This window comes from Amphiprion ocellaris, chromosome 8 (assembly GCF_022539595.1).
Source record: "Amphiprion ocellaris isolate individual 3 ecotype Okinawa chromosome 8, ASM2253959v1, whole genome shotgun sequence".
Classification (NCBI taxonomy): Eukaryota; Metazoa; Chordata; class Actinopteri; family Pomacentridae; genus Amphiprion; species Amphiprion ocellaris.
Window position 1 is genome coordinate 7,520,305 of NC_072773.1, and position 121,182 is coordinate 7,641,486.

A 121,182-nucleotide genomic window follows, 5' to 3' on the forward strand; every position below is an offset into this window, starting at 1 on the left:
ACATTCCCAGTTCATCCTCGCTACACCTTTGTGTTTACCAGGTCTGTCTGGTAACCTTCCTCGCCATCTGCACCAACTCACCACCAGATGATGATCAGTTGACAGCTCTGCTCCTCTCTTCAACCAAGTGTCCAAGACATTCAGGTGCAGCCACAAAGTTGATCATCGACCTTTGGCCAATGATACTAGGTTAAAGGTACTAGTACACAGATGAGCCACCTTTTGCTGAAACAGGATGTTCATTATGGGCAATCCATGAGTAGTACAAAATTCAGATAACAGAACATAGCATGAGGCAGACTGGGCAGGCCGTTCCTCCAAGTCACCCTCCTGCAGGTTTCTCCATTATTGCCCACGTGAATGTTGAGGTCACCCAAGAGGATGGTGGAGTCCCAAGGCAGAATCCCTTCCAGGACTCCAGGAGACTCCAAGAAAGCTTGGTACTCTGTGCTGACATTTGATGCATAAGCACAGACGACACCGTGGCACTTAGTCAAAGAGAGGTACTTCTCACCCTGTGCAACTCGAGAAAGGGTAAGATCCAAGGTTTGCAGGAGTTAGGTTTCAGAACCTTTGCTGTGCATGGACGTTAGCCCAACTCTATCTAGCTCGTACGACTCTGCCTTTTGCACGAGCTCTGGTTCCTTCCCCCCGGTGAGGTGACATTCTAGGTCCCAACAACCAGTCTACAATGCCGGGGAACACCATGCCTTGGTGCCCACCCATGCCCACTGCCCAGCCTACATCACATCCCATCACTATGCCGATCCCAGCAGCTGGTGGGCCTACTGGGTGATGTTTCCATGTTGCTTTTTCAGGCTGTGTCTGGCTCCGTCCAGTGGAGCAAGACTTGGCCACCAGACATTTGCTGGTGACTTCCCACCTAGGACTGGATCCAGGAGGAGGCCCCGGTCTCCCTTTTCCAAACATGGTCTTGAAGCTAAATGTAGGCCAAGTCATAGGGGTTCTGTGAATCACTCTCCCCTATCACTGATTTACCTTGGGAAACATTACTAGTGGGTACTGCCCCTAACAACGTAGCTTCTAGGATCCCAGGGACACACAAACCCCTCTGTTGCTCCATGGAGGTAGTTATTTCTTCCTATAGCAATATGGATTTTAAAAACAGAAACATGCATACAGCACAAGGGAAGGACAGCATTGTCTATAATGAATGGGAAATTGTAGGCATGTAACTGCAGTCTAGATCAGGTGAGTCAGACTAGGCACGAGGAGACAGTAAATTGTTTGATGAGTGAGAAAATTAACTGATGTATGTATGCCATGACCTCCATAATCACAAGATCTCAGCTTAAATTAACACCTATGGGACATTTTGCACTGATGTGTTAGACAGCATGGTCAGTATAAGGTATAATGATGGATTGAAAATGGACATCTGATGAAAAAAAACATCTTAAAGGCTGTATTCAGTCTTTGTATGGCTCTTTCAAACAGCCAAAAAGCCAAGAAGTCAGCTGTTTTTGCTTTTTTGAGAATGTGGCAGGTCAAAGTGAATGAGACCTTCTAATGTCAGCCACTGTTTACATGACTTTGGCTTGCTGAACATCTCCGCATCTGGATATTTGTTTGCATAAATGATCACAAGTCAATTTAGATCATTTTACACTTGAACAGTTAGCAAAACAGCAGAATGAATATTTTCTGTTGCAGGTGAATTGTCTTTTTTACTAATTTTTGCCTGTTAATGGTAGAGGATGGTGCTGATGTCTGTCCATCCTCAGTATATCCTTCCAATCTGTGATCCTGAATAAGGTCAATTTAATTGCCCCCTGGGGACAAATAAAGTTTTCTGAATCTGTAAACGTTTGTGTAAAAAAATGAATAAATGCTCCTCTGTTACTCAACCTTCCTTTTTCATTTCACTGCCGACAAACAACAAAAAATTCAGTCAACACAACCCTGTGGTCTCGGTCCACTTGTAGAGCTTTAATGAACAAACAGATACGCCAGTGTTACACACACCAAGAGGCTGAGGGGAGTAAATGCCAATATAAATTTGTCACTAGTCTAATACTTCATACAGCAGAATAAATTATACTATGGTGAGATAAATACATGCCAAACTCAAAACTTAACAAAACAAGCAGAGAAAGGACCAAGAAGTAAACAGGACGGGTATGAATAAAACATTATCTGTACATTTAATACTGAATGTTCTCCTTGGTTGAGGTTGGTTTGCTATCAGTGAAAAAATATATTTACACAAGATAGAAGGTTAACACAATTATTGTCCAATAGGATTTTCATGGCTCTTGTAGCAATGCAGATGGATAAAAATGATGATTGCCATATGAATACATGGGCATTAGTATCCAGTGGAATGCAAATGAATTCATCAAACTCAAACTTCTTAGTTCTGTTTCATGGCATCATCTTAAAATTCACAATAGAATGATTAAACACTGTATGTCTCTCTGGAATGTCATCAAAAGCGGAAAAAAAATGTAAAAGTTAAAACTATATTTTAAGAAAGCGGATGTATTTTAATTGATCGAGGATTGTTTATGAATGGAATGATTCTGTTGAGTCTTTGTTTGTCCTCCATCCCATTTGCTATTAAGTGGTTTCCACAAAGAAGCAGTACACAAAGCTTAATATAGTGGCATCCTTTTAGCATAGTTCCTCTCCTGAGCAAAGCAGTAGTTCCTGTGGAAGGCATGAGGCAGTGGAATAGTGTGGAACTTAGCCCGTGGTTAGTACAGGTAGAATTAATTTCCTCTTTTTTCTTCACATTCTAAAAGGAATCCTTTAGGAAACTGGTTTATTTTGAAGTTTGTACTTGTATGACCCATTGCTTTATCATTTATGAGATTGTTATTACAGAAATCTGTAATTTCTCTATGACAAAATGCTAATTCATGTTGATGTAAATTAATACTGTCTTAATGGCAAATTGTTTGAAAACCACATTATGAGTTTTGATTAAGCAGCACAATTTTTTTTTAAAATACCAAATGCTAAAAGGAAGCCGGTTTTCAAATAATGGTTATGTAAAAACACTGAGCATTTCTATTCTATTATTATTAAGATAAATACCATTTTCACTCAGTAATTATTTTCTGTAGTGCAAATGCAAATAAAGACTTTTTGCAGATATTTGTAGATGTATAAGAATTACATTAAGCTCTTTACTGTGAGGCTTTAATTTAAAAACATGTATCCAAAATAATTTTATTTAACTGATGTAGTGTAATAGTGTTCAAATGAACACCAAAAAAGAGAAACGCTTACTGGATGTACTGTAGAAATGTACAAGGGGCAACACAGGAGCTTATCAGAATAAAGGAAGGATTCTTAAACTGCAACCTGATATAGTATACTCATGAGGAAATTATATGTCTGTAAAGGTATGTCTGTTCAATATAAGTCAATAGTGAGGGCCTAGTTCTTCCTGTAGTTGAGGTTCATAAAATCCATTATTTCAGCATTTACCTTCATGAACTGATACAGTCAACAAGTTATAATAAACTCCGATTTAACTCTCAGCTCACTTTTTTGCAACTCAATTGTGAAATGTAGTGTGGAATACACTTTAAGATTCAAACATAGGCTTGTTAACATTTGTTTGGTGTTTAGTTAACAAATGTTGTTACCTAGTTCAAATGTAACTGCATATATGACTCAACAAGACCCATTTCAAATCTACCACCTAGTGACTGTGTTTTTTAGATAACTGCAAGGAGTAGACATTAAATGAACTAGAATTAAAAGAAATGCAAATGAGAAACAGAGTGCCTGGAGAAATGTTTGGATCCAACCAAGTGGGGAGTGAACATCACACTGAATGTCAGCTGCTTAATCAAGAGTTTCATCTCCAGCTACAGCCAAGCTCTTCAGGAGGTCTTTGTTGGTGGGAGGGACTACATAACAGTCATCTCTTCAGGAATGGCTGAATTAATCCATACCGCTATGGTACAGAGGTGTTATTCTCCCTTGACATACTGACACACGTGTGCTTTGGTCAACCCATGTTTGCTGCCAGTATTTTGTGCTCATATTTAGCTGACCAGCTAAGTTTAAAAAAAAAATAAAAATAAAACTTGGAACAATAAAGTAAGCCAAGACCAATTTGTCTAGCTGAGCTAGTTACTTCATGACAGCAGCTTCGAACATTGTTTTTGCTGAATCCAGTGTTTAAAATTCCGACCACCCATCTGTATGTAGTCAGAAATACAACACATGGATTTGAGGTAGCATTCATGATTCAAAAGTTGTCTGACAACACAATCAGAAAAGTATGCTAATGAATTATGGAGACTAGGAAGTGACTTGTGTTTGCTTAAGCTGTTTTCAGACTTAATTCCAGGGAAATGTTTTGTCTGAACAACTGCATTTAATGTCAATTCACTGAAACAATGGATGCAAACAGGTTTCATTCTGAGTACCATCAATGAAGACAAAACGCATTTATGTCACTTTTCATAATGCTTCAACTTTGCCCTAAAATGCATTGTGAACAGCCAATATATATATATATATATATATATATATATATATATATATATATATATATATATATATATATATATATATATATATATATATATATATATGAGATTTAGCTGTTTTCCTGTTGTTGCTGTTGTTTCATTGTGGACATTCTTGCAGTGTAAAAGCACTTAGGAGCAGATGATATTTTTACTTAATAATAAACATCTGTCTTGGGTTTTGTGAAATTAATTGTAGGTAGAATGTCACAAGTTACACTCAAATTGATTGGCTGAGTAATTGTTGCATGGCAATTGTTTAAATTACTCATTAATAGTCTTCCAGTAAAGCTAAACACTGTGATGCTGCATATTGAAAAAATAATAATTTTTTTTTTTTTTAAAAAAGGGGTGCAAAAAAAAAAACAGAGTTTTATTTCTAACACTTGAAATTCTTCTAATGTTTTTGGTTGGTCTCATGGGGAATGTTTCAAGCTTGGACAGCTACATTTTTCAAACTTTAAACCCTGAAGAACCAGAAACATAAAATAGAGTTTAAAAAAATAAAATAGAGTTTAAAAAATCTAAATTTCAGCCCAACATATTGTCAATCTGTGCCACACTATTGCATGCTGTCTGGAAGATCAGCATTGTAGGAAAGATGTGGGTTGGTTGTGCTGGTGACCCGATGTCATGCAAGCATGTTTAATTATGTTAGGCGAGTGCTAGTAGGCCTGGCCAGTCTCGACTTGCAGCAGTCCCAGTACAGCTGAGTGGTCAGCCAGCTTCATCCTGCGCTGACTGGAAAGGCTGACGTTCTTTGCCAGGTAATCCACAGCAGCTGGAGGAGATGGAAGACAGGACAGAGGGTTAAAGATGATTTACTAGAATCCTCTCTCAAACCTGCCAAGACACTCAACTGTTTGTGTCTACTGTGACAACATTAAGCAAATTTTGAAGTTAGCCTGGTTAAAATCAATAATGTTCCAAATGAAATTGCATTTAGTCATCCCATTTTGTGTTCTGAACATTTTCTGTGTACTTCATTTCATGTAGTGGAAATTGATTTTTTTATTATTAAAAGAAAGGAAAAAAGTCTCTTTGGGGAAATATCAGTAATGTTCATGTCAGGCACCTGGAGGGTTGAGTCCCTGTCTGTGTTTCACAGCAGCCAGCAGGTTACCAGAGTGTTGGTATAGGGAGCAGCGACAAAGTTAAGGCATTTGCGCTTTACATTATTGTCAGAGACTAGCTCAGCCACCCCAGGAGGTCCCATGACTATGCCCTGATGTGTCTGAGCTGTTTTGGTGGGACAAGGGGGACTTACACATTTATCGGGTATTGATTTGTATGCTGTAGCTGATCAGTGTATGCTTGTTGCCAAGCAATTGTTAGAGGAGTTTGAAGGAGAGCTGTGAGGGACTGTTTTCTTCACCCTACTCCCACTCCAGCTGAATGTCTGAACATTACTTCCCACTCCTAAAATTTGTGTCTCCACTCCTTTCCCACCAACAAACATTTATGCATGCACAATGTAGAGTTCCATTAATTTTGTGTCTTCTCTGGTTCCACAAGGAAAACATGTCATTTTACCATGTAGTACTAAGAAGAGATACACACCTCTTAGTAATCACACAGCAAAATTACAATTACATTCATAAAAACTTGTTATTCTTAGGAAGTAAGTACACACTTGAGCAGCCCTGGAGTGTCTTTTTTAATATATGTGACCTAGGAGTACTCAGAGGTGGCAGATTTGTACCTGTATATCAACACTTTGGACATTTGTCACAACAAAATCCACTTATTTTTCCAACTTTGACAGTAACATCTAAAAATCTTATCCCAACATGACCTGCTATACTTTGCTTTGGTATTGTAAAAACTTGTTTCAGTCTTCTTTTCAACTTCATTTGTGGACTCCATGCTTCTGGCTGCAGTAAATCCCGGGACCTGCAGTTTGTTTTGCCCTCTTCCACCCACAGCACAATTAAAACCAACTGCTCCTGCAAGATTTGTATTTGGTCTATTTTGGTCCAATCCAAATGTAGTCCTTCTACATTGTGTCTCTACAGTATACAACAGAAGTGAGTACAACTCTGAGCAACATGACTTGTTGAAATATTCCTTTTCTGCCAAACTTCTGACGACTGGGAGTTACATTGTCAGACATCCATGGTGCCTATAAATATAAGTCTATAAATGTCATTTCTGCAGCCCTTTTTGCACTAATGCTGCCCCATATCATCACACTCCAACCTACTGCTAGGACTAAGCATTCACTCTCATAGTCCTGCTTGGGTTCATGCTATACATGCCGAACCCCACCAGAGTTGAACACATGTATCTTTTTACTAAAGAACATGCTTCCAATATTCATCTAGTTTCTTTTCATGTTCTTCTGCAAAATTTCATCTTTCAGTTTTGTGCCTAAGACCGTGCAAGGCTTTATTTCTTGGATGCTGTTCATATAGGCGGGCATTATGCATATATGTCCTTCGCACTGTCTGAGCTGTCCCACAAACTGTGATTTACACTGACAACCAGAAATCAAAAGCGCCTGCCCCTCTATGTTTCAGACCTAGATTGTGCAAGGTGGCACACTATGCGTGGTATCATTTTAGGTGGACAGCTCTGATTAGTGGTGCTGTAGGTCACTGCCTGTCTACTGAGTACTCCTGCAACCATGTTTTGCTTGATTTTTTTGATGGGCACTGATCTTCCTTTCCCATCCTTGTGAAGTCTCACAATCAGATTTTTGAATTCTTCGGACAGTTCTTTTCCATGTGGAGCCATGATGCAGACATTGCAGGTAGACACAGACCATGGGTCCAAAACTGAGAAAGTTCCAGTGTTCACAGCTACTTTTATGATGATGTTCATCTAGTTCAATGCATAGAACTGTATTCAAGCTACAATACTAAATGTGTGCAACAAAGAAAAGTAACAATAGAGCTGCCCATGGAGAAAATAAACAAAGTGGTGCTTGTTGTACTTGTATTATTTTCACTAAGCCTGGTGTATAAGTAATATATTAATGTTCAGGCAATATTTTTTGTGTTTATAATAAATAAAAAGTGAAAACTGAAGTTGTTAAAATGGTAAATAATTGAATATTCATGGAATCAGTGTAGCCTTTCTAATTCTGTGTCCATGAAAATGACAATGTAGTCATAGAGGTATGGTTTCCTCATGCAAAAAGATGCAATGCAGTCTATTTTCTTTCTGATAATTACATTACTGTATAACACACATATGTTAAGGCAAACTTAATATTTAGGTATTTGTGATGCTATGTTAATATGCCATTCAAAGATAATGCTGATGTTTATTTGTTGTTTTTCTTTCAAACTAATTTGGTGGCTGATTTCTGGATTTGCTACATTTATAATGCACTAACTGCAGTTTTGCAGGCTGTGGCATAAAAGTACAGAAACAGTCACCTTCTTCTATTGCTTCATAGTCCAGTTCTGACACTTGTGCCCATTGGCAGAGCTTTGGCAGTGGACACATGGGCTGTATATAAAAGATGGGCATAGCTACCATATCATCACTCATTGGTTTAGGGATTTCTGTTCTGAAGAATCAGGTTTGCTGCAGGTTATCTGGCAGGAAGTGACAACTCCATACTGGCAACATTACACAAGACCTGCTGTTTTGGAGATGCTCTAGCTCAGTTGTCTACCAATCATAATTTTACCATTGTCAAAGCCTCTAAGTTACTTCATAAACTTCAACATTTTCTCTGCTTTTAACACGGTTGTCTGTTCACTTGCTGTCGAACATATTGACCCTTTGACAGGTGGAATCTGACATAATCATTGTTCATTTCACCTGTCATGTCACGACTGGTCAGTGTATGTGTGATTTAATCAAAGCAAACTACAGTGTGTGTGTGTGTGTTTGTGTGTGTGTGTGTGTGTGTGTGTGTGCGTGCGTGCGTGCGTGCGTGCGTGCGTGCGTGCGTGCGTGCGTGCGTGCGTGCGTGCGTGCGTGCGTGCGTGTGTGTGTGTTCAAGGTTATGGGTGAACACATCGCTCAGTACAACAACATAGTTTAATGACGTCTTATTAACAGTTTCTGTACAACAGTGGAGCTTTCTGCACCGAGGAATGAGGCATAACAGGCTTTTATACTGCAACTTGTAAGATTGATAGAGTCATTATTGGTTAGGTTCTATGCATGACATGAAAAAACATATAGAATACTACTTTTAAGTTACTTTTAATCCTTTTAAGGACCTGTGTGTAGAATTTAGGCAGAGCGATTTCTAGAATGAAATATAGAAGGCTTTTCAATGAAATTGTCTTCATTAGTGTACAATCATCTACAACTGCAAATTGTTTCTATTGTTTTTGTTAGCTTAGAGAGTGGATCTTGCCACAGAGTCTGACATGGGTTCTACCCGAGTTCTACAGTAGTCTAAAAACACTGCCTTTATAGAGCGCATTTCATGTTTTTAGGTAAAAGTAGCCACCCTAGATTCTCCTACACAACTGGTAAAGGAGAGGTATTCAATTGGTTGCAATCTGCTACCTCATCACCGAATGTCACTAATGCCTACACACTGGTTCTTTAACATGTATTGTATTGTTGCAGTTTGTTGTACATCCAATCACACAGACTGACAAGAGGACACTGTGTTTGACAGACAGACAAAAGCAGCCAACAGCTTATACAGACAGAAAGACAGCGAGGCAGGTAGTCACTAGAATAACTGGGGTTCTTGGAAAACTGACGCTAATGCTCAGCATATTTTCTCTCAGAGTTGTGGATGTTATCCCTCCTTGGTTCAGCTGATGATAACTTCTCTTTTATAAAGGGGAGGGCTGACAGATGTGATGTGACATGGTGTGTGTGGGTGTACATGTGTGAGTGTTCTGGCTATTGGGAGGAGATAAGTAAGGCATGTCAGTTAAGAAGCTAGTGTGCATAGAAAGGAAGCTGTCACTCTTGTGCTGAGAAATGAGAGAAAGAAGAGCACCTATGGGTGGGCTGGTCTGCCTGCCAAGATGCCAGTCACCTAGACAGCTAGTGGGGGAGCAGTATGTGTGTGTCTGCATGTGTGTGTGTGTGTTTGTGTTTCATAAAGGCTTAGTGAGACCCTCTAAAGGAAGATGTTTTTTTCCTGTCAACCAGGTTTATACCTTAAATCCCTGTTGAGCTGTCACACTTAGAGTCCTCTGCCTCTGAGATAGAGCCTGATAACACATATGCACAAACACAAGTGCACACACACGCTCACGCACACACACACACACACACACACACACACACACACACACACACGTCAGGCTTTTTTGAGTATGTACTTTAATCTTTCAGGAGCTTCCTGAATTAGAACAAGAGAAGAGTCAAATGTCTGAAGTAAACTGAAGGTAGAGGTGGGGGTGGCGGGCCCTAGCCAAACCACAATTATCACATCAGACAGTGATCACACAGAATTTAAAGGGGGAAAAAAATACTCTGTAATTACTGCTGTACAATGTTAGCAAAACTGCTATAAACGATGAACAAAACTAAAACCCCAAAGTGCAATCAGAATCACAATTAGAAAAATTTTATTAATCCCCACCGGGAAATTGATTTAGTTGCTCAAGATTGTGGAAGTTGTGAGGTTATTCAAGAAAATAAGATAAAATACAACACAAAAAATACTAGCACTTGGGTGGAGTCTTGCAGAAACTGAATGGATGACGTTACATGAAGTTGCTGGCATAGCACTGGGAGATGCATTTGTGGTTGGGGCGTAAACAGCAGTCAAGCTGGCATGTGAAAAGCCCCTGGATATGTAGTATGAATGTAGCCCCACAGCTAACAGTTTAGCATCTGGGCTGTAGAACCCTTCCTTCACAATATGACCAGGGTGGCACCATCTGCTAATAAATGCAGCAGGTTCTCCACCTTCTTCCTTGCCACTCTTGGATTTATTCCTGTCCACCTGAACTGTCTGAAATCTGTTGTGAATTAATCTTTTAATGTCCTGAAGGATGTGTGGTAGAATCCATGCAATTAGGTCCATACTACTCAGTTCTGTACCTTGTGATTTACAGAACATCCAATGTCAACATTCAATGGAAAAGCAGGAAAACCAAAACACAAAGTTGGGGTGTGGGAGTTGTGGTAGTTGATGGATTTATTAACCATATTCCACTTTGTTTTCCTAACATTACCCATATTGCAGCTCTAATGTGATCAGCTATTGAAGAAAGTGAGAATTTGAGAAATTTTGGCATTAGACACTGAATGGCTTGTCATTGACAGTAGTTTGCAAGAACATTCCATATAGATTGATCTTGAACATTACCTATCTCTGGAAGCAATGATGCAGAGACAGGATTTGGTCTGGGTGTGTAGCATGTCTGACTTTTACATTGGAGGCTGCAATTATGGCAAGCTGTGTTAGGACCAATATTATTTACTTTGTACATGATCCCTTTAGGGAATATTATGAGGAAACACTGCATAAATTCCCATTGTTATGCAGATGGAACCCAGCTATATTTATAAAGCCAAATGAAACCAATCAGTTGGTCAAACTCCAGACATGTCAGAAGGACATAAAGACCTGGATGACCTGTAATTTTTTTCATTTAAATTCAGATAAACCTGAGGTTATTTTATTTGGCCCACAACAATTCAGAAATATACTTTCTAACCAGATAGTTACTCTGGATGGCATTGCCTTAGCCTCTAGTTCTACTGTAAAGAACCTTGGAGTAATTTTTGGAGGACAGCTTTTTTTCATCTACGTAATATTGTAAAAATCAGGAACATCCTGTCTCAGAGTGATGTTGAAGAACTAGTCCATGCATTTGTAGCTTCTATCTGGACTATTGTAATGCCTTAATATCAGTATGTCTCAATAATTCTCTTAACCCCTTGACACCTGAATTTATTTACAATTAAATTAAAAAAAACAACAACAAACTTTTTAGTATTTTTGCTTTCCAGCTGATGCTAAAATAAATGGAGATTGTTAATTTATCTATTACACATAGAACAGATATATAATAACAATAACATATATATAAGAGTTCGGTCCTACTCCGACCGGTCCTACAAGTAACCAGTGCTTGCAAAAGGTTCCGAGGTACGCATTGAATATGCACAAGCTGGCAATGGGGGAATGGATACACTATCTCAGCTGCAGTCGGAATAAAAGTCATATGTTGCGAAGTTGCGACAATAGGTGTCAAGGGGTTAAAAACCTCAAGCTGATACAAAATGCTGCAGCCAGAGCTCTGACAGGAACGAGTAAGAAAGATCTTATTTCTTGTGTATTACCTTCTTTTCATTGGCTCCCTGTAAAATCCAGGGTGGAATTTAAAATCCTACTTTTCAAATATAAAACTCTTAATGACCAACTTATCAACTTCATGTCCATCATATCTAAAAGACCTTACTGTACCACATCATCCCAACAGAGCTCTTCACTCTTAGACTGTAGGTTTACTTGTGGTTCCCAGAGTTTCCAGAAGCAGAATGAGAGGCCGAGCCTTCAGTTATCAGCTCCTCTGTTGCAAAATCGGCTCCCAGTTTGGGTTCAGGAGACAGACACCCTCTCTACTTTTAAGATTAGGATTAAAACTTTCCCCTTTCATAAAGTTTAAAGTTAGAGCTGCTCAGGATCACCTGAACTGCCCCTTAGTTATGCTGCTAAAGGTTTAGACTGCTGGGGGACTCCCATGATGCACTGGGCTCCTCTCTTGTATTCTCCTGTCTCTTATTTTTCATAAGGTAATAAATCACCCTTGCATATCACTAACTCTGTGTTTCCCCTGAGGTTCTGTGTTTGTTCTTCCTGCAGATGTCTCTGGATCTGGAGCTACACGTCTCTGATCTGCAATTTCTGCCCTCATCAACCTCCAAAATGTTCATTGTTCTGTTTGAATCGTCTGTTTGTATTGTCTGTTCTCCATCTACTATCCTGCTATCCCCACCCCGATCATTCCCACTCTCACCCCAACCAAGCGAGGCAGATGGCCACCTTCCCTGAGCCTGGTTCTGTCTGAAGTTTTTTTTCTCTCCTCAGTATTTAGGAAGGGTTGGTTTTTTGGTTTCTCCCCACTGTAGCCAACCGTTTGCTCATAGGTGATCCAAAGGCAACTTTGGATTGTTGGATTCTCTGATCTCAGTTTAAAATTTGTGAGGTTCGTACCTTAAGATGTTTAGCACTGTAAGATGACACGTTGTGAATTTACGCTATATAAATGAAATTGAATTGAACTGAATTACCATTTTAGAACAGTTTTTAGCCAATCCTTGTTATGGTATTTGAGATTGCATGTTGAATGGTTCATACTTCAATTCTGCTATTTTACAATCTGGATTTTATTGTGGTAGGTTTGGGTAATACAACAATACTGCCATCTTTAAACCTATTTTGAGTTTTGTGTGCTATAAAGTCCAGTCTGGGGCTGACAAAGTAGCTTGGCATTAGTATATGCTTTATATTGCTTCTCTCAATGATATTGTAAGTCAATTATCCTACTATGTAAAGTGCCCTGAGATTATTGTGTTATGATTTAGTGCTAGATATGTAAAATTTAAACTGAGTTGATAATACACTTGTAACGATACAAATAGCAATTAAATAACTAAACAAAAGCTGTACATCCTCAATTTAAACATCTGCATGATTTTGCATTTTGTTTTGCATGTTACTCCAGGTCTGGACCCCCAGGGGAAAAAAAAAAAACAGTGGTGTTCACATAATACAGTTAGCACCCACATTCAGTTAAGCAATACAAATCATACTGTACACAACCACAATTTAATTCATTGATCTTCAGATGTGTATTGTCACCACATGGTGACAGAATCATATCTCATTCATCACACTTGATGTTGTTATTGTTAACCCTGCGTTCTTTAAGTAAGTGGTTTTGATAGTTGGGCTCCTAATAACTCTCTGTGGATTTCTGAAATGATTATAGTGTAGAACACAGGAGGGATGTTACCTAAACTAATACTTAGTACCAGATACCAAGTCAATGCCTAAACCCTGAAAACATGACAATACTTGTTTTTCTATTGCTTGACAGTACAGAAGGTGTTGTAGATGGCGTGGGTACTGGACATAAGACAATAATTCCTACATTTGGAATAGCATCTGGAGGTGCAGCAACAGATTTGCTGCGACTCAAGGAGATATTTTATGTTTGACTCGGAGCATCACGGACAAGTTATAGACGACAAAAAGCCAGCATGCAACCTTTATCACAAAGCATTTGAAAGAAACAAAGGAGACACCTTCAACCTAGTAAAGCTTCTTTAAGACGTGCATCTGGCAGGCATCTGGATTTGTGCACAGAATTCACAGTCGGAGACTTCATTTAATACCTAAAAAATGACCTATAAAACCTATAAAAATGACATATAAAAAATGTTCATATCCTAGAATGTTACCATTATTGTTTGCAAATTGCAACAGTTGCATCTTTTGTAGAAATACTTTATACAATGTTGACAAAGGCAAACACTGGCTTGTTTAGGCTAATGGTGTGATAGCTCAAAACATGAGCTGCATGCTGCTTCCAGCTACTTCAGTTGTTGTATAATTTCCAACTGATAAGTCCCGATAAGTCCGCAGTGGTGGATTTGTAGTAGGATTGCAATCATGTGATCATCAGCAGGCTGCTGGCACAGCGTTCACTTGTTGTCATAGTTACAGTGAAGCCATGACGCTATCTCTCAATGATAGGGAAATCTTTAACAAATCCAGGGATCCAGACTATAAGCCACATCACTGCCAAACTCTAATGAGGTGGTCCTTGTGTCATTCCTGACCTTCCCTGAAAATTTCATCCAAATCCATCATTCCGTTTTTGAGTGATGTTGCGCACAGACAAACAGATTCACCAATAAACAGACAAACTTAAGCCAATCACCACAGAACTTTGCCACGTTCCTTGGCAGAGTAAAAAAACATACTGCCTACCAAAGTTTTATGCAGTGAAGCAAAAAAATATATTTTTTATGGTGTGGTTCCAAAAAACATCAACTGACAGATTTATTCAAATAGTATTAAGATAGTATTTAATATTGTATGCATGTATGCTGAAGTTTTTCATTCAAAAAGTGTATGAGTTCAGCACATCTTTTACTATTACAGCCCCCTGATGGTGTCACCACATGTGGACTGCCATGAAGGAAACTTCATGGATGCAATTGAGCAGTGGAATTTCTATGAGATCACTTAAGTTAGAAAAGAGCATAATGAACTTCTCATAGTATCATTAGCTTGGCCCAGTTCCTATTTTTTTGTTGTTTGGTTTTTTTTTTCTGTTTCTGCGATTGCCTTTTTTTCCTTTGTTTGTCTCCATTTGTCCTTTCTCTGTTTGTGAGTATATGTCTGTGCCTGGGCATGGCCACTATTCCTCTCTGTGGAAAATCACCTGACTTCTGTTAGACTCACCCCCTGCTGCAATACTTAAAGCCTGTCTCGTCACACCACTCCTTGCCAAATTGTTCTGCCTGCTCCCGTGGTAGTATTGTTAGCCAACTCTCTTAGTAGTATCTGCTTATTTGTCTTATGGGTTGTCCAACCAGCAACCGCTTTGAGCCTCAGGTACTAGTCTCCTCTGGTTGTCTGCTCAACAGCAGTAGCAGTAGCTGCCTAGCCTCTGCCTGCAAATGACCAGGTTGAGCACCTTTAATAACACGTTTGTCTCCAGAAAAGGTTTAATCAGCTACTTACCAAGCACTTTCATCCCATAATCCAAGTCATCAACCTTCAGATGCCGCACACAAGATGAATGTGCCAGCCATTTACCAGCAACAGCCCCTCTCATCTCTGGATTCCCCCTTACACAGTGCACGGTATTTGCATTCTATATTGGTTTCAGTAAACTCATAACATTCTTGAGAATCTACCCTAAACTTTCAATACTATAAATGATGTAATTGTGCTATATGGGTTAGTGGCAGTAAATAGTAAAACAGATATTATGTTGGTATTAAAATAGCTTGTTAGTCTGAAAAATTAGGACTCACTCTGGCCATACTGACTGTACTGGTAACCGGCAGCTGCCACAGCTGGGTCCATGCTGTAGCTGGTAGTGCTGTATGTGGGGGGGCAGTAAGACTGGGATGAGGGAATGCTGTCCACTGTTTTAATAGAAGCCTCAGTTGAACGCTGGTTGCAGCTGGCTGAGATACTGTTGGATGAAGAGTCCAACGTGCTGTGGAGTGGTGAGATGGAGAAGTCGTGTTGTGGCTGTGATGAAACACTGCTGGGGTTACTCAGGATGCTCATAACCTGCAAACAAAGTGGAGAGGTTTCTTTAGAATTTTCAACATGTTTCTACTCCCTACCACTTTGTATAGCAAAAAAAAAAAAAATGTGTGGTGTACTGCAAATGACGTAGGCTTTATCGGCAATTGGAGCTCTTTCTGGGGAAAACCAGGTCTGATTAGAAGAGACAGCATCCATCCCACTTTGGCTGGTGCAGCTCTCATTTCTAGGAATATGGCTGATTTTATTAGAACTCCTAAAGCATGACAACCCAGAGTTCAGACCAGGATGCAGAGTTGTAGTCTTCCACACCTCTCTGCAGTTTCCTCTCAGCTGTCACCCTCTAGGAATTCAGTTAGCTTTATTGAGACTGTGTCTGTCCCCCGACCACCAAAATTCAATAAATTAAGCAAATCAAAAATAAACAAAAGACATAGTAACCATAAAAATCTAAAAAAAAATAATACCACTATTTCAACTGAGCGAAGAAACAGAACAATTAAAAGTGGTCTGTTAAATATTAGATATTAAATGAATCAACTCCTACTAGTCATACTAACTGTCATGTTCCTCCAATCACAGGCCGAGGAGGAGGAGTGGCAGCAATTTACCTCTCTAGCTTAAAAATGAACCAGAGACCTAAACCTAGTTACAGTTCATTTGAAAATCTTACTCTCAGTCTCTCTCATCCAGATTTAAAAGCTCAGAAACCAGTTTTATTTGTTGTTGTATATCGTCCTCCTGCTCCTTACTCTGAGTTTTTATCTCAATTCTCAGACTTTTTATCTGATTTAGTGCTCAGCTCAGATAAAGTCATTATTGTGAGTGACTTTAACATTCATGTTGACGTGGACAGTGACAGCCTTACGACTGCTTTTAATTCAATATTAGACTCAATTGGGTTTTCTCAACATGTAAATAAACCAACTCATAGTTTTAAACATACCCTTGACCTCGTTCTGACTTATGGCAGAGAAATCAAACAGTTAACAGTATTTCCCCGGAACCCTCTTCTTTCTGACCATTTTATGATAACATTTCAATTTACAACAATAGATTGTATAGGAGTTAAGAATAAATATCATTACAGTAGATGTCTGTCTCACAATTCGGTGACTAAATTTAAGGAAATAATACCCTCTCTATTTAGTCCAGCACCACTTACTGATATAATGGAAGGGAAATATTATAATTTTATCCCCACAGAAGTGGATTATATTGTTAATAATGCTGCAGCCTCACTGCGTACAACACTTGATAGTGTTGCACCTGTAAAAAAGAAAGTTCTATCTCAGAGAGGACCTGCTCCTTGGTATAATTCCCAGCTGCGGACTTTAGAGCAGGCGTCCCGAAAGCTGGAAAGGAAGTGGTATTCCACTAATTTAGAGGAAGTTTATGTAGCTTGGAAAAATAGTCTAGTAATTTATAAAAAAAAACTCTTCGTAATGCCAGGACAACATATTATTCATCTTTAATAGAGGAAAACAAGAACAACCCCAGGTTTCTCTTCAGCACTGTAGCCAGGCTGACAAAGAGTCAGAGCTCTGTTCAACCTTGTATTCCTTTAGCTTTGAGCAGTAACAACTTCATGAGCTTCTTTACAAATAAAATTATTACGATTAGAGAAAAAATTACTCTGGCCCTTCCTGCAAATGTCACAGATGTATCATCGAGTACAGATGCTTTAGAATTGGCTGTAAGACCAGATGGATATTTAGAATTTTTCACTCCCATACATCTCTCTGAACTAATTTCAATAGTTTCTACATCCAAACCATCAAGGTGTCTTTTAGATCCTATCCCAACTAGACTGTTCAAGGAGGCTTTACCTTTAATTAATTCCTCAATGTTAGATCTGAATAATCTCTCTCTAGTAACAGGCTATGTACCACAGGCTTTTAAGGTTGCTGTAATCAAACCTTTACTGAAAAAGCCCACTCTAGATCCAGATGTTTTAGCCAACTATAGACCAATTTCCAACCTCCCATTTCTCTCCAAAATTCTGGAAAGAACAGTTGCAAATCAATTATGTGAACATTTACAAAGGAATAGCTTGTTTGAAGAGTTTCAGTCAGGCTTCAGAGTGCATCATAGCACAGAAACAGCTCTGGTGAAAGTTACTAATGACCTTCTCATAGCGTCAGATAATGGACTGGTCTCTATACTTATTTTGTTGGACCTTAGTGCGGCATTCGATACAATCGACCACAAACTTTTATTACAGCGACTACAACATTCTATTGGCATTAAAGGGACAGCACTGGACTGGTTTAAATCCTACTTATCAGACAGGTTCCAGTTTGTGCATGTCAACAATGATTCTTCTGAGCATACTAGGGTTAATCATGGAGTTCCTCAGGGTTCTGTCTTAGGACCAATATTGTTCACATTATACATGCTTCCCTTAGGCAATATTATTAGGAAGCACTGTATTAATTTCCATTGTTATGCTGATGACACTCACTTGTATTTATCTATGAAGCCAGATGAAACTAATCAGCTAGCCAGACTGCAAGATTGTCTTAAGGACATAAAGACCTGGATGACCTATAATTTCCTACTACTAAATTCAGACAAGACTGAAGTCATTGTATTTGGCCCCAGACATCTTAGAAAATTGCTTTCAAAGCATATAGTTACTCTGGATGGCATTACATTAGCCTCCAGTACTACTGTGAGGAACTTTGACATTATATTTGACCGGGACATGTCCTTTAACTCACACATAAATCTGTAGGACTTCCTTTTTCCACCTGAGAAATATTGTGAAAATCAGGAACATCCTGTCTCAGAGTGATGCAGAAAACCTAGTCCATGCATTTGTTACTTTTAGGCTTGACTACTGTAATTCCTTATTATCAGGTTGTCCCAATAGCTCTCTCAGACATCTACAGCTGATCCAAAATGCTGCAGCCAGAGTACTGACGGGAGTTAGCAAGAGAGATCATATTTCTCCTATACTGGTTTCTCTTCATTGGCTTCCTGTTAAATCTAGAATAGAATTCAAAATCCTTCTTCTGACATATAAAGCTCTTAACAACAAATCTCCATCATATCTTAAAGACCTGATAGTACCATATTATCCTAGCAGAACTCTTCGCTCTCAGACTGCAGGCTTACTTGTTGTTCCTAGAATCTCTAAAAGTAGAATGGGAGGCAGAGCCTTCAGTTATCAGGCGCCTCTCCTGTGGAACCAGCTCCCAGTTTGGGTTCGGGAGGCGGACACCCTCTCTATTTTTAAGACCAGGCTTAAAACCTTCCTTTTTGACAAAGTTTATAGTTAGGGCTGACTGGGGGACCCTGACGGGGTGAGCTGGTGTTTTCATTTGCACAACTGATTTCCCCTCTTGATGTCCCTTTAGTTTGCCCCTAGTTATGCTGCTATAGGCCTAGGCTGCTGGGGAACCTCTCTTGATGCACTGAGCCCTTCTCTAACTACCTATGTATTTACTATATATACCATTATTGCATTACACACACTGTTTCTCCCTGTGTCCTTTCACTAAGTGTCCCTGGTCCCAGAGCTGGATGCTCCCCCCCCCCCCCCCCCCCCCCCCCCCGTTGTGCATTCTTCCATATGTTTTTCAGAACACTACTAGTTCTACACACTTACTGACTTAATAATAATAATAATAATGCCTTTATAATGCACTTTAGATATAACATCTCAAAGTGCTACAATACATTTAAAAGAAACATTTTAGAAACAGTAGTAATATGTTAGAACTTAAATAAGAACGTCTTTAGCCCTTTCTTAAATGACTTCAGGGACTGTGGGGCCTTCAGGGGTGGTGGTAGTGTGTTTCACAGTTCAGGAGCCGCTGTCTGGAACGCTCTGTCGCCCATTGTTCTCAGGCTGGATCTTGGAGTGCACAGAAGGTTGGTATTGGTGGATCGAAGTTGTCTGGAGATGGTGCGAAGGGTTAAGATTTCTGAAAGGTAGTCTGGGGCATGTCCATGTATACACTGGTAGGCAAGCAGACAGATTTTGTATTGGATGCGTTTTGAGATTGGAAGCCAGTGGAGGTTACAGAGGACAGATGTGATGTGAGCGTGTTTGGGCATCCTCGTCAGGATCCTAGCGGCGGTGTTTTGCACGTGTTGAAGCTTTTGGAGGCTTTTTGCTGGGATCCCGACGAGGAGGGCATTGCAGTAGTCCAGCCTGGAGGAGACAAAGGCATGAACCAGCTTCTCTGCATCGGAGGGGGAGAGAGTAGGATGAAGTTTTGAAATGTTTTTTAAGTGGAAAAAATGAGATTTTACAGATATTTTGAATGTGGTGTTCAAATGACAAATGTGGGTCAAAGGTGACTCCCAGATTTCTGACAGAGGAAGAGGGAGGAATGGAAAAATCTGACATTGAGATAGCAGAGATGGGAGAGGATTTGAGCTGGTGAGGGGTCCCTATGAGGATGGCTTCAGTCTTAGAAGCATTCAGTTGAAGGAAGTTTTCTGCTAACCATGCCCTTGTCTCCTCCAGGCAAGCTATCAGGGCTGATGGTGCTGAAATGGAAGTGGGGTCAGTGTGCAGGTAGAGCTGAGTATCATCGGCATAGCAATGAAAAGACATTCCATGCTTGCCGATGATGTGGCCCAGGGGGAGCATGTAGATGTTGAAGAGGGTGGGGCCAAGGACAGATCCCTGAGGGACCCCACAGGTGACAAAGTGGGGTCTTGACTTGGCATCCCCCAGGACCACATACTCAGCTCTACCTGCCAGGAATGATTTGAACCAGTTCAGCACAGTACCAGACAGACCAATATTGTATTGCAGTTGGTGGAGAAGGATGTTGTGATCAACTGTATCAAAGGCAGCTGTTAAGTCCAGAAGAATGAGAAGTGATGGAGAGCCCTGGTCATACGCCACCAAAAAGTCATTGGTGACCCTGACCAGGGCTGTCTCTGTACTGTGAGCTAAACGGAAACCAGACTGGAATTTCTCATATAGTGAGTATGTGGATAAATGATCGTGGAGCTGGCCAGCTACAACCTTCTCCAGAACCTTCGAAAGGAATGGAAGGTTTGAGATAGGTCTGTAGCTGGCCAGGTCTTGAGGATTAAGGTTGTGTTTTTTGAGATGTGGTTTGATCAGAGCCATTTTGAGAGTGGATGGAACATGACAAGAGTGGAGTGAGCAGTTTATAATTGTGATAATGAGGGGGCTGAGAGCTGAAGTGTTGCATTTTATCAGAAAGGAAGGGAGTGGGTCTAGAGCACAGGTTAATGGTTTAATTTGACGAAGCATTGATTCAATCTCTTGCACCTCCACCTCCACAAAATCTGCAAAGCTGTGGTCAGGAGTAACAGATGCTAGGGGCATGCGGGTAGTTCGGGCAAGAGGTCCACGAATGTTGTCCACTTTGAGTGAGAAAAAGCCACAGAATTTATTGCACTGATCCTGTGTTGCACAAATAACTGAGGATGTTCTGGGTTTTAGGAGATGATTTATGGTTGTGAAGAGTTGTTTTGAGTTTCCTGAGTTTTTATTGATTATATTGGAGTAGTAGACAGATTTGGCTTCAGATAACAAACTGGAGTAGTGCTTCTGATGGTCCCGATATGCAATTTTATGCACAGTAAGGCCAGATTTCATATAACGTCTTTCAAGAATCCGTCCAGCTGTTTTTACTTTCCTCAGTTCTGGAGTAAACCATGGAGCTGAGTGAAGGTAAGTGACGGTTCTTGATCTTACTGGAGCATGACTGTCTAAAAGACTGTGCAAGTTGGTGTTATAATACTGCACAGCTTCTTCTGCGGTAGTGAAGTCTGTAGACAGTTCTTTGAGATCAGCAGACAGGGCAGTTTGATCAATTTTATTTAAATTCCTAAGGCAGATTTGCCGCTTGCTTTTATCAAGTAATGAGGATGTTGGTAGTTCCATTGACACAGCACAGTGATCTGACACACCTACGTCAAACACCCGGAGGCTCTTCACTGGAAGAGAGTCTGTTATCACCAAATCCAAAGTGTGGCCTCTGTCATGTGTAGGCACATCAACGTGCTGTTTCAGGTCAAAGCAGTCAAGCACTTGCAGAAATTCTTCCACAGTGTGATTGGATGAGGAGTCCACATGAATGTTAAAATCTCCCAGAATTAAAATATTTCTTGTTGTACAACAGAATGACATTAATAGGTCATGTATTTCTGAGAGAAAACGTGAATTTGGCTTAGGTGGCCGGTAAATAAGGATTACTGTTACCCGAGTGGAATGTTCGCATTTGAATGCTAGGCACTCAAAGGTAGATGTATTTGGTACTGGCACTGGGATCAATAGGATGTCTGACCGATATATCACAGCCAGGCCTCCATATCCCTGACGGCCAGTGGTACGGGCTCTCTCCAGGTGGGCATAACCAGTAGGACAGGCCTCATTTAACACTGAGTATTGTTCAGGTTTGTGCCAGGTCTCAGTAAGACATTAGGTCAATCCTATTGTCCAGAATGTGACTATGAAGCAAGTAGACTTTATTTCCCAGTGACTGGGCATTTCACAGTTCCAGCTTAATATGAGAAGGGGATGACAATTTTGACAGTGGGCGAAGGACACTAAAATCCACTCCAGATTTTCCACCTGTCTTCATCCCGTTCAGGGGAGAAGGGCAGAGGATGGTAAAATGTTTCACTCCAGGAATTTCAGCAAACCTCCTCCTCACCACGGCTTCAATTGGTCCATAGCTGTCGGTGTTCTGATGACGTATTGAGTGTGCACCACTTCGAGCAGGGAGCCGGGACCAGAACGATGGTATGAACTCACCACCGTTTCTGGAATAAATATATCCACGGTGGGACCCCCTATGTACATAGCGGGGTCAGCGAAGGATTCCCAGTTGCTTGATGACAGCAGAGTCCACTGAGGCAGAAGCACGGGTATTAATGACGAGGAGCCGTGCCGGCGAGTACCTGAGCATGTTGTCGCCGAGAGGAGATGGCTAATGCCGGCATTAGCTGGTGTCTCCCAAGTGATCGTGTTATCCAGAGGGTTGGCCACGGCGAAATTTCTTTGGTATCACCAGCAATGGGACAGAGGATCCAGTAGCAGAGCTCTGGGGCTGTTGGCAACAGGGGTTCTCAGGGGTTCTCAGTCCTTCTCAGTCGATGTTTGAGACCAGTAGCAAAGGTAAGAGAAACTTGGTCCCTAGTCACTTAGGCCATTACTTAAAAGTCATTGCATACTTAAAAACTTAAAATATAAAAACAATTTAAAAACAATTTGAAACGTTAAAAGCTGTGCATGTTCAGCAGGTTTTAGTGGTTTTGGGGGGGGGAGAAGTGGCGACAGTCACACCAGCATCCTCTCCCTCTCCTGTCTTTTCTTCCAGGTAATTGCGTAAAACCGTTTCAACTTTAAAAGTTTTCTTCTCTGGTATACATGCAGCCACAGACTCAATTAAAGCTTTAGATAATTAACATGTATATTAGATTGAGCTTTCAATGTATTTTTCTGCATTCTGAAACCCTTATTCACTGCCGTAGAAAAAGTTCTTAAACTTGCAACGGAGATAAAATCTTTAGCTGAAGTTCAGGAGCAGGACCACATCTTAATCTCTCCTTTCCTGTTGTACGTCTATACATACCACTCTACCCTTCCTACTTGTTCGTTCTCACTTCTCGTGTACAGAGCAACACACGCCATTGCTCAGCCCCGCTGCCAGTCTGAAAGTTTTTGAAAAATCTGACTTACCATCAACTGCTAATCTATCAGCTCCACAATGAGGAAAAATTCATCCCGACTCCAGATCTCCTCCACACTTATCAGCCTAATCCACAATGAGGACCATGAGACAAGGGGATAGGTGTTGCTCCAGAAACGTCATCAAACTAGTTTGCCCTTCTCGAAGAGACCACTCCATTCAGAATTCTTCTCTCCGTTCTCCAGGTGCATCAGACACTTTTCATCCAATCACTCACCCTCACTGAGCAGCTACAACCAAAGAGGCTCTTCTCAGGGAACACCAAAATGTAATTTGTCCCTTCTCAATTTCCACCTACTCCAGCATTGATGCCCAAAGCATGTCTTCAGAAAGCACTAAGAGAAAGGCTTCACCTGCCACCACTCTGACAACAAAGTGAAACCACGTCAACTTATGACAAACTACCGCAGCTTAGATCCCATGATAAACCACAATAAGCCTCCATCCGGCAGACATCTCATAGCACCGCCCAGTGGAAAAAAAAAAAAAAAAATCTGAATCAAAAAATCAGCGTTGATGTCTGAAGCAGGCAAGCCTCCAGGAAAGCTGACTCCTCTCTACGCGCCCAGAAGTACTCATTGCGCTCCCCTATTCCAGACAATGCTATTGACAATGTCCCTACACATATAATCTCCTAATCAGATTTCCGTGAGTCTTCAGAGAACTGAAGGGAAAGTCCTCACCTGCCACTTCGCTGACAGCAAAGTTAAACTATATCAACTTATGACAAACTTTCAAAGCTTTCAACCATAATAAACCACAACAATCCTCTCCCCAGCAGACACCATGCTCTCTGTAGCTTTGCCTGGGTTGCCAGGTGTGAATAATCCTATCCAGATTGTCAGCTCCTCTTCTCCATCCCCCATTACCAGCAACCACTCACCTTTTCTCTGACTACTGGTACTGGGCTGCCAGCTTATAGTACAAGAGTTTGACAACAACCTGACTCTAGCTCTCAATGTAGCCGTCCATCTTGGAGACACAAGCATCCATCATTCTTACTTTCACCTTGCCTGTAACACAGCAGCTCACCTCCAACAATTCATCTAAGACTCCTACTTGGGGTCCTGCTACTGGGAGCTGCACTGTTGCACCTTTTCAGCACATTCATCTTTAACATATCACAAACATGGATCATTGAGTTACCCAGCCACCACATGTACTGTCCACAGTTCAGAGCAGATCTTCTTTCAATCATCTCCATTTTACAGCATCATTACTAGCTGTTATTCCCAAAGACACAAGGCTTCCCACTCCCATGCTCTTGCCACAAGACATCGAGCGAAAGGAAAACCAGTGCTTCAGTTATGAGGACAAACTATCTGCAACAGTCTTAACCTAGCCTAGCTGACTGTAGCACGCCTCAGTGCAGATACCTGCACACTTACTTCTTCTGCAGTAGTACTCAATCTTGACTGGCCTGCCTTTGCAATTGTTTTGTATCACCCACATCAATCATCAATCTTCTGTCTTGATTCCTACAACCAGAACGCCAACATCACTAATCTCTAACCCAGCGTCAACAACCCTCTACTTTCACACACCAGGATGCCAGATTCTCAGTTAGTTTCATTGCACATACCAGCAGGTTTATTGATAAACAGTGATCTCCATGCCATAGCCTCCTGGGTTCTTGCAGTTCCTTCAACACCTTTCCAGTCATCTTCAGTAGTATTGAAAAATCTACCCCATTGTTATCGCTACCCTCTCATAGAGCCACAAATGGTAAAGTAAAAATTCATCCTTGTTCACTTCGATAACCTGACTCTTCGGCAGTCATTCCTTTCATGCAGCGCCTCACATGGTGGTCAGTCTTCAACCTGTTCATCCTCCATGTCGAACACTTCCCAGGTTACTGCAACAATATCCTTTACTCCCTCTATAATACATTCTATTTCTCCTTTCCATCATTCAATGTAGCTACATTATCCAACTCCATTTCATATTGCTCACCTCTCTTTGGGACTCAAAATGTCCATGATACCTCTGCAATACAAGTTATTAATTATGACAATTTTTCTCTGACACGTTGCATCAACACGTTACAGCATCCCACATCCCATCCTCTAGCTTGCACTCTAGAATCAATGTTTCTGTTGGCATTCCTTTATTGCAATGTTGACTAATGAGTCAAATTCCATCCACACCATCATCCTACCACACTCCTTCCATATCCTGTATCTGGCCTTTCTCCATCTCCGAAGACTGCCTGGTCTATTCACTCAGACTAAGTCAAACCAATCAAGTGGGTGATCCAATGTCCATTATGTGCTTCAAACTAGATTCACACTTAAGCCCTTATGAATTTCTAGTATACCATATATAAACCAGAAAATCTCAGGATGCTTCGCCTTCTGACTCTCAGTTTGCTAAAGAGATTGGTCAAGTCTCGACCTTATCCTGACTCCTCTTCCACTTAGAGCAGACCTGGGCATTGTACGGTCCATGGGCCACATCCAGCCCACTCGCTGACCTTGACTGGCCTGCGAGGGGTCATTGGCATATTAAAAGTCAATGCAAATATATGTCATCGTAATAGATGCAACTGCACTTCTTTCACTTTGAAGGATTCTCTAAATTAATGTTTTTTTCATGCAAAAAAACATAAATTTTTCACACGTACTTTCCGTACTTAACATAAGGCTTTATGCACTGATTGGTTTGTTGGTCAGCTTCAGCCCATGAAGATGTCAGCTAACACCAAAAAAAAAGACTGATTCAGAATGCAGAGTTTTTAACAAGACATGGAATTCAAAGTATTTCTTTACTGAAGTCAGAGGTAAAGCTGTGTGTCTAGTTTGTGGTGAACAGATCGTGGTGCTCAAGGATTATAATCTGAATCGACATTACGAGACCAAACATGTGGAGAAGAAGAAGTACAAACATTTGACTGATGCAGAGCAGACACGGATATCTAAAGGTTTGCTAGCTAAGATGCAAAAGCAGCACAGATTTTTTACAAAAGCTGACGCATCAAGGGATGCAGCAGTCAATACAAGCTTTCCAATGTCCTACAAAATTGCCAAAAACAGTAAGCTATTCTCTGATGGGGGGTTTGTCAAAGATTGCTTGGTGGACTCTGCAGCACTTATATGCCTAGAGAAAAAAAGAAGCATTTGTAAATGTGCTTCTTTCCAGGTGAACCGTGAAGAGGAGGGTGGAGGGTGTTGCCGAAAATCTGTAGCTTCAGCTGCAAAACAAAGTGGACAATTTTGAGATTTTCTCCTTGGCTCTGGACGAGACTTGTGATGTCCGTGACACAGCCCAGTTACTCATCTTTGTACGTGGATTAACAAAAAACTTTGAGATGACAGAGGAGCTGGCAGCTATGCAGCCAATGAAAGGAACCACGACGGGGAGTGATTTGTTCACAGAACATGTATGAACAAGCTGGGACTAAAATGGGAGAATTTGGTTGGTGTTACAACTGATGGCTGTCCAAATTTGACAGGGAAAAGTGTTGGACTAGCAGATGCAAGATAAGGTGGCTGAAATAAACCCAGAACAGAACTTTATATTTTTGCATTGTATTATACATAAAGAGGTGTTGTGTAAGTCAGAGATAAAAAAAAAAAAACCAAAACTGTGATTGATGTTGTAGCTAAAGTAATTAACTTCATCAGGGCAAGAGCATTGAATCACAGACAATTTGTTGTCTTTCTGGAGGAGCATGAGAGTGAACATGGTGACCTCGGTTACCCGACAGCTGTCAGGTGTCTCAGCCTGGGCAAGGTGCTTAAAATAGTATGGGATCTTAGAGCAGAGATTCAAGAGTTTTATGAGAAGAAAGGCAGGTACATCACCAAGCTCTCAGACTGGATGGCAGACCTTGCTTTTGCTGTTGATGTGACTGCACTAATGAATGAACTAAATATCAAGCTGTAAGGCAAGGGCTTGTGCACATGAAATATACAGCCTGGTGACAGTTTTTTTATGACAAAACTGAAGTCTCTCTCAAGCCAGGTAGAGGGCAACACTTTTACCCACATGCCCATGCTGAAAAAAGTCACAACATCAGCTGATCACCTCTGCAGGTACTCATCCATGGTAGGGGCACTGCCTGCTGAATTTTCAAGATGATTTGAAGTCTTCAAAACAGCTGAGAGTGAAATGTACATGGTTTACTCTCTCTTCAGCTGCAATGTGAATACTGCACCCAGTGATGTCCAGCTTGAACTCATTGATCTGCAGTTTGATAAACTACTGTCAGAGCACATTAAGTCAGTATCACTGCTGACTTTTTATTCTTCTCTCAAAGAGGTGAGCTTTCCAAACTTAAGAAGGCATGCTCAGAAGATGTTGGTTCTCTTTGGACCCATTTACATATGTAAACAAACATTCGCAGTGATGAAGTTCAAAAAATCCAGACAGAGATCCTCTCTAAGTGATGATCACTTGTGTGCTATTCTTTCACATATCCAGCACAGATATTCAACCTGACTTTAGTGCACTTGTTCAAGCCTACAGCAGACTAGATTTCTCTCACTGAACAATAAACAAAGTACTGAAGTATGCAAGCAAACAAAGCCGAATGCATTTATTGCTTTTCATGTAAAGTTAATGTGCTAGTTTTGCACATTTTCAAAAATGTTTTTGTGAATATTCATTAAAAATTTCTAATTCTGTGCTCCACATTTTCATTGTATCATTGTCTTGTTTCATTTACTATTTTTATAGAGATATACACTACCATTCAAAAGTTTGGACACACCTTCTCATTGAATGTTTTTTTCTTTATTTTCATGACTACTTAGATTGTAGATACTCACTGAAGGCATCAAAACTATGAATAACCACACATGGAATTATGTAGTAAACAAAAAGTGTGAAATAAGTCAACACATATTTTATATTTTAGATTCTTCTAAATAGCCACCCTTTGCTTTGATTACTGTTTTGCACACTCTTGGCATTCTCTCATTGAGCTTCATGAGGTAGTCATAAGGTCACTTCACAAGTGTGCTTTGTCAAGGTTAATTTGTGGAATTTCTTGTCTTCTTAATGGGTTTGGGACCATCAGCTGTGTCGTGCAGAAGTGAGGTTGGTACACAGTTGACAGCCTTATTTGACAACTGTTAGAATCCATATTACGGCAAGAACCAATCAGCTCAGTAAAGAGAAACAACACTCCATCATTACTTTAAGAACTGAAGGTTAGTCAGTCCAGAAAATTGCAAAAACTTTGAATGTATCTCCAAGTCCAGTCGCAAAAACCATCAAGCGCTACAACAAAACTGGCTTACATGAGGAGGCTTCTTTTCCCCAGGAAAGGAAGACCAAGAGTCACCTCTGCTGCTGAAGATAAGTTCATCTGAGTCACCAGCCTCAGAAATCTTAAGTTAACAGCACCTCAGATTAGAGCCCTTATAATATTCACACAGAGTTCTAGTAGCACATCTCTACAGCAACTGTTCAGAGGAGACTGCGCGAATCAGGCCTTTTTGGTCAAATAGCTGCTAAGAAACCACTACTAAGGAAAAGCAACAAGCAGAAGAGATTTGATTGGGCCAAGAAACATAAGGAATGGACAATAGACCAGTGGAAATCTGTGCTTTGCTCTGATGAGTCCAAATTTGAGATCACTGGTTCCACCCGTCGTGTCTTGTATGACTTGGAGAAGGTGAACGGATGGTCTCTACATGCAGGGTTCCCACTGAGAAGCATGGAGGAGGAGGTGCCATCTCATCCGGTTTGTGTTTAGTTGGACCATCATTTATTTTTCAACAAGGCAATGACCCCAAACACACCTCCAGGCTGTGTAAGGGCTGTTTGACCAAGATGGAGAGTGACAGAGTGCTGCATCAGATGACCTGACCTTCACAGTCACCTGACCAAAACCCAATCCAGATGGCTTGGGATGAGATGGACCGCAGAGTGAAGGCAAAAGAGCCAACAAGTGCTCAGCATCTCTGGGAACTCCTTCAGACATGTTGGAAAACTATTTCAGGTGACTACCTCATGAAGCTCATCAAGAGAATGCCAAGAGTGTGCAAAGCAGTAATCAAAGCAAAGGGTGGCTATTTTGAAAAATCTAAAATTTTAAACATGTTTTGACTTATTTCACACTTTCACTACATAATTCCATATGTGTTCATTCATAGTTTTGATGCCTTCTTTGGGAACTACAATGTAAATAGTCATTAAAATAAAACTAAAATAAAGAAAAAGCATTAAATGAGAAGGCGTGTCCAGACTTTTGACTGGTAGTGTATATTGAGCAGAGCTGTTAGTGTATTGGTCCAGCCCATAACAACTGTCAAAGTTTCTCATGTGGCGCCATAGGAAAATTAATTGCCCATTCCTGACTTAGAGCAAGTCCTGAGGAAATCCAGAATCCAAGCATGGTCACTCCTTTCCTATTGATGTAACTTCCAGCTGAGGGGTTCCAGATCACCCAATCAAGGCAATGGGTCTCCAACCCTCAAGACCTACATGATGTCTACTCTTCATTTTATTCTATTGGGAGGCTTTTTGAGGGTCCGCTGGCCAGGGAGCTGTTGCAAATCCATGACTATGCTTTTCCCCAAACTGCATCACCTCAGATCAGTCATCACAAACATACTGTTTATTTGCATCCAGAAAAACAATCAAGTTTCAAATTGATTGTGCGGTCTTTGATAGTGAAATGGAGATGAAATCTTTTGCAGAAGTTCAGCAGGAGAACCACACCTCAATCACTCCCTTGTCTCTAGACATACCACTCTGCCCTTCCCACTTGTTTGTTCTGGCTTCTCATGGCCCACCCACCCTCCCGTAACTTCTGCCTCCTCTTCCTGTTTTCCCCCTCTTCTAGGGGGCCGCTGGCCCAGGAGCCTCGGCTGTTTACTGACTAAGCTTTTCCCTCACACCGAATCAGCTCGACTCAGTCATCACCTACGTAATGCTCATTTGCATCCAGTTGTAAATTTCCCCGCTGTGGGATCAATAAAGGTTTAAAACAATCAAGCTTCAAAGTGATGCTGTGGTCCTTGCTAGTGAAAGTCTTTCATGTTTTGAGTGTGGAAACATGCTATAGATTTTGATGCTAAAAAGCTCTGTTTTTGAAGTAAACATGCGTTTTGTTCAACAATAATTGAACTAGTGACCTAGGCTCATACCTATGAGAAGAAGGGAAAAGCTGGAGGAGGCAGTGCGATGCTGTGGGAAATGTTTGTTTGGGCCACCTTGGATTTTGTCATTCATGTGGATGCTACTTTGGAAATATTTTTGGAAGCATTCTCGTTTTTACTAGCTAAAACATTTGCACAATACTGAATGTAGTTCACCTGCAGAGCAGACCTCCCTATCAGCTACTGTTTATCGGTGTTGGCATTGAAAATGCTTCCTATCTCAAATGGACCTGGCCATACACCTGCAGTTAATCGGTACTTGCAAAGATTTGAGAGTTTTTGTAGATACAGAAAGAAAATGTAGAGATTTTTACAGGCAGGATAAAGATGTGCCATACACGAAGACACACACACACACACACACACACACACACACACACACACACTCTCTCAGCCAGAGAGAGAGAGAGAGAGAGAGAGAGGGAGAGAGGTGATAAAGCTCCATTTCAGTATGAGGAGTCTTTAATAGATGGAAAGATGTGAAAACAGAGGTGTGCAGATTTCCTGTGGCTATCTCTGTGCCACACAGTACTATCTCCTGCATTCAGGTCTGTTTCTCAGCCTTTTTTACAATATATTGAGATGCTATTCCCTTTATCATCTTGTTAAGTTATTTATTTAGCATTCAACTAAGTCCTTAGCTGAAAGTAGTCTGCTGAAAGATAACTTGGGCCTTTTCAGGCATTATACCCAAAGTAGATTGTGTATGTGAAAAGCTAAAATTGACAGTATGTGCCACTATGAAGCATACAAATACAATGTTTGAATTGGTAATTAATATGTAGAAGATTTTGTAGCATGTCAAAAGAGACAATTATGCCCACTTTACATGGTGACTGGTAATGTGTGTGAAGGCATCGAAGTAGGCAGGGATTTAACTGTCAGCTGAGACAAAACAATAAATGTCAATGCAGGAACAAAATATTAGAAATATGCATTTCATAGTTTGCTCATCAAAGACCATTAACAAGTAGGTTTTTACTCTGTATTCATCATTAAACAGTTCAAGTTCTTCGCTCCATGCTGCAGAGTATATATGATCACTAGACCTGGCTGTCCCTTGTGACTTGGGCAGGATCAAAAAAGCAGTGTGTGACAATCAAGGATTAATTCCTTCTTAATGTTAGCTTTCATTAAGCCATATAACTGCAGCTATTATATTTGCATCTAAAGTCAATGTAGTAGCATATGTTATTTCACGATGATGTACCTCACAGTGTCAGACTGAGCATCTGTTGTAGGTGGATGTAGCAACTGGGATTAAGGATGATGTTAAGATGCCGCTTGTGTCCGACACCATCTATCATTGTATTCCTTGAAATTGTAGGTCAGACAGTAATTGCATTTTAATCACGTCAGTAGGAATACTGAATAACTGATGCAATCAGGGGAAATTATGCAATCATCTTTTTCTATTTTCCTATATGTAGATGTGTTTTTTTGTCAGATGCCATAATCCCAAAAAATCCCAACTCCCCCGTAAGTGATGAAAACAGAAATCAAATTCATTGTCATGGAGACATATTTTTTGGAACAGTCCAATACATTCAGAGCTTAACTGAACTCAAAGACAAACATATTAAATGATTTGCTTATATCTGTGTTAACTGCACTTCATTTCATGCAGACTTATGCTGCCGACAGGCCTTTGTTTCATGTTAGTAATTATTCCTGTTTTATTATATTTTTAAAGAAATGACTGGAAAATAGGTGGAAATGAAGAGAGTAATTTTGCTAACGAGAAACTCAGAGGAACATACTGGAGATTTTATTTAACATCGACTGATATATCAGCCAAGTAAAAAAAATTACATAATATGATCAATTAAACTTAAACGTATGTGATACATTTTAAAATTGAACTAAAAACCAAGAAGCAAAGAAATTTAATGATATTACAAAGTTCAACTCACAGAGCACCAGTTAGCGAGGCTGCTGCCAAAACAATTAGAATTAGTTGTATGCGTCTACCAGTCGGTCAAACTGCAGTTTACATCCATGTCTGTCCAGACTCAAATGGTTTACATAGTGAATATTTTCAAATGTGTGTCAGATTAACATGAATATGGGATTTTGACAATTTTTTTGTACTTCTTGAATTGAGCTCCTGAGAAATGCTCTTTTCCTTATCTGATCACAACCTAAAATCTTAAAATGTTTTTTTCTTCTCTCTATCTGTCCTAACCAGCTCTGAAGATAGGAGTAGAAACATCTTACAGCTTGCAGGTTTGTTCCACTGCTGCTTCTAACTGCACATGATACAATAAATTACTTTCAGAACAGGACACTGATGTGTAGAAATTGACATGGACAAAATCAAGCACTGCTGAAATGGAGATGGATGTCACTAAGCGTCCATTCACATATTCCAGATTTGGTTGTTTCTTTATCTGAACAGTTAGCAGCTAAACATTGTCAAGTCCTTACCTAAGCTTAAACTTTTCACTTGCTCTTTAACACCACCCACAGTGTTTTCTGCCTGTACCTCCTCTACCCTTATTTCACTTTAATAATTTCAGGTCAAGAAGCTCTTTATCAGAGGAGGCTGGGATCAAGTCAGAGGATGGAAGCGGACAGGAGGTGTTTTTCTCAAACACTGAAAAGTTAGCTTATGAAAGGATGACAGGTCAGATAGCAGTTGACAGTGTTAGAATTGGCTTTTCTTTACCATAATGATATGTAAATAAACAGAGATAGCTCTCAGCTGGAGGTGAGAGGCAGAGTGCTGCTGCCAACAAGGTCCTGACAGACTGATGATTAGATAGTGCAGTAGGAACATCTTTTTGTTGTGGAGGAAGTTCTTTGTTCTCTTTTTTACCTTGCAATAGCCAAAATGACTGGCAAGGTCTACTACAACAGTCTTTTTGTCTTATTTGTTTTATTTTAGGCATTGTGGTCCTGAATCTGCTCTGGGTACAGTGACACTCACAGTACCAGCTTTGTTTGGCAGTGTTCATTTTGACACCGATTGTTACTTGAGTTTTAATTTTCCTTTCGATAAAAACGTGATGTATTTTTAGTCAAATTTGAGCCTTATGATATTTCTAGATTTAGTTCTCAAAATAGAGGACAATTTAATTATGTTTTTTAGATTATTATTATTCTTAATTTATTACATACTTTATTACTTATTAAGTAATTTTGTGGTTACCTTTGTTGCCACGGTAACAGGAAATTATTCTCATTTATCGCATCTTCCTCTGCACTGCAATGATACAGCTGTAGTTTCCAGAATGTAATTGTTTGAACAGAGTCACTCTCTCTGTTCATCCTACTCGTCTAGAATTAGGATTATCACAAATACCTGTTCTAATGAAGAGCAGGAACTTTTTCAGAAGGAGATTTTTTCACTTGTTTACTTAAAAGCTCTTTGCTGTGAGGCTTTAGCATGATAAAAAGCAAAGATATACAAAATTGCTGGATACCAGTCATACTTTGATATTATTGATGAACATCTAGAGCACATTTGGATGGATACTCATTCCTTTGGACAAACAGATTTGAGTTTGTGCATGCGCGCATGCATGTGTATGTGTGTGTGTGTTGTGTTGTTGTGAACTGAAGTCCTTCAAGGGACAACACAGCCACTGGTTCAGATATGTGGGTAAGTTCTATCTTAAATCATACTATTATGCAGTATCCTAGGGCAAGCTCAGCTGATTTCTGGTTTTGAAAAGAGGAAATAAACAACCACATGGCTAATGTGTAGCATCCAATTATGCTTTAAAATTTCAGTAAAGTTTAAAATGCAGATGATATTTATTTTCGCAAAGATGAACATTTAACTGCCTGTCTGACGACTGGAAGGACAAGATCCACTGGTGTTTTTTTTTTTTTTTTGCTTCACTGCAAAAGTAACATGATTTTAAGCTAGTTCTGCTGGAACTCCTGTTGCTTTAGAAGCACTATGTTATCCTTGCCTCAGTCCCACTGGGTGTCTTTTCATCAAACTTGCTGACAGTATTGCAATTATTATATTAATGGACACACTAGTGTGGTCATATGGTGAACATTTTAAACTATTCAATAGCTAAGTCCTGTTAATAAAACACATCCAAAATGTTTTTATGTTGTCTGGGTCATTTCATCATGTCATAGTGATAGGACTATCCTTAAAGATAAAATGTAATTAATGTAACAAACCAATTATAATACAGTATATGTGTCTGCAACATAAGTATGGAGCCCTACAAGTTTGTGTTGTGCTTGTTCCAGTGCATTGCTTTGTGGGACACAGTAGGTGAGATAGACTAGTGCAATCCACACTGGAGATTTCTTCAGAATCAGTACGACATCTGGATTTTTTAGTTTTTACTGCTTTTTGACACACTGCTGATTTTGCTTTTTTTGTATACTGCACACTACAGTCTACATTATAGTCAAAACTATACAAAAAGCTAGTATAGTAGGTGGTTTTGAACACAGCCCTCATCACTGGTTGCCCTTGTGGTGCCATTTATGTCTGCCAGCGTGTCCTCTGGGATATGAAAATAGGAGATCACGGTGCAAGTGTTCGTAAAAACTGATCATATAAATAAAATAGCAGATGTGAGTTTGAGGTTGTAGTTGCAATGAAGCCAGTGAACGCCTACATTTCATCCAAACCACAGGAACTAGAGGGGCTTAACACTTTTCTACCCACTCAGTCAGTCAGACAGCACCCTGGGCTCTGTTTAGTTTCCATGAGGGAGGAGGAGAGGAGAATACTCTAACTGATGAAGAAAGAAAAATATATCATACAAACATTCCATCAGTTGGTCTGAATTAAATTCCTCTGCATTTTTGGCAGCTTTCTTGAGTAGGTCTCATCTTTTATGTGTTTATTTGGTTTAAAGCTCCTTGCTTTGGTTCTTGCCAAACTGAAACAGCATCTGTTTTTCAGGCAATTTCTAATTAACCCACCACCCCCCAACCCCCCACCAACCCCCACCCAGCCGCCTCAACTCTATTCCTTATTATGGGAATGATGTAAATATATGTGCTCATCCTGTTTGATTTGTTGACACAGGAGCGTGCCAGTTGACAGCATGCCCAGTCAAAGGGCTTAGTACTGCAAATTTTAATAGCAACTGAGACTAATATTAGGCACTACTCTCATTGGCATTCAGGTGCACACAGCCGTGTCTACACAATATGAACTGGGGACTGTAGGAGGATGGGCACTGAGTGCTTTTATTTGTACTTTTTTTTTAGTTGGGGGGAGCCTAACGCAAAACACATTTCCTCACAGATTTAAATATATATATATATTGTTAAGTGGAAATGGTGCGTATGTGTGTGTGTTTGTGCGTGCGTGCGTGTGCGTGTGTGTGTGTGTGTGTCTGCTGGGGGTGGCGGGGCAGAGGAGGCCCCCCACATCTCCCACCCCACCTCCTTATCTCAGGCCGACAGTTGTCGGGAATCACGAGCAGAGGCCTGAGTTAGTGAGGCAGGCCTGGGGATATGGATCAAAGAGACAGAGCTGAAGAACCAAAGCAGCTCTGATCCCCAAACACTGAAACCCACTCTATTCCATCCTTACTCACTCGCTCTCTCTCTCTATCTCTCACCCTGACATCAAATAGCGAGCCAGAGAGTTCCACCATTCCACCATTCCAAAGCAGGCAAAATCTTCCTCTCACAACAACCCGGAGAGAAATGAGAGCATGAGAAAAGAAATGTGTTCTTTTTTTACTGGTGTGATGTGTTGGGGTCACTGTGGGAAGCAATAGTTTCATCTTCAGTGGCAGGTCACTAAGTTGTCTGACCTGACAAAAAAGGATTAGTAGCCCAGCATCACTGAAGAAAAAAAAATCCTCACCACTTAGAGGGCTCTAATGCAAAAATAGATTTGTAGGAATTTGTCCAAAAAAAAAAAAAAAAAAACTGCAGTTAAAAAAAAGCTTTATATTTGCAGGATTTTTCAGTGGGGGTTGTAACAACACTGATGGCAAAGCTGTGAAAGGGTTTCTATTTACACATTCAGTGCCATCACAGGAATAGCATTCTGTACTGTTCATACTGTTATTTTGTCTTTCTGTCAATAAGACTTGCAATAGGCTGTACACTCCATCTCAACATGAAAGTCAACCTCTAATTCTTTCCATTCAATTTGAGAAGAGGAGGCGCAGAAATGGCTTGTGTGAATTACATTCCAAATGCAATATAGCTGTTTCAAATTGAATTATTGGATGTCAGAAGTACCGCATATGGTCTTCCTGCAATTTTAAAATGGGATCTTAGGAAATGCACCCAACATTGTTATCTCATGTAAATGCCTGGGAACATGATGAAAGGGTCAATGTCAGTGAACCCATAATGGAAAAGCTTCAGCTGGGACTGAGAATAGACTGAGAGCACAATAAACACACTATGCTGTAGCATTCACTGCAGACACATTTCATGTCAGGAGTGAATACTATTTCAATCAAATGAATTTGCCGGAGCTGTTTTGATTTAAATTTGATGGGATTTATTCCACAGTCAGCTGATATGTTGGTGTTCTGTCCCAACATATAACTGTGGATGGTAAAAACAGTCCTGCCCTATATTAATACATTTTCATATATTGATAGGGAAGGATGATGTTGATATTTTGAAATTCCAACTTTATTAAATATAACTTCAAACAATAGAAAAAAATTACACCAAATGAAGATTTCATTCAATAATTAATTCTGTCTATTCATCACAATCAGCACACACCATCAGCTATGGTGGCATTTTAATATCTTTGCAGCTGACAAATATTGTTGTCTATAACATTAAGCACAATTTGAGTAGCCATGTGATTAGGGTGTATCAGTGCAAATGACATGGGTTTGATTCTTGATTGATGTCATTCTTCTACTCTGTATAATAACAGCTGACTGCTACCATTATGATACTGGTTTTCTCTCTGTGTGTGTGTGTGTGTGTGTGTGTGTGTGTGTGTGTGTGTGTGTGTGTGTGTGTGTGTGTGTGTGTGTGTGTGTGTGTGTGCGTGTGCGTGTGCGTGTGCGTGTGCGTGTGTGTGCATGCACGTGTGTGTGTGCGTGTGTGTGTGTGTGTGTATTTATTGTTCTGTGCAGTAATCCTGACTGTAAACCAGTGATACAGTAAATGATTGCAGTACAAAGGCAACCTTATGGCTCTCTGTATTTATACAAGTCTTTTTGTGTCGTACTGACACAACAATTAAAATAAACATAAATGTTATACTAATTGTTCTCCTCATCGCCATGATTTTCTATACTAATATATGGTAAAGGTTTGCACTTGTAGTGTCATATTTTTGGGTACGATATGCTAAAATTAAAAGATATAATCATGGTAAATGCTACAAAACTTAAGAGTACAGTTAAAACGTGTGTGAAATACATAATGATAAGTATTTTAGTAATCACTGATGTTTTGATGGTATTGTGTGTGTGCTTGTGAAGGAAAAAATGCCTTGCAGCAGAGTATTTGTCTGGGAGTGTAGGTGAAAGATCATGAAGTAAAATGTGTTTCTGGTGTGAAGACAAATCCTATGCTTTTTAGAAAAATGAAATATGGAGTACTCAAAACATAATAGTGTAAACTTAAGGCAATATAACTTTAAAAAAGGTGTATCAGAAACATTACAATACATAATAGTGTAAAATGCATGAAGACTGTCAAAACACAAATAATAAGCGTGAGTGTGAAGTGAGATCAGGGAAAGTCTGAACATGTCTGACCATGTTCTCTATGAAGCATGACCTAATGATAACCTAATGTACATGTCCTCTGTAGGGTGTGATCTAGTGGTGAAATATGATAACTTGATGTCAAGATCAATAAATTTAGAAAAGTATAACGGTGTCAAACCTGAAAAAAAAAAACTCTCTATAGGCGTTCAAAAAATGACCAACTCTGACAGCCTAAAAGACGATGCACAGCTCAGTATCTTCAGTATTTCTTGCAGTGCCAGCCACTGCTAAGAACTGCTCCTGGATTTTCTGTCGACAATAAATCCTGCTGCCTCTGATAGCTGACTTCTCCTGTTGATTTTTTGAACATCTTTAAAAAAGCTTTTTGGACATCTGAACACGGTCAAGTCTTAGACTCTGGCCCTTGATGTGGGACTTAGTTTCTACATCAGAATGTGGTCATGGTTTTAAAAAACAGTGAAGCACCAATCGAAGATTTGTGTTAGGATATGAGTTCATGTCTGCTGCAAGAAAGTCAGGGTGCTACATGTCCATACTCCATTTCAGTTTTCCTAAATTCACTTTGCACCCTGCAACATAAAAAAGACATAATATTCTGCTATGGCACCAAATGTTGGCTTTGAACAAACATCTTGAGATGTAGAATCATCCAATATGGATGTAATTCCTGGCCTCTGGGCTATAAAAACAACAAGTTCATTTGTTTGGTTCTGTCTGCATCCTGCATCTGCATTCGGGATTCCCTGACTAACCATGAAGTATTGGTCTTTGACATCCTCCTTAAGTACTGCCAACTTACAGAGACATCATGAGATATGAACTAGGGATCTTCTAGCTGTAAGGTGAAAGTACTAACCACCAAGCCACTGTGCAGCCCCAAAATGAAAACTGATTTATACAAAGTAATAAACCTTGAAATATCCATTTTAAAAAAGTTACACAAAGGTCTTAAAGATAAGAATGTTCAAGTCAAAAACAATGGCAAAAAATGTTATATATTGATATTATGTTCCACCTCAATGTCATAACATCTCTCTGGATCCTACCAAATGGTAACTCATTTTCAGGAAATTATAGTCTGTTCACATCATGATATTTTACAATGAAAAAAAATCTAATTATTTCTCTATAGTAAGTGCTAAGTGGAAAATTATTTTCTGATTATGTCATGCCCTCCACCTCCAGCTCCACTTAGTAGCAGCCTTCCCTTTCCCCTCCTTCTCCTTCCTTTCCCTCTTGTGGGCATCAGTGAGGTTTGTGTGTGGAATGCGTTCAGGTGCAGCCATTGGATAATCACCTGAGTGAACACACCTGCGCTGGGCAGTTGTCCACATATAACTCATCATACTTCACCACAGAAGCCTGGCTCAGACCACTAGTCGATGCCAGACGGTTTAACAATCTCTGTTATACAACCCAGACCTTTGTTCTGTTGTAGCTCTATTTTGTTGTGCTTACCGGTGTTTCTTCTGGCCTCAGTTGCGTGACCCTCCCTACTTGCTCTGTCTACCTTCCACCTCAGCCTCAGTTGCTGCCGGATTGTTCCAACCTGGTCCTGCCAGGCTTAATCTCCTGGATCCTCCACCTGGCTCCTGCACTTGTGGAAACGGTATTCCTGCCTCTCCATGCACCTCCTCCTCCCCCATTCCCTCATCCTCTCTCTGGGGTATTTAGATTACCTTTGTGCTTGTGTGTACTGTTGAGCATTTAGTTACCACTCCGTTTTGTTTCGCGGTGTTCAGCGTATTGTTAATGTTAATCATGTTACACAGCAATATGCTGCGTCTGACTTTCTAGCTTGATTGTACCAAGTCTTGGTTAGCCAGTCTTGTAAGTAGATTCTGTTTATATAAGATTGAATCTGTTCCATAGTGTGATAATTTGTATCTTAGAATTCTGTCCTGCTCCATAGTTTCCACAGTACTTCTGGTTAGTGTAATTCCCTTCCAGGCCTATAGTTGTCTCCTTTGGGAGAAGTCAGCCTTGTGTACGCTGTTACATGAGTTGATTTTTCCCCTTTGCCCTTCTTGTAAATTACTGTAAATATTTGTGTTTGAATAGAGATTAGAGAGAGATAGAGATTATTGTTGTGACATTTAATGATTAGCACAAACACTGATTTTGATGCAGTATGTAAGTATTTTCCATATACGGTAGTCTGGAAAACACTGAAAAACTGTGAGCAATTTTTCTCTGTGAAGAAGATGAACAAAACATCAAACAGGAGTCGTCTCACTGATACACACTCTATCACTCTATCCTTAGAATCACCACAGCTCAAAATCTGACTCCGAACATTGAACTTGCAGTCAAGAAAAACTGCCAAGCATCTGGACTGGATGTTTTCTTTTTGCAATTTTCTCTTGGCGTCACATGATTACAGACCATTTGTAGCCATATGTTTGAAATATGTGTGCATTTCAACAGATTGATCAAAAATAATCTCATTCCGTTTGTTGGCGTCAATAAAAAAAACAGCAATTTAAGATTTTCATTGAAGGAAATTCTATTTATTTTGGCAGTTTTAGCTGCCTGCAATAAAACGTTTTCATTAAAAATGACTGAGGACTACAAAATAATTTAAATCCCATAATGTGTCTTTCATTTTAAATTTGATCTTGTTTATTTATTCTCTAAGATCGGTTTGTTCTGAATGATATAAGACATCTTATATCAGACAGCTCATATTTCTGTATGATGAATTTGTCAAAATAAGTCTGAAAAATATGGCCGGTTTACATCTGTTTCTCAATAAATATTGACCCAGTTTGGCCCTTGATTTGGACTCAGTTTTTACTTTTGGCACCATCTGTGATTGAGTTTGACACCCCTGTAACTACATGCTGAGAGGAACTTTATTGTGCATCATCACAGGCTGGTGTATGTCACATATTAACAAGGACATCGATTTTGTCATTGAGTCCTTCTTGTTTTCAGCAGCCACACAGTTAACATTATCCAAAAAGTTTAAAATGAAAAGGACAAAAATATCCACATGGGCGCATGGTGGTTAATTAAAAGTGTAAAACCTACAAGAAGTTAATGCATAAGTATACATCCTCTTTATTTCAGTGCTTAGTGAATGTCCCTTTGAATGTGTAGATATGTCTCCATTAGCCTTGCACATCTGGACACATTCCCATTACCCATTCCTATTTGCAAAACGGCGAATGCTCAGTCAAGTTGCACAGGGATTGTGAAAAAACACACTTTTCAAGTCCAAATGCAAATTCTCATTTAGCCTAAGGCCCAGGTACTGGTTTGGCTACTCCATAACATTCACCTTTATGTCTTGAAAGAAGTTCTGTGCAGCTTTGTCTATATGCTTTGGGTAACTCTCTTGCTGGAAAACAAATCTTCTTAAAAGTCACAGTTCTCTTGCAGACTGCATCAGTCTGTCCTCTGGGATTTCCCTATACTTTGATGCATTCATTTGACCCTCTACCTTTGCAAGACTTAAAGGCCCTGCTGCTTTGAAGTATCCTCACATAATGATGCTGCCACTGCCATGCTTCACGATGGGGATGGTGTGTTTGTGACGATGTGCAGTGTCATGAATATGGACAGTGTCTGCCACACACAGTGTTTAGTCTGATTGACAAAAATCTCAATTTTGGTCTCATCAGACCAAAGAACCTTCTTCCTTTTGACTTCCGAGTCTTCCACATACATTCTGGTGCACTCTATTTAAGATGTAATATGAGCTCCTTTTTCAACTGCAGCTTTCTCTTTGCATCTCTCCCATAAAACTTTGATTGGTGAATGATATGGGCAACAGTTGTTGTATATGTAGATAGGACCCTCCTTCTCAGATGCTAAAGCTTGTAATTCATTCATAGGTGTCTTTTTGGCCTCCCTTACTAGTCACTCTCTTGCACAGTAACTCAGCTTTTGAGGTTGACCTGCTCTAGGTAAATTTACACGTGCCATATTCCTTTCATTTTCTAATAATGGATTTAACTGTACTCCAGGGAATATTCAGTGAATTGTAATTTTCCTTGTATTCATTGCCTGACTTATGCTTTTTAATAACCCTTTCGGAATTGCTTAGAATGTTTCTTTGTCTTCATGGTGTGGTTTAATCCAGGAGAACTGATTCACTTGTGACTGGACTGTCCAGATACAGGTGTCTTTATACTGAAATTACTTTGAGACACATTCACTGACCTCAGAAAATCTTTATTTGACTAATTGTGTGACTTCTAGCACCAATGGCCTACACCTGTGTTGAATTAGGTGAGTCATTTTAAAGTAGCTGAATACATTTGCAATTCCTTACTTTACATTTTTACTTTTAATTGATTGACCATAATTCAGTGTCAAAAGGGGAATATTTTGATGGAGGGTGAATACTTTTTATAGGCACTGTAAGCTTGGAGGATTCTCTGACCATTTTTGCTGCAAGCTTATCAAGGGTAACATACAAATAAGTCAGTAACTTCCTGGTCAGACAAATTCAAAATCAGACTTGCTCTCTGGCCCCTTTTTCATTTCCTATTTGCAGATTAATAAATTAATGACAAAGTAACAAGTAATTCTTTTTAACATACTGATTTTTGATGTTCAGTTGACTTGACATGAGTAGATGACATAGAGACTGAGGTTTCAGATTAGTTCTATTTTACTTGATTCATGAGTCAGTCTAGGTTGACATGAGTACACATCACAAAGCACGAATGTCATAGCAGTTCAGCAGGCCTTACCTGTGGGGAAATTCCATTGCTGACAGGGTTGACATGGTTGCTAGGTGCTGCAGAGCTCATGAAGGTGTCAGAGTAGCTGGAGAAGCCGTGGCGGTTGGAGGTCAGACCATAGGCAGAGCTGTTGTCAGGGCTGGACAGACCACTCTGGTGCATGGTGGATGGAGGTAAAGGCTGGGGTCGGTGAACTGTACCACCACCATCTGAATATAACACAACAGCACATGGCTGAGAAGCTAAAAATATTCTATTAATAATAAATAAATAAAACATTACTTCTTGTTTGTAAATAGAACAATGGCTAAACAGTTTCCCTCTCCTACCAGTCGAAACAAAAAAAAAATTGTTTCATGGATGTAACTGTGAAAAGTCGTAGCATTGGCAACTATATATACACTACCAGTTGCAAGTTTGGACACACCTTCTCATTCAATGTTTTTTATTTGATTGTTTTATACATTGTAGATTAATACTGAAGACATCAAAACTATAAAAGAGTACATATGGAATTATGTCGGAAACAAAAAAGTGTTAATCTTCGGTATAAATCTACAATGTAGAAAATAATACAAATAAATAAAAAGCATTGAATGAGAAGGTGTGTCCAAACTTTTGACCTGTAGTATATATATAGATTATCGGTGAAAGATTTAGAATGCCACAGTTTTCCAGTTTTTTATTGAAATTCCAGTAATTCAAGTCCAATGAACAGAATGAAATGGTACAAAGGTAAGTGGTGAACTGCCAGAGGTTAAAAAAAGGCAAAGTTACCCAAAACTGAAAAATGATGTACATTTCAGAATTATACAAAGAGGCCTTTTTCAGGCAACAAGAAATGACTTAACAGCTTAAAGGTGTTCTGCAGCAATGGAGGTTGATCAAGCCTTGAAAGTTGGTGCTACCAAATCCTACAGGTGTCCCAACTTTTCTTCGTTACTTACAACCCCCTCTGTTTGCATAAAAGTAGTGTTGGAACACACCATGGCACCATACCCTTGAGAGCATTATTTGAACAGTGTTGTTCTGCAGAAAGTAGTGTGTTACTATAAAAATGGTGAGGAAAAGATAATTAACAAGAGAAGAAAGACAGACCATCATAACACTTAAAAATGTAGGTCTTTCCTACAGAGAAATTGTGCAGAAAGTCAAGGTGTCAGTGAGAACAGTTTTCTTCACCATCAAAAGACACTCTGGGAGAAACTCTGACAGGAAGAGGTCTGGAAGATCCAAAGCCTTGTTTAGGCCATGAAACACCACCAATGGACTACTGAAGACTGGAAGGAGGTATTATGGACTGATGAATCGAAATTCAAAATCTTTAGTTCATCAAGCAGGATTTTTTGTTCGCCGTCGAGTCAGCAAAAGGATGGTTCCTCAGTGTGTGACATCAACTGTCAAACAAGGTGGAGGAAGTGTGATGGTCTGGGGCTGTTTTGCTGGATCCAGGGTCGGTGACTTGAACAGAGTGAGAGATACCCTGAACCAAAACAGCTACCATAGCATTCAGCAGCGCCATGCAGTACCCTCTGGTATGTTCCTAGTTGGTCAGGGGTTCGTTCTACAGCAAGATAATGACCCAAAACATAAGTCCAAGCTATGCCAGAACTACCTTGGGAAAAAAGAACAAGATGGTAAGCTTGAAAACATGGAGTGGCAGCACAGTCTCAAGACTTAAACCATATGGAGCTGCTTTGGTATGAACTGGACAGAAGAGTGAAAGCAAAGCAACCTACAGGTGCCACATATTTATGGGAACTTCTTCAACAGAGTTCGGGAGAACTTTCTGAAGAACGCTTGATGTCCATTGTGGAAAGATTGACACGAGTGTGTTCAGCTGCTATATCTGCCATAGGTGGCTACTTTGATGAGGCAAAAGTTTAGAATACATTTTGGTTTTTAAACAGTTTTTTTTTTTTTGTTTGGTTTTTTTTTGCTGTTTCATTTGTTTATTTGTTCCATGCTTTCATTTCAGAGTACAACGAGACATTAACATGCATAATTTCCAATAAAAACTGGAAAAATTGGGGTGTTCTAAAACTGTTGAAGGGTAGTGTATAACAGTTTGCATATAATATTATGCAAACTGAGGCCTCACTGCAGGATAAACAATCCAATACACCATACTGTGCATCAACATGATGATATTATGTATTTTGCAGGGGGAAGACTAAATCATGTTGGTGTCCTGTGGACTTGATTCCAATTGGATTTGATCACATGGTTCACTTCATATGTGTGGCTACAAAAAAACTTAGGTTTTAGGTATTTAGGACATTTTCATTTCTGGCTGTCTGTTCAGACAGAATTACAGGTCTAAAAATGTCCTTCATCAATTACTTTTATGGGGAAGAGGAGGACCAAAACAACCTAGAGTCTCAAGTATGTGTTGGCAACTAGATGCAACAATTGGACATAATCAATAAAAAGGTGGTACCTGCCTTACCTTGAGAGAGAGAGTTGCCTGGGTAGCTGGACTCTGGCAGCTGGTACGTAGGAAGCGTTGGCATTCCTGTCGGAGGAAATCCTCCTGGCAGAAGGTGGTTGAATGCTGCTAGCTGACTGGCTCCAGCTTGTTTTCGCCACCTGGCCCTTCGATTACTGAACCACACCTTAAAAAGCAAACAAATAACAAAAGACATCAGCTTGTTAACCATTACATTTTTTTAGAGTCAAATTTTGAGAAACTGACGATTAATAGAACACTTGTTCCTCATTTGGCCTAAATAGGATGAAGCAAGAGCGAGATACTGAGATTTTGCAGTCAGTGTATAAATTATGTTATAATCTATTCATATTTCTTGATTTTCCAGTAATACTTTAGTTTCAGTTATGAAACTGAAGTAGGAAGTAGTAACTGAACTTATGTTGACATATTTACAGAAATAAAGAAAATTACCTTTTTGTTACTGTTCGCATTATGAAATATTAGTAAAAAAAAATCTATATGTATGTCTGTTAAGCAGAAAGTAAAACCAATTAACATAACATTTCCCTGCCTACCTTGTCATCCATCTATCCATGCCATCTGTGCCATCTGATTTACAAAGAGAGGGGGTTCGTGTACAAAGTGGCTTTTGGGGGAACCCACTGACAGTGTAAGGGAAAAAGCCCTCAGTGCAGGCTAAGCCTATAGCATCATAACTAAGTGATAGCTCAGGAACAAAAAATGGGAGTTGGCTCCATAGGAGAGGTTGCAAACAACCTCAGGGATCCAGTGGAGTTCCTTCCTCGAGTAATTACAGAGTACAGTCACCAAGAACCCTAAAGTACAACACACAACATTTGTTTCAGGGCAGGAGGCTCATATGATAATAACTTAATGTAAACTGTTGCTATTTAAAAGCACACCACTATGAAAAAAATCAAACATTTCAAATCCTACTGCAGTACACTCAAGATTTGGACAGATATAGTGATCAAAATAGTTGGGAACTAATACACGGAGGTTATATTGTGTAGTTTCCGCCACTGTCCCAAAAATACAACTCGCCACTGTTTAAGTACCTCCAAGTCAGCCGCTGGGTCAAAGCAAAATATGCGTAATAGATTTTCTGGCAGGCCGGAAGAGACTTATCGACAAAAACAGTTACTCTGGTGCACCTATCAGGGGTCTCATGTCAGCTGTGCAACATCCTCAATAATAATCATCCTCAACATAAGAGAAAACAAACCTCTCAATGGCTCTAACATGTTCATATGATGAAACTCAAATGTTCCTAACTTTGACTAAGCAAATACAAATTCAGTTTAACATCATATTGTTTCAGCTTGTTTACTTTCATCTGGACCTAGTTTTATTTTACTGTAATGCCATCTTACTTTTTATTGTTTTTGTTTACTTTATTGTTTTGTTTTACTTAATTTAAGAATTTTGTGGTTCAACACAAAGTGTAATGAACCAAACCAAATAAAAAGGAATGCTGGAGGTGGGGATGTATCTTATTTTGAGTTTTTTTCCTGAGGAAGACAACAGTGTGCTTTGTACACTTTAGTCTTCTTTTGGGGGGCAATAGGTTTTTATGAAATATTGTTAACAATAAGGTTTGTTTTTTTCTGCAGTCCTTTCACTTGTGAAAATCATTAAAATGAATTAAAACCTGTCAATTAATACAACTATATCTCACATAATTAGAATATAGTGAAAAGGACTTCAGATTTTTCATCAGACATTGTTTTAAGTGAAAATTGTATATTTTCTAGACTCATTACACATAAATTGAAATATTTCAAGCTATTACTTCTTTTAACTTTAATGATAATGGCTTGCAGTTCATAAAACACCCAAAAAATCAGAGGTTAGGTTTGTGAGCTACAAGCTATTATCATCAAAAGCTTCAAATATTTCAGTTTATGTGTAATGAATGTAGAATATAAATAATTTTCACTTTGAGCAATGTCCACCATATTCTAAAAATATGAGATGCACCTGTACATTTGATAAGTCACACAAAAATGTTGAAATTTGTGTTCACAAAAACTTACTTTTCTGAGAAAATATCCAATCTTACTGTACAACATCCAACTGTAGACACTGTTTAATTCTTTTTTTTTTGTTCTTTTCAGACATTAGCAGCACTTTGTTAAGTTTAGGGAAGGATTATAGTCTGCTTTAATAGCGATTGTGAAATGACAAAGGGCTGTGTATTGCCAGAAGCTAAACTGTCCTCTTTCAACTCAGCAGGGTGCTAATTTCCAAGTTCTTAATTAAAACCTACTAAAATACAGAAGCAAGTATCAGCTTGTTAGTCGGCAGGAACCACACTGACAGAGTCTGGATTTGTTTATGTTCCACTGGCTGTTCCTCACTGTTCCACATCGGGACACAAAATAACTGCATTTTTACCATTCATGTCATTTGAATCAAACAGTACCACTTGCGTGTATTGATACATGTGTATACAGCACACGCACACACCACATATCAAGGAGCTGTAGCAGGAAGCTATGCATTGCCTCCAGCTTTCCACCCACCCACCCACTTTCTCCAGGAATCCTCCTTTTTCATTTGGAGCAAATGAAAACATGCCTTTCAAGTGGAGAACATCATTTGGACTTCTATTTCTGTGGAGGAGACTCAAATAATTAAAACAGGTGTTGTCGCCCCAGGTACTTCTGCAAGAGGAGCAGAAGAAGTATCAACTCAACAGTCCCACTGCCTCTGCAGAACAAAGACTGTGGACCAAAGAGACTGTGAAAAGTAGTAGAATATGAACTCTACTACAGCCACATCCTCCTGACCATAGCTACAGAAAATATTTAACAAAATATTTCATTAGTTCATTTTATTATTGCAGCTGTTTGATTTGTTGATTTAGAATGCTTTAAACAAAGACTATCCATTGAAAATTTAAAAAAAAAAATCTCCTGAAAATGTCTTTGACTCACTGAATTTAATCAAACTAAAATTATATTTGATACTCCACACTGAATTTGTGTGTTAAGGAGGACTTGACTGAAGATGATTTGTTTGAAAAATAAATCAAAATTGAATGAAATTAAAAATCTGGCAGTAAAACACATTTCTTGGCCTGCCTCTGGCAAACAAACGATACTCTAGGAAGTTACTGCTCCTAGCCAAAAAATAATTGCACATAGCCCTGTTTTTTGGACAGACTGGACACACAATATGTACCAAGTTAATGTGTCAGCTTGGTGGGAGGATTTTATTACAACTGGATTGGGCCAGGCTAGCTCTGTCTACTCCAGTGTCACAGTGAGAAGTATTATCCACAAATGGAGAAAACATGGAACAGTGGTGAACCTTCCCAGGACTGGCCAACATTTCTCCAAGAGCACATCAACATCTAATCCAGGAGGTCACAAAAGAAACCAACAACCCTGAACTTTTTGAAAGACATGGGTCTGTTACATCTGGTCAATACTACATTCGACAAGAAGAACATCATACCAACAGTGAAACATGTGGTGGTAGTGTGATGGTTTGGGGCTGCTTTGCTTCCACAGGACCTGGACCACTTGTCATAATTGATGAAGCCATGAATTCTGCTCTCTATCAGTAAATCTTCCTGGAGAATATCCACCATCAGTTGATGACCTAAAGCTCAACATAAATGGTTTATGTAGCAAGACAATGACCCAAAGCACAAGGCTCAAAAAGAGCAAAATTAAGGTGGCCGAGTCAAAGTCCAGACTTGAATCTAATTCAGATGCTGTGGTAGAACCTTAAATGGGCACTTCATGATCAATAACCATCTGATGTGACTCAATTAGAACTATTCTACAAAGAAGAGTGGACCAAAATTCCTCCATGGTGATGTGAAAGGCTGATCACAGCTAATATTAGCTTCATATATCATGACAGTCTCAACAATGGGAAATGGCATCTGTGTTATTACATAAGTGTAAATTTAAATTAAGTTAAGCATTGGCTGAAAGAAACAAGAATGTACCCACCTATGACATCTAAGAGGTCAGACTGACTGTGGATTGTGTCATTGTGCGTGTTTGTGTGTGTGTGTGTGTGTGTGTGGTGTGTGTGTGTGTGTGTGTGTGTGTGTGTGTGTGTGTGTGTGTGTGTGTGTGTGTGTGTGCATGTGTGGGTGGGGGTTATAGGTTTCTAATGCTGTCTGTGCTGTTTTTATTGGTGTTGTTGATCCTTTGACTACTTTTACTTAAAAGCCCAAGCAGGGACAGGAGTTGCAAATTAGCTCAATGCTACACACTCTATATGTAATGCATCAATCCTATGTGTTCTATGATAATTACATGGTCCCTGATCAAATAAATGAATAAATAAAAAAAAAATAATAAATAAATGTGAGTGGCATAATGTTTAACTAGTCAAAAATTACTGGCACAGTGACTGCAACAATACTACTGTACTCAATGTCTTACACACAGTTTAGAAATCAATTGTGGTTAAAGTGTATGGTAATTTACACTCTAATACTGTTTTATTATTATTATAGTCAGCACATACATGGATTAAAGCCACCTGCATAACATGATGCAGAACATCCTGTGGATGCTCTAGGTACTGTGAGAGGGGTCCTGGAGTCCCATATATCTGACTTGTTCTGGCAGAGAACAGAAATAAATGCCTCTACTTTACTTCATGAACAGTGCGTGCACATAAATAAAAGGAAACACCTAAATAAAGGAGTATCAAAGCTTAATTAGATGCTTTCATATCGGACAAATTATGTAGATTTCATCGCAATAAAGCCTAGTGAAAAAGCAGTTAAAGTGTTCTAAAATATGAATGTCCCCACAACAATAGGAAAATCCTCAGTGTTTGTGTGTTGTGCAACTAAAGTGGCAAATGCCACCATAAGTTTTGGTTGTGTGCCCACAGGAGAGACTTCTGTGGAAACTGTAATGCTGAGAGACAATCTGAAATTGTGGACACTTTATGAGTGCTTTAAAAACTCAGAAAAAATTACATGGTGGGTTACTATGCTTTCAGTTTTTTGAGCTTCAGTGCAAGCTGAACTGCTAGTGTTAGCCCTACATCTGTTTGTTTCTTGCTTGCCCATCTGACAGAATCACCATACACATGAGATCAAAACAACAGCTGTGCTGTAAATTTGACCTCTGCTGGAAAGGGGCTCAGACAGCAGAAGTTCCACTGTAATTAAGAAAGAACAGTATTTACAGTAGTTTGACCTGAAAAATTCAAAACACCTACTGGGGGCATGTGAGACTTCGATTACTTTGTTAAAAAGAGCTACATTTTGGGACCTTTAAGCATCACATGTTAGACTGTGCATCAATAAAACACTAAATGAAATCTAATTATGTTTTAGAAGAATGCTGTTCATCGCTACAGTAGGACTCCAATACTCAGGCAAAAGTAATGCAGCTTCTGTTTCTGCCTCTAGGCCCTTGTTGCCTACAATTGCTCTCTGTTTTCCTACTTGTGTGTGAATGTGGACTTGATTACAAGAGTGGAGACAGGTGCATTAGAGTCTGAATTCCCAGTCCCACCAGCTGTAGCCACTTCCACACTCCTTTGCCACCCTCACGTCGCCAGAATGTACAGTCAACAGTCAGGTAGTCCCTTGAATGACTCAGCCCCTATTTCTAGGCTTTCTTGCTATTTGCCCCACCTTTTCAGCTCAGTTCGGCTACCAGCTCCTTGGATCTATCTCTGCATGGCTGCAACCAAAAACTACAACTGCCCCTAGCTACCAGCCGCGAGCCCAAGCTCCAGCTGCTGCATATACCAGGTACCAGCCCAAACTTCGGGAATCCTTCAGTCTGCCAGCCTCCTGCCAGTCCCATTCCAATGTCCAGCAGCTTCAAGAATCCCCAGGTGGTTAGGGGCTAGCTTAATTTCAAGTTGTATTTTGACATTTCCTCCAACATTACCTTGGCCGCATCATAAATTACTCTACCCACCCTTCAGTGTCAGAAACCACCAAGAAGAGAGCAACAGCAGCTTTCTTGTCTGTTACTGAGGATGTGAGACAATCTGAGCTCATCAAGACACTGGTAAAGTTATTACAAGGAATCATTGGACACTGAGGAGTTGTAAAGCTTGTGGTAAAGACAGAACTTTCAAGTTAAGTTAGTTTTGTCTTCAGCAAGTGAAATCCATACTCAACTGGACTGAGGTCAGGTGATTCACTTGGCCATTCCAGAACATTCCACTACCTCAGCACCATTTACTGATAAAATGAGGGCAGTTATTATAGCTTTACCTCCACAGAAGTGGATTATCTCATTAATAATGCTGCAGCCTCACTGCATACGACACTTGATAGTGTTGCACCTTTGAAAAAGAAAGTTCTATCTCAGAGAGGACCTGCTCCTTGGTATAATTCCCAGCTGCAGATTTTAAAGCAGGCATCATGAAAGCTGCAACGGAAGTGACATTCCACTAGTTTAGAGGAAGTTTATGTAGCTTGGAAAAATAGTCTAGTAATTTATTAAAAAGCTCTTCGTAATGCCAGGACAACATATTATTCATCTTTAATAGAGGAAAACAAGAACAACCCTAGGTTTCTCTTCAGCACTGTAGCCAGGCTGACAAAGAGTCAGAGCTCTGTTGAACCTTGTATTCCTTTAGCTTTGAGCAGTAACAACTTCATGAGCTTCTTTACATATGAAATTGTAACAATCAGGGAAAAAAAATTATCTCTCCCTTCCTGCAACTGTCACAGATGTATCATCGAGTACAGTTGCTTTAGAGTTAGCTGTAAGACCCAATGGGTATTTAGATTTTTTCACTCCTATACATCTCTCTGAACTCATTTCAACAGTTACCTGATCTAAACCATCGACATGTCTTTTAGATCCTATCCTAACTAGACTGCTCAAGGAGGCTTTACCTTTAATTAATTATTCAGTGTTAGATTTGATCAGTCCCTCTCTAGTAACAGGCTATGTACCATAGGCTTTTAAGGTTGCTGTAATCAAACCTTTACTTAAAAAGCCCACTCTAGATCCAGATGTTTTAGCCAACTATAGACCAATTTCCAACCTCCCATTTCTCTCTAAAATTGCAAATCAATTATCTGAACATTAACAATAGAAAACCTGTTTGAAGAGTTTCAGTCAGGCTTCAGAGTGCATCATAGCACAGAAACAGCTCTGGTGAAAGTTACTAATGACCTTCTCATAGTGTCAGATAATGGACTGGTCTCTATACTTGTTTTGTTGGACCTTAATGCGGCATTTGACACCATCGACCACAAACTTTTATTACAGTGATGAGAACATTCTATTGGCATTAAAGGAACAGCTTTGGACTCATTCTTACTTTTCAGAAAGGTTCCATATTGTTCATGTCAACAATGATTCTTCTAAGCATACTGAGGTGAATCATGGAGTTCCTCAGGGTTCTGTCTTAGCACCAATACTATTCACATTATACATGCTTCCCTTAGGCAATATTATTAAGAAGCGCTGTATGTAGTGTCAGTAAACATTTCAGTGACATCAAATGTAAAGCTTGATGACAAAATAAATAATTTTTCTATATTTAATACTGTTGTGAAAGCATTTCCCGAAGAAAAAAAATAAATATGGTGTTGACATATCTTGAGGATTAACACTTGCCGGGTTCTGCTCGAGGTTTTTTTTCTCTGTTAAAAGGGTGTTTTCCTTGCCACTGTCGCCTTTTGGCTTGCTCTGGGGGTCAGGCATATGGGTTCTGTAAAGCGTCTCGAGACAATTTGACTGTAATTGGCGCTATATAAATAAAATTGAATTGAATTGAATTATTAATTTCCATTGTTATGCTGACGACACTCAGTTGTATTTATCAATGAAGCCAGATGAAACTAATCAGCTAGCTAGACTGCAAGATTGTCTTAAGGACATAAAGACCTGGATGACCTGTAATTTCCTACTTCTAAATTCAGACAAGATTGAAGTCATTGTATTTGGCCCCAAACATCTCAGAAACTTGCTTTCAAAGCATGTAGTTACTCTATTACTTTGGCCTCCAGTACTACTGTGCTACTGTGAGGAACCTCAGAGCTGTTTTTTTTTTTTTTTTTTTTTAACCAGGACATGTCCTTTAACTCACACATTAAACAAGTCTGTAGGACTTCCTTCTTTCACCTGAGAAATACTGTAAAAATCAGGAACATCCTGTCTCAGAGGGATGTGGAAAAAGTAGCCTGTGCATTTGTTACTTCCAGGCTGGACTACTGCATTTCCTTACTATCAGGATGCCCCAATAGCTCTCTTTTTAAGAATGTATCAAATAGTTGCTTTGGCCATACATAATGTTTTTGCTATCTCTCTGATGGGTTTATTTAGATTTTTCAGCCTAATGATGGCTTCCTTCAGTGATAGGACTTCATATTGAGTTGACCTCAACAGATGCCAAACGCAAATACCAAAGGTGAAATGAACTCTAGACCTTTTATCTACTCCTTGTAAATGAAATAATGAGGGAAACACACACACTTGGCCATGGAACAGCTGAGTAGCCAATTGTCCGACTACTTTTGTTCCCTTAAAAAGGTGGAGGGCACATATAAAATGTGGTGTAATTTCTACACTGTTCACCTGATTTGGATGTAATACCCTCAAATTAAAGCTGAAAATCTGCATTTAAAGCACATCTTGATTGTTTCATTTAAAATCCATTGTGGTGGTACACAGCGCCAAAATGTGGAAACCTGTCAACTTCCAAATATTTATGAACCTGACTGTATATGAGATTAGTGACAGGGGATGGATGAGTTATCATGCCATGCTCTCATGACATGAAAACCAGTTTTCATTGTCTTGGTTCTCTGGGTCTTGAATAATCTACATTGCTGTTGTCACTTAAAGCTACCTTGAAAGTGCAGACTACTGTGATCAACTGTGAATTTCACAAACAGTAGTGTGTTCCAAAGTGGTGGGAAAACAGATTCCAGCCAAGAAATTGGGGAGTGAGACATGCACAAAGAATGCAGCCCCTTCCCCACTGCTGAGCACCTAACAGCTGTTGGTAGAGCTTTACAGTATTTCTTCAGCACAACTGGGGCACCATGGAGCTGTCAGAACTTAACATAGATCAAGAGCAGGTTCCTAAAATGAGATTTGGCCATTTGACAGAACATCTCCAGCGTTGTTTCAATTACGGTGTGGTAAACAACTGACATACTGAATCTACCAGAGATATAGGATGGCAAAAAAATTTTCCGGTATAACATTTTAATTAAAGGCATAATAGTCCCATTGAAACAAATGAAAGATCTCTTCAAGAAGCATTAATGTCATTCTCAGCAAGACCTCAATTCCAGTCCCCAGTTTCAACAGGTAAATTGAGGACATGTTCCTTCATGTGAGTGATAGGAAACAGAAACAATAAAAGGAAGCATAATGGATGAACAGGACTGTTGGATGTCAATTTCTTACCTGGACCCTAGCCTCAGTGAGTTTCGTCCTCTGTGCCAGCTCCTCCCTGGTGTAAATGTCGGGGTAATGTGTTCTTTCAAAAGCTTTCTCCAGCTCCTCCAGCTGCTCTGCTGTGAATGTAGTCCGACTCCTTCGCTGCTTCCTCTTCAGGGGGAGGTCAGGTTCAGATTCCACATCTGACACTTCATCCATCCGACTGCCTGGACAAGCGCATCAAGGACAAACATACTCATCATTAGTATATTTTCCCAAAAGCATGTTATTATCTAAGGGGAAAAAAAAACATTAAGATCTTAATCTCACTTTACCTAAATGAGCGCCATGGTTGGTTGGACATAGAATACTAACAATTACTTGTTGCTTCAAAGCTCACAATTAGTGACATCTTATTTCTTTCATTAGAACATACTATTTCCAATAAAGTTGCTCTCCATCTGTTACTTTACTAAATGAAAAATCTGTTCCTAAAAATGAAACCCCAATAATTAACTGATGACTATTGGGAATGATATCTAATGTCAGTAGCAAGTATGCTGTAATGTAAGATGTTGACACAAATCATTTACTTATTGCTCCAAACTAGAGATTCATTTATTAAACAATTGTCTCAATCCATAGTCAGCAGCATTATCAACTGATTAGACATTAAAACTTATTAAGCACAGTGGGTATAATTCTATATACAGAAAATTCTTAACCACAGACTTGTGACATATGTTGCAGAAGTGGTTAAGATCTATGGGACACATAGCTGCAGAGATGGAGAATACACTATCTACAGATCCAGACTTTAACCACTACAGAGATCATAGTGGGCTATTGCTAGCTAAACCTCTACAATGGTCTCTTTTGCCGACACCAATCTACCTGCAGTCTAAGCAATTGCCTACTTCATTCACTACAGTGTAAATGACAGCAAACAAATCACAGTCTTCCATCTCATTAAATAGTCAGAGGCTCCTGGTGGCTCAACCAGGTATTATGATACAATTTCTGACATGCACATCTTTCGTCCTCTGCCTTATCGGTTAAAATGTATTTTTACCCTGTTTAACTATAACAGCAGTGATTAATTAACAATTTGATTTATCACTAACATCCCTAACATTAAAACTTTATGTATAATGTGCAGTCATTTGCAGCACAGCTGGTTATCCAACTTAATATTCAGCTATAGTCAGGAGAAGAAGAAACGTATCCATAAGATTTAAACCTATAGTTTCTATGTCCAAACCGAAATGAATGTCCGTCGCAACCGACATTTCAGGATACCAGATATGCAGAGTAGCACACTGGGAATTCTTGAAAGCCTCGGCATTTCTGTGTTGTACCCTCAACCTTCAGTTGAGGCTGTTTTGCCTCAACTTCAGGTCTATTTCTTTGTTGTCGGTTCTCAACTATATCAGAGTAAATGCATTCCGAGTTAATAAAATCATGGGATCAATTACAATGTCACTAAAGCATATTTGAAAATGTATGAAAAGACGTTTTGTTTGGGACAGCACTGGTAAATTCTATATCACTAACAGAAGAACCAAGGTTTTTTTATGACCATGGTTCTTCAAGAATTCTCCACAACATCTAAGAATCCACACCCCGTCACAATTGGTCAAATGTTAATTCTGACATCAAAGCTGAGCTAATGCCATCTCTCAAGATCTGTGTCACATCTGCATGTTTTCAGATGCTGTGCTGTTTTACATCACATCGTGTGGAAGTAAAAAAGATATAATGCAGCAATAGGCATATGTATAATTTCCTACAAAGAGAAAGAGGCACAGGGACAGATGATGCTTCAAATGACATGGCTTTCAATAGTTTCTCTGACAAAACAATTTTCTTGTGTTTAATAAATACAGTTCTTTATCAAAATCCGCATATTCCAGCATCCCCTGAGGCATGTCGTTAAGAGTTGGACTGGAATAAGGGGTGCTAATCTTTTCAGACCACCTTGGTGATATCTGTAGCATCATTCTTTAACTGTGGGCCTCAGGGCATCCCAGCTGCACTGGAAGGCTGAAAGTAGTTCCAAAAGGGTTTTTGTTTTTTGGGGGGGTTTTTTGTGCACCTGGTTTCACTCACATACAATATGTCCATGTCTAAGAAGGTTTGTATAGGTTGTTGAAGTTAGTCAAAATTAATTTCTCTAATTATTCAATATCCTTTTAATTTGCAAGCGAATTATTTTGGTTGTTATTACAAATGTCTTTAGAAAATAGTTTAATAAACTCTTTGTGTCCATGCAAGGTTTCATTTATGTGTTTTGTTGGAATAACTGCATGTGGTTAGTGGTGTTAACTGTAGTGATCTGAAGTCATCAGTTCACCACTTTGGCTTCTAAAAGAGCATGTGTTTATAATGATATAATTTATAATAAATGGCATGAATGTTCTGTTAAGTTGTTATTCTGCATTCCTGTGGTTTGGTCATGAGATGTTAGCTGATGTAGCAGTTCGCTGCTGTGCCTTATGCGCTATTTAAGGTGCAGCACAGTTAATGCAAAATGGCAACTGCTTCAGTGTGTTTATATATTCCTATTGTCCTATGACAGATAGGTGACCTGTCCAGGTGAACCCTGCCCTCATCCTAGTCAGCTGGGACAGACTCCAAAAAATAAATTACCTAATGGGCTATCCTGTTACTTGACTATGTTGTCAGTGTAATTTCACATTATATATAGGAATATAGTTTATCTAATTTTACACGTATCCATCTACAAAAAAATACATTTTTTGATATAGATCACTAGGAGGCATAGTCTGTATTATCTGGAGGTATGCAAAAGAGGAGTGATGAGCAACGTAGAAGCCTTTATGTAAGGTTGTTATGCACCTTTGCATATAAATTCTGAAAAAAGACTTATAAAAGTTTGTAATAAAACAAGATGTTGCACAGTTTTCATCATAAAAAAACAAAGAGACAAAAAAAAATTATTTGTGCAACAAAATAACACAATCACAATGTAAGAGCTGTAAACAACATGAGACGCCCTTTTGGTTGCTGATGATCTCAGCAGCTACGTGTTTCACAATCACCACCAACCACATTCATATGTTTATTTAACAGCTATACTATGCTGAGAAATAAAGACCTTAAACCTCCAAGAACTTGTTTAATAATCTGTTCAGACTGCTGAGACTGGACCAGAAAGAAAGGGTTTACATGCTGCCGTTCACTGGGAGCCAAAAACGATTATCTGATGCATGCAGAGACTTATTTCAAATGGGGCTGTCTACAGTGGCATTGGAAAATATTTATAATGAAATATAAAGCAATTCTGTATGGTAGTGTGAACTATAGTAAGACATCATAGAAAACATCACAGAATGGATAATGTGTTGGTAAGATATTCTTTTTAAAATAAGCATCACTTTTCAAACCACATGACTATTTTGAGTAAAAACCTACTGTCTAACTCAGTAAATCATTTGTAATTTTAGGAGAAGATCAAAATTAGTGAAGGGAAATTTAGTATGTGCAAGCTCTGTACTAAAAATTATATCTTTAATGCTAAAATATAATTATTGCTGTTATCCATGAATTTTCAGATGTACTGTTTTACAAAAAAGCAGAAAAAATAGTAAAGCACATGATTATATTTTTGATTGAGATGCCAAATAACAGTTATTTACTTGCATTCCTGAATAGGAAATTTTATTTTAATGGTTGTATGTTATTCTTAATTAATTTCTGAGAGAATTCCAGTGTGCTGACTCACATTTGGGTATAAAAAAGTGAATTCAGTTTGAAGTTTCACACTCTTGTTCAAAATGGTGAAGCGTAGGGAACTCACCAAGAAAGACAGAGTCCGAAGCACTTCATGATGCTGGATGGTCTTTAAGACAAATAAGGCAAGACATGATCTCACAGTGTGGTCAAGAATGCCTTGGACACTATTGCAGAGACTGGTACTTACAAAATGCACCAAGGAAGAGGCCAAAAACAAAAGCTAACTGAAGCAGATGTCAGGCACCTCAAGATTTGAAGTACTAGAGACAGAAGGAAGACCACTGCTGATCTTCAGGCAGAGATTAATGTTTCTAGATCAGAAATCAGAATCTGAGAAAGTCTCCAAAATGACCATTAGCAGATAACTGAAGGAACAAGGCTTAAAGGGAAGAATAGCTGCTAAGATGTCATTATTGAGGTCCTGCAAACATCGAAAAACCTAAAAAAAATTGTCAGGGAACACAAACAGTGGACTATAGATGACTAGAAGAAGGTCCAAGATTGAACTCTTTGGTCAACATCGTCATGTTTATGTCCACGGAAAAGCTGGAGATCATTTTGATGCTAGATACATTGTACTCACAGTGAAACACAGTGGAGATTCTATTATGGTATGGGGTTCCATTTATGGAAACAGTATGGACAAATTAGCTTTAATGGATGGTATTATGAAAAAGGTTGACTACAACATCTTGGTGCATCCTATCTATCTATCTAACTATATATAAATGTGTGTGTGTGTGTGTGTGTGTGTGTGTGTGTGTGTGTGTGTGTGTGTATTAGTAAAGTACCAACAGTTTCATGTTATGGCAAATTTGCCAAAATGTAAGCAAAGTTCAAAAGTGATGTATATAACCATATAAGTGTGAGCATCCAAACTGCCAGTGTTGGAGTTACCTGTAACTCTGTCTGTAATAATGAAAAGTGTTTCATAAAGCGGCAGGTAATGCAAATACATTAAATCCCCATGTTGCTAAAAAAAATTATGGCCTTATGGTATGGTAATATCAAAATAAAATCTTTCAGATTGCCCTTCAGATTGTGATGCCGTGTCTAAGCCTAAGGGATAGTAAGAGCAACCATATTTACGGGCATATAGCATAAGAAAAAGGCTAGCAGCCAAATAGTCTTTGTGGACAGCTGGAACTGTTCTGTCAGATGGCATGAAATGGACAACTGCTCTGGAGACTATAAGTGACTACCACATCTAACATAGTGTGACATACAGAGAACCTGCAAGATTTCTGTCATCATAAGGAACATAGAGGCTTGTGCTTGCAATTTTTATCATGTATTGTGGTTTACTGAAATTTGAAATTTTCTCACAGGTTATTGATTTGTTTGTTTGAACTGAACTGATTTAAGTGCATTCATTGTGTGCAGAAATTGGTCATGTGCTGGTGAGGTAAGAAAGAAAAGGCCCATCAAACTGGCTTAGACAACTACAGGGTCGGCTCTGTAGTTTAATTAAACAAGGAATTATGGGATTAGTGTGAGGGTCCCATTGCAGGCCACTGGAAGAGTCTCAGGGAGAATATCTTTTTGTATTCCCCCTAGCTAACCCCCTTGAAAGCTCCCACTAGAGAATTCTCAACGGATTACATGTGGCTGCAGGACATGCTGCTGCATTAATTAAATCAATTCTTTCAACATTTAGTCACTGCAAAGATTACTTTTTCTAAAAACCGAGGTTAAGAACATATATTTTTACCAACGCATAACTTTTTAAAAAGCCTCAGCCTACAATATACGTCTTGTTTGTTGTTGGAAGGTTAGTGGAAGGATGGGGTGGGGGGATTGTTGCAAAGCAATTTGGCACTAACTCAGCATGACAACACTTGAGGCTGCTGCAGTGGGCTGGGATCACTTTCCAAAGGCACCTCACAGTCCTCGGGGTGCTGCTGTGACGGGATGGACTCTATTTGTTTTCCCTCCACATGCTGTTGGATTTAGGGCAGGAGTGGGGCAGAGGTGGGAGTGAGGGAGGGATGTGAGCAAAATGAGGCTTCCTTGCCTCACAGTATTTTCTATCTTTGGCATTTCTATTCTTTCTCTGAGTCCACACTGCATGAATTTGGCCTCTGTGTGAGAGGAAAGGCCATGGGGCTTGTTTTTTTTTTTTTGCTTGCCTATTTTTTTTTTTATTCTTTTGAATCTCCTTAGTACCAAAACAGTCACCTTATTTTTAGTTCTAGCATTTTGAAATACTCAACATATTCTCAATCCTGGCACACAGAGTAGATGGTGTGTACATCCCACAAAAGTCTGGAATAGTTGCAGAATTTTACAAGCCCTCAGGTAAATATTGATGTAATATTTCCTCCTTCCTTCCTACTGTTCAGAAATTAAATACCAAAAACATTTTATCTGATTAATCTGGATGAATATCTACTCTTGGTTTACTTTACTTTTTGTCAACACTGAGTGTTGAGAGACTTAATCACAGCCAAACTGATGATGCACAAACACGGTTGTCTTGTCACCCACAAAATGTACACAAACCATGTATGGTTGGTGTCAGGAAGAAATCTGCTCAGAAATTTGTCTGTAAATGACAGCATCTGGTTATTCACTGCTGTGGGTATTCATTGTATGTTTGTAGAGGTCTTTCCATTTTCAGAAAAACATCTGCTAGGATTTACAGATGTTCATGGTTCTCCTGACTTTTGGTTATTTACTAAAATATTTAAACACTGTAAGGTCACAGAGGCTGACAGCACTGTTAATAAATACTGGAGTTGTGGTTGTCTTTCATTTTTCTTTTTCTTTAAAATGTTGATATTTTGTTTTTGCAAGAAAAATGTGCTTCTATGATGGTGTTTTCTACATGCTTTTTACACCTTTCCTCACGAACTCAAACATTTGAGCTCTACAGCTGCACACACAGGTGATCTCAATGAGAGTCTAGTGATTAGGTGTTATGGAGACTGGGATTGGAACATGTAATCTTTTGCAGGATAGTACAGTCAAAGTCTTCTTTACTTTCTGTTTTTCTAAACCTAAAATTTATCCAAACTTAACACGACCACTTCAGAAGAGAAGCACACACACACACACACACACACACACACACACACACATATATATATATATATATATATATATATATATATATATATATATATATATATATATATATATATATATATATACATATATAATGTTACACACTTCTTTCAAATGCTACTTTGTGTAAAACTAAACTAACTAAAACATTAGGAACCGAGTATATGCCTGTGCTTGGGCAAACCAGTTTAATTTGAACTTGAAACTTGAATAATATGCGTTTTGCCTTTGGGTTGTCCTCCCAGAGAACAGACTTCATAAAAATTGGGTCACTTGAGAGTGGATTTGTAAAGCAGAGCTGAAAATGAATTTAATAATGATTGGACATGTAAATGACAGTGCACGTCATGATGCGGTGTGGCAGCGTCTGGCCAGTCACAGTCAAAACCTGAACAGCACTGGAGGTTTGATATCACTTGCTAGCAGCAGCCCCATGCTCGCTTTGGAAGACAGCACAAAAAGGATCCCCAGGATGAAAGAGAATAAAGTTTGACAGGCCAGTGGATCAGGAGGGTCAGCTCCTCTCTCCAGCTGATAATGGAAAGCAGAGATTATGGTAATGAGACAGACGCCTAGAGCCGATAGAGGGGCTAAACCTGGACTTCATCTTTGTCTCCACCAGATCCCTCGATTGGCATGCTATGTCTTATCAGGAGAATAGGACCATGATTGTAGCTCTCCACACACACAATTTTAAAAATGTATAAATAGCTAACTGTACACTTTGGTTGCAGACAACACCCTGTTTATGTGAGGGAGTGAATACAATTAGTATAGAGAGACATCCAGGCATTAGCATTTTATCAGAATATTGACATTGTGTGCAGGAACTACACACATATGCAGACAAACACACATACACACAGAATTACGCACGCTATTTTCCTCCACAAAAACAAATCTAATTAAACAATTACCGTCCAATTCCAGCCAAAGCCAGTAATTCATTATTGCAGTAAAATGAGCCATTCTGATTAGTTAATAATGATAGTTGTAATTCCATTTCCCTGTGCAACAGAGAGTGATTTATCACCAAATTAATATCCACTTATGGTTTTCACAATGTGCACTAAGATTGCAGTGTGAGTTGTGTCCTACTGAATTTACAGCTTTCAAATTTCACTCGTAGTTGATTTTTCCTGCACTGAAGAATCAGCCTGAAATGGAATCAACTTCAACCAAGTGGTTTGCTATGATTGTGATGAAATAATCTGGATACAAATGTTGGAAACTGTGCAGGATTGCTGGTAGATTCAAATAATATGCATGATTCAGTAATTCTCTGATAAAATTAACTTTTTGGCAGGCAAATATTTATTAGATTTGTTAAATGCCTCCACTGTCAGCCCCTAACGCCAAGAAACATTGAACAGACAGCAGAAAGCTAGCTTTGCTTGTTTTGTTTTTATTATTATTATTTGATAATGGAGTTTATTTGATTGGTTAGTTATTAATTTGCTTTTATAAATGCTTTATATATTCTTGCGTGTTTTACTTCCAACCATTAGGATGTAAATGCTATATCAAAGCTGTCTACATACTAACTGGAATTCAGTTCTGGTGGAAAAACGCTGGATCCTATTGTTTTTATGTTTGTTTATTTTGGGCATAAAACTATCATAAAATCTATGAAGTAATTATACACATGCACAGAACAGTATGTTTGTGAAAATATGCCAAAATGAACTGTTGACAAAAGTATTTTGTCTTCATATGACTATGATGTTAGTAATCTGATGTTAGTGATTTAGATCTTTATAATGTTCAACCCAATAAGGACCCTATGAAGTTGAAATTGGTTTTAAAATGTCAATATGCACCAGTAAATGAAGAATTTTTTTAAACTTTATTTTTCTTGTTCTGCTTGAGTTCCTCCACCTCACGAGCCTCGTAAGGTTGCCTGAAATAAATAAGAAAGTAACGATGTCTTTTATGGGTTTGGAGAAGTGTAATGGTATTATTTCATGTCAGTAGAACCTGGGTCCAGAAATCATTGTTTTTCAAACTGCTCAGTAATAAAATAGAAGACACAGGCCATACACTGACTGGCAGCCAGTAAGACTGCAGTGTATAAACAGTTGGATCTGGGGGAGAATACTAACAATAATGTGACCCGCCTTGACCAAGACATGATGACAAAAACTGACACAGCTGTAGAGATCTGAATGAAGCTCATTATGGCCCATTTTGAAAGTCATATGAGTTGTATGGTTACATTCAGACAGAGATACATTCTCTCTATGGCACCAATATGTGCATATATATGTATATATATATGTATATATATATATATATATATATGTATATATATATATATATATATATATATATATATATATATATATATATATATATATATATATATATATATATATATATATATATATATATATTCTTATTTTCTTAAGGTCATGCCACAGCATTTCACTTGGATACAAATGTGGACTTTGATGAGGCCAATTCAAAACCTTCATTCTGTTTTTTTTTCAGAAGTCAACTTGTGTTGGATTGTTGTCCTGCTGCAGAACCCAAGTGTGCTTTACCTTGAGGTCACGAACTGATGGCTGAACATTCTTCTTCGGGATTTTCTGGTGCAGAGCAGAATTCATGGTTCCTTCAATCATAGCAAGTCGTCCAGGTCCTGAAGCAGCAACACAGCCCCAGACCATCACACTACCAAGACCATGTTTGACTGTTGGCATGATGTTCTTTTTCTGAAATGCTTTTATGCCAGACGTATCCAGACACACACCTTCCAAAAAGTTCAACTTTCGTCTCCTCAGTCCATATATGGTCAGATATTCTCCCAAAAGTCTTGGGGATCATTCAGATGTTTGTTTGCACAAGTAAGACGAGCCTTTGTGTTCTTTTTGGTCAGCAATGGTTTTCGCCTTGGAACTCTGCCATGGATGCCATTTTTGCCCAGTCTCTTCCTTATTGCTGAGTCATGAACACTGATCTTAACTGAGGCAAGGGAGGCCTTCAGTTCTTTAGATGTTGTCCTGGGTTCCTTTGTGACCTCCTGGATGAGTCGTTGCTGTGCTCTTTGGGTAATTTTGGTAGGTCAGCCACTCCTGGGAAGGTTCATCACTGTCCCATGTTTTCTCCATTTGTGGATAATGTCTCTCACCATGGTTTGCTGGAGTCCTAAAGCTTTAGAAATGGCTTTGTAATCCTTTCCAGACTGGTAGATGTCACTTACTTTATTTCTCATCTGTTCTTGAATTTCTTTGGATTGCAGCATTTTGTTCCAGCTTTTTGAGATCTTTTGGCCAACTTCATTATGTAAGATAGGTTCTATTTGAGCAATTTCTTAATTGAACAGGTCTGGAGGCATTGGGTGTGGTCAGTGAAATTGAACTCGCTTTCCAAAAAATGTGATTAGCCACAGCTAATTCATGATTTAACAAGGGGGGCAATTACTTTTTCACATAGGGCCAGGTAGGTTTGGATAGTTGTTTTCCTTAAAGCATTAAATCATCATTTTAAAACTGCATTTTGTGTTTACTTTGGTTACCTTTGTCTAATATTTAAAGTTGTTTGATGGTCTTTAATACTTAAGTGGGGGAAATATTCAAAAAAATATAAGGGGTAAATACTTTTTCACGGGACTGTATGGATAACATTTGAACATATATCAAGACTCGTCTCATGTAAAGTGAACTCTTTTTTAATGTCTTTTTTGTTTCCATTTTGATGATTCTAGCTTATAGCTCATGAAAATCTGAAATCCAGCACCTCAAATAATTACAATATTGCATGTCAAGTTTGAGTAAATTACCATGAACAGTACAAATAGCATGTATCTCTTAGTTTAGTTCAGTATATGTAACTACAATCATGGAGAACACTTGGAGTGTTGTCCAGAATATAAACATCAACACCCTCCACAAGGAGCCACAGAAGATCACTGCTGAAAAGACTGACTGTTGGCTGTATCAAAGCATATTAATGGAAAATTGACTGAAAGGAAAAAGTGTGGTAGGACAAGGTGCAGAAGCAACAGGGATGATTGGAGACTTTAAAGAATTGTCAAGAAAAGTCGATTCAAGAGCTTGGAGGAGCTTCGCGAGGACTGAGGCTGGTGTCAGTACATTAAGAGTCGCCAAGCAAGGACATCTGAAGGAAAGAAGAACGGTCACATTCCTGGTATCAAGACACTCTTGAACCAGAGGCAATGTCAGAAACATCTTACCTGGTCCAAAGAGAGAAAGAACTGGACTCTCCTTCGACCAGGTAAGTGGGTGCTTCAAAAACACCTCAGTAGTATCATAGGCTGATCGACTGGTAGAGAAGAAAGTGCAGAGAAATTAACAAGAAAGTAGCAACCCTGTCTTCTGGTAGTAGTTTTAAATAGACAAAACATTTACTTATCAGTTGTCAAAAAGACATTTTGGAGCAAACATAACTTACATTATATTGCCGTATTTATTGTAGTCCAGAAAGTTTTATACTCTTGGAGCACACAAAGATTGTGGGGAGGATGTCTGGGCATGTGGTTAGCTTTAGTTAACTTTATCAACATCTTCCTAAATGTTCCTAAATTTTGATACAAATGGTAATTGCAAAAAGCAAAGCAAAGCAAAGCAACTGTAAAAAACTAAGTCAATAATATAAAATTGTGTGGCTCACCTTGGAGATATAATTTTAAGCAGTTGACTCAGAAGTAAAGCAAGGTATACACTACAGTATGGTATGTACACTCTCATGTTTTCATAATGTAGAGAGGCATACTCAAGTGTCATGTCAGCGTCATTTTAAATTCCATTAATTTCTGCTGTACAGGGGTTGGTGCATAAATCTCAGACTCAAAACTTCACAAGCTGTTTAAGTAAAATCATATGCTATCTGAATGCACAAATATGTCAATGTAATTAATATACGATAATTAAGTTTTCTCCAACATATCTATGTCCCAGATAACACCTAACAGACTAAGAAAATAAAGAGGGTTTAGACTCCTTGCTCTATAATCACATCTACTTCTGGGCTCTTTCCTGTCCTTAGCAGCTGAAGAGCTTTGGCGGGTTGTATGTGAATAAATGAGGATAGAGTCAAGTGGAAAGGTGCTGGCTGTGGCCCTTTTAGTCATCTCCTCTCAACTCTTCAGAGGCCTCTTTCTGGTCAGCTGCCTACATGTTACAAAGTGGCTCATCTTAAACAACAGAAGCCTAGAGCCTCACAGTGCCTTTGAGGGCCAATAGAAGCAGCACCTCAGGGGGCTGCTGGCCATGAAAGACCATGAGCAGCCCTGTCACACTCTGCAAGACTTCAGTTAACACTACTAGACTGAGTCACTAAAGCCGAGCAGCCAGGCAAAGTGCTGTCTGCATATTTAAGAATTAAAGAGGTCAAATGGTACTGAGGCATGACATGAAACCCATAGATGGGGGAGGCTGACAAAGTGTACACAACAAGTTTTTTTTAAAAGTATTGCTGCATTTTAATTTTTGAGACTTTGCTTTTTCTAACAGCTTTCATCAGCAAAATTGAAATACTGTTTATTGTCACCTAGTGACAACAAGTGAATGAAATTAATAAAAGCTGAATATATTTATATCCACTCTACAAAATGTTTTCTATACATGGACACCTTTCAAATGGAAGATTTTTATTTTATAAATATGTATTTCGAAACACGGTTTATTGTAATACCAGCCACAGGTTCATTTAATTTTTATGCCTGTACCAACATTACAAAGCCTTGAATTGAAGGTCTAAACACTCAACTAATTGAGGCCAAAGCCAAAGTTTTAACAATTATTCAAAAACACAAAAGAAAACTAAAATCTGCCAGTTGGCACCAAGAGCTGCTCTTGCAACAAAGGCCTGAAATACAAGTCCAAATGGGCAAAACGGAGCTGAGGCAGAGAGCGGCGCTGCAACGATGCCGCTGCCTCTGCACACGTTCCTATTCACACAGTTCAGTATTGTTCCTGCCTTTGTTTCATTACAGCTCCAACACAATGGTATTTAGTCAAAACAAACGCTGCAGAAGTGTATAGTAAGCAGTACGAGTGGAGTGTGTGCAACGCAAGCAGTTTTAAAGTGGTGAGTAAATTATTTGCCAAAAGATTTAGAAACTCTTCAAATACTCTCTGCTAAAAACAAAACAAAAAAAAAGACAAACTGAAAAATCTGAATTTTAGTTGTTTCAATTTGAAAAAATACTTGAATGCATCTCCAAACATATGGTCTCCCAGAAAGCTACAGCAGCTGTTACAGGCAAACTACGTGCTCTCAGTAAATGCTACACAGAACTGGAACTGAACTCAATCCAGCCCACACAAAGATGCTGGCTTTATCAGGGCATTATGTCTTAGCAAACTGCTATTAATGCAAAGTCTTTATCTTCTTTCCTCCCCAGGCACTGGCACGCATGTGTCTTTATTTAGTAGATAAAAAAGTAGCCATAAACAAAAATTGCAGACTGTCAGTATAAATACTGATAGAGATTAGAGCTAGGAGCAAATATAATAATAAGAGGCACTCTTAAGATACAGTCGACACAGCAAAGCCCTCAGTGGACAGCTGCAGGCTTAAAGAAAGCAATTGCAGAAAGTTTTAAAGAGCAATAGAATAATCTTATTTTGGAAGAAAGTAGATTAACAATCAGAGCAGTCCAAAGAAAATGAAGTGATTTGTGCTTGTTGACCATCTTTAAAAATTCTGGTTAAAAAGCTTTGAAATGCACTCTGATACTTTTGTAAGAGATGGGGGAATAGGTGGGCGTTTCATTTGCTGCTTGTCACTCCTGAGGGAAAAATATTCCTCTGCTGATATTACTGGGCCAGACCAAGCATTTTGGGGCCTCTCATATGTCATACATTTGCATTATATAGGTAAAACCTGTCTTATTTCAAATGATTGTAGCTGTCAGTTAAAGCTATCCATACATTAGCAGCTAAAACACATTGAAAAGCCCAAGTAGGAAATCTGCCTGACTGACATTTTTTAAAGCATATCTGTCCACATTTAGTTGTGACTGTTTAATCTGTGAAACCCTGGTGCCCCACAGACTAACAATATAGCAAAGTTCTTTTAAAAAAAAAAAAAACAAAAACTACAAACTAAAAAGCTACATGTTCAATTTCACTAACATTTGTATAGTCTATTTAATACTTAAGAAAACATTATATAATTATAAGGTTTTGTTAGAGTTAAAGAAACAAAATGAGAAGATGAAGATGAAAAACACTATGGATATTTAAAACATTTCCAAAACAAAATCACCTGTTATTGTAGTATTTGATTGATCCTTATCAGCAACCCCAGCTGTCACGATTCAGTCTAATAGTAATGGAATGTTTTAAAGGACAATGCTGACTATCATTCTGTATTCTTCTGACGGACAACAAATCTTATGTAAAGGGCCAACCCTGTTCATCTCTCACTTCACTACCTTGTTTGTGGCCTTCATGTCCAAGCCTACTATTAATAAACGTAAGATACATAACGTACACTTTCAGGCAGTTTCACAAAACAGACAGTCAGTAGTGTTTTTAGCAAAAATTATTCCAACAGGAGAACATTTTTTGGAGACTGTTGTTCGCATTTAGTGCTCTAGTGAATATTTGGGGCAGCAGGACAATATGTGTGGAATATAATCAAAATAAACCACATTGTGTGTGTTGCTGTAATGAAAAGTATATGTTTTAGCAGTTTTGAAACAACAGTGGGGCTCTGTGGCACAGTGGAATAATATTTATACGGCATTATTAGTTAGTGCAATACATTCATTGTTGGTTTGGTTCTGCAAGTAGGGTTTATTAGGAAGTTGAAAACTCTACAATACCCAATGACTTATCCTTTAAAATGTGGCTTGCTGGCCAATTCAGTCACAAATGCATGCATTTTCAGTAACAGTAGAAGCTTTGTAATGTCCTGTACTATGAAATAACAGTGAAGTGAAGACAACACTTCAAATTTTTTCTCTGCTTTGAAATACTACTTCTTCTAATCTATGTATACAGTGGAAAACCAGCTTGTGAAATCTTTTCTTTGATTGTGTGAATGAGCGCAGTAGTAGTTTCCAGTGTAAGACAGACTCTGCTGGTTGCAGCTGACTGACCCAAAATGGCTGCACTCAGAACTGACCATCGCTCTCACAGCTGGTGGAGCGGAGAGCAAATTTCTGATTTGCGACACTCTGAGGACATGTTTATTGCCTTTGTGCACAAGAACAAAACCTTTTTCTCTTTATCTTTCTTTGTCCCTTCTTCAGCTGTTGTGTTAACTACTAATTAGGCTTGAAATGTGGGCATCACACCCATATAATGACATAGAATCTGTCCAAAATTAGGGATGTTCATTCTCTTCAAAAACGTAGGTTCATGTGAACATAGATATGTGAACTTTTTTAAATAATCACAGCATGAGTAAATGGTGGTGTGGATTTCTTCAAAGAGACATATCTAAATTTTGATTTTTTTTTTTTTACACATACATTGTATGTAATTTCTCCATTTGCTCCAGTTTGGGGATAAGTTATAATTATTTATTATATATACATTAATGTTGATTCCTGACCAGGGAATTCCAAAATGGAAAAAAAAAAAAGCTAAATAAGCTACACTCAAAGCAATGTGAGAGTTTGCACAAGCTGTAACTAAAATGCAACCTGAAACCATAAAAGCATTTCCAGTTACTACCATTGTAGGAAAAACCAAGAGAGTCATGAGGATTTTAGGACTGGTTCACAGCCTGAGAAAGCAACTTAATAAGCAAAACTCTGCTTCCTGAAGCTGCTCGACTCTTCATGCAGAAATTAAATAAATGGAGTGTAAAAGGAGAAAGAGCATTTGGTTGGGAGAAACAGAGTATGAGTTTCCTAAAATTCTAAAGTCAACATCCACCCACCACAATGAGACCTTCAACCTGCCCATCAAACTGCAGAAAAGTTCACCGATACTCACTGATGCCCATTTTTGTTGTCATCTCAGTAATCTCTGTACTACACTCCACTCCAACACTTTCCCAGAATGTTCTGTTGATTTACTTACTTTTCAAAGCTTCAAACAGAAAATTGAGAAGGCAAAAATGAACACATTCATGGTGGAGTTCATCAACTCCTTCTCTACGTATAGAGTGCAAAGTAGTTTTCATACGCCCATGAAGACTTTCTTCTCTCATTAAATCACATTTCAGCCTTAGCTGACCACAAATTATGAATAAAATATGTGGGAAATGTTTGCCTTAATTCATAATAAACAGCATCTCCCCTCTAACACATTCTTTATATCAAGTGAACGTAACATAAAAAGCAGTGGTTTGAGGAAGTCACAGTTTTTTTATATATATATATATATATATATATATATATATATATATATATATATATATATATATATATATATATATATATATATATATATATATATATATATATATATATATATATATATATATATATAAGATCGCATACATTTGTCCATAATGCAGAACACTCAAGCATATATCATTTTGTGAAAATAAAATCATTTAAAGTCCACCACTGTTCTCAACAATTCAACTGTTGTCTTACTGAGTTTTCTATCTCCTTAACATTGTTTGTTTTTTCACTAAATGAAACCATGCCACCACTAGGTATTTCAGAGCAACTGTTAATGTAGAATATGTATTAGGTAGTATCAAGACACCTGCTGCTTGGAGTGGCTGTACGAAGCACAAGGTTTTTGATTCTACAATGACAGCAGTAAAAAAAAAAAAAAAAAAAGAAAGTGTAAAGTGGACCACAGCAATCCCTCCCACTGCAATTGCATATTCATTCAAAGCAGGAGCATTAGAAATGCCGATCAGCTCAGCAGCGCAGAGGAGAAGCTTTCCTTTCAGCATTTTGCTGTTGTCTAGCTCAATCGTGTCACTTTGAGGGAGTCTATTCAGAGGTATTCATGCATCTGCCTTCGGGACACAATGGCCGCCACTTTATAAACTGTCAGCCTGCTTGCCTCAAGCCTTTGGTACATATTGTTTCCTTTCTTTAATAAACTTGGAGGAGTTCATCAACTCCTTCAACAGAAAATGCAGGCACAAAATAACAGACAGGCCTCCTCGCTCATTGTACATTTTTTTCTCTTCTTTTCTTGTTAGTAACTGTTTGTGTATCAGCAGACAACATCAGAAAGCAAACATTCGAGCTGTTTTCTGTTCACATGCTTGTCCTCTATAGCTACTTGCACAGAGGGAAAAAATGTAAAACCAAAATGACTTTAAGGCCAACATTTGTGAAAAGGCTACATTTTTCCAACCAAGTCTTATTTTCAGATTCTAAACATAATTCTTTCATTGATTGTTGCTAAAATCAGACTGCATGATCACATCACCCTTCCTGAAGAAAGAAATGCCTCTCTTCCAGAGACATCTATGTTTCATATGACAGTCAAGATACATGTAACTCCACCAAACAATATAAGACAAAATATACTCATCTGCACAATTTTAAAGCTAAGCATATCCACATAGTCACACAATCAGTTTAGATAAATTAGATGAATTTGAAGGTGTTTTGAGTCCGTCACATACAGCCCCATCTGACTGACGATGTGTAACCACATTTAAATCAGAAACACAGGTGCAATATGGATTGTGTGGTTCATTAAATACAAGGCACACACAATTCTCATTGGTTTAGCTATTTGAGCAAATATATTTACTTTATCTATCTGATTGAAGGATGTTAAGAACAATATCCAATTTCTCCAAGACATTTTAGATTTAGGTTTGAATCCTTCTCAATGGTTTCACCATTGCTCATAAAGAATGCAATCAGATATAATATTTTGATATACTTGTCGGTATAAACAGTATGGCAAAAACTCTGAAATTCATATAGTCTTTCAGAACATATCATCATTTCTCCAACACTGAAAAGAGGTAAAGTGATAAACTGATAATAAACAATGTATTAAAGCTACAAACGTATCAACTGCACAGGTCGGCAGACGATCACAGGGCCAACTCAAAGAGACAGATATGCTTATCCTCTATAGCTATTTGCACGTGGAAAAAATGCTCATGTTCACACCTATGGCTGGTTTAGAATCACTCATTAACCTAAGCATGTCTTTGGACTGGGAGGAAGCCAGAACACTCCAGACCAAGACTCAAACCCTGGACCTCCTTGTTGCAGGGCGACAGCTGCGCCACGTTGACGCCTAATTTCAAAACATGAAAAAAATGTAAAGATGAAAAAATAAAACTAGGCATCTATCTGTGCTACTCTCACTACTTTTCCTTTGTTCATATTAAACCCTATGCCACTGGCACTATCTTAAGTGCTACTAAACTTTGAAGGGTTGGGAGGACTATCACAATAAAACACTACTGTGAAACGACACTAGTCATATAAAGCTATATATTAAAGCTCTGAAAAGCATTGCAATGTTTAGCTTTTTAGGTTGTCATTAAAGTAGACCATAGAAATTACTGATTACATGATTAATGGTTTTCTCTGTCAAAGTATGCAACATTGCATACAACATTATACTAAGATATGTGTTATTGATTCATATTCAATTCATGCATTTCAACAATCGCATAGTTTGTAAAAAAAACAAAATATTTCAGATGTGACAAGAGCAAAACGCTCTAACATTCTGTAAGATCAGCTGACTAATACAAGGTAGCTAGTGTAACAGAGTGTGGTCCCTGATCTTTTTAAACGAGGTTGCAGTATGAACAATGCTCAGTTCCCACCATGACCGGAGAGTGTGGTAAATATGTGGCTCAAATTATTTTAATGCAGTGAAGGAGAAATGGCCATTAATCCACTTTCATACCTTTCAGCAGCGTGAACATTTACTCTGCCCCCCTAAAATTGCTGAGTCTTTATGCACCAGTAATCTCTGTATATTTAAGGTCATTTTCTAGCCAATTACACTGGATGGATGTATTTAGTGAATGTGATTTTCTCTATAGATTGGGGGAGAAAACCATGAATAAGCCATCTAATAAATCCAAGGACCACAACCCTGTATGGAAATTTTTAAACAGGATTTTAGAGATGTATTTAGTCACTCTGTAAAATAATTCCTTCAGCCATTTCCCAAACGCTCGAACATTACATTCACTGCTAATATGAATAATCAGCTACACATACACCTGATTATTTTCACTCTATCTCTGGAGTCATTTTTACTTATTTTTCATCCTTGTCATAGATTCTCCTTTAAAAATGATTATTATAAGTAATAGGACTTTAAACAATGTCATTTATAGCAGAAAGAAAAGTATGAAAATTATAGCAATATAATAATTAATTTCATTTTAGCTTTTTGCGTCTTGTAAATAATTTCTTGTCATGATTAATGTTATTTGTATTTATTAAGTCTAGGTGCACACTGTAGCTAACACAGTTCATGTTCTGCGGATTTTATTCTGGAATTCTGCAGATTTCATATTTTTTGATTCTTAATATTTTGCATTACAGTAAACCATGGGAATGAGATACATGGACTCAATATTTCTACAATCCAGCATCCTGCCATGATATGTACTGACATTTTTTTCTCCAAATCAAGAACATTTTTTTAAAATTCTCAGCATCACTTCTTTTCTTCTGAGGATCAAAAGCTATATTGTATTGTCCTGTTGAAAAGCAAGTGACAAGAAGATAATGCAAATCATCATGAAATTCACTGTAAGTGTTACAAATATACAGAAGATCGTATGCAGTGGTTTTTTTTTATTTAAAAAAATGATATTTTTGTGCCTTGTGTAAAAATACATTTAGTTAAGCATGAACCTAGAATAGATTGTCTTATAAAGAAGCAGAGTATTTTTGGACAGAGGGCTGTATCTTAAAAGACAGCAGTGTTTGATCCTGCAGCAGGCTGTGTGAGAGCAGAGGTGGAGAAAATAAAAGCTCTCTGAATGAGTTATTTGTATATTGCTGGCTCTCGAGCCATGTTTTGCTGGGAAGCCAAATGAGTTGGATTAAAACAGATGTTTCTCTTTTAAATCCTGACACTGAGGCAGCCTGCAAAGCAATTAAGCACAAGATATCAAGTTAACCTCTTAAACCATGACTTTTTCTCAGCAAAAATGTTCTTGCATGTTTTTATAATTAAAAATCAAGAAGTGAAATTATTAGGCCTAAGGACGTTTTTTTTTATTATTGTAATATTTTCCTCAAATTCACAATGTGATACATTTAGAAAATGTAAAAATAAAGTTCAATACGTTTGAGTCCAGCTGCACCAATAAATGTATTTTTTACAAACTTCTGTCTATAATAGCTAATGTGATTTGAGTGGTACACATTCATCATCAAACTAAAACTGCACAGTTGTAGTGCATTAACTAGAGGGTTCATCAAGGGCTCATTTAAAGACCAACCAAAGCGTTAACATTATATTTGTTGTTACCACATTGTTTGTGCTGTTGTTGTGGTTTCTCAGTTTGCCATTGTCCTGTTTGTATCTTTTACAAATGGGATGTTAATGAGATACCAGAGGCTTCTGACTGCCCTCAACCCCATTTTGCTTGTTTGCTCTTTGTGCACCATTCGTCTTTTGTTGGCTGATCAGCTTCCTATTGGGTTGCTAGACAATATTCTTGGCATTTGTCGGCAAAATGAAAGAAGGATTAAGGGATGGCTACTGAACACTCCATGGCAAAGAAGTGGGCTGCTATTCTCCTTTTCAAAGCCCTCTCCCAGTTCAGCAGCTCCCCTTTATATATATTTGTTTTTTCAAAGACACCATTGACAAGTCCCAAGTGCTACAAGAAATAAAGGAAAGTCAACAAGTAGGCCAGACTGACAAAAATACTGATAAATGTTAAATAAGAAAATAAACTATACAATTAACTTCACTCTGAGCTCTGATTACAACCATTATAAGTGCCGTGTTTTTATGATGTAAAGCTTTGCAACACTGCTTCAGAAGGAGTTGCAATTGAAGATTATTTTATTGGATCAATGTATCAACTACTTAACTCACTGATCTATAAAATGTCAAACACAAGGTCCATTAATGCAACACTGTCACATGAATTAATTAGTCTTTTTGATTAGCTAGAAGAAACGGACGAGACAGCCATTACTCATATCTGGGAATTTGAAAATGATGAATGACAGTTGATTATAAAAACTGGCTCATTCATTTTTGATGTATGTTTCAAAGAACCAGTGAATGTTTCCACTGTTGGGCTGAAGTCATTTTCCTCAGCATTTGATTGCTCCACTTCATGATAATCACCACCATCACCGCTCTTATTATTACAGTGCTTTTAGAGCTGAATAATAAGTCATCATTATTCATTATCTTCCAGCATCCATCCATGTGTTTCTGTTGTCCAAATTAATAATTCAGTACAAGCTTTGAAAACCATTACGGTAGTTACATACAAAATGCTGAGGCATGTGAAGAATTTCATCTCATGTTATGCCTAATATTAATTTGCTTTTTTATTTGTAACTTTGAATGATTTTTGCTAAATTCTATTGCATCTCATTATTGTAAAATATTCTTGTAAAATATTGTTACACATATATTTTATTGTGTGTCTAAACAAGCAACACAATGCCAAATACCATGTGTGATATATGTATGCATGAAATGGTCTTTTTCATTGCAAAGGAAAATGACAGTCTGGTTTTCACATGTGATATCTTACATTTCAAGTGAAATATTTTTTTAAAAACTGACATTTTCAAATGTGAAACAGTTGCGGAAAAGTGTGACGTGTAACGTGTTTCATGAAATGCTCATAGGTGCGTTCTTTGCAATGGAAAATGAAACCTACTTTAGCATTTTTGTCAAACATTTATACATTAATTGGTTTATGAACTATTGTGTGGACTGCCTTATTAATTATGCAATAACTCACTTTTTGATGTTTTTCCTTTAAAATCTGGATACAATTCATTTTAATAAGCCTAATGCTAAATTAAACATTTGTATTTTCTAGTATTGTTCTGAATGTTTTGGTGTGGTGTTGCTTTGCTTTGTCGTGTTCCTCTGTGCTGCTACAGTGACCCAGTTTCCCCAAAGGGATCTAATAGCATCCCTGCCTGTCTCCACATCCCAGTGCAACTGTTAGTCTCTTTATTTTACTAAAGGAGAGGGAGACCTTCATATGGAGGAAGGTTGGCCTAAAATGAAGAACATTTTAAAACAAACTGGGCTGAATTATAAACATGTCCCTGTTGATTTGACGGACAGGATGTCGGAGATCACAATTTGGATGATGATGTCTATTTAAGATATGGAAAAAATTTTACCTCACTAGTCTGAGAATGAGCAAAATTATTTCACTCTGATATTCCTAGAAAAGAAAGTGTCGCTCTGAGCAGAAACATAGAATTGGTGTTGGGGGCACAGAGGCCCAGCAGATCCTCTCTCCTGCAGCAGATGGGCTTTAATTAATAGACAGGAAAGCCTGAAAGCAGTGCTGGCACTAGCTAATATGATGAACTCTCATTGTGGCAGCATCACTGCAAATGTTTCTGATAAGCAAAAAGCAGCAGAGGATTAAAGCCTCTAAGTTCCTAACTTTGCTCCAGCAGCTTTCTTTTTTCCTCACCTACTTTTTCTTTCTCTGCTCTTAAATTCTGAGACCCAGTGAATGAATCTTGTCCTCTGGTCTGCCTCAGGTCAACACTGGAAAGGTTGCAATGTCAGTGTTCATCCTGCTCATTACATCCAGACACCACTGACAGCATTTACCAGGACATGGAGCTCACTGTGTGAATATCCCTGTTGATATATTTACACAATATTTGTAGGGGAGTAACATTTTCACTGTGTCTACTAAGAAGCCATTTCTTATGGCTCATGCTCCCAAAGGAAAAAAAATCCTTTAGCTAAACTTAAATCTCTGTATCCACAATCACAGACCACCAGGACAAGACCCACTGATATCCAACACACCTTGATGACTTATGTGTGACAAAATCCTAAACCCCACTGGATTATATACTGTAAATATTTTGTGGACACAATCTTAATGGTGTAGTTCAAATATAGAACCTGAGATAAGTACATTTAGGGAAGGCTTCCATGATGGTATTAATAACGTGATGATGACTGATGGTTGGATGTCATAATATCACTAGTTGCAAATTAGTGGTGGACAAATTTATTGCTATATTGTTTTTGTTGTTGTTGTTGTTGTTGTTGTTGTTTTTTAAAGCTTTTGCAAAGGTACCTTGAGTAACCAATTATTAGTACCAGATTTGTCACTTTTGTTAAACAATTGTCAAATAATATTGCAAAATAAAGTTAAAAAACATATTTAATCACATAGATTAAGATTTTTTATCCCACATGCAGTGTTTCTCAACAGTTTCCAAATGAATTTGATAATGCTATGCTATAGCTAATATACATGTGTGAGCTCCTCTTAAAATTTAGGAATCACAGCTTGATGGCTGTTTTCATTGTAGTTTAGAAATCCTCTATAAATAAATAAAACACATATTTAAAAAAATAGGTTAATTGTATTTATTTCAAGAATTTCTTTGGTCACAATTACTGTCAAATTGAGACAAACCCCTGTCTGCAGTTTTCTGTGTGATGACTGCAAACTGCTCATCTAGTATAGTCATTTTAAAGAGAGAAAAGTAGCCAATGCTTAGATTGTAAAAAATGGAAACAATGTTTTGTCATCATAGGAGCTGAGTGCAGTTCAACACACTGACTATCAGGATGACGATGACGATTGTTATCATTATCACTTTTGACACACTTCTGTTAATATGTGTCCTCTGCGTCGCACATTGACTTCCAGTCCCCTTGGTTTTTTAATATATGTCTCAAAATTGTGAATGTTTTGGTGCAAGGCAGTGAGAGAGACAGGGGAGGTTAATCCCAGTTTAATACACTGATGCACGGCCCAGGACCAGGCTGTGATGATTGTGTTATCTCCAGCCAACATTTGGGTCTCCCTCAATTTCAACCCGGCAAAATAGCTGGGAGAAAGTGAAGATGGAGTGGCGTAAGTGCAGATGCCCGGGGAAAATTGTTATTAATAGCTGCAACTTCCCACAGCCTGTGCTCTCTATAAAGCTGCTTTCTTGTCACCTCCACTGGATTTGTTTGAAGTGCTCTCTCTATTCTTACAGTCCACCTTTTTTTCTTTCAACCAGGCTGGACTCCTGGAAAATGCTGTCTTTTCCTCGGTTGCTTAAGCCTATCAACATGTTGATTAAATGGTAATTAAATGTGGGGGCATAATATATTTACAAGCATTTTATCATGTGTTACTTATTCTAGAAATTATTATACAGGATGACAGTAATTTACAGAAATATGATGATCACTTTTTAGCATTTGACATCTATGTTTTCCAAATATTAGCAACAATCCTACTTGAATAAAATGAAAATAAGATCACTAGTAATTTTTTTCTGATTGCTTGTTCAAGACATATGGTAATTTATATATAGGCATGTAGTGCAGACTATACATGTAGATGAAATAATTTCTCATGTGCAAATGTCACCAATGTAAGAAAATGCAGAATGAAGAGCAGAGAAACGTGAGCTTGTGATCTTACACTGAACCTGAAATAGTACAGACATATTTTGTGACTAGTTTAAATGGCTATATCAAAACAAAAAAAAAAAAAATCTGGATTAATTTGTATGTAGTATTCACCCTATCCCCTGTATAGTAATGCCACCATATCATGTGGAAAAACTCATCTGATGGAAAGTCACAGTAAAGAGTGCTTTTCGGTGTGTTTGTCTCAGTGGCAGTATCTCACACACTCACACCTCTTTCATTCAGCCTAAAATGCACTCTGGTTCTGCCTACGACACTTACAAAATGCCATCAAAAATCCCATAAAAACAAATGATATGTATGTGAAAAAATACAATCTAAACAACGGGAGAGGAAACCTTAAAATCTCTGGAATTTATGCCACAGGCTTCACACCATGAAGTGAGCCACTGAAAGATGAAAGTGAAAAGAAATAAAGGGCTCAATTTAATCTGCTTTAAAGCCCTTCAACAGAATGCATGTGCCTGGAACTGTGAGAGAAGGGCTGATAGGGGATAAATATATTTCTTACCATGCCTTCCAGCTATTACACCCCTCTCCAACACAGACACCTATTCAACAGACACTGGTTTCATTACCAGCTGTAATAGGCTAAGTCTTCAAATTATTAAATGCCATTCCCGGATGACAGAAAGACACTCGGCTGATCTTTTGAAAAACGACAAAAGGAGGACAGTTGATGCACTTTGAATTTTTTTTTTTAAATTTCTCCAACAGAGCCAGTGGTCAGGAAAACTCGGGATGTGTATCCTCTGAGTCTAATTTACAAAATTTACTAAATGATCCAGTCACAAAGTCGAGGACAAACAACAATATGGAGGTTATTTTACAGCTCAGCTCAGTGGCTGAAGCTGGAAAAACAATTTAAATGAAGAAATAGATCTCACCCTCCTTAAGGAGCAAGTAAATTATTTCAATTTTGCACATTTCATTAAGTTAAACCATAATGACCATTCAATTTCAAAACAAGATTTTTCAAGGAACAGATCAATTGTTTAAAGATTCGATATTTGTTGATGGGTTTTTTTTCTTCTGGTTGTATAAAATTATTAAATTCTAATATCAACTCAGCTCAGATTTGGAAAGACATTCTTAATTGTTTTGGGGGGTTTGCTGTTGTTGTTGTTGTTGTTGTTGTTTTGTTATTATTTATTCAACTGTTATGATATAGTTCTAAATCTCAGTGCGTTCAAACGCCAGTCAGAGATGAACTCTCCTGAACACAGTGCTGTGACTGAGGCCGCCTGTAAATTGATACGGACTGGCACATCTCCGCCAGCATCGCTTTCAACGGAGCGTTTACGCAGCGCCACGGGAGCCCGATCCACCCCAGCGCTCCACAGCATAAATAATTAAACGGCCCTGTGTCTGCTGGGAGAACAGCTTCAAGGAGGTAAATCCAAAGCGACAAAACGCCCATTTAGAGCCAATTTGTAGACAATTCATCTCTTAGACAGCAGTCCAAGCAGCAGCTGTCCACACGCTGCCACTGCTCCGGCCTGGCTGTGTCCTCTGGCCTACCTTTGTCTCCGAGGATGCCGTCGATGCTGTGCTTCGTCTTCTTGTCTCCGTCTTCATCCTTTTTATCGCATTCGTCCTCGTCGTCCTTTTTTCCAAATCGAGCTCGAAGTACACGGCTGATCGAGCTCACTACGAAAATTAAGGCAACTTTAGTAAAATAATAATAATAATAATAATAATAATAATAATAATAATAATAATAATAATAATAATAATAATAATAATAATAATAATAATAATAATAATAATAATAATAATTCGTTTCCCTGCCATGTCTCCCTGTCAAAATTACCTTGACAATAATTTTCAACATTTTTCTGTTCATTTAATTTTGAAAAAAAATACAAAAAATAAAAAAATAAATTGCGGAGAGCTTGAATTAAATGCGGCTTACCAGAGGAGGCCTCACCTGAAGGAACTGTGCTTCTGTCACACACGCCGTCTTTCAGCAGCTTATCCCGTATCTCCCAGCTGAACATACCGGGGTTGTCCCGCTTGTACTCCTCTACCCGCTTCTCCACGTCGGGCGTCGCTACCTGCTGCAGAGGGACAGACAGACACACGGACAGTAGATCAGCGGGCCTCTGCGTGGTTCATTCAACTTTCTCCTACAAGATATTTTAGGCTGCCAGAGTCTCGTTACAATGCACTAATCTGATTCCTTGGATCCTCACCCTGGGCTTGCTGCCGCCTATCGCTCCGGGCCGGATGGAGCCCGTCTCCTGGTAGCGGCACAGGATCTTTGACACGCAGCCGTGGGAGACCCGCAGCTGCCTGGAGATGACGCAGGGCCGGATCCCGTGGTGGGCCATCTCCACGATCTTGTGTCGGATGTGGTTGGGCAGCGGCCGGCCGTTGATGAAGACGCCCCCGAGCTGGTTGACCCGTCCCTGGCCCAGAGGAGTGGACACTGTGGAGACACAAGCTCAGCTCAGAAAGACGTTCACCAGGAGGCCGCAGCTGGAGGAGAGCAGTCCGGAGCGAACAGAGCTGCTGGGCCTGGAATTCCAGCAATTATTCCCTCCGATTCATCTGTAGAAAACATGATTAACACTCCACAGCTCCATCAGACACTGCAGATAAGCGAATGGCCCCTTCTGTCCGTCTACATTATTCACCATCACGATGTCCAAAAATGTGGAATTAATCTCCTGCTTTTACATTTAATCTGAACATCCAGGCGCAGGACACTTGACGAATTTATTTCGGTTATTGACACCGTGAAGGTTTTAAACTTATAGGCGAAATTGTTATTGTATGATTTAATGCACCTATGCCTAATATTTATCAGGAGAAGCTCATTTTAGAGTATCCTCTTTCTATTTCTACAAGCTACAAATTAATTTAGAAAAATAAAAAAAGTTGCTGTACGAGTCTCGGCCCTTCATGTTTAGCCTAACATATCTGAAGTTTCACACTGAGCTTGAAAGTTTTCGGCCTCCTCTGTGCATATGTGAGGCCGAGCAGGCTGCTGGAGCTGCTGCCTACCTTCCAGAGGGAATCCGGAGCGGGAATAGTTTTGTCCGGGAGTCGGGCGCATCATCCGCGGAACAGTTCCTGGCAATGACGACATTGTACCATTAAAAAACAAACAAAAAAATTTTTTTTTATATTTGTTATAAAAAGAAGCGAATTTTTTTTTTTTTTTTTTTTAAAAGACAGTCAGCTTTTAGATGTCCAGATCAAGTGCTGACTTGTTGGTCACACTGAAAACGTGTGGCAGGTCCGCTGAGTGGCGGAGGAGAGGAAGGAGCTGGAGAGATGAAACCTCCACAGCAGGCTGACACGAACGAGATGCTGGGACTAACCCTCACACTGCTGATGTGTTCACGGTACAGAATTGATGTATCGCTGACAGGAGCTTATTAACCGCTGTCAAGGCTGGACTACTCTGACTGTCTCCAGGACCAGTGCGGACCAGGCGGGATCCAGAAAGGGGGACGGGTCGTGAGCACCGATAGGTTGGAGCTTTCTCTTATTCGAGAGGGAAAATCTACAACAAGTTTTAGCAGCCAATGAGAACTAAGGGATCATGATGAACACACACACAGCCTAGTGAAGCACTGACAGTCTACATGGTAGGCCTAAACAGAGCCTCTGCACATCTGGATGCACATTACACAGAGGGGTGAACACAGTCTAGCTGTCCAGCGTAATGCTGTACATAGGTGGCATCATTGGAGCTGCTGGACCCTGCAACATAAAGAGATATGCAGTCTGCTAATTCGGAAATGACCCAAAAAGCTCCATGCGTCTCCATCAGCACTTTGAATCCAGCTGCCTCCGCTTCTGGTGCGACAAACTCTGAACCAAGCATGGGATGTGTGCGCCCTGTCCGTGGCTGTACATGGTGTCTGTGGACGTGGACTGTCCAGAGTAGCCAAGACCGTTCCTTTTACATGTTGCAGCGGAATTTTCTAAATTTTAGTTTCAAATGTTGTAACCAAAAACTGAATTCAATTTCCCTCTGTTGTGATGGTGATATTTCAGAGTCAGATGTCTAAAATGTAACTGTCTAAATACCCAGAAAATTCTAATTTTATTTCTACATGTCGTGTACCTTTTGGATCAAACGAGATGGTGGATGAATTTGAAGAGAAAACGTTTACCTGAAGCTCAGTGAAGTATGAAAGGACAATATTACAACGTCCCAATTAAATGCAGTGACATTTCATTATTAGCAGCTGCATTGAATTGAAGGATTAGGACGCGCTCACTGTCCTGCCATAAATGAAAACAGACATATCTTTGCATTAACCCCATAATTAACAGTCCCTGACAGACTGTTTATTCAGTTGCGTTTTCAAAGGCTGACTGTCTGTTGCCTTATTTTTATTTACTTAGTTCCGTCCATTACATATGTTAATAATACTACTGCAAATAAGCAGCAACATGGAAAACTCTGTAATGATCCGCTCGATCCACCGGGGAAAAAATCTAGAGGAAGAATATTTGCTGAAAATGAAACTGTATGGACAGATGTGGTGGTTCTGACCCATCCTGGTCTCCACCAAATGATTTCATTGTAGAAATGGAATCTATGCTGCAGTTCCGCTGTTTGCTTGGATGGAATCATGTAGGTCAGTAAGACTGTTTGCGATCACAATGACACGTGTAAAAATTGAAATCACCATTACAGTCACCTGCTGTGTTCCGTGCGTAACCTGCGCGGACACAGTTTGTAGCAGATGCTGCTGCTGAGGGCTTCATTTGCTGGCGTCTGAGAGCCGCTTTCACCACCTGGATGTGGGTTTCTGATCGCGTGACACTGAAGAAGACGGAGCTAAACACCGGCAGATGGATGTGAAGGGCTCAGAGGAACCTTAACCGAGTGGCTAATGGTTTCTAAGTGTCACATCAGTGCGTCCTATTTTCCGGGTTTCTCACTAACACGGTGAGAGTCTCTCATAGCCTGCAGCGCTGCGCGCTAAAGAAGCTTCTAATGCTGCTGTAAACAAGGCTACTGCACTTTCATTACATATACAGATGCATCTCACATGGTTAGAATGTCCTGCAAGCATTTTCTTTTTTTTTGTATTTTAATTCTAACAGGTACACGTCCATACATTCTGTATTCAATACATGTAAAGTGAAAAAAATCAAGCTCTTTTTGCTCTAATTTTGATGATTATGGCTTATAGATAATACAAATCATGAATTTAAGTTGTAAAATATTTCCTAAAATCGACCATAAAAAGGATTTACAATACAGTAATGTCCAACTTCTGAAAAGGATGTTCATTTATGGATTCCTCTACCAGGAATTGCTGCATTGATGTGTTGTGGCATTGATGTGTTGTGGCATGGAGCTGATCAGCCTGTGAAACTGCTGAAACGTTTTTGTAGCCCAGGTTGCTGTAATAAAGGCCTTGAGCTCATCTGTAGTTTAAGGTCCGGGTTTGTCATCCTTGTCTTGATAATATCTCATGGGGTTCTGCAGGGTTCAGGTCAAATGGGTCTGCTGGCCAATCAATCACAATAATATCATGGTCAGTAAACCATTAGGTAGTAGTTTTGGCTCTGTGGGCAGGTGCTATGTCCTGCAGGAAAAGGAAATTAATATTTCAATGAAGTTTGACAGCAATGTAAATTTACTTTCATCTGAGAAGAAAACTTCGGACCACCGAGTAAAATCCATCCATTTTCTATGTAGCGCTTTATCCTGGAGCCTATATCCCAGTACACTCTAGACCAGGTCAAGATTCAATTCCAGGACCTTCAGGACCTTCAAGGTGTTCTAACCAATGCACTATTGTGCCACTAACACTAAGCTACAGTCCAGTTATTTCTCTCCTTGGACCAAGTAAGACGTTTCTGACATCGTCTCTGGTTCAGGAGTGTCTAGATTTTCGGAATGTGACAGCTGTAGCTTCTTTACTGTAGACATCTTTGCTTGGTGGGTCTTGAAGCACTGACACCTCCAAGTTCTTGAATCGACTTTTCTTGACAATCCCTTCGAGGCTGCGATCATCCCTGTTGTTTATGCACCTTTTCCTACCACACTTTTCCCTTCCAGTCAGCTTTTCATTAATATGCTTCGATACAGCCTCTGCCAACAGCCAGTCTTTTCAGCAGTGATCTTCTGTTGCTCCTTGTAGAGAGTGTTGATGTTTATCTTCTGGACAACTTTTAAGTCACTATTGTAGTGACTGATGTACTCAACTAGACTGAGACACACAGAATTTATTTTGCTTAAAAAGTAGTTTACGCAAACTCAAGAAAAATATTCTGTATTTTTAAATAATATAAATGTAAACAAAAAGGCTTGACATATTTCACTTTACATGTAATGAATATAGAATATCTTGAAGTTTTCCTTTTTGATTTAAAATATAATATATAATATACTCTTTCATAGATTTATGATAGATCAGTGTAAAGAATACTCTTTCATGGTTGTAAATACCTACCAGTTAAACAGACTGAATCCATCTTTGATTATATCCCATTCACCTTGGCTGTGTAGAGAGAAAATATTAACACCTTTTCACCTGACTTGACCAAGATATTATTCTGGTTTAAAACTACTTCACAATTTAATATGCTTTATTGGCATGTATATAATAATAACATTATAGCCAAAGCATGGTTGGTGGTGTGTGTGCGTGTGCGTGTGTGTGTGCGTGTGTGTTTGCCATATGTATAATAAGCTGTGTCAAGAATGTTGCATTATATACCAGTGATGTTTTAATTATGTGTCCCTCAGCTTGAGGGATGCCAAAAGAGTCTGTTGCTTATTATTTTTGTCCAGTACCTAATTCTGTTGATCTGTTTTTCATTGAGATTGAGTGAAAATGCTCACCTCAAGAAAGGGAAAATAATTGTAAAAAGAAATAAATTTTTTAAAAAATGTGATGTGTGTAACGCATTCATAGAAACTGTTGGCATATTACTTACCCTATACCAAATGGCTTGTATATACTGTCATGACATTAATATCACAATACACATGACTGTTTCTGTGTGTACAAATTGCAGAAACACTGCACTGTTTGTTTGTGGATAATTACACTGAACAGAATTGAGACACTCCTCTACAGAAGCTATGAGAAAAATATTATATTGCAGAAAATATAATTTCTAATACAGGGTTATTCGAAAAGAATGAACCGATTTCATTGCACAATATTTTAATAAGGAAGAGCAATAGAAAACTCCAGCCAAGTCACAAGTATTCTACTCACAATTAGCTCTTATTTCATGTTTAAAGTCATCGAATGACATTGAGTAACAACAAGGATCAACTCAGTGCATCGTGATATGCTGCTACCTGTCTGGGAGGAATTCTCTTATTGCACTGATGTTGCTGTTGCTGCAGGTGGTGGCAACACTGAACAGTTGTAAGACAGGAAATAAAAGTTGATTGTGAGTAGAATGCTTGTGACTTGGCTGGAGTTTTCTATTGCTTTTCCTTATTAAAACATTATGTAATGAAAACGGTTCATTCTTTATGAATAACCCTGTATAATATAAGCAGAGAAATATGTGGTTGACTAGAATTTAATGTCAACCCAGAGAAATGTATGGCTGCCACTGACTGTAGCTTTAACAAGGTGTGACTATCAACACAACAGTATTTTTCAAGACATATTGACATAAACCTATTGACACTTTCTTTGTGTCCCTCAAATAATCATTTTCTTTTCTCTGTTGTTGTGGGTCCTCAAGAAACATCCTTTGGAAATGTATAATTTGTTTCTATTTTTCCTCTTGGAGGACGGCTCATTGCAAATCACTGCAAAAATGTTCTAAACGCTCACCTTAATCCTATGATAAAACATTTCTATCTTGATGAGAATGTTCTCTTCTATGTTGGAAGTGCCTCCATCCAAAGAACATGAGGGGTCACTGCATGGCTTCACTATGATGAAAATGATGTGACTCATATGCTGTTGCATTGATAGTCACCAGCTTTCTACCTAGTTGAACACCACAGAGCACCAAATGAGGGAATACAGTTCAGGCCCAACACCTTACACCCTCTAACACACATTGTTTTCTTCTTTACTTTGTCAACTGTGGACAGATTCTTGCATTGCAGCTCTGTCACCACTGGTGTGTGTGTGTGTGTGTGTGTGTGTGTGTGTGTGTGTGTGTGTGTGTGTGTGTGTGTGTGTGTGTGTGTGTGTGTGTGTGTGTGTGTGTGTGTGTGTGTGTGAATGGGTCAACATGAATCACATTGTAAAGCACTTTGTAGAATCTATTTAAGGTTTAAAAAGGTGCTATGTAAGTGCGGACTAAATGCTTACATGCTAAAAAAAAAGATTATATTTTTAGAATGCTCTCATCTGTTAAGCAAGAAATACTTTATAATAGCTATCAGACTACATTTCAAAAGATCCATCTTAATAATTTTGCAACAAAGCTTTTCTGCTGATAAAAAAACAACGTGGCATTATGGTCAAAGTAAAGGTGATGACAAATTATGTATTTGTTGTTTAGAATGTTGAATGATAAAGTCACAAAAAGCTGTCAGGAAAAGTGTTCACATGTTTTTGATGAAGTAATCAGGATGCAGGTTATGCCTAGATGACCATTATTATATTGAGGGTCTCCACAGTTGTAGAGATTCACATTCAGGCTGAGTAGTGACACATGAAAAGATACGTGGAAAAAAAAAAGATGCAGCACAGGTTTGTCATAGTCCAAAAAGCTCTTTGAATGCTACATTACCTGCTTCACGTCTTTGAAAGGACATCTTTCATGTTCGTAAATATTCTTTGGATTGAAGTAACTGTAACAGAAAATGTGCAACATTTGCAGGAATGCAACTGTATTGTAAAAATGTTTTGGAAATTTCAACAGCAGAGGGTGGCAGCTGTCCAAACTACATCTGAGGTTTCCACAGAGAACAAGTAGGTGGTTACACTAATTAGCCACAACATTAGAACCACCTGATATTGTGTAGGTCCTCCTTGTGCTGCCATGTCAGCTCTGATCTGCTGGGCATGGATCCAGGACCTCTGGAGGTATTCTATAGTGTCTGACACCTGAACACTGGCAGCAGATCCTTTGTTTGCTGTGGGATGCAGAATGGGGCCTCTGTGGATTAGACTTGTTCTGGTGGATCAGGGATGCTTGATGAAGTTTGGGTCTGGGTAGTTTGGAGTCAATGCCGCAGGTATTTGCTATGTTCCTCGACTTGTTCTGGAGCACTTTTGTTAGTGTGGCAGGGGGCATTGTCTTTGCCCTGGGCTGTGTGCATGGCCTACAGAAGGTGGGGGGTATTCATGTAATATCCAGATGAATGTGAGGACCAAAGGTTTCAGAGCAGAGCACTGCAGTCAGACTAGATGACTGATGTTACCAACTTCATCTGGCAGTGATTGTAATGCTGTGACTGATTGGTGTGTGTTGACACTTGATTGTACGTTATTAGATCCTATTACCTTGTTTTACAAATGCTCTATCATTTTTGATTTTGTGTTACAGAGCAAACCTCGAAAGTGTAAAAAAAAAGAGGGCACCAACTGATCACAATGTAAAAGAAACAGCTCAGAAAATAAAAGTAGAAACATAATGCAAATGTTTCAAAAAAGGGAGGTTTCATTGAGGTTTGATGACATTTGAAAATGAAGTGAATCATGTACAGTAGATCTAGAAAGTATCCAGACTTCACTTTCTGCCAACTTTATTGTATTATAGATGACATTTCAAAATGGATGACATCAGTTTTTTTCCCATAAAGCTATACTCCGTAACCTATAATTAAAAAAGAAACACGTTTTGAAATGTTTGCAAATTTATCAAAAATGTAATTTTGCAGAAGTATTCAGATTCTTTCCTAAGATATATCTAGAACTTGACTGGAGTTCACCTGTGACAACTTGAATTGATTAAGTACGGTTTGGAAAGGCCAGTCTCTGTGTAAAAAGGATTCTACAAGTCGCATTACACATCAGGACAAAAGCTAAACCATGAAGTCAAAGAACTGTCTGTAAACCTCAGGGATAAATCTGTGGTGATCAGGGGTCTGGACAGTTTCTGAGGCTACTGTATTATGGCTTCTGAGTGCAGATATGAGGTACATATGAGGGAGTCCATCTTTTATCCACAGGTAGATCATGAGGCACCTCTGTGGCCAGCTGTTAAGTCTGTTGTCTCATATTTTCTGGCTCGTGTCTAGCCTCATATTTAAATAGCTCAAACATGTTCTGACACCAACGTACACTCAGCAGGGCTTCCTGAGCAGTTTGTGAGGTGCTCCTAGGAACAACTACAAATTTGTGAAACGAGGGCCTCTCAGCTCATCTGAGTCAGGATGTGAGAGAGCTATAAGGAAGAGGGGCATACAGTCAGATGTCTTCAGTCCTTTTGACTTCATTTTAAAAAGGCAGTAATTGCTCATGATGCTTAGAAACTCACTGTCAGATATGTAGCGCTCTGTTATGACTAAATTGTACAAACGACTAACAGGTAAACACCCGGCACATCATGACTACTGGTCCAGCACCTCCTGTACAACTGTCAGTTTGTTAGGTCCTTTTAGCTGAAAGTGAGAAAACAGTCCTGAAAATAAAGCCTTCAGCACGAAGGGCCGAATGTTCTATTTTTTAAAACTGTTTAAGAGAGCTGTTTGTTTAACTGCATGTTTTTTTTCAACATTGTGCTTTGTGTACTTGTTTACTTCAGCTGTACTGTGTTGCACAATGCACTATGGAGATGAGGACACAATGCACTTCGTCACAGTTTGCATCTAAATTGTTCATTCTGTTTCCTGTTTTTCTATCCACTAACTTTCTTTCTATTTCAGAATAGCCACTCCTGCCTGCACTGTTTTCCCACCAGTTGCATCACCTGAACTCCCCAACTCTTCACTCAGCTGCTTCCACTTCCCTCATAAGCCCTCCATATTATACCTTTGGTTCACCATTCAGCCACTATCAGACTGTCTTCTTGTATTTCGTCAGAGCTTTTCAGAATTCCATTGTGTCTTTGTTGTTCCAGAATTTTAACCTTTGCCTGAAAACTGCTCTTCTCTGTGTCATGCATCTGGGTTTATTTTTCTGAGCTTTGACAGGCAAGTGTTTGTGTCCTATTATCTAACCCATTTTTGTTAATGAAGGTAGGCTAAAAAACTGTTTCAATACACGCTGAACATAAAAACCTTCATTAAGATAGGATTGCTGGACTGTTGTATATATGCAACATCAGGGGACCATAGACTGACAGAAATAACAAAGCGACAGTTACATGTTGTGCATTACTGAAAGAACAAACATGATGCATCAATGAAAACTGCTAAAATGAGTAAAGAGTCAGTGATTTGCCTCTTCAGTGTAATGAGTGTATCAAATGGGCTCTATTTAAATTGTCTCAGAGGAATCACCAGCTGAAGCCAATCGTAATCATTCACAAGAAGTTAAAAGCGAAAAGGCCACGCAACTGCTTTTTACATTCCAAAACTGATAACTCAAGTCGCTGTATGTATAATTTTGACCCAGCAGATCCTGTCATATTTTCAGAAAACCTTTAATAAGTATGAAAGAACTAAAATGCATAGTTGTTTTTTTTTTGTTAAATCCAAAGGGAACAATGATGATGGTTTTTGATTGTTTTTCTTTCATTATTATTATTATTCTGATGTCTAAAATGTTTCATATGTTATGGTTTTGAAACAAATAACAGATTTATGTTTTTATATTGGATAGAAATCCGACCAGCTAAACATTTGCATTAAAATATTGCTTAGTATAATGTTTCCAGTCACTATGTGTAGTGTGAAAAAGTACCAAAATAAAGAGAAAGAAATTAGGGTTAAGTTGTGTTTGTGTGTTGTCTTGCTGTCTTTATCTTTATAGTGACCTGAAAGCACTTCAATTAGAGGATGAGAAAACATTTGCAACACAAAATTCTATTAACTTTAAGTATGTTTTTCTAATGTTTGCTTTATTTCAGTGAATTGATTTTTTTTAACATCATTGTAAATGGCTGAAAATCGATTCTCAAGTCAATTTAGTAACAACCAACAGGTAACCACTGACAAGTACTGACAGAGTTCAGGTTATGCCTTGTAATGGATAAATTTTCTTATTTTTGCAGGAGGACGTTTAGTCATATGTAATAAAGGCTGAGGAGAAGTTACAGTACTACTACTACTACTACTACTACTGCTGCATGTGAATTGGAAATACACAGATCTGCAGATTACAGGTTACTAAGATACCTACTGACAACAGCCCCAAGATGATCCATCTGATCCACAGCAGGGCAGAATGAAAATGTCTGTCTTCCATCTGTCCAACATCTCTGCTGACATACACAATTGTGCAGCCTCTGTATCATGTGATAGGCTGCTTGCTTATTTTTGTATTAATCAATTAGATCAGGCTCGTCTTTATAAATACCAAAAAGAAAGGACTCTGTGTGAGCTACATGAAAGTGGCAGCCTACATTACCATGCAGTGTGTCGATTGGTTTCACTTAATCGATCTTAGTGACCAAGCCATGAAAAGTGATGCGCCTGCCCTACAATGGCCCAGTTCACCAAACAGCAAAAGTTCCAGGCCTGTCTGCTCGAGACAACATGATTTCCACCTCCTTACTAGACCAATATCAACAATTAGTGTTGAAATATATCACTTTTTCTATTAGATGCAGTTTAGGCTCTGATCCTGTGCATGTCTTTAAAACGGAATGCGTACATATATAGCTGTATATTTACAGAGACATGATACCACTCAGAGTCATGAAATGCTGGGTTTTTAGCAGCCCTGGCTCTTACTTAAGATATTTTTTTCAATTCATACCTACATTTAAAAATAGCAGGATCTGGTTACAGTTTTTCTCAAACAATAAGACACTAAATTCCATTCACTGCACACAGCCACCAACTGACTGCACACATTTCTCAAAAACAGGACTCTGCTGTCAAAACCTTGAACACTATTCATGGTTTGCACAGTTTCCAAAACTCTTGCACTCTTTTTGCAAAAGACTGAACATGTTATTTACTCATTTGAACACACTTTTCACTCATAGCACACATTTTTCAAAAAGTGGACACAAGGAAGCAGAATTGGGACACTGTTCCAACACTGCTGTCACAATGAAGACACAACAGGTCAAAACTGAAAACACTTTTCCCAGTGAACTGCACACTATAAAACCTGCTGTGAAGCAGAATTAGCTGTTCAGAATGGATGTCAGAGGAGCAAGAGGTCATGTTGGAAGAAGAGGATGTGGACGACTCAGACCATGGCCAGAACCAGATCCTGGACCTGGACCTGCCCCTGCACCTGGTCCTGGACCACTTTACATGTATGTAAATGTTGTTGTCACCTCAGTGACATGTCTATATTGTAGCAATACAAGCAGTCAGAAATGTTCTGAGAATACTGTAAAAAATCTAATGCATAATTCTGGTTCACAAGTGCTGGTAAAAATACAGAAAGTGTACATGACTGACTTTTCCTCTGTTTCAGGTGCGTTTGTTCCAGAGAATTTTTTGTTGTTTTGTTTTTGTTGTTGTTGGATTCTGATGATACACATGAATACATCTTTGTGGATGAGGCTGGTTTCAACCTGGCCAAGAAGAGGAGAAGAGGAAGAAACTTCATTGGACAACAGGCTATAGTCAACATCCAGGTCAGCATGGGGCAACGTAACCCTCTGTACTGCAATAAATAATCATGGAGTAATTGACCATCATGCAGTTCTGGGCTCATAGAACACCCAGCATTTGTTGACTTTCCGAGATGGACTTGGCAAGGGAGCAGGGTGTTTAGCAAGAAGACATGGTTTTTGGTGTTGTCTGGGACAATGTTAGTTTTCATAGAGGACTATTGATTCGGTAATGTTTCAATATGAACCCTCAAGTTATTGTGGTTTTTCTGCCACCATATTCTCCCTTTCTGAATCCTATAGAAGAATTCTTCTCTACATGGAGGTGGAAGGTATATGAGCAGCAGCCATACTTTGGGAAAATCTCTATCAATCAGTGGTCTTGGCATGTGGTGATGTTTCTGTTGATGCATGTCAGGGCTGGATCAGACACACTAGGTCTTTCTTTCCAGAGAAAACATAGCTTGTGAGTTTGATGAGGTCCTGTGGTCTGACCAGGCTGAAAGAATTGATGCAGAAGTGGTGTAAATATTTGCATACTGTAATGTGTACAATACAGTGCTGTATTTTTTGTCTTACATTATTTTTATTTTATAATGTACATTCAGGCGCTGCAATGGCCCCTCTGAGTCATTTATAGGATGCATTTGTGTTTAAGTTGTCATTTTTGAGGACTGGATCATTTTTTTTTATACTTCTTGTGAAAACACAGTGAGGAGAGTGTTTTGTATTTAGCAGTGCAGTGTCCTACTTTTGCTTCGTGTGTCTTAATTTTGAAAACAAAGTTCAAATTTTGACAATAAAGTGCGCTTTTGACACAAGTGTGCAGTGCTTTGTGAATTGTGTTCAAATAAAGAAAATAGTGTGCAGTGTGCTGGGAAATGTGTGCTATTTTTCAGGAACAGTGTCTTATCAATAGAGAAAAACTGTAACTGGGAGGTCCAGTTCAGCAACAATAGTCACACGTGTCCAGATTAACCTGTGGGTTAGCTGGTGGGCCCCTTTAAACTTTACATACTTTTCCTTTCCTCTCTGTGCAGTGTGCATGGTATTCTTCTGTCCCCAGATCCGCTGTGTGATCATTTGATTGAAACAACAGACCCAGTGCTGTTTGATTTAGGAACATATGGGAGCAAAACTGACTAAAATTGAAATTTGACCAGTTTTGAGTGAAGACATGAAGAGGAAAAATTCAGTGTGTAATACATTTCAAATGCATTTTCAGTTAATTACATAGATAAAACTAGTTAGCACTCTGCAAAACCACGAGTTATTTTTGCGTCTTTCCTAATTTCATTCATCTCAACAAAAGTCCCAAACTCAGACAGAAATAGGCTACAAGATTTACTGCTGTCCTTCTCACCCCACATCAGAAAGCATGGAGGTCTCACTAAACAAGTGAAACACAAATGTTATCCCAAATGCCAATCAAATTCCAAATGGAGGGAGTTATTGCCAAACAGTTCCAACATCCATTTTTAAGAACTGGGGGGCCACTGACCAAACCTCAGTAATCAAGATTATAAGTGGGCATTTGATACAGAGACATGGTGTGTAAGCTGTTGGTTGGGTTTCCAGTGTTCCACAGCAGTGTGCCAAACAACCCTGATATGAGGCTGTCATCAGTTGTAGTTCAACCTTCAGCTGATACAGTTGGAGTTCACATATGAGAACAGAACTCATTGCCCTGAAGGCCCTTGACAGCCTGAACATACATAGACCACAGCACCGGATAATTTTGCTGGTGAACACTGAGGTAGTACTGAAGTAATCAGGAATGGAATGAAGGAGATGAATTGCAAATATGTTGTGCGATTTCTGCACTGAAGAGTTAAAGTAGATATACCTCATTTCATTTCATATTTTAAGAGAAAAGATATAAGTCAGTCATACTGAGAGTAGTGTGAAATACAAAAATAAAGTCAAAATTTCCAAAAGTTAAAGTCGGCACTGGAAAAATAGCTAATTTCTTATGGTTCTTTTTTTGTTCTGTTCCTGGCTCTGTCGAAAGCATTGCTAACTTGTTTTTCACAGGCGATTACAGTGAGAACAAGACTGGCTCACAGGCCAACAGAGCATGGGACCTTCATGAGGCTGAGAGCCACCTCAGAGATCAATGTTGCCATTTTGTTAATCAAGCAACACAGATCCACCATGCAAGATGCATTTCGTTTGCTAAGTAGCTGTCTGAAGTGTCTATTCATTGAGCAATTTTCCACAGAAGTAAAAGTGGATAACATGATGACGATGATAAGTGGTTGAATAGCATCTTCAGTCTGCACGAGATACATTTGGTGCATTTGGTACAATGTTTGTATTATATGAATTAAGGCTGAACTTGAAGGTTTTAATTTTCTTTGTGACTAAGTTGAACTGATGGCACCAGGCTTTAATTTAAACTGGTGGAGAAAAAATGTAGAATTGACATTCATTGGGTTACAAACTGCTATGGCTAACAGCTAACACAGAAAGATAAGGAACAACAATAATGATAATAAAAATAATAACCTTTATTCATAGAGAACTTTTTAAAAATAATTCATCAGGTTTTAAACATCCGATGTGACACATTGAGATATCTTATCGCTTGATTTTTTTTTTCGTTTAGCTTAGCTACATAGTACATGGCTGAGTTAATATGAGTTGACGCAAGACTTAATTTGACATTTCTCCAACTGAGAGCAACCAGTTCTGTTTATTATGTTAATTGCATCAGTCCTACAACTTTCAAACCATACATAAACATTTTATCAGATCAGAACTACACAATGGATTTTGTATAATAAATAATTCTTTATAATTGTGCATGACTTAAAAAAAAAAAAAACACTTCAGTAATTAAAAAAAAATCCATTTCTAAATATACCGTAGTTGTAAACCTGTAAACAATTGCACATGTTTTGTGTTTAGGTTAGGTGTAATTTTTTATTAACTGCAACTTTAGAACTGTAAAAAATGTAGAAACGGTTGCATCAACCTAAATGTCATACAGTTTAATATCTAAAGTGTACTGTGCCAATTTCACAATTTTATAATGTTTAAGATTATAAAATAATAGAATTTAATTATTACATTTACATTTAAGAACGCAATATAATTCTAAAAAGACCAGCATCAAATAATCTGAATAAAAATGAAAAAAAAAGAAAATGTATTATCATTATTATCCAAAGCCTAAACCACCCAATTATAAATGCAATTGTATACTTCACAAAAGTAAGCTAGGTATAGTTGAGAAACTAGACTTCTATAGATTCAAAATTCATTATAGAAAGAGTAAAATCTGACCATGTTGTCAGTTAGAGGTATCCTGTCAACAGTTTTACAGACCCAGTCTTTTTTTTTTTGTTACATGGGATTGTATTTTTCACTGTAACTATAAATTTTATCAAAGAGCAAAGTTTTAAGCCTTAAGGTAGAGAAGCTGTCTGTCTCCTGAACCCAAACTGGGAGCTGATTCCACAACAAAAGCAATAGTATGTATCTGCAGACCTGGAGGCTGCACTCACAGGGCTGCACTCAAAGGGCTGCACACTTCTGCTACAACCACACATTTAGAGCATTTTTGAAAGATAGCTACTACAATAGATGATCACTTAAGTGCACAATTTACGATTTAAATGCACAACCGAGTGTTTTAAAGGATGATTTCACTCCAAATATACTTAGAATTTAAAAGGTCTATTCAAGTAGTGTTCCACTTTTATTTTGGCCCCAGGAAGGTTGTCTACAGAGCTGGAGGCTGCACTTTCAAGACACCGAGTATTCCACATAAAGTACTATTTCACATCCTACCTAAGATTTTAAAGGTTTTTTTCACCCAAACAGTACTTAAAATATTAAAATATCAAAAACTGGCTGCTAAGATTTGCATTTGAACAAAATGTGTAATTATCAACTAAAATAAGAACGGAATCATCTGTAATGGCCTTTACGGTGTCTAGATCTCAAGCAGGACAGTCTGAAAGGTTTGAAATAGGCGAAACACAAGGACAACTCTGGAGGCAGATATATGTTTATGTAGCCCTTATTTACTCACTGAATTAAATGAGTGGGCTTTGGGTTCTTTTACATGTAGTATTTACTCTTTAATATTTTAGCTATAATTAATTGGATCTAAGATTGGCTAAAGTTGGCACTAAAATAATACAAATATTGACCCCAGCTATCAAATTGGCAAGAATTAATGTCAAACACAAGGTAAAGTGATAATAAAAATAACAAATTTAATTAAAAGATGAAAAAATAAATTAGTTTTAATAGTTTTGATGTCACCACAGGCACAGTAAATTAATCCCCCCACAAAATGAATTCCCCACTCCAGGCAATCCAAACAATTACTGAGAGAAATTACTGTCCAGTCCTATAAACTAGTCCTAAGCCGGCACACTACCTACGATGCAGGCCTGTGTCGATGCTCGGGAGCGTGGAGACCAAAAACACAAAGGTCGCTTCACTCAGCGAGCTAAACAAAATTACAGTACCTTGTGAAAACGTGTCCGACGATTTCGTCCAGGAAAAGGCACACTTAGCTTAACAAGGGCAAATCCGGGTCCAAGAACAACGCATCAACCATGGCGATGGCTTCATCAGTCCTCCTTCTCGCTGTCTGGTCGGCAACGATCCTCTGCGAAGTCTCCCTGGTCCCGCCAAGTCGGTGGAAACGGCAGCTCACAGTCTCTTTAGCGCATAGCTGTGTTAGCCCGCGCTCTCCGTGCTAACTAGCATGTAATAAAGCAGCACGACACCGTTCTCGAGCTTCGAGTTGGAGCTACACGATGTCCTTCCACTTTACTCCATCAGTCTCAGAAGCAGCTTCGTCCATTAATCACGACAGCTCGCTTATTCCAAGGAAAATGTCCAAAAGCAAAAGTTAGCTCGTTACACTGCAGCCGTCCCTGATGCATGCCGAGTTCAATCTGTCCGGGTTTTTCCTGTTGCGCCTATGCCTCGTGTTACCTTCACTGACCATCACGTAAAAATGCACGTTTCACAGATACTGTACCATAAACAAAATAATACTTTGTAATAATGTTTTTTAAACCTTACAAATATATTTATTAACCACTTTACCAAGAACTGTGACTTTTAATAACGTTAAACCTATGAAATAAATGATTTTCTTGCCATTTATAATATTTCACTTAAAAGTGTTTTATCACATTTTTACCCGGGTTACACCCTCCTCCCACTAAACGTCTGGTGTCCCCAACAGACTACCATAAAACTAAATGAACTTGGGAAGTAGTATGACCCTTAAACACACATTTTTTAGTCTTTGCCAATAGTAATTACAACACCTCTATGAATTATAGTAATTGGCTGATCTTTAGCTTTTCCCGGCTCATCATAAGTTAACCTAACTACTGGTTTAACTTGTCTCTTTGACCTTAGCTTTGGAGTGTCAGCCAGTTTGTTACGAGGTGCTTGTCTTAGTTTTGGGGTTGTGGCAGACCGCGAAGCTCTGGGATTCAGCTCTCGTTCTGGGGCAGAATCTTCATTATCTTCTTCATCACGGTCTGACCCTTCTGGTGTAATCACAACTGGGTTTGTCTCATTTTCACTTTCTTGAACAGACTCTTCATCCTCCATTTGGGATTCCTCATTGTCACTTTCATTGTTTGAATCATGTTCATCACTGTCATTTTCTTGATAATGGACAAGAGTCTCTTGTGGAGCTTCTTGAGATTTAAGAGCCTTTCTCAATTCTTCTCTGACAGTTTCACGAGTGTAATAGCGTTTTTGGGGCTCATAACACTCGTACTCTGAGGATGAATCAGAATCTTGTGACAGTTCAGGTTCAGTAACAACAATGGACTGCTTTGGTGTCTTAGCTTTTGTTTTCTGCCTGACTGAACAGTTCATGTCTTCTTCAGGAATTGGCAATCTTACATGTTGGCCAATAGGAAGAATGTGATCTCTGTGGATGGTTTTAAGACCACCACTCCCACTTTCTTTTCTCAGTTGGTAAACTGGAAGATTTGGCATTTTTCCAACGACTTGGTAAGGTATTGGACTCCATCTTGTTTGTAGTTTATGCTTTCCTTTGAGGCCCCAGTTCTTTAGCAAGACTCTGTCTCCAACTTCTAAGGACTGGAAACCAACTCTTCTGTCATAAGCAATTTTGTTCTTTTGATGGACTTTGTCTGCTGTCTCAGATGCAAGTTTGTATGCTTGGTGGAGATCTTCTTTGAGCTTAGATACGTAGCGAGAGTGACTCTCCACAGCTTTGTCAGGTGTAGTCTCAAAGCATAGGTCCACGGGTAGTCTGGCCTCGCGACCGAACATCAGAAAATATGGCGAATAGCCTGTCGCATCACATTTTGTACTGTTATAGGCGTGGACCAAATAAGGAACTTGTTGACTCCAATGACGTTTCTTTTCTGTGCTCAGAGTACCCAACATTGAAAGTAAAGTTCGATTGAATCTCTCCGGTTGTGGGTCTCCTTGCGGATGATAAGGGGTAGTCCGCGACTTTCTTATCCCCATTATTTTCAGCAAGTCTTTGATCAAGCGACTTTCGCAGTCTCGTCCCTGGTCGGAATGAATACGAGCAGGTAAGCCATAATGAACGAAGAACTTGTCGACCAATGTCTTGGCCACTGTTTGAGATGTCTGGTTCTTGGTCGGGAACGCTTGAGCATAGCGTGTAAAATGATCGGTGACCACTAAGACATTGCTCAGGCCTCTGGAATCCGTCTCCATCGAGAGAAAATCTATGCATACGAGATCCATAGGACCACTGCTGGAGATCTGGTGAAGTGGCGCTGCTCTATGGGCAGGAGTCTTGCGAGTTATGCACTCACCACAGTTTTTGATATGTTGCTCAGTGTCTTGTGACATTTTCGGCCAGTAGAACCTTTTTCGGAGTAGATCTAGTGTTCTTTCTATGCCGAGGTGCCCTGAGTCGTTGTGTACAGACTTTAACACAACGCCATGGTATTTCTTTGGCAGGACTAACTGAGTGAGTTCATCACCTGATTGGCGTTTGGTGATGCGATAGAGCAGGCCATCTCCTAGCAGAGTCAGTTTGTCTTTCTCTCTCTTTATCAGGGATAATTCAGAGCTTGTATCTGACCATCGATTTTGTTGGACAGCTTTGATAGCCGGACCAATGACGGGATCCTCTCTCTGTGCCTGAACCAGATCAGCTTTTGAGACATGTTCTAGAGAGTGTAATTCCATTTTTAGTGGAAATGCATAGATGTCTGGAACGCATTCTGGGGAAGCTCCGGTTTGATCTACGCATCTGGTAGGACACTTTGATGTTTCATAGACTTGTACTCTTTTGCAGATTGACTTTACTGCAGCTTCAGGGATAGTGTCCCATTCAGTGTCTTCAAAGTTTCTGGAGAGGATGTCTGCATCAATATTGTGCTTGCCTGGTCTGTAGTGAACATCGAAGTCGTACACGACAAAGCAGCTAACCATCTGTGCCCTACTGCGTTGAGCTTTGCAGTTGACAGCACATACGTCAATGGGTTGTTGTCGGTACGTACTGTAAAACGAGCACCATAGAGGTAGTCATGGAAACGATCTACCACTGCCCATTTCAATGACAGGAACTCGAGTTGATGTATGGGATACCTTTTCTCGGACTGGCTTAGCTTTCTGCTAGCAAACACGACAGGCCTTAAGTCCCCATCTTGTGGCTGGTAGAGGACGGCCCCAAGTCCTTTGAAGCTAGCATCAACATGGAGTTCGTAGGGCTTGGTAGGATCTGCGAAAGCTAGCACTGGTACATGGGTTAGACAGTGGATGATCTGTTGGAAGGCTTTAGTGCATGAATCATCCCATCTCTCTCCAAAGGGCTCTGAATCTTTCAGATATGTCTTGTTTGGATCTGTACTTTTCTTTCTGCTCTTTTGTGTTGGAGCATAACCTTTGGTCAGTTCAGTGAGGGGTCTCACGATTGCGGCGTAGTTGGCAATGAATCTCCGATAGTATCCGCAGAAGCCTAAAAACGATCTCAGAGACTTTAGGTCATGAGGCTGAGGCCAGGTTGTAACTGCCTCAATCTTCTGGGGATCAGGGGAGACACCTTGAGCCGACACAATATGTCCGAGGTACTTCACCTGTGGCTGACAGAATTGGCATTTGTCCAGAGAGATCTTTAGTCCTGCTTCTCCAAGGCGATCCAGGACCTTTAGGAGCCTCTCTTCGTGTTCCTCCAGCGACTTCCCGAAGACGATTAGATCGTCTAAATAGACCAGGACTTGGAGGAGGTTCATATCTCCAACGGTCTTTTCCATTAAACGTTGGAAAGTCGCTGGTGCTCCAGTTATTCCCTGAGGTATTCTTTCAAACTGGAAGAAGCCAAGTGGGCAGATGAATGCCGTTTTCTCCTTATCTTCCTCTGCCATGGGAATCTGGTAGTACCCGCTGCGCAGGTCAAGCACTGTGAACCATTGGCTGCCAGATAATGAATCGAGTGCTTCGTCAATGCAGGGAGTTGTGTACTGATCAGGCACTGTCCGGCTGTTGAGGAGCCTGTAGTCGATGCACATCCGTATTGTTCCGTTTTTCTTTCGAACTATTACAATCGGGGAAGCATAGGGACTGCGGGACTCTTTAATGATGCCGGCACAGAGCAACTCTTGCAGATGTTTTCTCACATCCTCGATATCTGCAGGTGCGAGTCTGCGTGATCTTTGGCGAAAGGGTCTTGTGTCATTGAGACGGATGGTATGCTCAACATCTTTCGCAAGACCAACGTCCCATTCATTGACTGAGAATACGTGGGAGCGTTCAGCCAGTTTTTGCTTGAGCCGTTGCTTCCATTCTTTGGGTACCGGTGAATCGCCAAAGTTAATCTGGTTGCTGTCAAATTTGGGTGGTTCTGACTTTTGGAGTGGCACTGAGATGACACTTTCAGTGCGATACATGCGGCCCATGATAGTTCCTACTGGAATGATGGTTTCTCTGGCGGACTGATTCTGCACAAGGATTCTGAAGCTGTTTACTTGTATGGCATTAGCAGGAACCACCATGGGTTGCAGCAGGACATCACCTGGCAGAGGAGCTACTGGAGATGAGTCAATCATTAAGATCTCTTTGCCAACTGTCTGCTTGAAATCAACTTTGCAGGTTATTTGCATGTCTTTTCCTGGAGGTAAGGTCAATGGACTTGGACCTTGCCATATCACACAGCCAACCTCATCATCTTGAGAGTTCAGAGTGATTAAGTCTTTGACAGTAGGCTGCTGTTTGTTGTAAGCTTGGATGCCCAGCGTTTTAGTTATGTCACGCCCCTCTTTTTTACACTCTTGCACCAAGTTGCGGACGTGGCTGGTGTTAGTGCCAATAATAACAGGAATCTGCTCTTCTTTGGGGCTTGGACAGATCAGGGCAAGAACTGGTACAGTGTGGCGGGTACCAGTTACTTCAGCAGGGTACTCAACATCGACTACAACATAGCCACGATAGGGGTAGTTGACATTAGACTCGCTTAAACCCCAAAGGTCGAGGCCAGTGACTGGATGCACAGGAACAGAAGGTAGATGGGTTTTGTACCAGGACTCAAATATTATGGTGACCTGCGATCCACTGTCGAATAGGGCATCACAGGGCTGGCCATTCACTTTTAAGGGCATAATACTGGGAGGCCCAATTAGTCCTTCTGGAATTCCAGTCGAGGTGCGAGAAGTCAGCAGACCTTGTTTGACATTGCAGTTGTTGTCAGTAGCAGGGCTTGTTGCGGCGCTTGGACTTTCTTTTATAGTCTTTACAGTTTGAATGAGCTTTCTGATGACTTTGCTCTGATTCTCAGGATTGCGACACTTTGCCACAAAATGTCCTTTCTCACCACAGTGATAACAGAATTGTTCGTCGACAGGCTGTCTGTTTCTATTGGGAGTCTTTGTCTTTGGTGTAGCCCCCACTGCTGTCACATTAGCTGGTTTTGCTGAGGGCTCTGAAGCAGTTTCTCTGTGAGCTACTTTTTGCTGCAGCCTCTTCACTTGTTTCTTTAATGCAGCAAGTTCTTGAGTGTCGCTGTGTTCACTAGATTGCATTGTGGACACAGGTGACAAACTTTTCTCTTTGACTTCAGGAGACTTAATCATGCAGGAGGCTAACTTTGTCTTGAGCTCTTTGACTTCAGCTTTGAGACTTTGTATTTCTGCATGGTCCGCTCCTGAATGTTTTGTCTGTACTTGGTGAACTGATGTGTTGAGCTTTCTCCTTGAAGCCTCATACTCTTCCTCTGTGCGTATTTCACTTAAGAGTTGGAGAAACGTTGGAGGGGATGATTTTCTTTCTCTCAAGCGCAGCTGGATCAGCATGAGATCAGAAGCGACAGCTCCTCTCAGAAGTTGTTCTAGGCAAGCTTGGTCTTTGCTAGAAGCTGGAAAGCCTCCTCTTTGAACGACTTTTGCGAGGGCTCTCTCCAGACGCCTTAGAAAATCAGACAGTTTTTCGCTTGGCTGTTGTTGCATGAGCCGGAAAGCGAAATAGAGATCATCTCCAGACTCAGCACTGCCAAATGCACTTTCCAGTGCTTCTAAGTACTCAGTGGGACTTGCCTCGGGGTCTGCTTCACGGACGGATTTGGCGATCTCCAGAGCCGGTCCTTTTAAGCTTTCCATCAGCCTGCGCCTTTTCTCTTTATCCGTGCAGTCACTTTCCTCCACCATGAGCCATGCCTGTTCAAGCCAGTGGTCAAATGGTTCTTCACTGGGAGGAACTGGCAAGTTCCCTGAGAATAGTCTCAAACGTCGATAACCACCTTCCGCTGGTGGTTTACGTGTTTTCTCCAATAAATCACCAACTGCTTGTAGGATAGATTCAGTGGAGTTTGCAGGGCGATCAGGACTTGGTGATGGACGAGGGGAGCTGGAGAGTAAGCCTTGAATATCATCCATAGTTTTCCCTTCAGCATCCAGCAGAGTTTTTAACTTCAGTGTGAAATCGTCAGCAACTTTGGTTTCATTGAGTGTTACTATCTGCCAGCTCTCACCACTGTCTTGATTGAACACTTCTTTGGGTGCATTGTCTTTAGGGACATCCTCTTTGCATTCACAGAGCACCAGTAGACAGTTCAGGGAAGTGTGGAACAGGCGGCCTCTCACACGGACTCGTCCAAGACATTTTATAGTCTGTATTGTCTCTTCTATGACATCTATTTCCACATCTTCAGGAACTAAAGCCAGGAGAGCTTTTGCTTCGTCCAGACCTTCACCCCGACACCATCTCTTTAGCTCTGCTGCAAGCTCAGTGCGGTCTGCCATCATTTTGGAGCCAAATAAACTGGGAAATGTAAAACTAGTTACTTTAAGTCAACTTTTGTATTTAGCCTAGTGCCCCTTTAATGTTCCTAAAAGACCCAATTTATCCCAGCGGTGCCTCCATTTTATGTAGCCCTTATTTACTCACTGAATTAAATGAGTGGGCTTTGGGTTCTTTTACATGTAGTATTTACTCTTTAATATTTTAGCTATAATTAATTGGATCTAAGATTGGCTAAAGTTGGCACTAAAATAATACAAATATTGACCCCAGCTATCAAATTGGCAAGAATTAATGTCAAACACAAGGTAAAGTGATAATAAAAATAACAAATTTAATTAAAAGATGAAAAAATAAATTAAAAAACACCTTATAGTTTTGATGTCACCACAGGCACAGTAAATTAATCCCCCCACAAAATGAATTCCCCACTCCAGGCAATCCAAACAATTGCTGAGAGAAATTACTGTCCAGTCCTATAAACTAGTCCTAAGCCGGCACACTACCTACGATGCAGGCCTGTGTCGATGCTCGGGAGCGTGGAGACCAAAAACACAAAGGTCGCTTCACTCAGCGAGCTAAACAAAATTACAGTACCTTGTGAAAACGTGTCCGACGATTTCGTCCAGGAAAAGGCACACTTAGCTTAACAAGGGCAAATCCGGGTCCAAGAACAACGCATCAACCATGGCGATGGCTTCATCAGTCCTCCTTCTCGCTGTCTGGTCGGCAACGATCCTCTGCGAAGTCTCCCTGGTCCCGCCAAGTCGGTGGAAACGGCAGCTCACAGTCTCTTTAGCGCATAGCTGTGTTAGCCCGCGCTCTCCGTGCTAACTAGCATGTAATAAAGCAGCACGACACCGTTCTCGAGCTTCGAGTTGGAGCTACACGATGTCCTTCCACTTTACTCCATCAGTCTCAGAAGCAGCTTCGTCCATTAATCACGACAGCTCGCTTATTCCAAGGAAAATGTCCAAAAGCAAAAGTTAGCTCGTTACACTGCAGCCGTCCCTGATGCATGCCGAGTTCAATCTGTCCGGGTTTTTCCTGTTGCGCCTATGCCTCGTGTTACCTTCACTGACCATCACGTAAAAATGCACGTTTCACAGATACTGTACCATCAACAAAATAATACTTTGTAATAATGTTTTTTAAACCTTACAAATATATTTATTAACCACTTTACCATGAACTGTGACTTTTAATAACGTTAAACCTATGAAATAAATGATTTTCTTGCCATTTATAATATTTCACTTAAAAGTGTTTTATCACATTTTTACCCGGGTTACACCCTCCTCCCACTAAATGTCTGGTGTCCCCAACAGACTACCATAAAACTAAATGAACTTGGGAAGTAGTATGACCCTTAAACACACATTTTTTAGTCTTTGCCAATAGTAATTACAACACCTCTATGAATTATAGTAATTGGCTGATATTTAGCTTTTCCCGGCTCATCATAAGTTAACCTAACTACTGGTTTAACTTGTCTCTTTGACCTTAGCTTTGGAGTGTCAGCCAGTTTGTTACGAGGTGCTTGTCTTAGTTTTGGGGTTGTGGCAGACCGCGAAGCTCTGGGATTCAGCTCTCGTTCTGGGGCAGAATCTTCATTATCTTCTTCATCACGGTCTGACCCTTCTGGTGTAATCACAACTGGGTTTGTCTCATTTTCACTTTCTTGAACAGACTCTTCATCCTCCATTTGGGATTCCTCATTGTCACTTTCATTGTTTGAATCATGTTCATCACTGTCATTTTCTTGATAATGGACAAGAGTCTCTTGTGGAGCTTCTTGAGATTTAAGAGCCTTTCTCAATTCTTCTCTGACAGTTTCACGAGTGTAATAGCGTTTTTGGGGCTCATAACACTCGTACTCTGAGGATGAATCAGAATCTTGTGACAGTTCAGGTTCAGTAACAATGGACTGCTTTGGTGTCTTAGCTTTTGTTTTCTGCCTGACTGAACAGTTCATGTCTTCTTCAGGAATTGGCAATCTTACATGTTGGCCAATAGGAAGAATGTGATCTCTGTGGATGGTTTTAAGACCACCACTCCCACTTTCTTTTCTCAGTTGGTAAACTGGAAGATTTGGCATTTTTCCAACGACTTGGTAAGGTATTGGACTCCATCTTGTTTGTAGTTTATGCTTTCCTTTGAGGCCCCAGTTCTTTAGCAAGACTCTGTCTCCAACTTCTAAGGACTGGAAACCAACTCTTTTGTCATAAGCAATTTTGTTCTTTTGATGGACTTTGTCTGCTGTCTCAAATGCAAGTTTGTATGCTTGGTGGAGATCTTCTTTGAGCTTAGATACGTAGCGAGAGTGACTCTCCACAGCTTTGTCAGGTGTAGTCTCAAAGCATAGGTCCACGGGTAGTCTGGCCTCGCGACCGAACATCAGAAAATATGGCGAATAGCCTGTCGCATCACATTTTGTACTGTTATAGGCGTGGACCAAATAAGGAACTTGTTGACTCCAATGACGTTTCTTTTCTGTGCTCAGAGTACCCAACATTGAAAGTAAAGTTCGATTGAATCTCTCCGGTTGTGGGTCTCCTTGCGGATGATAAGGGGTAGTCCGCGACTTTCTTATCCCCATTATTTTCAGCAAGTCTTTGATCAAGCGACTTTCGAAGTCTCGTCCCTGGTCGGAATGAATACGAGCAGGTAGACCATAATGAACGAAGAACTTGTCGACTAATGTCTTGGCCACTGTTTGAGATGTCTGGTTCTTGGTCGGGAACGCTTGAGCATAGCGTGTAAAATGATCGGTGACCACTAAGACATTGCTCAGGCCTCTGGAATCCGTCTCCATCGAGAGAAAATCTATGCATACAAGATCCATAGGACCACTGCTGGAGATCTGGTGAAGTGGCGCTGCTCTATGGGCAGGAGTCTTGCGAGTTATGCACTCACCACAGTTTTTGATATGTTGCTCAGTGTCTTGTAACATTTTCGGCCAGTAGAACCTTTTTCGGAGTAGATCTAGTGTTCTTTCTGTGCCGAGGTGCCCTGAGTCGTTGTGTACAGACTTTAACACAACGCCATGGTATTTCTTTGGCAGGACTAACTGAGTGAGTTCATCACCTGATGGGCGTTTGGTGATGCGATAGAGCAGGCCATCTCCTAGCAGAGTCAGTTTGTCTTTCTCTCTCTTTATCAGGGATAATTCAGAGCTTGTATCTGACCATCAATTTTGTTGGACAGCTTTGATAGCCGGACCAATGACGGGATCCTCTCTCTGTGCCTGAACCAGATCAGCTTTTGAGACATGTTCTAGAGAGTGTAATTCCATTTTTAGTGGAAATGCATAGATGTCTGGAACGCATTCTGGGGAAGCTCCGGTTTGATCTACGCATCTGGTAGGACACTTTGATGTTTCATAGACTTGTACTCTTTTGCAGATTGACTTTACTGCAGCTTCAGGGATAGTGTCCCATTCAGTGTCTTCAAAGTTTCTGGAGAGGATGTCTGCATCAATATTGTGCTTGCCTGGTCTGTAGTGAACATCGAAGTCGTACGACAAAGCAGCTAACCATCTGTGCCCTACTGCGTTGAGCTTTGCAGTTGACAGCACATACGTCAATGGGTTGTTGTCGGTACGTACTGTAAAACGAGCACCATAGAGGTAGTCATGGAAACGATCTACCACTGCCCATTTCAATGACAGGAACTCGAGTTGATGTATGGGATACCTTTTCTCGGACTGGCTTAGCTTTCTGCTAGCAAACACGACAGGCCTTAAGTCCCCATCTTGTGGCTGGTAGAGGACGGCCCCAAGTCCTTTGAAGCTAGCATCAACATGGAGTTCGTAGGGCTTGGTAGGATCTGCGAAAGCTAGCACTGGTACATGGGTTAGACAGTGGATGATCTGTTGGAAGGCTTTAGTGCATGAATCATCCCATCTCTCTCCAAAGGGCTCTGAATCTTTCAGATATGTCTTGGTTGGATCTGTACTTTTCTTTCTGCTCTTTTGTGTTGGAGCATAACCTTTGGTCAGTTCAGTGAGGGGTCTCACGATTGCGGCGTAGTTGGCAATGAATCTCCGATAGTATCCGCAGAAGCCTAAAAACGATCTCAGAGACTTTAGGTCATGAGGCTGAGGCCAGGTTGTAACTGCCTCAATCTTCTGGGGATCAGGGGAGACACCTTGAGCCGACACAATATGTCCGAGGTACTTCACCTGCGGCTGACAGAATTGGCATTTGTCCAGAGAGATCTTTAGTCCTGCTTCTCCAAGGTGATCCAGGACCTTTAGGAGCCTCTCTTCGTGTTCCTCCAGCAACTTCCCGAAGACGATTAGATCGTCTAAATAGACCAGGACTTGGAGGAGGTTCATATCTCCAACGGTCTTTTCCATTAAACGTTGGAAAGTCGCTGGTGCTCCAGTTATTCCCTGAGGCATTCTTTCAAACTGGAAGAAGCCAAGTGGGCAGATAAATGCCGTTTTCTCCTTATCTTCCTCTGCCATGGGAATCTGGTAGTACCCGCTGCGCAGGTCAAGCACTGTGAACCATTGGCTGCCAGATAGTGAATCGAGTGCTTCGTCAATGCAGGGAGTTGTGTACTGATCAGGCACTGTCCGGCTGTTAAGGAGCCTGTAGTCGATGCACATCCGTATTGTTCCGTTTTTCTTTCGAACTATTACAATCGGGGAAGCATAGGGACTGCGGGACTCTTTAATGATGCCGGCACAGAGCAACTCTTGCAGATGTTTTCTCACATCCTCGATATCTGCAGGTGCGAGTCTGCGTGATCTTTGGCGAAAGGGTCTTGTGTCATTGAGACGGATGGTATGCTCAACATCTTTCGCAAGACCAACGTCCCATTCATTGACTGAGAATACGTGGGAGCGTTCAGCCAGTTTTTGCTTGAGCTGTTGCTTCCATTCTTTGGGTACCGGTGAGTCGCCAAAGTTAATCTGGTTGCTGTCAAATTTGGGTGGTTCTGACTTTTGGAGTGGCACTGAGATGACACTTTCAGTGCGATACATGCGGCCCATGATAGTTCCTACTGGAATGATGGTTTCTCTGGCGGACTGATTCTGCACAAGAATTCTGAAGCTGTTTACTTGTATGGCATTAGCAGGAACCACCATGGGTTGCAGCAGGACATCACCTGGCAGAGGAGCTACTGGAGATGAGTCAATCATTAAGATCTCTTTGCCAACTGTCTGCTTGAAATCAACTTTGCAGGTTATTTGCATGTCTTTTCCTGGAGGTAAGGTCAATGGACTTGGACCTTGCCATATCACACAGCCAACCTCATCATCTTGAGAGTTCAGAGTGATTAAGTCTTTGACAGTAGGCTGCTGTTTGTTGTAAGCTTGGATGCCCAGCGTTTTAGTTATGTCACGCCCCTCTTTTTTACACTCTTGCACCAAGTTGCGGACGTGGCTGGTGTTAGTGCCAATAATAACAGGAATCTGCTCTTCTTTGGGGCTTGGACAGATCAGGGCAAGAACTCTTACTCTTTAATATTTTAGCTATAATTAATTGGATCTAAGATTGGCTAAAGTTGGCACTAAAATAATACAAATATTGACCCCAGCTATCAAATTGGCAAGAATTAATGTCAAACACAAGGTAAAGTGATAATAAAAATAACAAATTTAATTAAAAGATGAAAAAATAAATTAAAAAACACCTTATAGTTTTGATGTCACCACAGGCACAGTAAATTAATCCCCCCACAAAATGAATTCCCCACTCCAGGCAATCCAAACAATTGCTGAGAGAAATTACTGTCCAGTCCTATAAACTAGTCCTAAGCCGGCACACTACCTACGATGCAGGCCTGTGTCGATGCTCGGGAGCGTGGAGACCAAAAACACAAAGGTCGCTTCACTCAGCGAGCTAAACAAAATTACAGTACCTTGTGAAAACGTGTCCGACGATTTCGTCCAGGAAAAGGCACACTTAGCTTAACAAGGGCAAATCCGGGTCCAAGAACAACGCATCAACCATGGCGATGGCTTCATCAGTCCTCCTTCTCGCTGTCTGGTCGGCAACGATCCTCTGCGAAGTCTCCCTGGTCCCGCCAAGTCGGTGGAAACGGCAGCTCACAGTCTCTTTAGCGCATAGCTGTGTTAGCCCGCGCTCTCCGTGCTAACTAGCATGTAATAAAGCAGCACGACACCGTTCTCGAGCTTCGAGTTGGAGCTACACGATGTCGTTCCACTTTACTCCATCAGTCTCAGAAGCAGCTTCGTCCATTAATCACGACAGCTCGCTTATTCCAAGGAAAATGTCCAAAAGCAAAAGTTAGCTCGTTACACTGCAGCCGTCCCTGATGCATGCCGAGTTCAATCTGTCCGGGTTTTTCCTGTTGCGCCTATGCCTCGTGTTACCTTCACTGACCATCACGTAAAAATGCACGTTTCACAGATACTGTACCATAAACAAAATAATACTTTGTAATAATGTTTTTTAAACCTTACAAATATATTTATTAACCACTTTACCATGAACTGTGACTTTTAATAACGTTAAACCTATGAAATAAATGATTTTCTTGCCATTTATAATATTTCACTTAAAAGTGTTTTATCACATTTTTACTCGGGTTACATTTATTTTATATAATAACATTAAATAAAAATAAAAGCTAAACACACAAACACACAAAAATAAATTAGCTCTATGACTCCCGCAGCAAAATCTCTGATCTCATTTCCTCCTGAGAGAGACACATAGAGACAGACACTAGCATGCATAAATAGATACAGCAATGATATATCCGATAAACTGTACATATTTCACTTTTTTACCTTGGTAAAATATTGTTTATTTTTAGCTTTTCATGCCACTCTACTTCTTTCTGAAGTGAGCACCACCTCCCGACTGATTTGTCTTCCTCCTTTCTTCAACTCTTTTTCCAGCCCTTTACAAAATTTCTCCACTTCACTGAAATAGTAGACCGACAACATTATCTCTGCAGGATTCACAGAAATACTGGTAACACTTACAGTTTATTAAGAATCTTTATGGACCTCATAAACAACAGCAGCTCTAAGAGGAATCCAGCATTAATACACCTCTGATTTAAAACGGGACCACTTTCAATCTGGATTTCGCTCACAACACAGCACTGAAATAGCCTTTCTCAAAATCACCAACGACATCTTTCTCTCTGCAGACTGTGGCGTCCTCAACATCCTCATCATGCTCGACTCCACCGCAGCCTTCGACGCAATCAACCACTCCATCCTCCTCTCCTACCTGGAATCACTCCTCAACATCACCGGTACCACTCTCTCCTGGCTCAGGTCATATCTTTCAAACAGACAACCATTCATCAGCATCAATAACTGTACCTCCTCCATCACTGCTCTGCTGCAAGGCGTCCCCCATGGTTCGGTGCTTGGCCCCCTCCTGTTCATCCTCTACATCCTCCCTCTTGGCAATATCATCCACAAACATGGTCTCCACTTCCACTACTATGCCGATGACATACAGATCTACATTTTAGCCGAATCCATCACCCCAAAAACCCGCTCCACCCTGACCAACTGCCTCAGTGAAATAAAAACATGAATGCAAAATAACTTTCTACAACTGAACTACGATAAATCAGACATAATAATCATCGGCCCCAAATCCATTACAAAGAACACTGACAGCTTCAAACTGACCATCCACAACTCCACTCTGTCCCCATCACCTCACATCTGTAATCTAGGACTCATTCTTGACAGCAATCTCACCTTCCAAAAACACATCAACCAGATCACCCAGACCGCCTTCTTTCACCTCAAGAACGTCGCACGCCTCCGCAATTCACTCTCCTTCCTTGCTGTAGAAACCCTCATCCATGCATTCATCACATGCCGAATTGATTACTGCAACAGCATTCTTTATGGTTCATCTTCAAAAGTCAAATGAGTACTCACGTTATGGCCGTCTTCCATTATGATAAATGTTGCTGCTTCATTTGGCATCAACTCAGCAGAAAACACAAACACCGGACTCCTAGAGAAAGCAGTCAGCCCTCTCCATGCAGCCCTCTCGTTGCAGCATCTGGGTCTGCAGACACACCCTTCTCAACAGAGGAGCTGATAACTGAAGGCTCTGTTTCCCATTCTGCTTCTGGAAACTCTGGGAACCACAAGTAAACCTGCAGTCTGAGAAGGAAGGGCTCTGTTAGGATGATGTGGTACAGTAAGGTCTTTAAGATAAGATGGAGCTGGTCATTATATATATCATATACAATACCGGTCAAAAGTTTTAGAACACCCCGATTTTTCCAGTTTTTATTGGAAATTATGCATGTTAATGTCTCATTGTATTCTTAAATGAAAGCATAGAACAAATAAACAATCCAAAGTTGTTTAAATCAATCCAACTGGACTTTAAGAAAGTTCCTTGAAGACGTTTCACCTCTCATCCAAGAGACTTCTTCAGTTCTGGTGGTGGTTGATGTTGCCTCAGCTTATAACCTCTGTGAGGTGTGGTCAGTGCTATTCACATTCCAACGACCATTGCCAAGGCCCACCTGGCTCCTTAACGATGGTCGTTGGGAGCCAGGGAGTGACAAAGGGGGTTGTTGAAATGCAAGTTTCACTGAGCCCTCGAATGGTGGTCATTAGCATGAGCCACTTCACATGAGTCATTCTGCTGAGTAGTTCTTTTGGGGAGTTTTGAAAGGACCTGATTGTAAAATGACGAAAGATGATGTCGCAGACCACCCCCCCATTCAAAGATGGCTTCTCCATTTTGACATGGATGGCTTCTTTCACGCCTCTCTCAAACCATCTGTCCTCCCTGTCCAAAATCTGAACATTGGTGTCCTGAAATGAGTGTCCCTCTTCCTTGAGGTGAAGGAAGACTGCCGAATCCTGTCCTGAGGAATTGGCTCTTCTGTGTTGAGCCATTCGCTTGTTAAGTGGCTGTTTGGTTTCCCCTATGTAGCGATCTGAGCCTTCCTCGCTGCATTTAACTGCATACACCAGGTTGCTCTACTGACTGTGTGGTGTGGGGTCTTTTGGGTGGACCAGTCTTTGTCTGAGGGTGTTATTTGGCTTAAAAAAGACAGGGAGCCTCTTGGATGAGAGGTTAAACGTATTCAAGGAACTTTCTTAAAGTCCAGTTGGATTGATTTAAACAACTTTGGATAACCATGACCTGGATGAATGAGAAACTACACAGACAACAAATAAACAAATGAATTTAGAAACCAAAATGTATTCTAAACTTTTGACTCATCAAAGTAGCCACCTTTGGCAGATAAAACAGCTGAACATACTTGTGGAATTCTTTCCACAGTGGAAATCAAATATTCTTCAGAAAGTTCTTCCCAACTCTGTTGCAGAAGTTCCCATAAACATGTATCACTTGTAGTTTGCTTTGCTTTCACTCTTCTGTCCAGTTCATCCCAAAGCAGTTCCATGGGGTTTAAGTGTGGAGACATTGCATGTTTTCAAGCTTACCAACTTGTTCTTTTCTCCTAAGGTAGTTCTAGCATAACTTGAACTTATGTTTGGGGTCGTTATCTTGCTGTAGGATGAACCACTGACCAACTAGGAACATACCAGAGGGTACTGTATGGTGCTGCAGAATGCTGTGGTAGCCGTTTTGGTTCAGGGTTCCTCTCACTCTGTTCAAATCACCGACCCTGGATCCAGCAAAACAGCCCCAGACCTTCATGTTTGACAGCTGATGTCACATAATGAGGAACCATCCTTTCACCTACTCGACGCCGTACAAAAACCCTGTGTGATAAACCAAAGATTTCAAATTTTGATTCATCAGTCCATAATACTTCCTTCCAGTCTTCAGTAGTCCATTGGCAGTGTTTCATGGCCCAGGCAAGCCTCTTTTTCTTATTCTGATGTCTTAGCAATGGCTTTCTTGCTGCATCTCCAAGTCTTCTCTTCACAGTAGAAACCGAGACATGCTTACTACAACCACTTTTAAGCTGTACTTGAAGCTGTTGTCCTGTGAGCTGCCTATCACACAAGCTGTTGACTCAGAAACTTGTCTTCTGATTCTGTTGTGGCTTTGGGTCTTCCAGACCTCTTCCTGCCAGAGTTTCCCCTTAGTTTGAGTGATGGTGAAGAAAACTGTACTCACTGACATCTTGACTTTCTGCACAATTTCTCTGTAGGAAAGATCTACATTTTTAAGTGTTGTGATGGTCTGTCTCTCTTCTATTGTTAACTGCCATTTCCTCACCATTTTTATAGCAACACACTACTTTCTGCAGTACAACACTGTTCAAATAACACTCTTGAGGGTATGGTGCTTTGGTGTGTTCCAACACTACTTTTATGCAAACAGAGGGGGTTGTAAGTAACGAAGAAAAGTTGGGACACCTGTAGGATTTGGTAGCACCAACTTTCAAAGCTTGATCAACCTCCATTGCTGCAGAACAGCTTTAAGTTGGTAACCCATTTCTTGTTCCCTGAAAAAGTCCTTTTTGTATAATTCTGAAATGTACATTATTTTTCAATTTTGGTAACCTTACCTTTTTTTTTAACTGCTGGCAGTTCACCACTTACCTTTGTACCATTTCAAGCTATTCATTGAACTTGAACTATTTGAATTTCAATGAAAAACTAGAAAAATTGTGGAGTTCTAAACTTTTGATCGGTAGTGTATGTTCAAAGATACACTACCAGTAAAAAGTCTGGACACACCTTCTCATTTAATAGTTTTTCTTTATTTTCATGACTATTTACATTGTAGATTCTCACTGACGAAAAAACAAAACTATTAATGAACACATATGGAATTATGTAGTAAACAAAAAATGTGAAATAAGTCAAAACATGCTTTGTATTTTAGATTCTTCAAAATAGCCACCTTTTGCTTTGATTACTGCTTTGTACACTCTTGGCATTCTCTCCATGAGCTTCATTAGGTAGTCACCTGAAATGGTTTTCCAACAGTCTTGAAGGAGTTCCCAGAGATGCCGAGCACTTGTTGGCTCTTTTGCCTTCACTCTACTGTCCATCGCATCCCAAACCATCTGGACTGGGTTTAGGTCAGGTGACTGTGGAGGCCAGGTCATCTGACACAGCACTCTGTCACTCTCCTTCTTAGTCAAATAGCCCTTATACAGCTTGGAGGTGTGTTTGGGGTCATTGTCCTGTTGAAATATAAATGACGGTCCAACTAAATGCAAACCGGATGGGGTGTATGTTGCTGCAGGATGCTGTGGTAGCCATGCTGGTTCAGTGTGCCTTCAGTTTTGAATAAATCCCCAACAGTGTCACCTGCAAAGCACCCCCACACCATCACACCTCCTCCTCCATGCTACACGGTTGGGAACCATGCATGTGGAGACCATACTTTCACCTTTTTTGTGTTGCACAAAGACACAGCAGGTGGAACCAAATATCTCAGATTCAGACTCATCAGATCCATTCCTTGTGTTTCTGTTTCTTTCCCAAACAAATCCCTTCTGCTTATGGCATTAGTAGTGGTTTCTCAGCAGCTATTTGACCATAAAGGCCTGATTCACACAGTCTCCTCTGAACAGTTGATGTAGAGATGTGTCTGCTACTAGAACTCTGTGTGGCATTTATCTGTGCTCTAATCTGAGGTGCTGTTAATTTCATATTTCTGAGGCTGGTGACTTGGATACCCTCAGCAGCAGAGGAGACTCTTGATCTTCCTTTCCTGGGGAAGTCCTCATGTGAGCCATTTTCAACGTAGCGCTTGATGGTTTTTGCGACTGCACTTGGGGATACATTCAAAGTTTTTGCAATTTTCCAGACTGACTGACCTTCAGTTCTTAAAGTAATGATGGACTGTCATTTCTCTTTACTTAGCTGATTGGTTCTTGCCATAATATGGATTCTAACAGTTGTCAAATCGGGCTGTCTGCACAACACAACTGATGGTCCCAACCACATTAAGAAGGCAAGAAATTCCACTAATTAACCTCTACAAGGCACACCTGTGAAGTGAAAACCATTTCAGGTGACTACCTCATTAAACTCATCCAGAGAATGCCAAGAGTGTGCAAAGAAGTAATCAAAGCAAAGGGTGGCTATTTTGAAGAATCTAAAATATAAAACATGTTTTCACTTATTTCACGTTTTTGTTTACTACATAATTCCATACGTTTTCATTCATAGTTTTGATGCCTTCAATGAGAATCTACAATGTAGGTAGTCATGAAAATAAAGAAAAACCATTAAATGAGAAGATGTGTCCAAGCTGTTGACTGGTAGTGTATATCCATTGAAATAACACTAAAATGAAATTTACTAAACTTTAACTTTTGAAATGATTTTAATCTAGTTTCAGCAGAGGCAACTGTGTGCCACTTAGACATCTTAGACAGTGGTATGTCTCTTGGTCTAGATGTACAACGTATCTTAAACATCATTAGACATAACAAATAATTCAAGTGTCATCATGTCCTTTAAATGACCTCAAACTTCAGAAAACATATACATTGATAAAATATCTTTATGATAATATTGGATAATGGTCTGGCTGTTGTATCATTTTCTTAAGTTAAACCATGGGCTCCAAAAAATGTAAACATGTTACTTGATTCAAACATATTTTATATCACCTCGTCAGAGGTACATTAAACCCAAATATTTTTATTTCACCCGATGCTTCAATAACATGGTCAAATAAAAGTGTTCAGAGCAGCCATCTGCATTTCATATCTTCAGCTGGCATCTATGATAATCAACTACAGCCTATTGAGTGAATACATTTAAACTTTAATGAAAATCAGAAACATATGTTAAAAAATGGCTATGTGTATTTCCAGTGTATTCGGCAGTGAAATGAGTCGCTCAAGCTGAAGATGTCCCGTCTGTTGTTTCATCTGATCTTAGAACCTCAGATGGTACATAGTGGTTTTACACTTTATTATGAGAACAGAATTATATGCTTTTCTGAAGAAATTACCTTAAAATCTCTGATTACATACAAAAAGCTTTCTACCAACGTGGTGGGAAAATTGCTCTGAAATCCTGTCAGCTTTAGTTTGTTACAGATGGGCTCTATATGTGTGATCAGTGATATAATACTGCCATCTACTGGCCAAAAATCTTTTTTTTTTTTTTTTTTTTTAAATTTTATTTATTTGATCCATGGGACAGCGCACAAGCAACATTAACCCCGTGGGGAGAGATGCATTATGCCAGGTTATAGCACAAGTGCTAATTTCCACCTGTAGTCCCAGAGCAGGCCAAAGATGTGTTGGGTTACATCAATGTTAAAAGAAAAAAGCCACAAGATTAAACATTTCAAACATTAAACACAAATAATTCATAAGATCAAACTCCAAAGCCTCTACAAAAAAAGTGCTGACACCAAAGCACCTTCAAAATCATCATTAATGGGTACAAGATTGATCCGAGAGCAGCCATCGCTTCAGCAAGCGTGAAAACTCATTGAAGTGCTTACATTTTAAAAGCTCTGTGGGTAATTTGTTCCATTGGTTCATTGCAACATAGGAGAACGCTGATCTTCCAAAAGCGGAGTCGAGTTTTCGTATATAACACTCGCCCCGAAGAGAAGTCCGAGTGTCTCGAGAAGAGACTTCAGAACACAGAGGGATAAAAGTCTTTAGCGGTGGCGCAACAGTGCCATGAATTATCCTAAACAATAAGCATAGATTAGAATATCTAATACAATTTTCAAAGCTTAAAATACCATGTTTAGTTAGAATTTTGCAATGATGATATATTCGTGGTTTTTTTCATCATGAATTTTAAGAGAAGTTTTGTATAAAGATTCAAGAGGCTTAAGAGTAGTAACACATGCCTGTGACCAAGTTGTCATACAGTATCGTAAATGTGGTAAAATCATAGCATTTAAATACACATATGATGCTTCAGTGGTTAACGAATTTCTAATATACCGATAGGTTGAAAGATTAAATTTTAAAGTATTTGTTAACCTTTTAATATGTTTCTTAAAGTTTAAGTTTGGATCTAGAATTACACCTAAATACTTGTATTGTTCGACATTTTGAATAGGTTGACCTTCTATCATGACTTTAGGACAATTCTGTAGTTTAAAACTTTTTGTAAAAAACATAGAAACCGTTTTTTCAACATTTAAAGTTAGGCAAGAGTTTTTTAACCAGTTTGATACTTTTCTCATCTCTATTGTAAGTTTTTGAGCCACCTCTTCCACAGTATCACCATGTGTATACACTACAGTATCATCGGCATACATTATTATTTTGGCATTGCAGATGTTTGGAAGGTCATTAATATATAGTGTGAACAGCAGTGGCCCAAGAATAGAGCCCTGCGGTACACCTATGCTGCAGGCTTGCAGTGGAGATGTTTCATTGTTAACTGTGACACACTGTTGTCTGTCGCAGAGATATGACTGAATCCAGTTTATTGTATTTTCATGTAAGCAAAATTGTGATAATTTGTTTATTAATACTTTATGGTTAACGGTGTCGAATGCCTTACGCAAGTCAAGAAAGACAGCTCCTACCACTCCTCCCCCATCAGGTCTGGACTTGATCTCCTCCGTTAGATAGCAGCAGGCAGTTTCTGTGGAATATTGTTTTCTAAACCCAAACTGGAGTGGGTGTAACATCTCCAGTGAATTAAGATGATCCATGAGCTGCTCTGCTACTACTTTTTCCAAGACTTTTGAGATTGAGGGAAGAATGCTTATTGGCCGATAGTTTGAGACCTGAAGCTTGTCTCCTGACTTGTGTATAGGCTTGATTATGGCTGTTTTTAAAACTGTGGGAAAGGTGCTCTCAAGTATAGACTGGTTAATCATTTTGGTTAAAGCTGGTGTGAAAGTTTCCTTATGTTCTTTTAAAAATACTGTATCTATACCAAAATTATCCTTAGTTTTACTGCTATTTAGCATAGATATACATTTTAAAACATTGCTTTGATCAACTGTGTGCAATTTTAAAAAAGACTCATCACACTGAAATTTAGAGACACAGCTTATTTGAGAGAATGAGCCTGCCAAATCCAATGCACAGTTAAGAAAATATTGGTTAAAATATAATGCTAGCTCTGTGTTATTGTTTAGGATGGATCCATTTACTTTAAGTTGTAGAGACTCAAAACTCTTATTTTTCCTACCAGATAGGTTGTCCATACTTTTCCATAATAGCTTGGTATTTCCTTTTGCATCTTTTATCATATTTAAGTAGAAATTTACTTTTGCACTTCTAAGCTGTGTAATGACTTTATTTCGTAAGAATTTATATGTATAGAAATCCGTATTAAGTTTAGATTTAAAGAACCTTTTAAGAGCAAGGTCTCTCTGTTTCATAAGGTCCCAGAGAGTACTATTAAACCAAGGCAGTAGCTTTTTATTGCTTTTTTTAGATTTGAGTTGTGTATATTTATCAGTGGTCTGTTTTATAGCAGATAAAATATTTTTACAGGAGAGGTTGCAACAATTGTCAGTTTTGCCACACCAGTCCATTTCTTTAATATCTCGCTCTAGAAGAGCTCGATTTTTCTTGGAGATATATGGGAATTTTAAATTATTTATTTTTTGCTCGTTTTTATAGCGTGATTTATTTAACTTTCTAACTACCAAGGTGAGATTATGGTCAGACAATCCCACAATGAAATTGTAGGTTTTGGATATTCTATCTTTTTTATTAGTAAATATTAAATCGATTAATGTTTGAGATGTTTTTCCAATTCTGGTTGGTGTAGTGATCAGTTGAGTCATTTGCATTGCATTTGTTAAATCTTTAAGATTTTTCCTTTCCTTTTTATTCAGCCAATTGGCATTAAAATCCCCCATTAAAAGCACTTCACTACTTTCACACCTCTTCAAAATTTCTTTCAAACCAACATTTGAGAACAACAACATTAGAACTACTGAACCTTTTGGGAAAAGCCACTTCTTGTGTAATAAACTATGCTTGACCACTGTACTACACCTAAGAACATTTTTCTGAGTACATGTAATTTTACTTACTTACTTTTACTTTGCTCTCTTTTGAAGCCAAGTATTGTACTCTTCATCCAAAACATTTCAGCTTTTATTACCAGTTGCTTTGCACAGATAATTTTAAATATATATATATATATGTATATATATATATATATATATATATATATATATATATATATATATATATATATATACACACACGCATTTCAATAAATGGTTAAATCTACCTCATGTTATGGAAAGCAGTGTTAGACTATGTGTCAATGGGCATGTGAATTTATGCTTTAGAATTTTTTTTAAACACGTGTTAAAAAAAGAAAGAACACAAGAAAGAAGAACACAAGTGGAAAAAAGCAAAATTGCAAAACCGAAGTGCCCAAACACTCACCTAACAATGGCTCATTTGCAGGGAAGAGTACGTATAGACACAACAGACCTGAAAGTCCATGAAGTTTGCCAGGTTGTCATTTATGGGGAGAAAAAAACAAACCAAAAAAAAAAACAAATTTGACCATAAACGCTTTCAGTGTGATATCCCAAGTGGAACTGAACTTTTCTCCTCTCCTCTCTTTCCCTCTCTATACAATTATTTGCGATCATTGCACGTCATTAATTTTGTGTCTTTTCTCTCCTGTATGTGATGTTCCGTCTTTTCTGCAGGTATCTCCAGCTACTTAACAACACATCGTTGATCTGCAGTTACTGGCCTCATCAGTGTTTGTTCTCTTAAGAGTTGTCTCTTTCTCTCTTATCTTTACTGTCATCCCAACCAGTTTCGACAGATGACTGCCCTCCCTGAGCCTGGTTCTGCCAGAGATATTGCTCAAGGTTCCTTGATATGATGAACAAACATTAAACTGAATTTTTTTTTTCATTCCAATAAGTATGAAAGAGGACATGTTACGGAAGCAAATTAATTTCAAAATTGATTGGTGCATGAAAAAAAAGTTTTTGCTTTAAAGCGTCTTGCTTGAAAAGAAGGCCTCTTAGAGCTTGAATGTATGTGGGAGGTAGTAAACTTTTTCCAAAGACTGAAGAAACACCAACAGAAGGTGCTAATTTGCCACTATATATTAAAAACTGTATTGAAGGTTCATCAGGATCTAAGGTTTCATTACATCACATTGCCTTGATTAAGGGATTCCGAGTATTAGCCAGGGATTAATTTTGGTGGTAGCAGTTGGAAATTCTGATTTGTACAGAGATCATCCTTTCCAGAGGATTCATAAGTTACACTGTATTTATTTCCACCCCACTTTTACTGGAGGGAATATTAAACATTAATGCACCAATTATTATAATCCAGTAATGTATTATTGTAAATGGTAAATGGTCAGCAGAGCACTTTTATACCTTAGTGGTACTAAAAGAGTTTTAAAATGCGTTTCTCACTCACACAAAGGTAGAGCAGCCATGCAAGGTGCTTGCCTGTCATCAGGAACAAGTCCAGGTTCAGTGTTTGGACACTTTGACATGCGGATGGGCGGCACATTAACCAACAACCTTGCGATTAGTGGAAATTTCTTGTATTTT

At 39.3% G+C, this 121,182-nt stretch overlaps 1 protein-coding gene across 5 annotated transcripts; it reads right to left on the reverse strand.

Annotated features, from left to right (window-relative positions):
- Positions 1-4,562: 4,562 nt before the first annotated feature.
- Positions 4,563-111,781, reverse strand: LOC111588280 (paired box protein Pax-7-like). 5 transcript variants are annotated; one of them, XM_035943074.2, is made up of 10 exons: positions 111,669-111,781; positions 81,977-82,045; positions 81,163-81,398; positions 80,883-81,027; positions 80,489-80,617; positions 54,666-54,865; positions 45,286-45,451; positions 42,846-43,045; positions 15,450-15,714; positions 4,563-5,292 (listed from the first exon to the last, which is right to left on the reverse strand). In XM_035943074.2, the coding sequence occupies exons 2-10, from the start codon at positions 82,029-82,031 to the stop codon at positions 5,177-5,179; spliced, it is 1,512 nt and encodes a 503-aa protein (XP_035798967.1). In that variant the 5' UTR covers positions 82,032-82,045; positions 111,669-111,781; the 3' UTR covers positions 4,563-5,176. The 5 variants fall into 5 exon arrangements, with proteins under 5 accessions (XP_035798967.1, XP_035798966.1, XP_035798965.1 ...); XM_035943073.2 differs by lacking the exon at positions 111,669-111,781 and adding an exon at positions 82,297-82,433; XM_035943072.2 differs by lacking the exon at positions 111,669-111,781 and adding an exon at positions 82,183-82,429.
- Between the last annotated feature and the right edge of the window lie 9,401 nt (positions 111,782-121,182).

Coding starts and splice junctions, on each gene's coding strand:
- LOC111588280 (XM_023298563.3), bottom strand. CDS start 82,061: ATGTCGTCATTGCCAGGAACTGTTCCGCGGATGATGCGCCCGACTCCC. Junction 80,618..80,882: donor TTCAGGTGAGGCCTCCTCTG/GTAAGCCGCATT, acceptor TAATTTTCGTAG/TGAGCTCGATCAGCCGTGTA. Junction 43,046..45,285: donor AGGCAACTCTCTCTCTCAAG/GTAAGGCAGGTA, acceptor TGTTATATTCAG/ATGGTGGTGGTACAGTTCAC.